Source organism: Manis pentadactyla, unplaced genomic scaffold, assembly GCF_030020395.1.
Source record: "Manis pentadactyla isolate mManPen7 unplaced genomic scaffold, mManPen7.hap1 scaffold_302, whole genome shotgun sequence".
Taxonomy (NCBI): domain Eukaryota; kingdom Metazoa; phylum Chordata; class Mammalia; order Pholidota; family Manidae; genus Manis; species Manis pentadactyla.
In genome coordinates, this window is record NW_026644691.1 from 1 (window position 1) to 144,179 (window position 144,179).

Below are 144,179 nucleotides of genomic sequence, written 5' to 3' on the forward strand. Positions count from 1 at the left end.
ATGTCTGGCACATAATACATGTTCAATAAATGTTAGTTAGAAATAATAGTAGTAGTAGCAATAGTTAGTAGTGGTAATTACAGTTTATACATAGGAAAAGGAAATATAGTGGTGAAAATTGTAGTAACAGTAGTAGTAGTCTACAGAGAAATAAACAAAGGGTTTTTTTGTTATTGTTTTCATAGAAAAAATAGCATGATTATATTTGAATTCTACAACACAACTCTGGAGGACGTATATTTCAAAGATGCATTTAGGGAGAAAGTTTCTAGAGCTTCAAAGGCCATTTATTTAGGAGGTTATTTCATTTATTTAGGAGGTTATCTCCCTCTCTCTCTCTATTCCATTTCTATCTCTATCTCTCTATCTCTTCTTGCACATACACCAAGGAAAGGACCCCGTGAAAACATACCATCTGCAAGCAAGTCAGGAAGAGATCTCACCAAAAACAGAATCAACTGAACCCTGGTCTTGAACTCCCAACTAGGAGAAAACAGATGCTGTTATTTAAGCCACCCAGCTTTGGCAGCCCAAGCAGACAAAGATACATACGAAGGAGTTTGGACCTTGTCGTGTAGGTCAAAACCTTCCAAAGTTCAGTTCCTGGACCATCTGCATTGGGATCTCCCAGAGGCTCTTCCAAATACAGATAACCCACATTCGCTGAATCAGACCCTCTCAGAGTGGGGCCTAGGAATCTGCATTTTTACAAATACAAGGAAGGCAGTGAGGACAGAGAAGAGAAAAAAAACACAAAGGAAATAAGAAATGCCCAGGAAATGGTCTTCACTGGCCACTGTCAATGGCTTCCCCAGAAAGTGGGGCTAACCAGCATGAGACTACATTCAAACTGGAAACCAGACCTCTCTTGCCAGATCTGGGGCCAGGGCTTGGATGCAAGGCATGAATGATAAGGGCAAGCCAGGCCAGCAATAGCTCAATAAACCCTCCCCGCAATGGTGGGGGTTCTGCTGATGGTGACTGTTCCCAAGACAGGCATGAAGGGTGGGGCACAAAGGCTGGCCTGGGCCAGGGCCCAGCTGTGGCTGCCTCTCTGTGCTAAGGGTTGGGGTTCTGAGTCAGCCCCTCAGTAAGGGGCAACAGACTTGGGGAAGAGTGAGCAGTCTTGGCTGGTAAAAGGAAGAGAGCCAAGTCCAGATCTTTCTCCTTTAAATGGCCACATCTTCCCTTTGAGAAATGAATAGAGACATGAGGGGGTCTCCTTAAGTCCCAGCCGATCCTCTGTCAGATGGGAATTCCATGAGATGACCCCCCAGTTCTGCGTTGAACTGTGATTTGGCACGATTTGAGTTGAGCAGGAGTCAGTCAGTTCGAGTCTTTGCAGCACTGGTATTCCACAGGGATGTATGTATTCAAGCCCTGTCTCTGGTATTTCCAAACGAGGAGCCCTGGGTCAATTATGCAACTGTTCTGAATGTCAGTTTCTCTTACCTGTAAAATGGGGATTATATATGACCTACCTCATAAGGTTATTGTGAGGACTAAATGAGATTATGCACGGACAGTGTTTACACAGTACCTGGCACATAGTTGACACTTACTGTCAACAGCTATTATTTTTATTGTTTTGTTGTTGATGATATCATTTTCATAGAATAAGGACTTTCAATAAGGCAGATCTCTGCTTATCCAGTGGGTGTGATACTTTCATCAACTTGCTCAAAAATTCTGAATTTCAGTTTCCTTGTTTTACAAATGGAGGTAATGATTCCAACATGGTAGGCTGTTTCTGAAACCAGTGAGATGATGTATAGAAAGGTGCCTTGCACCCAATCCTAGATCCCACCTTTCAGAAAAGCAAAAGTCCCCATGAATCAGGAATGCCTCCAAATACCTCCACAAGCTTCCATTTCTTCCCCTTGAAATGTGCTTTGGAATTCCTAATACGATGGAATGCTCCCTAGGTAAAAATTGCCTTTCTTGGGGACTTTGTTTCTCAATGTCCCTAAAAAGGTGCCGAAAAAGTACCAAGACAACATGCCCCCAGGCTTAACAAGACACCACTTCATGCTTTTCCACAAATCCCATTCCTTTAACACATGGTGTAATGCTTTTGTAATACTTTCAATAAAAAGACAGCCATAGATCCAGAAAATAAATAAATAACACGATGAAACATGCTGAGTTTGGATTCAGTTATTAGCCTTGCACAATATACATTTAAGTGGCAAAAATCTCCACCAATAACCCGGAAACTAGCTCAACTCGGTCTTCTTTCCAGAGAAACAAAAATTCTCAGCCCTTACCACCACCACCACCTAACCACTTGGACTTATGAGTTGAGCTTCTGAGTTGAGCTTGACTACCCTTCCCTACATGGATAAGTCGCCAAAGATGCAGACAGCTCTAGGAATCTGTGGTGCAGAGAAAGAGGGGGAACACTTTCCAGTTGGAACCACTAGGAGTGTTGAAGCTGTCGGCAGCTAAGAAGCTAAAGAAATTAATTTGCCTCTGTGAAATTGGCACCAGATTTCAAAGGTGTTGATGAATCAGCTGTTCCAGACACCTTTGATCTCCAGGAGGGAATCTGTTTATCTATGGATAAGAGTTGCCTCCAGGTAAAAACTACCCAGGCATCCTGCCCATCTTCTTGGGAGATTTTAGGCTGGCAGTGCCCTCACAGCCCCCAACAGAATCAACCCCAGATGTTCAGCAGTCAAGGTAAAAAAATCAGACTGCTCTTAATGTTCTGCAGTCCTGAGGAATGGGGAACACAGAGCAAAGTAAAGACCATGGCTTCAGAGTCACAGACCTGAGTCCAAACTCTGGATCTGCCACTTCTCAGGTGTGCAAATTATTGAACCTTCTTGAATCGCGATCTTCATATCTGTGAAATGGGAGCATTGCCTTTCATTAAACTGTCCTGAATGTCAGTTTCTCTTACCTGTAAAATGGGGATTATATATGACCTACCTCATAAGGTTATTGTGAGGACTAAATGAGATTATGCATGGACAGTGTTTACACAGTACCTGGCACATAGTTGACACTTACTGTCAACAGCTATTATTTTTATTGTTTTGTTGTTGATATCATTTTCATAGAATAAGGACTTTCAATAAGGCAGATCTCTGCTTATCCAGTGGGTGTGATACTTTCATCAACTTGCTCAAAAATTTACAAATGGAGGTAATGATTCCAACATGGTAGTTTCTCTTACCTGTAAAATGGGGATTATATATGACCTATCTCATAAGGTTATTGTGAGGACTAAATGAGATTATGCATGGACAGTGTTTACACAGTACCTGGCACATAGTTGACACTTACTGTCAACAGCTATTATTTTTATTGTTTTGTTGTTGATGATATCATTTTCATAGAATAAGGACTTTCATAGAATAAGGATTCATCAGACGTGTGTGTGTGTGTGTGTAATGGCCTTAACTCTGGTTCAAAAATCATGCCAGCCCTTTGCTGTGACAGGCAGCATCACATCACAGAGTGGTGCAAAGCAGTAACCCAAAATGAGATTCTCTTCGAAAAATGCCCCTTTTGGTGTTCATGCTCTTTCCAGAGTCAGAGGGAATAACCAGCGATTTGACTGTTGAAGACCTGTTGGAGCTATTGCCAATATAAGGAAATAAGTACAAATGAAAGGGAGTGAATTGGATTAATTAAGGATATTATCACTTGCTCTGTTTAATTACCTCCTAGCAGCCGTTCCCAAACTGCTGTCAGATGCTAGCATGTATGCCCAGAAATAAAAAAAGGAAGGGTCAAATGATCTCAGGAAATGATCCATCTTTGAGATTCACAATTCATATTAACCTGTGAAAGACTCCTTTGAGTCCAGAAGCCAAGAATCCCATTTAAGTTTGTTACCTTGGGAGGCTGGCTCAGGACTCAGGAAAATATAGGCTTTAATCCGAAAGCTGACCCCAGTGTGGTTATCTTGAGCACCTTCCTTTAACCTCTCTGTGCCTCAGTTTCTTCCTCTGTGAAGTGGGGATAATAAGGGTCATGAGGGTCAAATGGATGACACACACAGCATGGGTCCTATGGATAATTAGGGCTTTAAAGATAATGATGATTTTCCAACCTGCATTGACCATATGTTGGGCAAAGTTTGGACAAAGCAGAGCAAATGGGGAGATGTGAAAAGGAGTGCCTTGCGGGTTAAAGAAGAAGCCCCTTAAGAGTCAGGCTTCTTACCTGTTTGTAGCAGAATATTTGGTGAATAAAGTTCAATACCGACGCCTGTCAGATGCTGGGGCATAGGGGAGTAGACTGAATGTGATCATTGCCACTCAGAACTTAGGGTCACGCAAGTTTCTGTTGAGTTCACAGCTCGTGAGTCGCTGCCAGAAGCCACTGGCCACATGTTCTAGGCAGATGAAAGCCCAGCTTCCTTCCCAGGCTCTGAATACCACAGGCGAAAGCCTTGAAGGCCAACACAGACCCCGAGCTAAGAAACAAAAGGGCCGCCAGCAACCTTGTCTCTGAGCTCATCACTCCAGAGGAACTGATGGTAGCCAGCCCCGCAGAGGACAAACAGCTTGCAGGGCACGTGTGTCTGGTCAAAGCTGGAGGCTTCAGCGCTCATTAGCGCTGGGCTCCTGGGAGCCCGCCAGCCCTGGGGTCTCTCATGGAGTTCGCAAGGCCCAGCGCATTGCCAGAAAGCTGCCTCGGATCCCAGCACAGAACGTGGAAATGTGCTACCTCCTTGGCCCCTGACCACTTAATCAGTAAGAACTTAAGAGAGGGAGAGCGGGAGAGAAAGGCAGGACGGCCTGGCAGTCCCCTAACACAGATCTGTTTCTATAAATACCCACTACCCAATGTGGTGGACGGGCGAGGGATGTTTATCCGGACAGGGAAAGGAGCTCTGGGAAGCAAGGACGAAAAAGGAGGGAAAAGAGAAGGAAACCAGCAGGGAGGAAGTTCAGAGGAAAAGGAGGGCAGGGGTGGGCGGGCTCCGCAGCGGGAGTGGGGGACCCACGCCACGGATCTTCCTTTGTGGCTGCAGCTTCGGCCTCCTCGCCCAAAAGACGGAGGACGGCATCCAGGAGTGGCCACCGGCCAGGGGCGTGGAGACACTCGCTCTTGGACCTCTCCTCTCCCGGCGTCAGAACCGCTCAAGTCCAGTGTTTATGCCCGGGCCCTCCCGCACCCCGTCCCCCGGGCCTCCCTCGGGCTTGGTCTCACCGTGTGGGCTGCGGCGGCAGCGTTGCTGGCCCGGAGAGGCGGCAGGGCGATGGGGGAGGGCGGGCCGGTCCCCACTCCGGTCCGAGGGGCCCCGCGCCGAGCCCCGGGGGAAGACTGAAGCTGATGAATGGCGCTGTCCCCTCCTTGGCCTGGGAACCACGCGCGGGAGGAGACAAAAGAGGGTCAGGGGGGCGTCACCCAGGCCCCGTCGCCCCGCCCCGCCCCTCTGGGCAGCAAACCCCGCTCTCCCTACGACAGATCCCCGACTCTAGAAACCGCCGTCCGGGGGGCCGACGCGGCGCCTGGGACGGGGATCCCCAGCGCGCACCCACGGGCGGGGCTCGGGCAGCTGCAAAGTTCAGTAGGGCCCAAGCGAGAGTTCGCGACCCCGCGGGGGAGCCGCGCTGGGCCGGAGCTCGGAGCCCCACGTTGCAGGCCGGGAAAAGGACTGGACTGCAGAGCGCGACGGCCCAGCCAAGCCCGGGCGGGAGGAGGCCCGGCAGGCTCGGAGGGCTCCACTCGGAGAAGCCTCCCGGCCCGCGTGCAACGATGAGCAGAACCGAGGCGAGGGCGCGCCGTCCGCGCCTCGAGGGTGGCCCGGGGGCGAAAGCGCGGCGCGGGGGCCCCGGCCCTCCTTACCCGTCGGGTAGGCGGCGGGAGCGGCGGCCGAAGGTTTCCTGGTTAACATGGCCGCTGGAGGAGAAAATGCATTTCAGGGCTGCAGTCTCCGCCGCCGCCGCCTCGTCGTCCCTTTCGCGGGTCTCCCGCGCCTCCTCGCCGCCTCGCGTCCGCTACAGCCAGACACACACAGTCCGCTGTATCCCCTCGGCCCGGGCTCGCCGCCGCGAGCCCCGCGCTCTCCTCCTCGCCGCCGCCGCCGTCCTCCTCTTCCTCGGGCGGCTGCAGCAACCCCCGGCCCGAGCACATGCATCGCCCTTCCCTGCGCGCCGCTGGCCTCCCTGATTCCCTCACATAGGGCGCGGAGGAGCGGGCTGCGCCGCCAGGACCCACACGCTCGGAGCCTCCTCCCGTGATCGCGGGCGCCCGGGCGCCCGCGCACACTGGCTTTCTCTCCCGCGCGCGCGCGCGCGCGCAGGGCGAGTCCCGGGAGGACAACCCCGCCTCCACTCCGGGCCACCGCGGGTGCAGGCCCCGCCCCCAGATCCCGCCTCCCCCGCCCAGCCACACACTCGAGTGTACACCCCGCCCGCACCAGGTCTCCCACAGAAGTCCCTCCCCGCGGCCCAATCATCTGCATGGCCACCCCTCCACTCCCCGGAAAACTGCAGCCTCTGCTCGCCCTCTGCCTCCCCCACTCACCCCCCACCCGGCATCTGCATCGCCCACCTTGGCTCCCCTACTAACGACCTTTTCCTCCCCAGCCTCCAGCCCCTGCAGGACCCCTCTTTTTCCCTACCGTGTAAACCTACCGCTCCTCTCCTAGCGAAATCACTGCAAGACCCCTCGTCTTCCATGGGCGCCCCCAAACACAAATTATTGCAGCTTTTCGAACCTAATGGCTGCTCACAAACAATACCACCCTCCTCCCTGGTCCCAGTGGCTCATCCACCCCCAATTTATCATCTCAATAACTTAGTTGTGCAAGAATCACCTCGGTAAGTCAAGTCCAGTAGAGGGCCGCAATGTAGCCCGGTGACCCCGAGTGTAGGCGAAGGAGGGAACTGCCTTCCCACTTCCACCTCCACCTCCACCACGCACACCCACCCCGATTTACTGACACCAAGTGACCGCTCTCCAGTCGCTAGGACAAGGGGAGGCAGAGGTGCGTGTGGACTGCTGCTGGGGAAGCTGCTGGCTGCGGGTTTGTCGTGTATGGCCTTTATTATGTTGAGGTACTTGCCCTGTATAGCCATTTTGTTGAGAGTTTTTATCATGAATGGATGTTGAATTTTGTCGAATGCTTTTTCAGCGTCTATGGAGATGTTCATGTGGTTTTTGTCCTTTTTGTTGATGTGGTGGATGATGTTGATGGATTTTCAAATGTTGTACCATCCTTTCATCCCTAAGTTGAGTCCCACTTGGTCATGGTGTATGATCCTCTTCATGTATTTTTGAATTCAGTTTGCTAATATTTTGTTGAGTATTTTTGCATCTATGTTCATGAGGGATATTGGTCTGTAATTTTCTTTTTTGGTGGGGTCTTTGCCTGGTGTTGGTATTAGTGTGATGCTGGCTTCACAGAATGAGTTTGGAGGTATTCCCTCCTTTTCTGTTTTTTGGAAAACTTTAAGGAGAATGGGTATTATGTCTTCTCTATATGTCTGATAAAATTCCACGGTAAATCCATATGGCCCAGGGGTTTTGCTCTTGGGTAGTTTTTTGATAACTGGTGATGAGTTTTTAATCAATATGAGGAAATCTGACTTATCTGTCACACTGAACTAAAATTATTCCAGCTCAGAAGTAAAATGCATTTTACTTTCCCTGCGTAAACTTATCACAGTAGTCATATAAGAAATTTGATAACTTACCATCAAGCTCTCCCCTTTTTTTGGAATTCTAGTTTAAGTGTATAATCTTTCTTCTTCACATTTTTGATAACTTGTAAATTAAAATAAGAAATAAAAACATACATCTACATAGAGAATCTAGGAATTTTAAATTTCTTTATTAACTTCTTAAGTTATAAACCCACTTAATATCTTATTCTAGCTATGCCAAACTATGATAATAAGTGTCTTATGAAAAAAAGTGTGGGGGTGTTCTTTGACCATATACATTAGAAGATGCGGTACATGTCCAGTTTGAGATAATGTTTTACTTTAGACCTTCTCAACATTTAATATGATACTATGAATCATGATTTTCAAGGGGGAAGGATGTTGGAAATGGAGTTTTTTTTTCAGACCACTTGTTAACCTCTCATAGAATTATGTTTCATGAAAACAGTTTAGAAAACTTGACTTTGGTATTTCATATAGAGAACAGATATTGGAAACTAATGGCTTTTCCAAAGGTCTAGAAATTTGAAATTCTGGTATTTACTTAGAGAATGTAACTTAATCATTCAGGAAATATCTTATCACTTTGTAGACTGAGATTTCTGATATTGCCAAAAGGCAAGTCAACATTTTGATGCACAACAACAATCCAGGGAAAAGGAAGTAGAGTCCATCAGAATGCAACTGTCAGACTACCAGGTGTGTACAGGGTTGGCTCTTCTACTCAGATTTGTTCCTTTTTCCTAAATTTACATTAGATATTGGAGTGATTTCATACCTTCAGTCAGAGGATATATCAAATAGAAGCTCCTGTTATTACTGATTGTATAACCTGATTTGAAAAACTTTTTAATTTGAAATACCATTAAGTACTCTTTAATTTGAAATGCCATGAAATTTCATAACACAGAAAAAGCATTTAAATGCCCACAAAATGCATTGTGCTGGCTGCTCATCAAAGTTGAAGTCGGGGAGGGGAAATACCAAATCTCTCATAACAGTATTTTCTCTTGTATTTATATGTAGCTTTTCACACATTCTCACATTATACATTTATTTAGGATTAAAAAAATGTCCACACCAGTCTAATACCAGAATTCTTTTTTACATATGGGAGTTAAAAAAAAAAACAGTGATATTGCAACTGTTAATTAATTAGATGCCAGATTTGGATTTAGAATGTTTGATTCTGATTCTTTTATAAATTTTTGATCATTCATATTAAAGCAAGGCTAGATTTTTGTAGTCTTTCAAGTACCACACTTTTAAATTTTATTTAGTAAGTTGTGATTTTCTAAATCCATGATAAGTTGCACTGGAAAAACTTGAAACTTACCACAAATATTTGTTTATATTAGGCACAGTGATGAAAAGTTGCTGATTGCCAAGTTGCACCAACACATTGTCTCTCTTCAAGTGAGCGAAGCTACTGCGCTTGGTAAGTTGGAGTCAATCACATCCAAACTGCAGAAGGTGGAGGCCTATAATTTGCGCTTAGAGCAGAAACGATGAGAAAGAACAGGCTCTCTGTTATGCCCGTTCCGAGGGGAGAAACAACAAAACATCTGTCCCAAACAATTCAGTCTCTACGACGACAGTTCAGTGGAGCCTTACCCTTGGCACAAGAGGAGAAGTTCTCTAAAACAATGATTCAGTTACAAAATGACAAACTTAAGATAATGCAAGAAATGAAAAATTCTCAGCAAGAACATAGAAATATGGAGAACAAAGCCATGGAAATGGAATTAAAATTAAAGGGGCTGGAAGAGTTAATAAGCACATTAAAGGATGCCAGGGGAGCCCAGAAGGTACATTGTTTTAGTTCAATATTTCCAAAAGTTATGTAATAATTTTAAGTTCTTAACGTGCCTATATGAAAAATACTTAACATACAATAAAAATTCCAATTATAATTTATTAATTTAGATTCCTGAAATTAGGAGTATTGATGATTTGTATGTCTATTTATAAAAATAAAATGAGATTCTTCTAAGTGATAGTTTTAGTAGAAGTGCTTAGATTTTGTAATATCAAAAAATTTTAAATACCGTGTATATTTATTAAATACTAATTATAATTATTCATAAACATAATATTTATCAGTTGAATTCCACCCTTCATAATAAGATTACCCTTCATAATCTGTTCAAAATTACTTATAAGTAATAGGCCCACAGTTATTTTTCAGTATAATTTAATTTTGCCCTCATTTGGTCAGAGTTAAGCGGAAAAGTTACATATTTACATAAGTACCCAATAAATAGATGAAAGTAAATAAATAAATGAAAGTGAATTTTAGTCATCTCCATTCCAACATAAGGATGTTTTAGGCTAAGCCACCACATATCTTAGAAAAGTCTATGAAATTTCTAAATAAACTGCCATGTGGCTCAATTAAGGAGTTTTATTTCTTTATTATAGGATATCCATTAATTTCAATTTAAATCATTTTAATCAATACAGATATATATTATATATGTAGTATTTACATTTGTATATGTAATTTATACATTTTTAGGTAATCAATTGGCATATGAAAATAGAAGAACTTCATCTTCAAGAGCTTAAACTAAATCGAGAATTAATCAAGGATAAAGAAGAAATAAAATATTTGAATAATATAATTTCTGAATATGACCATACAATCAGCAGTCTAGAGGAAGAAATAAAAATTCCAATTATAATTTATTAATTTAGACTCCTGAAATTAGGAGTATTGATGGTTTGTATGCCTATTTATAAAAATAAAATGAGATTCTTCTAAGCGATAGTTTTAGTAGAAGTGCTTAGATTTTGTAATATCAAAAAATTTTGTACAGCAGAACAAGGTTTCATTTAATATTTATTTTGGTGTTTTGTTGCTAAGATTTTAAAGATAAGAACATCATAGTTAAAGATAACTATGTTATTCCTCTTAGTGAATATATTTCCCATTATTATTGTGTTTGAAATATTGTTTCCTATTTTCCAAAGCTTTCTAAAATTGCATAGCTATGTTGTAATAGTAGTATTAAACTTAAAAGGAATAATGCCCAATTTATTTGGTAAGTTAATTTTTATTTCATTATTGGTTATTTGCCTTCTTCCTGTTACAAGTTACTACTGGCTCTCGCTGATGGAGCAGGAGATGGCAGCTCGGTGCAGCATGAAGTCCATGGGCTTTGGAGGCAGATGAAATTCACTCAGCACGATTGCTTGTCTTAGAAATTTTGTTATTCCTTCTCCGAGAGTTAAGGAGGCAAATAGCTAATACTGAAATACCTGTATTTATGCTCGCACTGCCTTCGGGTCTTAGCTCAAATGCCTTACTTACCACAGAGACAGACCTTCATTAGCCACCAAGTGTATTGCTTACTTGTATACTACATACAGGTAAATCCTACCACCAGGATTCTCCAGGTGGGGATTATCTAGCTTCATTTTTCTCTATAGCACTCATCACCCTCTGACAAACTACATACTTAGTCATTTATTTACTGTTTACCCCACACTAGTATATACGTTCCATGGTCAAAGGGATTTGGTTTTGTTCATTGCTTTGTTTTTATTGCCTAGAATAATGCTTGGCACATGGTACATGTCATTAAATATGTTCTGGATGGGCACATGGATGGACTGACAGTCTGACCCCACATGTGCCTACTTCTGCGATCGTAGGCAAATTACTTCCCCTCTCTGAGTTTTCTTCCCTTTTCTTCCTAAAAGGAGAAGAATGATAGTGACCTCAAAGGGTTTGTTCTGTGATTAAAAATAAGAAATGTATGTAAAAGTTCCTGTTATATGCTAGGTGAGTGTCTGTGTATATGAACAAAAAAAGAACCTTCTCTTTTCAGTTTCATGAAGAAAGGCAAATGGCCTGGGATCAAAGAGAAGTTGTGCTGGAACATCAACTAGACATTTTTGACCGTCAGCAAAATGAAATATTAAGTGCAGCACAAAAGGTATTAATTCAGTAGCATGTACTTTTTTAGAAGTCAGATAGAATTTTAATTAATGTTTTTTATATTTCCAATATAAGTGGTGTTTAACCATGTTTTGTCATACTAGTTGTACAAATTAATATTGTTCTTCTAAATGCTGCAACTGCGTTTTTTTAATGTTGTATCTTAATAGTTTGAAGAGGCTACAGGATCAATGCCAGACCCTAGTTTACCCCTTCCAAATCAACTTGAGATTGCTCTAAGAAAAATTAAGGAGAATGTTCGAGTAATCCTAGAAACACGGGCCACTTGTAAATCACTAGAAGAGGTAATTAGAACAATTTGCACTTTGATCAGTGTATTATTGGGTATGTTTGTGGAATTTTCCAAATATTTTTTAACAAGGGTGAAGTGTAGAATGATGAATCTGTTGGTAATTCCATTCTCCTTTTCCACTCTCCGATAATGTTTCTCATAGCCAATGAAGAAAAGCATGTATAGCTAATTTGAATTTACAACCCATTTAATTACTACTTGTCACTTTTGGGCATTCTGATCAGTAGAAGTGACCTTGAAAGGAAACAAAAAGCATTTATTTGTAGTTTTATGATGTATGTTTTATCCTTATATATTTCTATTTTATTTTGAAGTGTATGTTGTATACTCTGAATCAGTTTTCAGTTCATTCATTTTATGGGTGGCTCAAGCATTAGAAGGAGAGCTAGAAATTACTTCTTAGTTTAATAGAGGTCTTAAATTTGGTTAATAGGTGATCAAATCTGTATTAAAGAGAAAATAATATAAACGAAATATTTTCATTTTAGTTTACATCTAAACATATTAATTGTAAATACATTTAAAAGTAACTTTGCAAGTAAAATTGTACATTTGTAATTAATTGAGGAAACTTAGATTTTCTTCAGTAATTGGAGTATTAGTCATTTATATGAGTTGCCCGAGTTACTTAAAATATTTGTCTTAATCCTTTGAACAGTGAGCATTTTTTCTGTTTTGTTTTAATAAACTTCAGATTTTATAGTAATGATTCATTGTCTTGGACCTAACATTTGAATTTTTATACTCAGCTTACCTTTATGGATGGATTGTTCTTCTAGTGTTGTGGACCAAAATAAAAGTCAATGGACCAAAATAAAATGAATGATTTATTATATTTCTTTTCTAAATCCAGCACTATCAGACATTTCTAGTTTTAAAACTACAAGATCTAAATAAATTACCTTAATTCAATTTCATTTTCATCATAACAATGAAGTTTCTAATGTGTGATAATATTATAAATAAATGAAGTACACATGCAGTAACTGAACTGTCACCCGAGTTTAATCAATTTAACCTTATTTTTTACATCATACTTACAATAGCCAAATAATATTTAATGAAGTGAAACTCCTTTTTTTTTGGTTTATAACTACTCTAAAATTCAGATGAAACTTTTTTGAAAGAAGAAAATATACTTAAATCATTTCTTATGATTTATCTTTGCAGAAACTGAAAGAAAAAGAATCTGCTTTATGGTTAGCAGAGCAAAATATTCTATCAAGAGACAAAGTCATCAGTGAACTGAGGCTTCGATTACCAGCCACTGCAGAACGAGAAAAGCTTATAGCCAAACTAGGCATAAAGGAAGTAGAACCAAAATCACAGTATACATTGAAAATTGCTCATCAGACCATTGCAAACATGCAAGCAAGGTTAAATCAAAAGAAAGAAGTGTTAAAGAAGTATCAACATCTTCTGGAAAAAGCCAGAGAGGTATTATGTTATGCTATTTCATTTATTATGTATTTTAGTCAAATGTCAAATATTATTCTGCCTTGAAGTGGTAGTTCATTTCTTACTTTCAAATCATTCTATCTAGGAATTGTTACTTTCATGTGATTGGATTAGAAATCTGTCAGTAAAACTGGCAGTTTGTGTATGTGTATCTTTCTCTTATGGACTGACTAAACCAGGAAAGCCGTCTTGGTGAGACCATATAATTTTGAAAAATATCAAATTGAGTTTATAGGTAAAGACAGGCAAAGATAAGAAGGAAATCTATCACACTAGTCATCAGTGTAAATCAGATTTGCTAGAACTTTGTGGGGGGAAGGGGAAAAAACATTTAAAACATTTTTTAGAAATAAGTTAAAAGACGATTGGTATTATTCTAGTATTAAAAGTAAATCATGATCAAGGTTGTCAACTTGAACATGTGCTAGAGGAAATGCATACTGGTGTAAATGTATACAGGCAGATAATTGTTCCTTTCCAATCATAGGAATCTTGGAAGATTAAAGATAATAAAATATTTAAGATCTTCAGAATGTGACTATATTTAAATCTTAATTTAAGGTAACAGTTTTCATTTGCTGTAAAACAGGAGCAAAGAGAAATTGTTAAGAAGCACGAGGAAGACCTTCATATTCTTCATCATAAACTAGAACTACAGGCTGATAGTTCACTCAGTAAATTCAAACAAACAGCTCAGGTAAGATCTAATAACTTTATTCAATTCTTTATTGATTTTTGAGACCATATAATAGAAAATTTAACACTCTTGGGTATTTTGTTTTTTGTTTTTGTAGTAGAAGCCACCTACCTTTTGTTGCTGGAATAATCTACAAAACACAACTCTTGTCATTCTTTTCCCTATATCTACAACCTTTATTAGCTCACTGCTGCCTACAAAATCATGTACCTTAGCCATGTACTCAGAGGCTTCCAAGATCTGACCCCATTCTACCTTTTCAAATTCTGCTCATTATATGTTTACCTACATCTAACTGCTTTTTCTGTTCTAAATTCAGGTTACATTTGCCTCTTTAAATCCTTGCCTTCTTTATGTGTGAAATGGCCTATCTTTCATCTCCAGACATGCAAACATTAGCATCGTGGAGTTTTAACTCATTAATTCAGTCAACACTTGTTGATCCTCCACTACATTGAGGTACTTTGGGAATACAAAGAATGAGATCTCTGTGTCCTGTCTTCTTTAAGCCTTCATTGCCCATTAAATCAGTAAATTTTAGATTAGATACTATATTTTGATCATTTGAGGGAACCAAATCAAAATGATGGAGTATGTATGGCATTGAATTTTATATGCTCGTGGCTAACTTACTCATATTTTACAGGATTTAATAAAACAGTCTCCTACTCCAGTTCCTACTAACAAGCATTTTATTCGCCTGGCTGAGATGGAACAGATGGTAGCAGAACAAGATGACTCTCTCTCCTCAATTTGATCAAACTAAAAAAAGTATTTCAAGATTTAGAGAGACAAAAAGAAATCACTGAATTAAAAGTCAGAGATTTGAAAATATCAAATTATGGTAAGTATTAGAAATATAAAAATAGACAAATGGTAATAATGATATAATGAGGATAAATGCATACATTTGCTGTGTTGTGCACTGATCTAAAAAGTTGATGTATATTATTTCATTTTATCCTCAGGACTGCTTAAATAGATTTTATTCTCCCCATTTTTCACATAGGTAACTAGGCCACAGAAAGGCTCAGTAAAATGCCTAAGGGCAGGGTTGTAAGCCATGATTTAAACCTAGTCAATCTAACTAAAAAATCAACCTACATTCTTGTCTAGAATTTTGTTTTTAACATATTTAAACTTTTGCTTCATCATCTGTAAAATGGAAATGATGGTACATACCCTGGGTCTTTCAGAGGGGTTATATGAAGGTCAAATGATACTGTATATGAAAAAATACTTTGCAAATTATAAGGCAACATATAAATGTAAAACTATAGTCTACAACTTTTAACAGTTCTGACACACAACAGAGGTTCAACAAATACTTGTTGAATGAAAAATCAACTATTTTTTTATTAACCATGTGCCAGTAAAAATCACAGCAGCCATTCTTTGTATTAGAGATTCTCAACATTGAATTTATCAGAATGCAGATTGTAAACCTAAAGTAGGCTTATAGTTATGTATTATGTAGTCTTTGTAGAACTCTCTCTCTGAGCTTTTATTTCTTATCTGAAAAAATGAGAAAGTGGTACTACTTGACTGTATAATTCCATTCCAGCTCTGAAGCTCTTATTAGAACCTTTAATTATTTACCCAAGATGCCTCAGACAAAATTAACACTATTTTTGCTTTATTAAGAAGCTGCCCCTTCTAAGAAATTACTTTCTAAAAGAAAAGGGGATTAGCAGTAACATACTATCTTTTTAATCTAGTTTTCCCCATTCTGTTTAACTGTATACCTGAGATGTTACTTTTGGTACCGTAAGTTTCTGTCATGTTTTGGAGTATAGAAGTTGCTTGTGCTTTTGAATTTAATTCCTGGAGGTAAAAAAAATCATCTTTTGAAATTGCCTGCTATGTATAATTATTGCCACATGAAATACTTGAGTAGTTGTTTTATACTTCACCAGATCATTTTAGCCTAAAATCATACTTTTATTCTCTGTGTGCACATTGGTATGCATATTGTAATGTGTCTTTGGAAATTATAGATCTGTGTTTTATTTAGTAAAACCTTATATTTTCCAATTGGATGATTAAAGTGACACGTTTTCACTGTAAGCAACAAGTCTCAGAATCTCCATATTGATAACCTTATTAATGTAGTGTCTATATACACAGTGAACTGGATATAATTCAATGTATCAGACTTACTAACTAAAGCTGATAATATATCCATTTCCATATGTATAGAGACATCTATTACTTATAGATAAAATTCTAATGACTTTGGGACCATAAGCAAACTAGTAATTCATGTGACTTCTGCGGGAGTTTACGTTTTGTCTGCATCACGGCCCTATGGGGTGGTAGTTCTCAAGAGGGAGTTTTGCACTCCTCCCCTGGGGACCTCTGGCAATGTCTGGAAACATTTTTGATGGTCACCACTAGGGGGTGCTGCTGGCACATGGGTAGAAGCAAGGGAGGCTGCTAAACCTGTCAGTGCACAGGACAGCCCTCCCCACAAAGAATTATCCAGTCAAAAATGACAATAGTTTTGGGGTTGAGAAACCATGATGTAGAGGAAGTCACGTCTTGCTGGAGGCAGTAGTTAAAGTGCTATGTTTTGTTCATTCTCTGTGTTGTTTGTCTAGAGTCACAAAATTACTTGATGCAATTATTGCCAAAAAATAGGAGACAGAAACTAGAGGGAAAAAAAGTTATTTTATGTAAGTTTAAGAAAGCTAAGTGAATAATGAATTGTTCTTTTGGATTTGGATCAAGACTTAGTTTGGAAGAATATTTAGGACCAAGCATTTGCTCTTCATAAAATTTATATCAGTCAAAGTGTTAATTGGAGGAACCAGTCTATCAGATCCAAATGTTTTCTTCTATTAGGCTCCAAGAAAACCGTGCAGAGGAAGTGAAAAAAGTGAAAGGAGCAGTAGAGGACTTAAGGTGTCTTCTGTCCCAGTCACAAAAGGAGTCACAGAGTTTAAAATCTGAACTTCAGGCTCAAAAAGAAGCAAATCCCAGAGCTCCAACAACCACAATGCGAAATCTGGTAGATCGACTCAAGAGTTAGCCTTGAAAGAGAAACAGCAAAAAGTAAGTAACATTAGAAAACTAACAACATTTTGGAAATAACGTGTGGGAGATGGCTCTTAAGAGAAGACATGAAACAGATGATAGTGTATCTGTCTGCTTTAATGAAAAGTATGAGTCTTACTTCATGCTGTCAAGCGAGGTCTCAAGATAATTAGTTTAAATAGCCCTATTGGTGGTGATTTTAAATGTGTAGTCCAATTTACCTTTTTGTGTTGTCATCAGTCTGATTTGTGGGTTGTCTGTAGGAAATAAGGGAAAATCTTAACTCTATCTTTCCCCTCTTTTCTACTGAGGTCTTACGATACTACGGCTATTTTGAACAATCTGAATAATTGAACAATTTTGAGCAATTTGGGGTATTAAGAGGGAGATAGGACAGTGGGAAGGAAAGATTTAAGAAGCAAGTCACAGAGATAGTTTGATGAGGAGTTTGTCAGTGGCATTTCTGATTTATTAGTTTTTTAAATTTCTCTCAGTGTTAATATACACAATTGTTTTAAGAAGTGCTTCTATTTTCTCTGTGCTGGCTCATGTTTATTGGCAAATTTTAAGCCTTTTCCAATCCTATAACTTTCATTGTCTACTTAAATTCAATTATACTGAGAAATTCTGATAAATAGTTAAACTTGGATATTTGTAAATAAAACATACCTGTTTTCTGAATTGCAAATTGTTTGATTTGATGCTGAGTTACTATTATCAAGATCTTGAACTGTCACATTCAATTTGGAAAGAATTGAGTGCAATTAGTAAAGGAGATTCATTTGAAAGGGTTGGGTGGTTTGTAAGTTACACCTGATTAAGCACATGGTATTTTAGGAAAATAGTTAAAAGTAATAAAGCATGAGTTGTTTTTTTGTATTACATATTGCTCATATAAAATACCAACTTTTTTTTTTTAATGTATGTATGTTGTAATTTTTAGGCACTTAGTCGAGCACTTTTGGAACTCCGGGCAGAAATGACAGTGGCAGCTGAGGAACGTATTATTTTTGCAACTTCTCAGAAAGAGGCAAATCTTAATGTTCAACAAATTGTTGATTGACATACTAAAGAGCTAAAGGTGAGCACAGGCATTACTATAACAAAATTTCTGACAATTACCATGCAGAGAATCCCCTTTGATATGTAATAATTCTGATAATGAATATTCTGATGAATTATTGGTAGAGAGATACACACATATTCACACACTTTTGAACAATAGCTATCTTTATTGAATTTAGGCACTGATTATCACCTTGAAGATTAGCAAAGGATAGGCCATGATAAGCTACTCTTCCTAATAGAATTAAATTTAAGAAACATATATAGGATTTTTACTTATATGTTAAAAAGTGAGATAGATGTGTAGTTTTTTATTTCTTTAGTCTTATCAGAATTTTCTAATTTTTGCTTGCCCATAATGTTAATTAGCTTTCCTTTCCCCCCACCCCAAAATAGTTTATGGAAATCATGTAGCTCTTGACATATTGGTGACTCTAAAGCCTTTTTTTTTGGAAGTTCTTTACTTTTTGGCAATGCATTTTATAATTTTCTAACCTGATCATTAGATTTGGCGATTAAAATGTTTTTTTATAAAACGTGTATTTCATAATGATTTTCAAATTTGTTTACACAAAGTTTCATATATTATGCAGGAAATAAAAAATTTGCTTTCTATATGTTTTATTTTATTTATAATTTTCATTTGCTCTTATTTTCTTTGTACATGCCTTTCAGCACCATTAAACTGTCTAGAGACTGGGTTTTACTTAGATTTTTTTAAGTCTTGCATTGTACCCATCAAGCTTATGAGCATAGTTGACAGGAAAACTCTATTTACTTAATAATATGTTAATACAAATAGCCCTTTGTTGATGTCTCTAACACCTTTCTCTTTGCCTGAAATGTCTTCTGTTGAATTCTTCATATTTCTCAGGTCCTTTTTCTTGAAGTTTTTTTCTGACTTCTCCAGGACAATTTATGTTTTTCTTCTAACTACATTATAATACTACTAATTTCCCTTGAGTGTTATTAGTAATGCTTTAGGCCGGTAATAATTTATGCAACAACATATATTTTAAGTGCTATCATTCCCTTCACTTTACTGTATAGGACAACTAGCAACTCCTTTCTAGTGGCTTATGTATACTGTTCAGCATTGCAAGTTCTTGTCTTTGAAAAGTAGGTTAGAAACTACTTCAAGTCAGACATTTTGTTTAATGCCACTCTTATGCTTTGTAGTGTGTAAAACATTGCCTTGTACACCGAAATGTACTTGTTTCTTTACTAAAAATTAAATCAGGCATAATGAAACATTTGCTAATTTGGTAAAATTTTGTTTCTGATTATTTGTTGAAGATGAATTGCTTTAGCCTGTTTCTTGTTTTGTTTACTTCAAGTAGACTTGGTTCATTTGAAATGAAGATGGAAAAATATATATAACATGTGCAGTTTTTTCCTTGTGTTCTTAAAAAAATTAGATTGAAACATTCTTGGATTGAAAGTATTAATGGTATATGTTCTGTATTATATTGCTTTTATCCTTGATATTTGAAGATTCATAAATTAAATATTTATCTTTCATTAGTCACAAATTGAAGACTTAAGTGAAAATCTTTTAAAATTGAAAGAAGCCCTTAAAGCAAGTAAAAACAGAGAAAATTCACTGATAATTTGAATGACTTAACCAATGAACTGACAAAAAAACAAAAAGTCTATAATAAAATGCTTACAGAGAAAGATGGAATTGATCAAGAGAATGATGAACTGAAAAGGCAAATTAAGAGACTGACCAGTGGATTACAGGTACTTTTGTGTTTAATTGTGATCATGTCTGATTGAAAATACATAGGTGGTAGTTTATTCCATTTCTTAATTTTATTTATAGTATTTGCTGAAATTAGCTTTTAAGTCACTTTGATTAAGGTAGCTCATTCTTTTTTGACCTCTATTATATTTGTAGCTTCAGAGTAGCATCTTTAAAACGCAGAAGCAGCTATCATGCTATATTTATATATCAATAGTGTCATTTAGGAAGTATGGTTTAGCTGTAGCCTCAGCAAGCTTCTATAACTGGCATATTTATTGTGTATTTTGTTTAATTTTTTTTTTTTACTTAAGGTATAAAAATACATATTATATTTCAGGGCAAACCTGTGATAGATAATAAACAAAGTCTAATTGAAGAACTCCAAAAGAAAATTAAAAATCTAGAAAGTCTACTGGAAAGAAAGGTGGATAAAGTAGAACTAAAACCTATAAAAGAAAAGGTATGTGAGGAAACATATTGATTAATATGTTTAAGGTAGTGAAAGACTAAGTTAAACGTGTAATTGATAAGCAGATAATTTTTGAGGACCTACTACATACTATACCTGGTACTGGATAATGTAGAGAAGTCTAAGATAAATTTCTGTCCTTTAGGAATTCAGTCTACTTGAGGAGGTACCTATAACACAACTGTCATTCAGAGATACTACAGTATGTCCGTGTCCTCTCCCTGACATCACAGCACCTCCAAACCTTCATACCTTACATATCGAACTTCTCCCCAACGTAATTGTTCACATAGATTGGTGCTTTCAATCTTTGAGAAAGAAAGCTGGGCATTTTTAGTCTTCTACCTTGACCCAAATGTGTCCTTTTTTTAAAAAATGTGTCCTTTTTATCCTTCAATAAACTGGTCTGTTATTTCAGGGTAACAAAATGATTTGGAATATATACAGATTTTGCAATAATAATAATCAACCCACTCATTGATTGATTCTATAATGTGAGAAAAAAATTTTCATATAAACAAACTGTTTCTAAAAGATATTGCTGATAAAAATAATCAGCTCCCCAAAACCCTAAAATTAGCTAAACTTCATACAATTAAATTTGTTGTAAATAATAAACAAAATATTTATCTTGTAGTGAATACCAAAAGTGACCTGGAAAATATTGGTGTTAATAGTAATGTTTGCCCCTGAAGAAAATTGCAGTGGAGGATCTATGGTTAAGAAAAGAATTGATCCTAAAATTTACCCATAAAATATTTAATATCTAAAATAAACATGAAATAGAAAAGAAAATTAACTATCTTTAATGGCAATGAAGAATAAACAGATAAAGGGATTAAAATGTCATAATAGACTATATTCAAAATATCCTTTCCCTATGAAAATTGATCAAGGTCAGTATAATTTTGATTAAAATGCTCACATTTATTTAAGTAGAACCCCAACACATTGCTGTCACAGACTTTGCTGGTGAAAATTGCAAGATCACAATGTCCTTACTCTTTTTTTTTTTTTATAGTCAACAACATTTATTATGATTCACTATTTCATACAAACTGTAATGTAGAAAACAGGTTGGTGTGCACTAAAATATTCTTACAATACAGGCTGATTCACGCTGCTCTGTTCTCATGGGGAGCAGGCTCTCCCCCGCGTCAGGCACAGCAGCTGCACTTGTCTGACACCCCGTTGCAGATGCCGCCCTGGGCACAGTTGGCACAACCCGCAGGACAGCAGGAACAGCAGCTCTTCTTGCAGGAGGTGCATTTGCACTCTTTGCATTTGCAGGAGCCAGCACAGGTGCAGGAGCCACCAGTGGGGTGGGAGTAGTTGGGGTCCATTTCGAGCCGAGGTGTCCTTACTCATCCCGATTGCTTTCTTCACTGCCTCCCTAGTCGGACATAGGCCTCATTGTCGGACAGCAATTCCTAACCCGATGGCTATCAGAATACCTCAATAGCGTTGTGGCCTTGCCTGGACTCCTGACTTCTGTACTTCAGTGTATTTCTCCTTAAAATAAAAATAATACCATTTGCATTGCCAACTTCTCAAAATCATTTTGACAGTCGAATGAAATAATGTGAAAGTCTTTTGTAGGCCATCAAATCCATATCACTGTACAGTATTATTACTAATTAGAAAAAAGAACACAAAGAACAATACTAAAATTAAATTCTGTATATAGGAATCTAGTAAGAATATGCAGTTTTTAAGGTGCTGGGCATTTCTAATTTATGAATGTTTCTATACTCAAAGATGCTTTCATATTGAAATTTCACCAACTTTTTTCTCTGTAAACAATATTTGTAGCCTGTCTACATGAGATTTAAAAAAACCCACCCCCAGGCCCTGCATTCCTTTTTCTTATGCTTCTATACTTTTTCCATAGTCTTGATTACTGTCTCACATACTAACATTTACTTATTTACGTATTCATCTTTTGGACAAAATCTTTGACGGCAGGAAACTTACCTGTTTTGTTTATTTTTGTATCCTTAGTGCCTGGCATGTAGTAGATGTTCAGTATTTTTCGAATGAATGAAAAATTTTAAATACAATAACATTTTAATATCTCTATGGAGGAGGCTATTGGTACAGAAAATATGAGAAGAGAACTTCTCTCCATTCCCCTTCTCCCTTTCTCTTCCCCAGTCTATAACAGATCTTTGACATTTGCCTGTTATTTCTTATTGTTCATTTTAAAATTATTTCAGCCTTGCTTCCATCAGTCTTTCTGCAGACGGCAATGTCAGATGAGACAGAATTGCCCACCCCCTGCAAAGCATTCCATGCCACAGAATATTTACTTACATACCTTATGACCCCAATTAATAGTTACATTTCTGGAAGTTCATAAAATTCCTTTTGTATATTTTGGGAAAAAAGAAGTTAATAACTTTCAAACACTTAAGTTTTTATATATTTTTAAAGGCTACTTGTTAGCTGAACTAAATAAATAAGGTCAAAAAGTTGGCCAGAATTGGAGAAGATAGTTTTGATAGGGCAAGTTATTTGAGTTGGGCAAATGACTTTAAGCTCTGGCTTTTAACCCTTTCAGCCCCGACATTGCCTTATTTAGAGTAAATACAGTGTTTCATAATATCCTCTTTCCTATTCCCCATGAAATTCATGGTTAATATAAACATTACATGCATAATTTCAAAAATATTGTTTGAAATAACCTTAATGAAATAAGAGAAAAATAAAAGGAAAATAACTTGTAAAAATAATAAATATACTCATATGTTTTTTCTTATTTCTGCATGAAAATGCTGTGGCATACTACACTAGAAAACACAATGAAGTAGGCATGTGCATGTACCTTTATGCATGATCATGTGAATTCAGAGCTGCAGTGCAGACTGACACGAATGCACGCTGCTGGCAGCTAGTGTGTCACAATGCCATTGCCAGTTGTAATTTCATCTCCAAAATGGTACGCAGTGGTTGGTATGGTTTTTAGCAAAATGATCTCGACAGTCTTTCCTTCTATAAGGCTGTTTCATTCCTTGAAAATGCAGTATATAGTAAGCCATTAAAAAATTGGTTTGTGGAATGAAGATAAGTTATTTGCTCAGATAACTGAACAGACTTTTTAGTTACATGAATGTCCAGGAGAACATTTGAAGGTTCAGCACATGGGACTGTTCTGCGTTATATGGATTTTTCTTGGTGACTTCATCTCAATTACAATGAACTGGGACCACTACACCTACTAATTCCCTTCTCTGCTTTGTTTGTTTAGCACTTACCACCAGCAAACATACCAAAATTAATTTTCTTGTTTTTTGTCTATATTTTACTTCCTTCTGCTCATCCAACCAACAAAAACTAGACTGTAATATCCATGTAGATAGGGGTTTCTGTCTGGTTTATTCATTGCTTCTGTTCCTGGTGCCTAGAGTAGTACCTGACATATGGTTAGTACTAAACAAATATCTGTTGAATAAGAGAAGTAATGCTCATTGAGATTTGAAGGGGCTGTGATGCTATATGGTGACAAAACTGGTTTATCTATACATACCTATTCTTTGTCTGAAGCTTACTTTAGTCATGATCGCCTGTATTAGAACCTTTATTTAGAGATTCCTAAGGGCATTAATGTTAGTGTGATCTGTTCCCCAGAATTTCTTCTATCAAGTTATAAAATACAGAATCCTTAAGCTAAGTTCCATAGCAAAATGAATATATTTACATATTCTCTAGGAAGTGTTGGTTTACCATTGTCTAGTAAATTATAGTTGATAGATTTAAAATGAAAATAATATTGGTAATTTTCTCCCTCCTTTGTTATTGTTTACAGAGTGCTAGAGAAGAATTAATTAGGTGGGAAGAAGGTAAAAAATGGCAAGCCAAAATAGAGGGAATTTGAAACAAGTTAAAAGAGAAAGAGGGGGAAGTCTGTACTCTAACAAAGCAGTTGAATACTTTGAAGGATCTTTTTGCTAAGTGAGTTTATTTAATGTAAGCCTATGTATAAAGTCTTTAATTGACTTGGAAGTTAAATTGTTTTATTATACTTGATAGTATGAGAAATTTCTTAGCTTTAATTATATATTATCTATGATTCATTTTTTTCTTTAAAATGTGTTTTAAATATATCTTAACAACTTATAAATGGAGTTTTGTAAAATTTTGAAATATGTTAGCTCATAGCAAATACAGAAGGACCCAATTTTTTGCATATTGGTCTTGTTGTGAGTAAGCAGCAGTTTAATAAATTGAATATGCCAAACAATGAATGGTGTATTTTCATGATTCTGTCTCACAGAGCTGATAAAGAGAAACTTACTTTACAGAAGAAACTAAAAACAACTGGTATTACTGTTGACCAAGTTATGGGAGTGCGAGCTTTGGAGTCAGAAAAAGAGTTGGAAGAATTAAAAAGAGAAATTTTGACTTAGAAAACGATGTATCGTATATGAGGTAAGCTATTACACGGAAATACGCTATCCATTATAATGAAGGAACTGGTTGACCCATAGAAACTGACATAATCGCATAATCGTGTTAAGTTTGTGGTCTGTTGCTTGTCTTTTGCCGTGGGAGTTGAGATGTTCCTGGGTTTTTGTATACAATTTTGGATTGTATTCTTGAACTTTTGAATATTATGTCACGAGAGGGGTCTTGGTTAAATGCTGTGGGAAATGTAGATATCTTTGTTTTAGCAGAGGGGTGGTCCGGACAGGTTCAGGTCTCAAGTTCTAACTTGCTATCTGAGATCTGTGGTTCCAACATCAGTTCTGTTTTCAAAACCTTGACAGCGCTCTTTGGATCTGGCTGTGCTCCTTCCCGGTGACAGCCGGCGGCACGAGAGCCGCCCTCTGTGTGTTGGCTCAGTTCTCAAGAGTCTTTGGTACTCTGATTAGGATCAGATCCATACATGCTCAGCCCAAGGGTGAGTCCAGAGGTTTGTAACCAACTCCGTAAGGTTCCTTTCTTGAGCTTCTCCCTTTTTGCCGTCTCCCTGATGCTTCGTTTCCCTAGGGCTTCGGCTTTTGGTACTTCGAATCAAATCGGAGCTTTAGTTACCCTATCCCGTGCACTTCAGCAATTGCACACAGCCCTGCAGCCAAGCAAGCAGCAGAGGGCAGAAAGGGGATGTGGGGGCAGTGGGGGGAGCGGCGGCTACTTTTGCTCTGCCTCCTAACGATCACAGCTCTACCAATCAGAGAGGAAAAAAGAAGGGATTTTTGCACTTTGTATTGTAAGTGCCACTTCTCCTTACTCAACTTTATGGATTCCTTGGAGCTCTCTCCCTTGGTGCTAACACTCACTTTCAGATTTCCAGCAGTGCTGTCTGTGTTCAGGCCAAAAAATACCAGAGGACATTCGCCACCTGTTTGCTCATACTTCACATTCTGGTATTCTTTCCTAGTCTAAAATATTTACTCTTCACAGTCCTCAAATAGCTGCTCCATGCATTTGTGAGATACAGGATTGGAAGTGTTCACTCCACTGTACCTAGAACCAGAACCACCTCTCCTCCCCACCATGTTACTTTAGCAGAGCCTCTGAGATTTTGTGTTGTTTTTCTGTCTCTTTACAAGCTATGTCTTTTCTTATAATCACTGTCATGCAATGCAAAATAAAATCAGAACTAGTAACAATAATTAAAACTATTTATAATTTTGTTTCACTCATTTCTTCCAAGATGAATTTAGATTACTTTTTTATAATGTTACTTCCTCTTCTGTGTGCTTATGAAGTTTGGGATCATGTTAATGATTACTGTCAAAGTCTGGTACCTACATATAATGTTGGACATGAAGATATTTACTATTTAAAATTTATCACACTTTTTTCCTTTATATTAATCTTCAAAAATTACCATTAGTGCTTCTCAATTAAAGTCTATATTTGTGTCAGTGTTAATGTAATGTGAGAATATGTAGTTGAATTCCTTTAAAGGAACACTCATGAGCTTCTAAACTACATTCCGTCTCTTTTCCTTCTAAGTCCTTGTTCCTTAAATCCTTCAGAATTTTCCTTGATGAAGAAAGAAGTGATTGAAGAATTTGTCTTTCTTTTGATATCTATTCATAGTTGCTATCTGATCCCAGTAGTGGCTCCTTCCCTTCCTGATTTTTCTTGATCTAAACATATATTGAAAACAAAACTGAACGCTTTGCAATTTTCACAAGGATCAAAATTCTTTAGTTTGCAGTCCTAATGATTTTAGAGGTTTACTTGCTCTTTTTTTCTAATGTGAGTCTATATGGGTTGAAGTATTTGGAGAAGACTTAATAGAAGAGATTGAACTTATCTTCTCTCTCAGTTCAAGTGTAAATTTTTAAACTTTAAGAATCAGATCTAGATGTTAAAGGGAAGAAGGACATTTCCAGAAAGAGAACCCCTAGCAGAGATGTAGAGGCAAGGGTGAATCTTTCATGTGTGGGTAAGAGTGAATTTAATTGCCTCAATAAAGGTAGACTCTGGCATAATTAGGTTGAATAGTGATGTGCAGGGCCTTGTAGGTCACACAGATGACCACAGACTTGAAGTGACAGATTATGTCACCACTAAGAACTTGAACTTTCTGAGAAGCTTGAGAAGCACATGGATTATATGGAATTATTACATGTTTTAAAAACACTGATGTTTAATTCAGATCTTACACAATTCCATACAAATAGATTAGATGCATGTTTTTTCAAAATGTTAATGTAAACCAAAATTTACTTGTTTACTCCTAATTCAAGAGAGTCCTGCAGTGAATCCTCTGTAGAGGGTCATTTTATAATATAAATAGTCATGTCCTATTTTTATAAAGTTTGTAAGTTTTAGAAAATTTAAAATAGAGTGTTAATAAATACATTGTGTTTTCTTTCTTTCCTATATTTTAATATAGTAAAAACAGTGAAATTTGAAGTTTGACTAGTAAAGAGTCTGTGGTTGTTTATTTTCTAGGACTCACCAAGCTCTTCCTCGAGATTCTGTCATAGAAGAAAAACTCCATGCTTTAGAAAAACAGTTTTCAAAGGATGCATATTCTAGGCCTTCAGTAAGTGTACATCTTTTTTTTTTTTTTTTTTTTTCATTTTTAAGCTCAGAAGTAAAATCAACTTCTGCCTTTATCTGGTCACAAACATTTGATCCCTTTCATTAATGTTAATGCAGTAAACTCAACTTTTATTTTTACCAGGTAGTAATATATGTTGACTTCTTTAATTCTTCTTACATAACAACAGTGAATAGTAAACTTGATTGTTTTGCTTTTGCATAAAACTTCATTACAAATGATTTCTGAAGATTTTAAGTGTAGTTATCATAAGTTTTGCTGTGGTAAGAACATAAAATTAGATAAAAAAAGAAAATAGAGCATTGTTCCCATTCAAACGTGACATGTTTCTAGTTTTTCTTTATAAAGAATCATTATGTAGAATTGTTTGGTATGTCTTACTTTAAAACATTGAGCGTGTATAGTTTTGTCTTTTTCCTTTTATCTTTTCATATTTCTTTCCTCTGCTTCAAGCAGAATCTGTTATGTAACACAACTCTTTGTACCCTTGCTACCAGTATTATAAATACAGGCATAATGTTTTTCACAAAAAGAACACTTTACATGGAAACAAACAAAACCCATAAGTGTGTTCAGAATTAAAATATGGGAAGGGAATAGATGCCAATGACAACTTATATCATCAGACATCTAGAAATAGTCTCCGTTGTCACAGTAATGAGGAAAAACACAAAGCAGAAGATAGTGTAGGTCCCACTGAGTTAGATAAATCTGAGGCAAGACCAAACAAAAAATCAAGTCCATTTAGGTCAACAAGTGATACTGGGGCAGATTTTAACTCCAAATTTGAAAATGAACCAAATCCTGAAATTGAGAAAATAATCAAGACTTGTAAAAATAACAGGAACATAAGGACAAGGAGGAGAAAGAGCTAGGCAAGAAAGAGAAAGGGAAGGGGACACAGCTGAAGGTGTGAGTCACAACTGCCACGGGGATCGAGAATGACCTCCTGGGCAGGATCACCGTGATTCTACAACAAGCCACACTTGCTGCTGCGGTGACTGGTGGGCTGAGCGGGAGGCACAGGCAGATTCTGAAGCTCACACGCCAGTCCAGCGAAGCAGTGTGAGTGCACGGCAGTCCTTTGCTTCTTTGTTAGCAGAGTCTTCTTACAGCCAGTAGTATATACGTATGGTGCAAATGGAGATAAACTGTGCAGAATTTGTAAAAAGTATGAACTATTGAAACTTCATCTTTTATTAAGCCCTCATATTTGACTAGTTCCTACAAAATTTATGCTTATACATTTCCTTATTCATTTTAGTAGTGTTTTACCCTTGGTACTCACCTAAAAAGTACTAGATTAGATAACAATAACAAAAATAGGGCACGTTAGAGGTGTTGGTTTTGCTAGAGAAATTCCTACCTCATCTATAAAATCTCACTACAGATAAAATTTCAGTGAAAACATGTTGTGATACTGTGGGACATTCTAAAATAAACTGTTCATCTTTTTGCCTTGTAATGGATATCTTATTTATATTGAGAAAAAGGAGCTTGCATGGGTTGCTATCTATGCTGTGTTAGAATATGTACCTAAGTCTAATTTTCACAGTACCCTGATTTACGTGGGAAGCTTGGAGAGTAAGTAAAATCTCTAGTGATCAAGAAGACGCATAGCCAGAATTTAACTGCAGGTCTGACTTAACAGTTCCTCATGGACATTCCATCAATACACTATTTTTGGTCTGTTTACCTTGCAGGACAGAAGAAGACAAGTTTTCCCCAATTCAAATAAAATAGTAGTTATCTTCTTTTTTATTTATCCTTTCTACTTACACATTCCAGTCACCTAAGTCCTAAAAACATCAACTAAAATCAAACATTTAAAAGTTAAGAGAAGGTGGATGAAAGTGACTTAATTCTTATTTCATTTATTTATCCCAGTTCATAGTGTTTTTCACTTGATAATCAGTAATTGAAAATTTGAGACTTTCACCGTGTGTTATTGTTAACACCCATCCACTAAGAATTTAATTTCTACCTTTTAACAGGATTCCACTTATGTACCAGGATTCCACTTATGTAAAATTCTCATAAAATTCATTATTTAAGAATTTTATTCTTATTACTTCATAGGTAGTTTTATTAGAATTCATTTTCCAGAAATTTGGACAATCTCAACTAATACTTCTAGTTTTGTTTGATGAGACTAAGGGGGGACGGATGATCCATATTTACTTACATAATAACGGCACCCATATTTGTGGGAGGAGAACTGTGTTAAAAAAAATACCCTTATGTGAGCTCATCACAATTACGCTCTTCTGTAAGTGATATTTAATATAATTTATGTCGATCCATCAGTAGTACTCAGGTATTTACCATTTTTTTGTTAAATTAGGTAGCTACCATGTACAGAAGAGATGTGGGAAAGACAGAAGAGCTCAGAGACAGGAAATTACAGATTTCCATGTCTGAAGAGATCTTAAAAACTGTTCCTTCTTGTGGCTTCATTTGTAAGATGCAAAAACTGAGGACCTTACAGGTGGCATAGTTTGCTCAGCATTAACCTAATTGTAGAAGAATCGGAATGTATTTTGAGGTGATTTGACAGAATAAGTAGGGACATATTCCTGCGGTTTACAGATACCAGCACATCCTTTTCTTGCTACTGGGTGTGTGCATATGCACACACATTCCCTCAAACACATAGAAATTGGGTGGATGCGTACAGTGCTTCTAACAGTGTTCTGTTACATTCCCTTGAGTCAGAATCAAATAGCCCAGAATATCTTTATTTCTTAATGTCCTATTTTCTAATTTCTTTAATTTTTTTACCTATATCAGAATGTACAATATTTAACCTACTGCTAATTAAAAAGATGTTGTAGAGCATGTATAAAAAGATGTATTTGTTTGATTTTGTATTTTTAAAACTATAATGTCTGGAGTTACTACCCAAGCCAGTAGAGAGAGAAAGGGACGGGGGAGAAAAAACTTAATCTGTGCTGTGTGCTTTCACTAAATTACTTCATCTGTTGTTCATAACAATCTTATGAGGTAGGTGTCTTCTACCCACTTTACAGAAAAAGTAATCAAGCACAGATTTCCCTTTCAAATAACCTATAGTTTAAAATGAGAAATAAAATTGAACATAAATAATAATCTGAATGTTACTGGATTTCAGAAGCGGGAGTGATTATTTTCATTCAAGGAAGGAGGAAAAGCTTTCTGGAGGAAGGGATTGAGGCAGTGATTGTTGCAGGCTTGTGTATTAGTTTACTAGGTCATCATAACAAAGCGCCATAGATACAGTGGTTTAAACAACAGAAATATATTCTCACAGTTCTGAAAGCCAAAAGTCCAGAATCAAGGTACTGGACGGGATTATTTCTTTAACCTCTGAAGGAAGGTTCTAAAGCCTTCTCCTTGGCGTGTAGATGGGCACCTTCTCCCTTTCTCTTCACATTGTCTCCCCTCCAAGCTGCCTCCATGTCCAAGTTTTTCTCTTGCGTAAGAATACCAGGCATACTGGATTAGGACCCACCGTAATCATCTTATTTTAATTTGGTTTAAAATCTTTAAAAAGGCTCTATTTCCAAATAAAGTCACATTGGAGGTACTGGTGGTTAGGACTTCAACATATGAATTTGTGGGTGGAATGTGGGAATGAGGCATAATAAAATCCTAATAGATAAGTCATACTTTATTTTTGGACTGGAAAAGCCACTATAAATCAGTTTAGTCATTATGAGTACATACGGAAGCATTATTTGTGTGGACATTGTTAAGTCCTACTTGACATTGTTTTTTTTTTTTTTTCTTTTAGAATTGAGGTTTTATTTGAGGGTCAGTACACAGACATCTAAATTTGAACACAATTCTTAATGTACATACCAAATATCTAGAAAATCATGTAATTGTGATTTTTCACTCAACAGTTATTCCAGTGACTTTCCAGCTTAAACTTTGGAGGCAAGTTTTCCTTAATAGGATATCAAGTACCGTATCTTCAAATATTGATATGCTGTTACATCAGTTTCACTAATTCACAACTTCTTATCATATGCACTACGTATGCAGATTTTTAATCTTTCACAGCACATTAACAAGGTTACTAGGAAAACTGGACTGCCAAGACCAAAGATGTTACACAGTGCACACAATTCTCACAGGAGAGCCAAGATCAAGGAGTGGTTTTCTTTAGGAAACCTACCAGAGATAACACAGGAGTAGAAGTAATTTAAAATGTTCAAGATATATTAAATGCACAACTGACTCCAAATTGCCATTTAGTTTATGTTTATATTACAGAATATAAAAACTACCCCCATTATGGAATGTTAAGCTGACACCCAAGACAATCAAAGCCTCCCATATTCAATACCCCACTATTTTCTGGTTGTACCAAAAAATAAACAACCAGCAAATTTCACCTCTTAAAAAAAAGCATTTACACTTAAAAAATGGGATGAGGTGGGATCCCCTCCTTCTTAAAAATGTTTCTAGAGCTACTAAAAAACTTGCCATTTACAAAATAGTTGATAAAAATATTCCTCTGGATTGTACAAGAAGGGAGACAGGGACCACTGATAAGACATGGCATATGATAGTAATCTGACTTGGCTCCTTTCTCTCCTGCTTCATCAGAGGCTGGACTCTCATTTTTAGTTTCTCCGTTTTCTGCGGGTAAATCTTCTTTAGCTTCCTGGTCAGCCACTTCGGCCTGCTTTCCCTTTGCTCCCCTTTTCCCTTTTGTTTGCACTTTCTTGTCTGAAGATTTATCCTTTCCTGCCGCCTTTTTTGGCTTCGTTTCCACTTTTTGCAGGAGCAGGTTTAGCTGACAAGCTGGCCGACCTCGTCTTGGGCTCCTCCTTCGCCGCGCCCTCGGCGGAGCTGACCGTCCTCTTGGGCATCGTGGAGGCGCGGCGGGCGCGTGCCGGGTGCCTGCGGGCCGCGGCGCGCCAAGAGCCTTCGCGAAGCTGGGCCGCCTGGCCGCTGCCGCTCCTCCCGCCGCCCGAGCTGCTGCGGCCCGCCGCGCGGGCGGTGGGAGAACCGGCTTGACATTGTTTTCTTTTTAATTTAAACAAACCCCATTACCGTATCTCCCTGCAAGTTTTATATTCTAACTTATTTATTTTGGTTTGAATTTCTCTAGAGCTCTCCAATTTTCTCATATTTTTCTAAGGAAAAATGTTCCCTTTTTTAGCATAGTGTTTACTTATCCAGTATGCCTTATGCCATTTTTATTTATTAAGCCTTAAAAATATTCCTAACTTCATTTTCCTGAAGACTTCAGAAATGGAGTCAGAAGATCATGGTCAAAGAGAACAGGACCTTCAAAAAGAAAACCTGAAGCTGTCATCGGAAAATATTGAACTAAAACTTCAGCTTGAACAAGCAAATAAAGATGTGCCAAGATTAAAGGTACATTTTTAATGTTTTTTAGTTAGTAAATGAACTATTCCATAAAATATTTTTCACTAACTAAACTCATCATAAATTTAAATAGTTGCAAAGGATGTACTTGACTTTTTTCATTACTGACATTTAACAATAAAAATTTCATTCCAATGACATTTGAATTGCCATAGTGGTTTGATACTCATCATCTATGTAAATAATTATAAGAAAAATAATCTCAATAAAAATTCAAACAGGTCCTAAAATTTGTATGGAAATGCAGAACCAAGAATAGTCAAGACTGCTTCAAAAACAATAAAATGATAGGACTTGTTCAATAAGATATGAAAGCCTAAAAAGTGATAGGCTTTAGGACAATGACTAAACAAACTGACAGGTGGGACACAATGAAAAGCTGAAAAATATCCTTGCAGAGATGAATACTTGATTTGTAACAGGTAGCATGGTTGAGCAACGAGTAAAGGATGGCCATTTCAGTTAAGGAGGGAAAAATGGACTACTCTTATACTGTATCTAAAAACCAATTCTAGGTATATTAAGCCTAATTTTTAAAGGTTTCAGAAGGTAATAAGGACATAAAAAATTATTAAAGAAAGAATGAGTAAATTTGGATATATTAAAATAAATATTTCCATTCACCAAACACCATTAAAAGGATAAAAAGATAAGCCACAGAATGAAAAGATATTTTCTTATGTGGTGATACAACCCTAATAAAAGATCTACACTCAATATTTGAAGAAAAATAAGTGAAATAAAAAAACAGAGAACCTACCAATTAAAAGCAATGAAATCAAATTGGTAATCAAAAACTACCTAAGAACAAAATTCCAGAACCAGATGGCTTCACAGCTGAATTTTATCAAACCCTTCTTAAAGTATTCCACAAAGTAGAAGAGGAGGGACTACTTCCAAACTCATTCTATGAGGCCAACATCACTCTAATACCAAAACCAGGCAAAGATACCACAAAAAAAGAAAATTACAGACCAATATCCCTGAAGAACATAGATGCAAAAATCCTCAACAAAACATTAGCAAACTGAATTCAAAAATACATCAAAAAGATCATCCATCATGACCAAGTGAGATTTATTCCAGGGATGCAAGGATGGTGCAATATTCAAAAATCAATCAATATCATACATCACATTAAAAAAAGGTCAAAAATCACATATCATGTCAATAGATGCTGAAAAGTCATTTAAAAAATTCAATATTGATTCATGATAACTCTTAACAAAATAGATATGGGGGTACATACCTCAACATGATAAAGGCCATATACAACAAACCCACAGCCAGCATATTTAATGGCTAAAAGCTTTAACCTTTTCCTCTAAGATTGGGAACAAAACAAGGATACCCACTCTCATCACTTTTATTCAACATACTACTGGAGGTCCTAGCCACAGCAATCAGAAGACACAAAGAGATAAAAGGCATTGAATTTGGTAAGGAAGAAGTTAAACTGTCACTATTTGCAGACAATATGATGTTGTACATAGAAAACTCTAAAGAATCCACCAAAAACCTACTAGAACTAGTAACTGAATTCGTTGCAGGATACAAAATCACTACACGGAAATCTGTTGCATTCCTATGTACTAATGATGAACTAGCAGAAAGAAAAATCAAGAAAATAACTCCACTTATAATTTCATCAAAAAGCATAAAATACCTAGGAATAAACCTAACCAAGGAGATGAAAGACCTATACCCTGAAAACAAGATGCTCATGAGAAAAATTAAAGAAGACAACATTAAATGGAAATATAGCCCATGCTTATGGGTAGGAAGAATTAATATTGTCAAAATGGCCTTTCCGCCTAAAGCAATGTACAGATTCAATGCAATACCCTATCAAAAAACCAACAGCATTCTTCAATGAACTAGAACAAATAGTTCTAAAGTTCATATGGAACCACAAAAGGCCCTGAAGAGCCAAAGCGATCCTGAGAAGGAAGAATAAAGCTGGGGGGATTATGCTCCCGAACTTCAAGCTCTACTACAAAGCCACAGTAATCAAGACAATTTGGTACTGGCACAAGAACAGACCCATAGATCAATGGAACAGAATAGAGAGCCCAGATATAAACTCACCCATATGGTCCATTAATATATGATAAAAGAGCCATAGATATACAATGGGGAAATGACAGCCTCTTTAACAAATGGCATTGGCAAAACTGGACAGCTACATGTTAAGAGAATGAAACTGGATTATTGACTAACTCCATACACAAAAGTAAACTCGAAATGGATCAAAGACCTGAATTAAGTCATGAAACCATAAAACTCATAGAAGAAAACATAGGCAAAAGTCTCTTGAATATAAACATGGGCAGCTTTTTCCTGAACAATTCTCCTCAGGCAAGGGAAACAAAAGCAAAAATGAACAGATAGCACTACATCAAACTAAAATGCTTCTGTACAGCAAAGGGCACCATCAGCAGAACAAAAAGGCTTCTACAATATGGGAGAATATATTCATAAATGATCTACCCCATAAGGGGTTAGCATCCAAAATATATAAAGAACTCAAGTGCCTCAACAACCAAGAAACAAATAACCCCATTAAAAAATGGGCAGAGAATATGAACAGACACTTCTCCAAAGAAGAAATTCAGATGGCCAACAGGCATATGAAAAGATGTTCCACACTGCTAATTATCAGGGAAATGCAAGTTAAAACCACAATGAGATATTGCCTGACACCAGTTAGGATGGCCAACATCCAACAGACAAGAAACAACAAATTCTGATTAGGATGTGGAGAAAGGGGAACCCTCCTACACTGTTGGTATGAATGTAAATGGGTTCAACTGTTGTGGAAATCAATATGGAGGTTCCTCAAAGAACTAAAAATAGAAATACCATTTAACCCAGTAATTCCACTCCTCAGAATGTACCCAAAGAAAACAAGTTCCCTGATCTGAAAAGACATATGCACCCCTATGTTTATCGGTGCACTATTTGCAATAGCCAAGATATGGAAGCAACCTAAGTGTCCATCAGTAGATGAATGAATAAAGAAGAGGTGGTACATATACACAATGGAATACTATTCAGCCATAAGAAAGAAACAAATCCTACCATTTGCAACAACATGGATGGAGCTGGAGGATATTATGCTCAGTGAAATAAGCCATGTAGAGAAAGACAAATACCAAATAACTGCAAAGCAAAACAAAAGGAACAAAATCACAGTAGACTCACAGACACTGAGAAGGGCCTAGTCATTACCAAAGGGAAAGGGTTGGGGAGGGCGTGTTGGAAGGAAGAAGGGGATTAAAGGGCAAAATAATTCACAGAGAACCTGATGGAACAGGTTTCTTTGTGTTGGCACTATTGACATTTGGGGCTGGATATTTCTTTGTCGTACGTATTGCAGGATGTTTAGAAGGATCTTTGGCCTCCACCTACAAGATGCCATTAGCATCTTCCCAGACAAAACTACATTTAGCCATTGCCAAATATGTCCTACTGTGGCAGTGGCAAAATCATCTCTGAGAACCACTGTGATAGAAGTAATATAAAGACAATTCCATTTAAAAATGGGCAAGAATCTGAATTGACATTTCTCAAATATATATAAATGGTCAGTAAACTCATAAAATGATGCTCATTGTCATTAATATTATATAAATGTAAGTTAAAACCACAATGAGACACCATTTCATATGCCCTGGGATGATTTAATCAAAAGGATAACAAGTGTTGATAAGGGCGTGGAGAAACTGGAATCTTCATACATTGCAGGTAGGATGATACAGCTTCTTTGGAAAACAGCCTGGCAGTTCCTCAAAAGGCTACATAGAGTCACCATATGTCCAAGCTATTCCACTCCTGGGTGTATACCTCAGAGATGCAAAACATACATCCACACAGAAGCTTGAACACAGATGTTTGTATCTACATTATAGCAGCCCATAAAGTGGAAACAACCAAGTATCACCCTGTGATGAACAGATAAATTGTGGTATATTTGACTATAAAATGGGATGAAGTATTATTATAGATGACAGCATGGATATAGCTTGAAAATACTATGGTAAGTGGAAAAAATCATGTACAAAAGACCATATACTGTATATGATTCCACTTACATGAAATATCCAGAATAGGCAAATCCATAGAAACTAAGTATATTAGTGCTTGTGTAGGGCTGGGGACACTGGGAAGATATGAAGACTAACTGCTGATGGGTTTGGGTTTCTATGAATGTACTAAAACTTTTCAACTGAACACTTGAATGAGTGAATTGTACGCAAATTGTATCTCAATAAAGCTTTTAAAAAATGTGACTCACATTTATTGCTTCAAATATTTAGTGCAGCTTTTCTTTGCAACTGATGATAATTATTGGAAAACACTGAGAATGGCTAAAAAGGTTTGTTTAAAACCATGTCTTCCCTTCAGAGTTTCTTATTAGTGCTCTCGTATCATTGATGTATGAGACTTTCCTTCAAGAGTAATACATTCTTTAACAATAGTTCAGAAATAGAAGAAGCAAATTTTTCAACAAAAATTCTTAACTACGACAGTGTATTTGAATTCAGAACATTCCAACATGAATACCACTATTTCTAATACCATGTGAATTCATTTTCTGTCACTGCTGTAATAAATTATCACTTAGCAAGTGGATTCAACACCTCAAGTTTATTGTCTTGTAGTTCTATAGCTTAGAAATTTGGTGCAGATTTGTCTGGATTAAAATTAAGGGCTATATTCCTTCTGGAGACTCTGTGAGGGAGTCTGTTTCCTTGCCTTCTCCAGTTTGTAGAGAACATCTGTATTCTTGGTTCACGCCCCCTTCCTCTACCTTTGGGGTCAGCAATGAGTAGTAAACTCCTTCTGACACTGCATCACTCTGACCTAGCTTCAATTGTTACATCTCTTTTCCTGGTTTTCTTCCTCTGTTTTTCTTATCCACTTTTAAGGACCCTTTTGATTGGGCCTACCTGAATTATCCAGGATAACCTGCCAATTTTAAGATAGCTGCATCCTTAAATACATCTGCATCCTTAATTTCTCTTTCCCACAGAACCTAGTATAGAAACAGGTTCCAGGGATTAGGACATAGACGTGTTTGGGGGCCATTGTTCTGCCTACCACATCATGATTTTCTACTGGTAGAAATGTCATATAAATCAAGATACTGGAGAAAGCCCTACAAGTTCATGGAAGTTTGATTAAGCAGTAAAGGAAGATTTCTTTTTTGGTCAATGTACTATAGTAAATTTTGACATGTGTGAAGGGTAGGACTTTTTCTTTGTATATTGGAGGAAAGGCTTTTGCGAACTCAGGTCTGTTCTCAAGCAAACCAATTTTAAAGGAAAAATGTGTGGAAATTGAGAATCTGGAATAGGGTTGATTTATTTCAAATTACTGAGATGGCATATCCACCAAAGGCTTCCTATAACCCAGGACCCTGCTAAGATGATCATTGATTTGGGGCAGTGGTTTCTAAACCTGGCTGATTTCATAATTACTTAAAGCATTTAAAAAAATAGTATCAGATTTCCAGGCTTTAATGTAGACCTGCTGAATCAGTAGTTCAGAAGCAGAGACCTGAAAGATGTTTTGAATAATTTCTTTAGTTGGTTCTGATAATTAGCCAGATTTGTTAACTACTGGTTTAGAAAACAATGGGAGCTGAGTTAGCAATAACAGAAGACACAACTGTTCTCTAGCTTTTTCTGTTATTTGCAGGTTGGTTTTGAAGGTTGTAGAACATTTAAGTATAATCTAGGACTTTGGCCAATCTGCAGTGGAGCTAATAGAAGAATTTGAAAATATCATTCTTCTTACTTTCAAGAAATCATCCCCCAAGCCACAGAAAATGAGAACTATTGAATTATTTTTCCTTTTTTGGACATACATATTCTACCATTATAAGCTATGCCTTATGTAAATTTGTCTTTTTAAATTTGTTGTAATGCAACTAGTTATTTTTATCTCACAGATCTAATGTAAGAATACAGTAATATCACTTTGCATTTATATAAAAAATTTGGTATACTAAATTATGGTTATAATTACCATCTAAAGCCTACGAACTAGCAAATTGTTGACATTTTTTGTAAGTTTGTTTAATAACCTTTCCAGAAATAAGGAGACACATTTTTTAAAACAAATTATGTAGCTAATCAGGAGAACGATGGTTGATCATTGAACATGTGCATAATATGTATCTTGAAAAGCCTGAAATGTTGCATTTTCTTCGTAGGTATTAGACTACAGTAAGAAACTCAGCAAGGAATTCCACCCCCAACCCAGAGTTAGGAACCCCTGAAACCTCAGAGGAATATTTCACTACCCATTCACCATCCTTTAGTTATAAAAACTGAGGAAGAAGAGGAGGATGATGAACAAAATGGTTAGTAAGCCTTTTCTCAGATTTACAATGCACATTAAAAGACCTCACAATATTTCATACGTTTGTTTAACTGTTAGAGGTTCATGATATATAAGGCAGATTTGGGTGTGAAAATGATTTCAATTTTATTAAGTATATTAAAATCATTATGTTCTAATTTATTCTATGTCTACACATGCTTATGCTCTTTTGGACTGGAAGGTTTTTGTATAATAGCTGGGAGACAGATCTCATGTTTAAATATGTACAGTTGTTTACAGGGATACTAATAACCTCTTTTATTTATATATAACTGAACATTGATAAAAGTGATTTATGTATCTTTTATTTATATGTAACTAAATATTGACATATCCTTCTGTCTGATATATGCTTACATCTGTCTCATATTTAATCCTGGAAGTTCTAGATATGCATGGAGTATTTTATAGTTTATAAAGGCTACCGTCTGTATTATCCCAAGGAAACCTTGCCAAATTATAAACAGCATTAGAACCCAGGTCTTCTGCAGCCTAGTGCATCCTATTCTTCCCATATCATCAGAAAACTGTGGTGCCAGAGAAACATGCAGAGAAACATGCAGAAAAGTAGACTCTTCCTTCCTGCCGTTGAACACATCCTGTGGGCTCCAGACCACCACAGCCTCTGTGCTCAGTAATACACAGAACTACTCATTCCTTTATGTTACTGCTGTAGCTCCGCATCCCCCAAACCCACATCCTCCTCCAAAGAACATGATCTCAGCGTGAGTCTATCCCTCCTGCTTCTCATCTCACACGCATAATGTGTGATTAGGCATTTCATTTCTCTCAACTGATTCTAATACATGAAAAACAGCAATTAGAAACATTTGCCAGTATGCAAATTACTGATCTTAAAGATTAAAAAAAAAACTAGTAATCCATCCATGAAAACAATATTTGGGATTTTTCATTATGGTTTATAAATTTTCAGATTATTTGGCTTTGGAACAATTTAATTAAAAAATATATCCTATAGATGCATCTAGTTTACGGACAATGACCCCTGAAGAAATTGAAGAACAAAGAGCAATAAAGGAGATATGTTATAAATCTGGTAAGAAATCAAACATTTGTGGATTTTTCTAATATTTGATGTGACAGATATGCTAACCATCACTTTTCTTATGGGAGATTAGGTGAATTCTACAGATTTTATACTTCTCCAGATATTTCATCATCAAAAAGCCTAACCTCTACCGCAGAAAAAGAATTAGAAAAGCCTTTGGAAAATGGCAGTGAATTGCAAGAAGGTAAGGGATGACAAGGCAGCGCTTCAAGGTGATTTGTGAAGGATACTCAGTCCAATAGGCTGTGAATTATTTAGTAAGATGTACAGTAGAGTTAAATGACAAGACATCAGAATTGAGAGTGAGAATGAAGTGCTTTTCTCAGATGACCTTAACTTTAACATGAAAAGCTGCTATTAATATAATTACGCTTTCCCAGAGATGCCACAGAATGAGGAGCCTTCATAAACACATGGTGACACTACATTCCATGCAGTAATTCTGTAAATAATTTGCTTTTATGATTACATATTTCTTTGGAAGCAATTCTTCCTGTGTAATAGATGTAGTTTTCTGGTTTAGAACCCAATCCAGAATAACATGTGGTATTAGAATTTCATTTCTCTTTTATTCTCATTTTAATAGTTTATTTTATAAGAAAATTATCTAGAGATATATAAGAAAAATGGTGAGACTTATTTAATTACCACAGTTCAATTAGCATTTTTTAGTCAGTAGTAGACACAAATAGTTTTACTCATTTTCTTTTCATGGTATATAAATAAAAACAAAAGAAGTATCACAATTCATTATATGAAAAGCAAATCAAATAGACTAAATGTATTATGTACAAACTATAGTGTTAGAAGGCTTGAATTTTTAAATTGCCATTTGATAAATTATCCACACATGCAAATCAATTTGCTTGCTGCTTTCCTGATAATTAAAACATTCGCCTAAAATTTATGTATTTATAAATCGACTTTTTTCATCATATCACCATGCAAACAACACTTGCATTAACTTTTAGGATTTTACTATCATCATGAATTCTATCACAAACTTATGTAAGCATGTAGTCGTTTCCGGGATGATTTTTTCTTTCTTAAAAAACTTCTAGGGGATGGTCTTACAGTTCCAAAAAAATTTAGCCTATGTGAAAAGCAAGGGGAGATGAAAGCATCATTGGATGGAAAACCAAGGACTGACCTTGCTGCTTTTGAAAATGGAAGTGAGTTAATTTATTACTGGCTGATTCTGAATATATCATCATATTAAAAAGTGAGTTTGAATTTTCTCTCTCATAACTAACTTAGTTTCTTCAAAATCTTTTTGACATTTTTTGCTGGCTTTGAGTAAGCTCCTTGGGGCCAAGAACTGTATATAATCAATTGCTGTAAGTGAATCCCTGCAGTAGACTATCTGGTACATGATGTACACACCATACATATTTGTAGAAAAAATGATTTTATGTTTAAACAACTGAATGGATGAATAGGGACATGTACTTAAAATTTAGAGATGACTGGAAGTTAATATGCTGGAACAATGAGTCAAATTTAACAAGGTAAACTCACACAAGGATGAACATAAAGTCTTACATTTTATTTAGTTTCAAGATATTCATGGCGGGTTTTCTTAAAATGGGGAAAGAGCTGACATGATAGAGATGGTGAAGAAAAAAGTATTTTTTGTTGGCCACAGAGTTTCAAATGAGTCAGTAACATCTGTCAGCTACCAAATAGCTAAGGTAAATTCACACTGAATTATTAGGAGTAGTATAGGAAGATAATGAAATGTGGTAAGTCATTTAAAGTACTCAACAGAGTCTCTGACAAATAGAAAAATGCTCCATAAACGTGAACTATTATTAGAGCAGTTCCACTGATTTCTGCATAGTGTAGTCCATATTCAGTGTCACTTTTAAAGAAGGCTACTTGAAACATATTTTATGTTAGGAAGGGTAAGTTGTATGGTGAAGGATCTGAAAATTTAGTGTATAAGTAATATTTAAAGCAACTATAGATTTTTATTCTGAAAAACAAGACCTTTAAGGAACATAAAAAATGACTTTCATATTTCTGAAGATATTATATGGAAGATAAATTATATTTACTGTATCTCTAAAGGGTGGAAGAAGTAGAAATAAAGATTGTTATACATTAAAGGAAAATGTGCTGACTATGAATTTTCTTGCATATTATCTGTATGCAAGTGTACATATTGAATATTCATATTCAAATTTGCACATGTACTAATCTAAACATATATGATATGAATAGAGATGGGGATGGTATCACTGAGAAGTGTTTGACAAAAGTGGGCAAAAGGGATATTGTAGGTGTGGATAATCTGTGTTGAAAGATGGTTTTGTACAACTTACTGCCATCACTGCCACTGACAGTAAGGTGTTGTCCTAGGAGGTGACTGCCACGTCCGACAGAGGATCATAGTGCTTGGAGTAGACAAAAATAAAGCTTTACCTGAAAAGAAAGAAATCACCATGTCAAAACGCTCAGATACTAAAGGTAATTAATCATTCTATAATTTTAATCCATTTGTAATTTGAATAGACAAGTTATTCATAAAGTTAGACTGCTTTAGAAACCAATACAAGAGACAAGGTAATAAATAAAAATATATTGCTACTAAATGCACTAAATAGGAGTTAAGAGCCCTAAGGTTCCCTGAATCTGTCCCTAATTGTTTGACAATGGGACTTTTTTTTAGCTCATGTCCTTATCTGAAATACTGGACTGTTGGACTCCATACGAGTCTTGCTAGCTCTGCAGTTCTTAGTTCTCTCAAATGGTAATACCAAGTCCTAACTTTAGTTTCTTTTTCAGCTTCAAATACTCAGTATGATTGAATTTTCTTAGAAAGCTTTTTTTTTAATACTGTGAAGAGTATTAATCTCATGACATCCCCATTTATAATTATTACTAGCTTTGGTTTATTACTAATCAAGAGATATAATAATAAAATACATCTTCTATAGTTCTATACTGCTCTTACTATGCTTACAAAATCCGAGCTGGTACCTCTCTGCTGGGCAGCTAGTCACAGACTAAAAGTATACCAGTCCTGTAATTGAATGGCAGGATGGCTTCACATACTCTCCATTCAAATATTAACCAATTTCACCTACTATTTTCTCCACTGTTAAATAAATGTCCTCAATAATAGATTAAGGCACTTGTGTCCAAATTATTCTTATGGAAAATTACTTGTAAATCTCTCTTCCTCTTTCTCATTCAGAGATGGGAAAGTCTGCCCAAACCATTAAAAGGAAAAATACAAACAAAAACTCTTACTACACCAATAATGATAGCCACAATCCACATGTGGCTGTGTAAATTTAAGCTAATCGAAATGAAGTAAAATTGAAAAGTTCAGCTCTTCAGTTTGCACTAGCCAAATTCCAAGTGTCAGCATCCACATGTGACTAGTGGCAATCACTTCAGAGAGCACAGGTTTAGAATATTTCCATCATTGTAGAAAGCTCTGTTGGATAGCCCAGCTGTAAGCATAGAATATGTGAAAGTCATTACATTTTAAATATTTCTGGAACTTTAATTTAAATCAGACCATTTGACGTTAAATTGATCATCTTTTAACACTTTGGAGGGATTAAAAATATTGCCAGAAATATATAATTTACATATTGAAGATAATGGCTGTATTTCTGAATTTTTAATGTTTTGTTAATGACAAGCTTTAGGGACTAAATGTGGTAATTAGGGAATTTCATGGATACATGGTAAAAATTAATATACATACATATTTTTTAAAGAGGTGCATCCATCATATGTTTGAAAGTGAAATTCCAACTGAAACACTTCTACTAATATTGACATTTTATTTTCTTAATTTGCTTTGAAAGATAACAAGGACAATCCTGATCCAGAGTGTTCCCTAACTACCCAATTAGTACCTACAACGCATCTGTTAAATGCTACTGAGAATGTCAGTGTGAAGTGCAGAGTGGATCCCTCTTCAAGTGAGACATTAGCTCTATAATTTTTGGCCTTAGATATATATGTATATGTATATATTTGTCTTACCACGGATTTGTTTTGCTTATTTTAAATAGAATTTTTAAAAAGAAAGAAAAAAGGAAGGTTTGGAAATTATTCAGGATTAAGAATTAAAAACCCAATATTCTTCTACTAACTCTGACAATGAATTATGACATACATCCTAGTAAATTACATTCTTTCCCACTAGTTTACTTTAGGTGTTAACATTAATAATATGCCAGTTTTTCAGAAGATTCATTAGTATAGCACTTTAAATGTAACCCACAGTGGGTTATATTGGCAGGTTTTTATTATGTTCTGGATTATTTTTCTGGATTTGGCTTCTCCTTGCCATTCAGTACTCTGAGCCACTTCTCTTGACATAATTAAGAATAATGAATCTTCCTTCATTTCCTCTCTCTTTTCCTTCTTTCCCCTCTTTCATTTTATTGAACCCCTGTAATATTCTTGGATCCCAGTTAGGAACCGAAGGGAAGGCCCATGATGGTTTACTCCAAGAAGTCCAGCTTACTTGTTAAAAATATAGTTTCCAAATCCTAGGAGTGGGAGCTTGAGAGTAAGGGTGGAGTATGATATTTGGAGAAGAGGCAGTGAACCCCAGCATCACTGAAGGTTTAACACATACGCTGAAGTAGAGAACTAGGGCAAAGACAGATTGATGAGTCCACTGCAGTGAGCTAATGTCACCACACTGAGAACTTGATGTTCATTTCCTCGGCACAGTAGTTACTTGGGAATGTTCATGATCTCCACACAAAGAGATAACAAAGAATGCCCCTCTCTACCATTGTTTAAGATTCTCTGTAAAACTGTACCTTAGAAATTCATGGAAAATTGAGCATGTACATATACTTTTTGATGTAAATAATGCAAGTAAAATATGAATGATATAGTGATCTTAACACATACAGAATCTGACTCTTCAGTTTTGTTTCACCAAACTACCCATACACCCAAATTCTTAAGATCTCAAAACAATAAGGTAAAATTCACTAGAGGTATTTTGCCTTAAGTCAATTTCTTAAGTAGTGTTCAAAATAACAATTCTAAAACTACTCAAAAACAACATTGGGAATGTAATTGTATGTTCTTTTAAAAGAATCCATTCTTTCCTTTGGAGAAAAGTATTTTTTCCTCTAAGGAATACTACTTATTGGAAGTTTTCTCATCAATCAATTTCCAAGATAGTTTTTTTTTGTACTTAAAATAAATCACCCTTTGTTCTACCAAAAAAAAGTGTTAGGGTGATGCATTATTTTTTTTCTCTTGCTTGACATGTCAATGCACAGACATGTAATTATCACCTCCAGTAGTTTTCAGATGAAAGCATCTCTTAAAAAACTGTAAAAATTTTGTGTCTTCTTTAAGTGTATGATGTCCAGCCAGTGAGGAAGCCTGATTTTAAAGGTGTGAAAAAAAGGAAATGGATTTATGATGAACCAAAGAACTCTCCTGGCCCAGGAATGTAGAGAGGTAAAGTTTCTTTTATATTTGGTATTTTGATAATTTGAAAAGAGATTAAATATGAAATGGTATTTTCTACCTGAAAAACTAATCATGACTGTGCGATGTTATTTTAGATGTCAAACCAACTTCAATAAACTTAGTCTTTTTAGCTTATATTGTCTCCCATTATGCTGTTAAGCACTTAAAAATGCAATGTGTTAATTATGGGTTTGAAATCAGCTTGTTTTTTTTCTTTCACTCCCTTCCCCCTTTCTTTTACAGTGGTACAGGCACCAATTTCCCAAAATAAAATGAGGGACCATCGCAATTATAAAAACAGAAATGCTGAAAATGCATCCTATATCCATGCTCAGAGAGATGCTGTCAAACCTGTCTCGTTGAATGCACCTTCTTACAGCGGGCCCATGAATAGTTCCTACATTAAAGGCAATGTTAACAAGGAACCCAAACCCAACCGCTGTCCTGGTGAGGTTCATTACTTACATAATTTACTCATGTCTATAGTTTGCATCACCATGGAATTTCTGGATGGTCCAACTGACCTTCACTGTTACCCACCTTCTCTTCTTTTTCGAGGCCATCACCACCATAACATCTTAGAAAACTAGTGAAGGGATTTCTTCCATGTGTAGAAATACACGATTTAAAGGATATGGAAGAAAACATGTTGGGTGACATCATTTGTTGTGAACCTCCCTAGAGTTTTGTCTCAGAGCACAGCACTCTGTTCCCCCTGGATAGCTTTACTTCACCCTTAACGATTGTTTTCAAATGGTTGACCTTGTCTTGTTCCACTAACTACATTGTTCAATGATCACTTCATGCTAGTGCTTCAGCTTTTCTTGAGAACCTCATGACTACTTTTGGAAAGGGTTAGTTTGGGGGTTAATGGCAATTATTTTTGACAACGTCTCATCTCTTCCACCATACACAGATTGCTTCTAAATCATTGCATCACGTAACAGGCAAAATCACAGTATGTGTCAGGCAGTACAGGCCTCAAGGGAGGAGAGAACCAAATCTCTTTTTCTTCCTGTCTCACATGAATTTTGCTCTTTTAAAGTTGGGTTGCAAAGTCCACTCAGCTCCCTGTGATATCATGCTTGTATTTTCCTGTGTTCACAGTCTACTCAGGGCAGTTCTGAATGTTGTGTACTTTCTGAAATATAAGTAAAAACTCTGCTTCTTTTAGGTCTTTTCTTTTATAATTTAAATAGAAGTTAGTTTTATGTAAATTGTTTTTCTTCTCCTTGTTTTAGAATAGAATGATGTATGGATTTACATATAAAAATAAGGATACCAATAGGTAAAGCAGACTTTTCATTTTATTTACTAATTTTAAAAAATCAATTTTATTGTTATTTTACTGTGAGCAGACACCTGTGAAGAATACAATGGCCAGCAGAACTGCCTGGTGCCATTATCTAGATTTGTGTGAAGGTGGCTGCACTTACACTCGCTATTGCTTTTGCACCATTTGTGCAAATGTCAACACGGAAAAATCAAAATAAATTCGTAGGATTATTGTGGACCATTATTTGAGAATCACAGCTGTGTGGTAATACTTGAAAACACAAATATATCACTGTTAGTTAACTGTTCAAATACAGAGCCATCAGAGGAAAGTAGACATTTAAAGACCAAGTCAATATATAAATGCTTTGGTTTCCCGGGGCAGAGAGTTCACTGTGGCAGAGCGATTATTGCCATCATGGAGTCACTTCGTGGAAGGAAAGGGACTTTGCCTGTACCTTCCAGGTTGTCCTTCCTTCCTTTCTCCTTTTCTTCCTTCTCTGCTTCCTTCCTCCCAGTTTTTAAAAAAGCTTTTTAAAAATTGTAAAATCATGGCAAAGAAAAGCAATGTAATCTTTCCATTACACCGAGATATCATATTCTCGTCTAGCTTAGCCTCATAGGAGAGAGCCTGATATGAGGAACAAGACAGTTAATTAAGAGATGTGTAACCATGTTCATTGAGAACTTAAATGGTCTTTTAATAAACTCATGTCCCTGATGCCTTAGCTTTGAAAGAGTAACTTTAAAATATTCCTGCACTATGATTTTAAAGTTATAAAATATTCAATTCCAGTCTCCTTTTTTCTCAGATAAATATATGTCAACATCATATAATGGTTCAGCCTGGCAGAAAAGAATTCCTTTTTCAAAAACATATTCAAAAACTGAAAAGATAAATACAGGTAAATATTTACTAGTGATTTTAATGCATCATATAATTCTGAAAATGAATGACAAGTTTTTAAGCTCAAACAACTTATTTTAGAAAATTTAGAAAATTTTCACAATGCATATAAACAAGTACTTGTTTAGATATTCTCTCTACTAGCCATCTTACTTTGTATTGTTGTGTTCGTCTTTGTTCATTTTTATGTGTTATCAGAAATCTTTTAATGTACTTCTCTCCTAGGCTATAAGTATAGCAGTTGCAGCAATTTTATAATACGTTAAGATGCATTCTTTGTTGAACTGCAAAGCAAAGATATAAAACCATATGCTGACCCAAAATATTACAGCCTTACTGTGTCCACCATAGACAAATATGGGCTGGTACACACTGAAAGGGCATCAGAGATGAAGTTTCTAGGCCAGGAGGTTCAGAGCGACTGTGGTCTCCCCCTTGTTGTGCTCTGATCTCCAGGAAGGCGTGGGGACCCTGGGAAGAACCTCAGGGTAGAGGCTTGTAGCAGATCTGACCTCAGGTGGTTCTCTGGCTTAAAAGCTTCTTCTACCTTATCCGGGAGCTGGCTCAATGGCTTTGGGAAGCCACACAGGATAAAATGGTTTCAGTTACTTCTCAGAGAAATGAACCTTTCAGAAAAAGCCCTTGATAGGGAGTCCCTACCTAAATCGATAGCCCAGAACTTTCAGAATCATCTGAAATACATAAGCTCTTGTAAGAGCTTCCCAAAATGAGCCAGAACACATCCAGACTAGAGACTATCCTCTTCCCAAGATAAACTGCTGAAATCTTCTAAAGCATTATTTCTCTAAGCTCTTTGAACTTTAACTGTGATGCAATATGCAAACTTGTATATATATTTATGTACTGGAGTTAATTGTTTTTCATTTTTCCCATCTGTTCCCAAATTCTGTTGTTCTGCAAGAGAACTCTGCTTGTAGCACTATTTGACCGAGTATATTTTCTCTTAATTTTGTGTGGGTTTTCACATGTGGTTGCACTTAGTTTAGGGAGGAAGGAGGTGAAAAGTTGACAAAAATCCTGGATGAAACTGCAAATTGCCAAGCCACATCTTTTTCTTCCATGGTTTCCTTGTGGGTGGGATGGTTTTGGAGAATCAAAGGATGTACACCTCACCCCCAGGTCCCAGTGACAGCTCCTGTCCCATCCCAGATAGTTAAACATGAATTACAGAAGGATTTGGGGGAAGGTGTTGTCACTTCAGAGCATGAAACATGTACCGTCCATGTATGGCACAAGAAAGGGAATGTAACGAGGGATGTCAGCTGACAAAGCTGCTCTTTTCTTTCAACCTGGAAATTACAGAGGAGGGAATGGAAAGGCAGCAGGAGAACAGATCACTGTGGGGCCGCTTATTCAGTACTCATCTCCTCCTCGTCTCTTACCACCTCCAGCTCTGCCAGGTGGCTGGCAGGAAGGTCAATAATAGAATTCCTCTTAAGTTTATAAGAATCTGAGCATAAAGAGGAACTGCGTTGCACTTCCCAGATGCAGTCTAGGGAGAAGTTTTAGAGAGAGTTTCTCAATACCAGATGGTGGTGGGTTGGAGGGGAGAGCAGGCTGTGTTGAACATGAGAAGCTTCTTAAGATTTCCAAGTTCCAAGCTTGCTTGCATTATATATTCTTGTGAATTTCAAGTGCAAGTGAGTTCCTGGGAGAGAGGAACAGTGGGTCTATGCAAAGTCTCCTGACTGGGACAACAGGAATGGCATCAGAATGATGCCTTTGCGGTTGGAGCCTATTACAGGGGAGAACTCAGCTGGGATCTCAATAGATTGCTCTGCCAAGGAGTTGATTGGAAACCAAGCCATCATCCATTGGTCAAACCCTTGTTACTTGAAGTATGGTCTGAGGGCCACCAGCAATGACATCCCCTGGAAGCTTGCTAGAAATGTAGAATCTCCATCTAAGATCTGCTGCATCAAAATCTGCATTTTAGCCAGACTCTCACATGATTAGAAAGCATATTATAGTTTGAGAGACCCTAGACTACGTCATCTGGGCCTTGATTCACTAGCACATGACCCAGACCTTGTTGACACCCAAGATTGTCGAGATGATACTCTCTTGTAAGCTATCCCACAGCAGCAACCATTCTCCTCTGTCCCAACCCTAGAAATGAGGGGAGCAGCAAGGAGGTGAGAAAGGGAGAAAAACCCTGAGAGAAAATTTTAAATCTCAGTGTGACTGAAATATAAACCTGAAGTAACTAAGAAATCACTGACGTGGACTAAGTTTATGTACAAAGGACTAGATAAGTTTTCTACATCAGGCAGAATGGGGGGACTAAGAGTTAAGACAGATTAAATAGAGTTATAACAAAATAAAGTTAGTTTCCTTGTTTACCTGTGCTTTAGACTGGGAAATTTAGAATGTCTGAACTCTTATCCTTTCCAACTGGGGTCATCACCAGACTAGAGAAACATTGGCTTGAGTTTCCTCCCTTGTACTTCCTGCTAGGTCAGAGAGATGTCAACACTTCCCAGTGGACAGCTGGACTGCTGGAGAAAGGAGGCAGAAAGCACAAGCTACCACTGGTCTGTTCCTCTAAGGAAAATCTGGGAGCCAAGGCCACAGGAGTAGAAATGGGGAAGATGTTGTTGGATGCTCTGAGAATAACGCACTAGGAGAGCAAAATGTGTCTGTGGGAATCTAGGAAAGGAGCTGAAGGTGTGTAGAGGTGTCACTGTCATTGGCAGCCTTTCCTTGACGTCACATGTCCTTTCTGATAGGGACACAGCTGGTGTGACTGGAGGCATCTGTCTCCATTGGATGGAACATCCATTCCGTTTATTCTGGGTGCCCCATGGTGCAGTATTATACACAGTATTTTTTGCTTTCCTTTCCATCCCTCCATCCAAATTCAAAACACAGCAAGCTTCAGAAAGACGTGCAAATAGCTGAATGGCATTTTGAAAATTTATGAATAAAAACAACAAGCTTAGTTTTTGGTTTGCCTTTAGATTTATGGTAATGTAATGGCCAAAGACATATAAAATGTTGGTTACACTGAAGAATGCTGAAGAAGAAAATAATTGAAGTATTTCATGTGTTTTGTTACTAGAGGCAAGAAGAAATGGGAGCAAATAAACCTGGAGGTTGAGAGAAGGGAAAAATGAGAAAAGAGAAAAGTGTCAGACATCATCTGATTTACAATCAAAATGAAAATACAAATAAGATGTTCAAGTACTCCATACTATATAGTGGATAGGCAAAGATAATAAAATGCAAATTCTGAAATAAGACGCAGGAAGTACATTGTGCTTTTTCAAAATGCAAATTACAAACAGCTGCCTGTGTATTTATATAGGTCTGGAATTTATTCAATGCCTTGCCACAAACATTTAATAAAATTTAAAATTTTGACAATTAAAATCATTCTTTAATTGTAAACTGATATTGCACAGATTGAGTAGTAAAATTATGTCTTTGATTTCTGTTTTGCAATATTCTTTTTGGAAGAGACTTCACATTTTCTTTATAGTAGATTTTTAATCCAGGCCCTCAGCAACAATAATAGATAAAATGTAAACAAATTCAATGAAGTCCCACAGTTACAGATTAGGATGAGTATGTTAGAGGAATTCCAATAGAAATTCACTTTGATGTATTGTAGAAAGAGACTAAGATTGGTTTATTATGCAGGGAAGTTGCCGAACAATGTCTTTTAATGGGCAACTACAAAATCTGTCTGCTGAGCTATGCCCTATTCAAAACTGAAAAATAAACATTTTTCTACCATGAAAGCAAAAATTATACAGTCATATTGGAGTAAAGGACTTATTATAGAGAAAAAGTGAATTAATAACAGTGTCCCCAAAGTCTTAGTGTGGTTTTAAGACTTTAATAACTCCACAAGTATAAATGCTTACAAATACAAAAGAGACATCATTTGAAAACTTTTCATTTCTTTTGTACTTGCTTAGAATTGTGTAATAGATTTTCATTTAATTTTTGAAATTTTGTCTACAGGGTGACTGAAACAAGAATTTAAAAATGTATTCTTCAAACTTAAAAACAAGTGTGAGAATAATACAAGTAATTAACCTTTCAAATGATGTTTTTCTAAGTTTGTAGCATTTACACTTCTGAATTTATTAAAGCCCGTAATTTCATTAAGACTTTGAGACACCTGTATTTATATTTGCATGCATCTTGAGTTTACCGGTAGCCTCTTTTTCAGTGTATGTGGGGAGCGGTCAATATTTGTAGAAATATTTTATTTTAAAATATTTTATAAGATGTGATTCCAGCTTGTGAAGTAATAGGCCATGATTTCTGGCTTCTGATGGTGCCCTGTCTACCCACTTTCAAATACATGGGGGTATGATCATTTTGTTTACACAGACAGAAATGAAAACTGTGTCAGAAAAATATCTTGGTGAGATAGATTTGAGAAAGATGTAAGAAAAGAGCTGAGCTGAAAAGCTGTCTAGATGGAGGCTGATAGGGAACATCCTGTAATTCCATTTAACTAACAGACCTGTGTCCTTCTAAAACTTCACCTTGTGATGAAGAAGAAAGGGTTCTAAGAAGGCAAATAAAGATATCTTTCTTGAAGTACTGACTCGGGGTGTATCTTTATTACATGCAAAATGCTGAAGAATCAATGAGGAATGAGAAAAATCTGAAGGAAGGCTTTAATGTCATTCTTTTGAATGTGAACACATATTGCTCCTGAATAAATGAAAATTTTATTGTGATATACTTTGTCTAGGACCAAGTAGACAATGGCAATGACCAATCCTATTCCTATTACAGTTAAGGGAAAAGTCTATTGGTTGAAATGGTGTAAACTAGTAGCCAAGAAGGAAGAAGAAAACAAAACACAAAATAAGTAAAGATAAAGGATGACAAAGATAAGTGGAAAATAAAAAAAATGTAGTAAGCCAGCAAGAAGGTAGGCCTGCTGACTCCTGAACATAAAAGTAGTACATTTAAACTTAAGTTTATGATGGCAATGGTGGGCAGTTGCTCTTCTGACACAGATAAAAGATTTCAAAGAATTTAACTGATATTTTACTCTTTCCAAAATGTAGCAGTAATAAAAATAAGAACAGAAATAGAACTTCTTGGACATTTAGTATATTAGTTTGCTAAGGCTGCCAAAACAAAGCACCACAAACTGAGTGGCTCAAACAGAAATCTATTGTCACAGAGTTCTGGAGGCTAGAAGTCTAAAAGCAAGGTGTGAGCCAGGTCAGTTCCTTCCGAGGGCTGGGAGGGGAAATCTGCGCTAGACCGCTCTTTTCAGCTTCTGGATCACGGTCTTCTTGTGTGATTGCCTCATGTGATCATCTCTTCATATCATCTTCCCTCTATGTGAACTTTTGTGTTAAAATTTCCTCTCTTATAAGGACACAAGTCATATTGGATCAGGCCCCACCCTTAGGACCTCATCTTAATTTGATTGCTTTGTACGGATCCAATCTCCATGTAACATCCCATTCTGAGGTACTGGGGGTTAGGACTGCAACATATGAATTTTGTAGGGACACTTTTATGGTTGTGAGTAGATCTTAATTCTAACACTCCAGTCTCCCTAAGCCTTTGAATCCCTTCATCTGCAGTAAACCAAGGCATGTCTGGCATTACTAGCTTGTACACTTTGGTTAGTGAGCAGTATGGTCAACAAACTAGTCCATATTTAGGCCAACCAACCAAACTGTTAAAGCTCTTTATCACTTTGATAGCTGCAACATTAAAATGTAGAATGTCTGCTAAGTGGGCCCCTATCAACAACTTTGGTCTGATCCAACTTTATGTTCCTTTTGCTACTATCCCACATCTTTAATACCTAGTTACACACATTCCAGGACTTTTGTCTGTACAAATTAGAAAATTCAAATAGTTTTTTGGAATGTAGTGTACCTCCTCATGGGTCATACTTTGTACCTCACCTTTAGTGGTCAGCTGGGACTTGAGTCTACTTGTAGGTCTATATCTACAGTAATAGCAAAAAGCAGTGGAGGGGGTCAGTCCTGAGGGGAATCAGCTGTTGTCTTGCATGGAAACTGCTTCAGGATTAATTTGAGACAGGGGTGGAGGGACTGCTTCTACTCGGGGTGGAGATGTTAATTCTTCTGGCAAAACAGATTCATCAGAATTTAGGAGCTCAAACATTCCCACGCTTCATGAGTAGCTTTCCCCGCATCCCCAGTCTAACTTTAAGAGGGTGTTCCTTCCCAATCAATGCCCTCCCTTCAACAGTAAATAACTTGTGAGCCTGGCATTTAGATTTGTAATGTAATTTAGTCACTCACACGATGAGATTCTGGTTTTGTTTTTCAGCAACCTCAGTTCTTACCTACAGGAGATACAGGCCTTACTATAGGACAGGCACAGAAGCTTTCAGGTCATTTATGTGATGTGTGAGCTAGGAATTCAAATCCTTGCCCTCATCCATTTCTTTCCTCACTATGTTCAGTGACCTTAGGAACAACCAACCAATCTCATTATATTTGTTAGCTTGACAAAAATGCTCAAAGGTATTAAATACACGGTCAACTAGATCATTGATTCTTCTAAGTGTTTAATTATGAGACCCTAATGGCGATATTTTGTGTATTTCTATTGCTGTGGACTATCAATGCTTTATTTACTACTAGAAATAGTCATTAAATCTAATCGGATTAGACAGTCAATTCCAGAAACCCCACAACCAATTCAGAAGACTCATCCTTAGAGCCACTCTCAAAGTCTGATGGAGGAGGCCAGCAGGCTGGAGACTTAGAAAAGAGTTATGTGTTGAGTTCAAAGACAGTCAGCTGGAAACAAGAAAGAGCTGGTCAGTTTGCTTATGGACAGTAATATGGTGTTTGAATGAGAAGCCCTAAAAAGAGCCTTGAGCCCTGTGGATATGCTAACACACATTGCTGCCTCTCCTATACAACTGTATGTACAAACCAAAGAGGAGTTATTGAAGCCAGGATATGGTCAGCAGAGCAACATCCTGCTGCCAGTCCCAACTGCACTAAGCCCTGGAAACTTTGTTGAGTGGATGTGGCCTTGGACATTCTGAGACATGGACCAGCGATGGCTGGCCATTCTGGCACCTTGAGAACAAGGCCTGGAAGTTGGTCACTGGTGTGGTCTTGGAGTAACAGCAGAGTGGCCCCTAAAGATCACAGTAGTGTACCTAAAAATGCTGGGAGGTGAGAGCATTTTATGGAGAAGTTTTGTCTTATCTTTATGGCCACTACATTTACCTCCAGGAGCCCTATATATTGACCCATCTGTAACTCTCCCAGGGTGAAAGTCTGGTATACTGGACCAGGACGAAATCCCATCCCTGCCACTGTCCTATCACAGGACCACTCTCCAGCATGCATCCTACCTGATGGACAATACTTGCCTATTCTGGTGTCATTAAGACATTTATCTTATTGCCCTTAAGGTTATTTTCTTCTACAGTCCTTGCAGCTTGGACCCACCCCCTGGCCACAGCTGCTGCTTGCTGTCCTGCTCAGAGCTCCCTACTAGTTCAGCTGCAGGTCTCCTCCTGTGGAATGGGGGAGCCATGGACTTAATCTGCACAGGACTTTGAACCTAGCTGAATCCTCCGGTTTAAAGATTATCATGATTTATTTCTGTTTTTATTGTATGTTATTGGTCTAGTTACAGTGCTCCAGTTGTCTCACTCTTTTTTCTCCAGTTTTTCAGCTTTTTAGGGGCTGTTATGGAAGATGGGAACTTAGTAGACTGTATGGCAAGAATTCTGGAGGGGTGGGATGAGGGTAAAATTGCTGTATTTCCAGAATCTCTCATCTGACCTTAGTCCATCTCCATATCAATAAGTGTTTACAAGGGGTGGAGAGAAACTGTTCTCTCCTTAGCCATTTCCATATCAGTAGGTGTTTATGAGCAGCGAGTGGCGAGTGTGCCCCTGGATGGAGAGAAACGGGTGAGCAGGAGTAGCTGAAGGAGAGGCGTGAACCAGGCTTCTTGTTAGCAATAAATGGGTTTCCCCCACTTTAGGTTTTCCCTCAACTGATTTTGGCTTCACTGGTTTCACTGGTTTATTCACCCCATGCTGGGAACATTCTTTCCTCCTGTAACTACACAACCTTAATTCCTTTTTGCCATATGACTCACAGGTTCCAGGGATCAGGATGTGAGCATCTTTGTAGAGACATTTTCCTGCCTACCCCAACTACCTTTATTATGCACAATAAAAATAATAGTTGCTACAATCTAGCAGGCACTATAGCACATGACATGACTCATTTAAGCATTACTACTCTGTCCCTGATGTATGGCAGTGGTGGTACTGCAGATTGGTGGAGAAAGGAGAGGCTATTAAATGTTTTGAGAAATTAAGTATCCAGACAGAAAAAACAAAGAAGACTATGGATCCCTAGTCTCGCACAAAAATTTCAGATGAATCAAACAGCTAAATGTCACAAAGCTTTAAAATGTACAGAAACTGTGTGTTGAGTGTAATCGTAATTCACAGCATATTTAGAAATGTGCCACTGAATGAAGTTTGATAAGCCTGAAGTAACTGCTCTGCTTGTTAATGTTTGGGTAAATGGAGGAAGGCAGGAAGAGAGAAAGGCAAGCATATTCCACTCCTAAAGTCACATCGGACCTCCTAAATATGCTTCCCAAATTAACAATGGCATGTTTGCAGGAAATTAGACACTAGGCCTCTGGTGCTTATCACTATGGCGCTGTGTGTTTCATGGTATTTCTCACTGAACTCATTATTTCTGGATTGTACATAACTTATTTCACAACTATTGTACATTTTTACCTAAATTCTCTTTTCTTAGCTTTACTTGAGGGACCTAAATTGCTTGTTTTCAACTCTAATCTTAGGATATGTCTATGCTACCTTTAAGTTAAGTTTATTAGTGTAGGGACCAAGGGCATGCCACGCCATGATGTGCCATTGTGACATGAAGATTATTTTGAGCTGAAAAACTGTCAAGGCCCAAAAGACTCAGGAAAATCCTTTGGGCATCCCCCTCCACTCCCAATAACAGAACAAGAAGTTGGAGGGAGGAACTCCTCCAGAAGAACCATCACCAGAGAGCTATATTATAATGTAAACTAGGAGTGATAGGAAGGAACGTGACAGAGTCTGTTAAAATTTCTCTCTGGGCCTCATTGGTTCTGGGTGGCCCAAGAGGTATTTTGTTTACCAAACATTTACTTTTTCATAGTCCTCTGAATTGATTCCCCATTCCTTGATGGGCCCAGTCTCAGACCCCAACTGCCTTCTCCTTGGTTCAGGATGACATAAATACCTCATTCTCTTTCACTATCTTTGCAACCCAAGTGTATGGCTTCCCCATGGATAGATAAATAATTGAACTTTATGAAAGTTGTTTTTTTTTTCTCCTATTCATGTCTCATGTCAGTTTGATTCTTGGACCAGCTAGAAGAAAGAACCTCGAGGGACAGAGGAAATGTCTTCCTCCCCAGCATTAGAGACAGCCTTTCCTTTGAAAATGATTTTTGGCTCCTCTTACCAGAGGCTGCCATTTGAGTTGGAAATGAAAGTTCTAGCTAGACAGTCTCTTTTTACTTAACAATGTCTTTGTCACAAATTGGAGTCTACAGCCTGGCAAAACTAAAAGCCAAACTTCTACTTTGCTCCTGGCGTAAATTCAAAAGGACAATTTGTACCATTTGTAAACTAATCAAAACAGATCATCCACAGTAAGACTGGGATAACCTTTAGTTCCAATTCAATCTGCTTTGAGTTGGTTTTGGATTGTAGTGTTTGTGGAGATAATTGCCCCTATTGCCAACTTGATGTTTATTCTCTTTCACCCATGGAAAAGGTGCCATTGAACAAATTAAGGGGGATTATCATGAAGAGTAGGTAATTGCCAGTAAGTTCAATAAACTCATATGAGCTTTGGAGCCAGAGGGTATTTTTTAGGCTTCTGTTTTTGTCATTCGCCAGTCATGTTACCTAGGAGGAAATGCTTATTCTCTCGGTGCATAAATTTCCTCATTTGTAATAATAGATTCCTGATAGGGTTGTGATAGGCATTCAAGATTATATATGAATTTCCAAAAGTTCTGTCTGGGACAGGAGTGGTTTTTTGATAAATGATACGTATTATTTTTGAAAAATATCATTGATAATTGAAAATAATTTAAAATTGAAATCATTGAAAAATATTATCACCACTTGCTGATCAATGTAACAGAAATAATGTGATCATTCTCTTAAGACTTAACATGCTATTTAATTTGCATGATAGCAACTAAATATAATAAGATCTGGATGTTTCAACCGGGGCATAGGCTAGAAATACAGTTTAAAGTTGTTTTTGAGAACAGACTGATAATGCTCAGACTTACTTGCTCCTTTTCTATGAGATCTCCTGCTGACTAAGGATACACAAATGTTTCCCTTTCTCACACTTTTGGTTCAGAAACAAATCTATTTCCAATATTTTAATAGGAATAAAATATAAGAACAAAGTAAATTTGATGCATTATATCACTGAAAATTAAATAATAAACCACATGATAGAGCAGAATTTAAAAGCTTTTTCATTTTTAAAAAAAATCATGATTTAATAATTTATATTCCCCAGGCATGCAGCCCTAGGAAATTTCTAGCCCAGGACATCATAGCTCTACTTAGAGTCTACCAAATTATTTGCATGAGATTTTTCCACAGGGAAATAACTTCAAATATCCTTCCTCCTGACACCCAGAACTTCTCTTTTCCCTCCATAGCTAGTGGGTTATTATGTTTAAAGCATACAAGATTGGTTAATATCAAATAAATTCATATTCAAAATCCAAATTGTGTCATTGAAAAGGTATATTTAAAATTAAACAGAAAACATTATTTAGTTGGTCGATTTTCTGGCCTATCCAAATTATGCTTATGATGCCGGGGTTCTTGTTTGCAGAGCCGAAGAATGAGCTTCACAAACAGTCAAGGTAGGAGAGCAAGGTACAGGCTTTAATTTAGAGATACAGTGAAAGGACAGAGCTCCCAGCTTACGCCAGGAGGGGACTGGAGAGTCCGTAGTGGTGCATTGTCTAGGGGGTTTTATAGGCAGTTGAGGATTTTTCGAGAACATGAAAAGAACTTAGGGGTGTGGACTTGTTAAGTGGTCCCTGAATATTTAGAATGAACTTAACACGAGCAACTTCCTCTAATGATTTCTCTCTGACATATCAGCATCGTGGTCTGGGAGCATATGAAATAAGGCCACCTGCTCAGCCCCACAAGGTGGGCTAAGGGATTGTTTGCTAAGAAGTAAGTTAGGAATCTCTAACGTCTTAACTTCTTGGGTATTAAAATGCAATCTTATCTTCAAGGTGGAATCCTTCCTGCCTTTTACTGTGTTGTTTATGCCTGGACTTACTTGCTAAATTAGTTGCCCAGTTTACAAAATCACTCCATCAGATCTGAAGGAGGAAAGACAGCACATAGGCCTGGGCCTTTTAGTATGCTAAAGTGAACCTTACCCATGATTATAAATGGTTAGCATAATAAAACATGTGCTACTCTTCTTTATCTGGGGAACATTAACTGATTTCACTGAAGAATGATTCTAGAGCTCAATATTTAACATAGAGTTTTAGCAGAGGGGTTTCTTTGCATGTAGTTACATTGCTCTGACTGCAAATATCCCGCACTGCCCCCTCTGGAGGCCCTCACCCTACTCTGACTACATCCACGGTCTCTGTCTCACTTACTCTATAGGCCTGAATAGTCAAGGGATAGTTACAATTATTGGGAGAAAATAATTCTATTTATGTAAGTATATATATATTTAATAATCTTCAGACTAGCATTGCATTACATAATTTGTGAATTTGAATTTCTGGAATTTATAAACATTAATGTGCTATTATATTAACATATGTTAACATATTAATGTGATATATTAAGGGTAATTTTTTTCAGAAGTGCATAAAATTCAGATTCCACACTTTATAAGCCTTTATCTAGTGTGTGTTGATAAATGTGTAACAAATGGTTTCCAGGAAAAAATAGCTGCAGTTTGTAGCATTGCTTAATTCTGTGTAAAAACTCCCAGCATAGCAGATTTAAAGCTACCAAAGCAAAATCACTGAACACAGAACTGGAAACAAATGCATGGAATTGGCTCTCCTGAGCCTGAAAGAGTTCTCCAGTACATCTGCATATTCATAATAACATAATTTCATGTAATCAAATTGAATTTAACTTAAATTGAGTACCTATTATGAACTAGCTCCTATTCAAGATATTGGGGATATCTCTCTAATTGTATATTATTTATGTTCTATGTTTTTGTTTATTTATTACCAGTTTTTACCCTAAGTAAAAGCCTCAGGAATGTAAGGATTTTTTCTTTTTAGTTTATTTTTTATTTCTTTGACCATAAAATGATGCCTGACACATAGCAGATAAGAAATAAAGATATGGGGGGCGGAGCCAAGATGGCGGCATGAGTAGGACAGTGGGAATCTCCTCCCAGAAACATATATGTTTTTGAAAATACAACAAATACAACTATCCCTAAAAGAGAGACCAGAAGATACAGGACAACAGCCAGACTACATCCACACCTGCGAGAACCCGGCACTTGGCGAAGGGGGTAAGATACAAGCCCCGGCCCGGTGGGACCCGAGCGCCCCTCACCCCAGCTCCCGGCGGGAGGAGTCGGAGCAGGGAGGGAGAGGGAGCCCAGGTCTGCTACATAGCCAGCCCCAGCCATCCGTACCTGAGGGTGGGGTGCTGGATACTAGGGAAACAGGACAGTAAGACCTGTGAGCGGGTCCCCGCAGCCTGCGCCCCTGGGACAAAGAAAAGCAAGTACTTTTTGAAAGTCTTAAAGGGATAGGGACTCCACTGCTGGACAGAAGCATCCCGGGACACTTAGCCCAACACCTGGGAATCCCAGGGAACTCTGGGTGCCCTAAACCCCTGGGCAGCAGTTCTGAGACCCCTCACAATGATAAACAGCACCCCCTGTCCATTCTCCCTCCGGCACCCCACCATAGCAGAGCAGCAGCCTGAGGCTGCCACACCCACAGCAAGGGAGCTTCCTCCATAGCAGCTGGGCAAGAAACAGACCCAGACTACATGCAACTGCCCAACACAAGCCACTAGGGGTCGCCATTGTCCCAGTAAAGAAAGGCCAGGAGCAAGTGGAAAAGGTCTTGGCTCTCCCACATGGCAGGCAAGTCAATAGCATACCACTGCATCTATCAACATGAAAAGGCAAAAAAATTTGATCCAGACCAGGCTAACCCAGACACCTTCCACATCCTCTCCTGAGAAGGAATCTGGGGAGGTAGATTTACCCAATCTTCCTGAAAAAGAATTCAAAACAAAAGTCATAACCATGCTGATGGACTTGCAGAGAACTATGCAAGAACTAAGGAGGGAGAATACAGAAATAAAACAATCTCTGGAAGGACTTCAAAGCAGAATGGATGAGATGCAAGAGACCATTAATGGGCTAGAAATCAGAGAACAGGAACGCAGAGAACCTGATGCAGAGAGAGATAAAAGGATCTCCAGGAATGAAAGAATATTAAGAGAACTGTGTGACCAATCCAAAACGAACAATATTCGCACCATAGGAGTACCAGAAGAAGAAAAGAGAAAAAAAGGGATAGAAGGTGTCTTTGAAGAAATAATTGCTGAAAACTTCCCCAAACTGGGGGAGGAAATAGTCGCTCAGACCACAGAAATGCACAGAACTCCCATGACAAGGGACCCAAGGAGGGCAACACCAAGACACATAATAATTAAAATGGCAAAGATCAAAGATAAGGACAGAGTAGTAAAGGCAGCCAGAGAGAAAAAAAAGGTGACCTACAAAGGAAAACCCATCAGGCTATCATCAGACTTCTCAACAGAAACCGTACAGGCCAGAAGAGAATGGCATGATATATTTAATGCAATGAAACAGAAGGGCCTTGAACCAAGGATACTGTATCCAGCACAATTATCATTTAAATATGAAGGAGGGATTAAACAATTCCCGGACAAGCAAAAGTTGAGGGAATTTGCCTCCCACAAACCACCTCTACAGGGTATCTTAGAGGGACTGCTCTAGATGGGAACACTCCTAAAAAGAGCACAGAACAAAACACCCAACATATGAAGAATGGAGGAGGAGGAATAAGAATGGAGAGAAATAAAGAATCATCAAACAGTGTTTATAATAGCTCAATAAGCGAGTTAAGTTAGACAGTAAGATAGTAAAGAAGCTAACCTTGACCTTTGGTAACCACAAACTTAAAGCCTGCAATGGCAATAAGTACGTAGCATTCAATAATCACCCTAAATGTAAATGGACTGAATGCACCAATCAAAAGACACAGAGAATGGATAAAAAAGACATAGAATGGATAAAAAAGCAAGAACCATCTATATGCTGCTTACAAGAGACTCACCTCAAACCCAAAGACATGCACAGATTAAAAGTCAAGTAATGGAAAAAGGTATTTCATGCAAAATACAGGGAGAAAAAAGCAGGAGTTGCAATACTCGTATCAGACAAAATAGACTTCAAAACAAAGAAAGTAACAAGAGATAAAGAAGGACATTACATAACGATAAAGGGCTCAGTCCAACAAGAGGATATAACCATTATAAATATATATGCCCCCAGCACAGGAGCACCAACATATGTGAAACAAATACTAACAGAATTAAAGGAGGAAATAGAATGCAATGCATTCATTTTGGGAGACTTCAACATGCCACTCACTCCAAAGGACACATCGACCAGACAGAAAATAAGTAAGGACACAGAGGCACTGAACAACACACTAGAACAGATGGACCTAACAGACATCTATAGAACTCTACATCCAAAAGCAACAGGATACACATTCTTCTCAAGTGCACATGGAACATTCTCCAGAATAGACCACATGCTAGGCCACAAAAAGAGCCTCAGTAAATTCAAAAAGACTGAAATCCTACCAACCAACTTTTCAGACCACAAAGCTGTAAAACTAGAAATAAATTGTACAAAGAAAGCAAAAAGGCTCACAAACACATGGAAGCTTAACAACATGCTCCTAAATAATCAATGGATCAAGACCAAATTAAAATGGAGATCCAGCAATATATGGAAACAAATGACAGCAACAACACAAAGCCCCGACTACTGTGGGACGCAGCGAAAGCAGTCTTACGAGGAAAGTATATAGCAATCCAGGCATATTTAAAAAAGGAAGAACAATCCCAAATGAATAGTCTAATGTCACAATTATCGAAAGTGGAAAAAGAAGAACAAATGAGGCCTAAGGTCAGCAGAAGGAGGGACATAATAAAGATCAGAGAAGAAATAAATAAAATTGAGAAGAATAAAACAATAGCAAAAATCAATGAAACCAAGAGCTGTTTCTTCAAGAAAATAAACAAAATAGATAAGCCTCTAGCCAGACTTATTAAGAGGAAAAGAGAATCAACACACATCAACAGAATCAGAAACAAGAAAGGAAAAATCATGACAGACCCCACAGAAATACAAAGAATTATTAGAGAATACTATGAAAGCCTATATGCTAACAAGCTGGGAAAACCTAGGAGAAATGGACAACTTCCTAGAAAAATACAACCTTCCACAACTGACCCAAAAAGAAAATCTAAACAGGTCAATTACCAGCAAGGAAATTGAAGCAGTAATCAAAAAACTACCCAAGAACAAAACCCCCGGACCAGATGGATTTACCTCGGAATTTTATCAGACATACAGGGAAGACATAATACCCATTCTCCTTAAAGTTTTCCAAGAAATAGAAGAGGAGGGGATACTCCCAAACTCATTCTATAAAGTCAACATCACCCTAATACCAAAACCAGGCAAAGACCCCACCAAAAAAGAAAACTACATACCAATATCCCTGATGAACATAGATGCAAAAATACTCAACAAAATATTAGCAAACCGAATTCAAAAATACATCAAGAGGATCATACACCATGACAAAGTGGGATTCATCCCAGGGATGCAAGGATGGTACAACATTCGAAAATCCATCAACATCATCCACCACATCAACAAAAAGAAGGACAAAAACCACATGATCATCTCCATAGATGCTGAAAAAGCATTTGAGAAAATTCAACATCCATTCATGATAAAAACTCTCAACAAAATGGGCATAGAGGGCAAGTACCTGAACATAATAAAGGCCATATATGATAAACCCACAGCTAACATCATACTGAACAGCAAGAGGCTGAAAGCTTTTCCTCTGAGATCGGGAACAAGACAGATGCCCACGGATGGAGCTAGAGGGCATTATGCTCAGTGAAATAAGCCAGGTGGAGAAAGACAAGTACCAAATGATTTCACTCATATGTGGAGTATAAGAAAAAAGGAAAACTGAAGGAACAAAACAGTAGCAGAATCACAGAACCCAAGAATGGACTAACAGTTACCAAAGGGAAAGGGACTGAGGAGGAAGGGTGGGAAGGGAGGGATAAGGGCAGGGGAAAAAGAAAGGGGGCATTATGATTAGCATGTATAGTGTGGGGGGGGGCACGGGGAGGGCTGTGCAACACAGAGAAGACAAGTAGTGATTTTACAGCATCTTACTACGCTGATGGACAGTGACTGTGAAGGGGTATGTGGGAGAGACTCGGTGAAGGGGGGAGCCTAGTACACATAATGTCTTTCATGTAATTGTAGATTAATGATACCAAAGTAAAAAAAAATTGAAAAAAAGAAATAAAGATATGTTGAAGTGAAGGACACAATCTCTGTCTTCAATGAGCTTGAAGTCTATCAGGAAAAGAAACAAATGACTTTTCAAGAAGAAAAACAAATTAGAGCATATTATAATTAATAAGCTTTAGAATTTTCTAAAGGTGAAAATTATAATAAATTCCATAATACTATAATTAATAATCTATCTCTGTACCAACAGCTACATTTTTATTGATGTGTTACTTGTTTGTGATTCTGCAAAGAATAATAGCAATAATGCTGACAGTAATAGAAAGCTTTTATACAGTGCTTATTCTATTGTAGGATATACTGAATAAATTACATATATTATTGAATTTAACTCTCATAACAGTCTTTCAAATATGCACTAATTTTACCTTCCACTTCAGAAATGAGAAGAGTGCGCTACTTCCAAATAGTTTAGTAACTTGCTTAAGTCAAAGGCCGTAAGTGTCAAGCTCTATTTTGAACCTGTCTTTCTGATTCTAGAATCTATATTCTTTTTTTTCATCTTTTACTATCAGTGTTTTTAATGGCCAAATATTTGAATAACCTCAATACTCAAGAATAGGGTCAAACAGATGATGTTCTTTCATATGGTGGAATACAATGGCTGCCACTGACAATCATGATATAGACTCTCTATATTCTTAACCTCTATTCAGGTTAACATTAATTTCCCTCTTTTTTGTTTTAAAATGGTCTTTGAGAGTTCACATTTTCATTTTCATGCTTTGCAATGTGCAAATGCAAGATTGGCAATTGGAATTTATTTTTTAAAATAAAAGATGCTCTACCATTGACAACAGGGTTCCCACAAAGTGCTTCAAACTGGCCACAGAATTTGAATGAGATCACTACAGATTGTGAAAGGAGGGAGTCATAAATGATACTTTCCTGAGAGTGTTGGGAGCCCACGGGCTCACTATGAGTAGATATTAATGATGCAGACAAGTATTTTAGGGTCTTGTGGTGGAAAATAGGGTAATTAAACATTTCTTATACTAACTACCGCTGATTCTCTTATCTAGTACCTACACAGTTTTTATATGGTAATTTATTCAATGTCTTCATCTGATTTTTGTAATTGTCATGATTCTGCCTTTTAGTAGTGCATGACTTTTGGCAGGTAAGTGGGGATATTAACAATAAAACCTCATATAGTTGAGAGGAGTAAATAAGATGATTCATGTATTTTAAATAATACCTGGTACATGGTAAGTAAGCACTTTCTATATATTAGCTTTTATTATTTTTATTCTGAACATTGGAGAGACCTAAGCTAAGGAAGAATAACCTTTCAGCATTTCTTAAGTTAGGTGACAGAATGCTGAAGTATAGTGCTATAGAGCTTGGAATGGGCTGAGGAGTGGGGTGTAGTCCAGGGCACAGTAAAGATCCTAACCCCCAATATTGTATCTTCTCCTAAATATTCCAGTTAGCCAGCAGTTCACAAGTTTCTCTTTTAAAATATACCCTCATTTTGCTTCAGATGTTCAATTACTCTCATTAGTTAGCTTTCTTCCTAAATACCCTTTCAAAATTGTCTTATTTCTTATTACAGCATAATCTTTTATAATAGGAAGTGCATTTTATTCATTGCTATGTCTTACAACATTCCATTTAGTAGATTCCTCACTATAGTCGCTGAATCAGAAATTAAGAGGAAGCAAAGGGAATTGATAAATCTATGAGGTGTGTGTTTCTTCTAATCGAACCTACTTTTTAATTATTGCTTTTCCAATTTTACCTTGTATCTGTCAATGTCTTAGTAAAATCCCATTTGAAATGCATTCACAGACTTATTTCATAGATTATACCAATGAAGTTGCTCAGCCTGTTTAAGTTAGGATCACCAGATTTTAGATAACTGAATTATTAAAGTTAAGACTTAAGGTTTGGCCTCCAATGACACAGAAAGGCATCAGATAGCCACTGATGCTCAATTCATTGTTGTTCTTTCATACAACAAATATTTACTTTAGTACTTCCTCAATACCTGTGCCAAAATGTCAGGGACATAGCAGTCAACAAACCAGGAAAAAAAATCCTGCCTTTGTGGGCTTATATTGTACTGGGGAGAGACAGACAATGAGTATGTAGTAAGTCTTGATGATGAATCCTATGGAGAAGGATGAACAAAGTTAAGGTGGAGAGAAGACTGGGGGATAGAACTTGCTATTCCAGTAAGGGAGGAGAGCTCACTGATAGGGAGGTGTTTTGAACAAAGGTCTGAAGGAAGTGAGGGAGTAGCTCATGAAGATGAACCTTGGGGTCAACACATTCCAGAGGGAGGGAACAGCAAATATCGAGAGCCTAAGGAATTGGGGTGCTTGGTGCTGGTAAAGAAAAATTGCACCTGGCAAAGTTAACCAGGCAACGAAAATTTTATTTGACTATTGTAATGGGGAAGAGAGATTCAACTCAACTCCACAAACAAAGGGCTGGAGACGTTTAAGAGCTGGGTTGGTGGGCATCCTAGGTTCTCAAGCTGAGCAGCACTGGTAATTTGAATAACTATTTGCTCTGGGAGGCTATCTTAGTCCCTAAAGGATGTCTAGCAACATCCCAAGCCTCTAACCACTGAATACCAGTAGCACCTCCCCCTGCTCCCCAAATACCACCCCCAAGTTGTGACAATCGAAGATGTCTCCAGATGTGGCCAATGGTTCTCCTCGGAAAAATCACCCCTGGGTGAGAACCACTTTTCTTTGTTATGAGGACTATAGAATTTAGTAAAAGATACAAATATGGGTCCAGAAAATTAAGGAGGCTGCTCTATAATATTTGGTTGTCACAGATCTTAAAAAAGTCTTTTCTTTTTCGATTGTATGGCACAGGAAAGTCAAATCCCATTTTACCTGTACATGGTTAGGTATGCAATCATTTTTTATGATGTTGCTTCAAGGACACCTACTGTAATCAACTGGGGCCAGATGGCTTGGATTCATGAAATGTACTCAACCGCATTGATAATATAATAGCTCCTAAATTCACAGAAAAAACTTTTGAAACTGACAGAGTAGAACTGGCTTATAATTATATAAGGGTTCCAGGGCCTAAATAACAAAAGGAAAAAGAAAAGAAGACTTAGGTTGGAGTTGCTAAAATATCTAGTAATGTAGTCTTATTTTTGGACTACTCAAAGCAAGAAGAACTAATGGTTACTGGGTTGGTTTCAATTTTGGAAAATCCTTACATAGACTTATGACTGTTTGGGAGACTCTAATAGTCATTTCAGACTGCCGTAACAAAAATAGAAGACTGGGTAGTCTAAAGAAGAAAGTTATTTCTCACACTTCTGGAGGCTGAAAAATGCAAAATCAAGGTGCTGGCCAATTTGGTTCCTGTTGAGTCCTCCATTGCTGGTTTACAGGTGACTGCCTTCTCTTTGTGTGCCCACATGGCCTTTCTTCCCTATGAGAGAAAAATAGCAAGTTCTTTTGTGTCTCTTCTTATAAGGGCATTAATCACACCATGAGGACCCACCTTTATGATCTCATATAACTCTAATAACCTCCTAAAGGCTCCATCTCAAATACCAACACATTGGGGGTTCATGCTTTAACACAATTTGGGAGAATGCAGCATTCTGTCTGTAACAGGGACTCTGGAGGTACTGAGTTAACACTTTGAAGGATGTGGGCAAATGTCCTAGGTGATCTCAAAAAGGCTTTTTCATAAAGAAGTCATTGAACAACAAAGCTCCCTAATTAGACTGAACTGATTTCTTTTCAGGAAGATACTGGGGACATTAAACCAGAGGCTATTACATTCCCTTGGAGCACAGTTCCATCTCCTGAGATTTAATTCCTGCCTAGTAGATGCAGTGATTCTCAGCATTTGATTTTTTTGTGAGATTCAAATCAAAAGGTAAAGATTTATACCTGGAAGTAATAAAATAATTAAAGAAAAACAAAGGGGACAAAAAAAATGTTAAAGTAAGCCTGCTTAAAAGGTTAAGCTACATGCTGTCCATCTGGCTATGTTTGCCCTGTGTTTACTGAAAATAATACCCACAGATGGTATACAATATTATGCATCAGAAAAAAAAATTGAACACAGAAAGTAGAGATTATTCAAAGTCCTATGACACAGAAGCAGGAATTGTGAAAGCTTTTGTAGTCAAGCCAGACCAAGATTTATGTAGATGATGTGGATGAAATCTGTCTGCTTAAAGAAAGAGGTGTTAGTGATTGAAATGGTTTTGGGAAGGTCTGAGTTAATATGATTTGTGGGGAAAATATTTTTTAAAATTTAAGGTCATCATTAAAGATGGTGGCATGAGAGGTAAGACAGAGGCTTCCTCCTAAAACCGCATATAATATGAAAATATAATTAATACAACAAACCCTGAGAGAGCAACAGGAAAGAGGACTGCGCCAGACTGCACACACCTGGAGAAAAGAGCGGACCTCACGGAACAGGGTAACTTACCAAAGCTGTGGCCTGGTGGGGTCCAAGCCATTCCGCCACCCCAGCTCACCGGTGGGAGGAAGAGAAATGGAGTGGGGGAGGGACTGGAGGCCTGGGACTGCTGAACACCTAACTCCAGAGATCTGCTCTGGGAGCACAAACCTACATTTCATGGTGCGTTCATGATACTCTCATGATTACGGGGTTGTAAAGGTAAGACAGGCAGAATTCCTGGAGAGACTTGAGATTCCAGCTGCTTGTGGAAAGCAGGGATCCAGATCTGGCTGCTCTCGGAAAAAGCTTATACCTGTGTGCTCGGCCCACTAGTTCAGGCAGTGGAGACAGGCATAGTAGCCTGGAAGCAGGAAACAGCTCTTTCCTCCCCGCAGGCAGCAATACCACTCCCCTGCGACCCCCAACATTGCTTCAGGGGCTGAGCAGCTCCAGAGAGTAGAGCTTCTGGACACTAGAGGGCGCCATATCCAAATATGAAACACCAAAGGAACCTGGTCCAGAGTAAAATTATTAATACAACTCTCGAGAAAGATTTAAATGACATGGACCTCATGACACTTCCTGAAAGGGAGTTCAAAATAAAAATGATTAACATGCTAATGGAGGTATGGAAAAATATTCAAGAACTCAGGAATGAATTCTGGTCAGAGATCCAATCATTCAAGAGCACAATGGAGGGTATTAAAAGCAGATTGGATTTGGTGGAGGAGATAATAAATGAAATAGAAACTAGAGAACAGGAATACAAAGAAGCTGAGGCACAGAGAGAGAAAAGGATCTCTAAGAATGAAAGAATATCGAGAGATCTGTGTGACCAATCCAAATGGAACAATATTCGCATTACAGGGATACCAGAAGAAGAAGAGAGACAGATATGGATAGAAAGCGTCTTTGAGGAGGTAATTGCTGAAAACTTCCCCAATCTGGGGAAGGACATAGTCTGTCAGGCCATGGAGGTGCACAGATCTCCCAACACAAGAAACCCAAGGAAGACAACACCAAGACATATAGTAATTAACATGGTGAAGGTCAAGGATAAGGACAGACTATTAAAAGCAGCCAGAGGGAGAAATAAGATCACATAGAAAGGAAAGCCCATCAGGCTAACATCAGATTTCTCAACAGAATCATTACAGGCCAGAAGGGAGTGACATGATGTATTTAATGTAATGAAGCAGAAGGACCTGGAACCAAGATTACTTTATCTGGCAAGATTATCATTTAAATTTGAAGAAGGGATTAAACAATTTCCAGATAAGCAAAAGCTGAGAGAACTTACCTCCCACAAACCAACTCTACAGTCTTATTTTGGAGGGAATGCTGCAGATGGAAGTGCTCCTATGGTTTAATAGCTGTCACCAGAGGTAATAAAAACACAGTAAAGAAAGTAGAACAGCTAAATACTAAGCAAATGGAAAATTAAATTAACTATACACAAAATCAAACAAGGGACAGACAAACAGCACAGAATAAGATACTTAATATATTAAGAATGGAGGAGGAAAAAAAAGGAGGAGAAAAAGAAAAGAAGCTTTAGATTGTGTTTGTAATAGCATACTAAGTGAGTTAAGTTAGATTCTTAGATAGTAAGGAAGTTAACCTTGAACCTTTGGTAACCACGAATCTGAAGTCTGCAATGGCAATAAGTACATATCTATCAATAATTACTCTAAATGTAAATGGACTGAATGCACCAATCAAAAGACATAGAGTCACTGAATGGATTAAAAAACAAGACCTATCTATATGCTGCCTACGAGAGACTCACTTTAAACCCAAAGACATATACAGATTAAAAGTGAAGGGATGGAAAAAGATATTTCATGCAACTAATAGAGAGAAAAAAGAAGGACTTGCAGTTCTTGTATCAGACAAAATAGACTTCAAAACAAAGAAAGTCACAAGAGACAAAGGACATTACATAATGATAAAGGGGTCAGTCCAACAAGAAGATATAACCATTGTAAATGTCTATGCTCCCAACACAGGAGCACCTACATATGTGAAACAAATACTAAAAGAATTAAAAGGGCAAATAGAATGCAATGCATTCATTCTAGAGACTTCAACACTCACTAACTCTGAAGGACAGATCAACCAGACAGAAAATAAGTAAGGACACAGAGGCACTGAACAACACATTAGAACAGATGGACCTAACAGACATCTACAGAACTCTACATCCAAAAGTAGCAGAATACACATTCTTCTCAAGTGCACATGGAACATTTTCAAGAATAGATCATATACTAGGACACAAAAAGATCCTCAGTGAATTCAAAAACATTGAAATTGTACCAACCAGTTTCTCAAATCACAAAGGTATGAAACTAGAAAAAAATTACACAAAGAAAATGAAAAATCACACAAACACATGGAGGCTTCACAACATGCTCCTAAAAAAACCAATGGATCACTGACCAAATAAAAACAGAGATCAAGCAACATATGGAGACAAATGACAACAATAATTCAACACCACAAAATCTGTGGGACGCAGCGAAGGACGTGCTAATAGGAAAGTATATTGCAATACAGGCCTACCTCAGGAAAGAAGGACAATACCATACATTTAAGCAATCTAAACTCACAATTAATGAAACTAAAAAAAGAAGAACAAATGAGCCCCAAAGTCAGTAGAAGGAGGGACATAATAAAGATTAGAGTATAAATAAATAAAATCAAGGAGAATAAAACAATAGAAAGAATTAATGAAAGTAAGAGCTGGTTCTTCAAGAAAATAAACAAAATAGATGAGCCCCTAGCCAGACTTATCAAGAAAAAAGAGTCTACATGCATAAACAGAAACAGAAATGAGAAAGGAGAAAAACGGGCATTATGATTAGCACACATGATATAGTGGGGGAGGACATGGGAAAAGGCAGTATATACAGAGAAGACAAGTAGTGATTCCATAGCATCTTACTATGCTGATGGACAATAACTGTAATGGGGTATGTGAGGGGGAGTTGATAATAGGGGGAGTCTAGTAAACTAATGTTCAAGTAATTGTACATTAATGATACCAAAATTAAAAATTAAAAAAAGTAGTAGGATAACAGCCAACATACAAAAATCAGTTGTATGTCTATACATTACCAATGAAAAACCTAAAAAGGAAATTACAAAAGCAGTTCATTACAGCAGCAGCAAAGAGACTAAAATAACCAAAGAAGTGAAAGACTTCTACAATGAAAAGTACAAAACACTGCTGAAAGAAATTGAAGACATAAAGACATGAAGACACATCTCACATTCATGGATTGGAAGATGTGATATTGCTAAGATGTCAGTACTACCCAAAGCAATCTAACAGTCAACCCACTCTCAAAATCCCAATGACTTTTTTTCTGTCATTAGGATTTTGAGAGAGTGTAATTCATATGGAATACAAGGGACCATTGAAGAGCCAAGACAATCTTGAGAGACAAAACTGAAGGACTCACACTAACTGAAATCAGAATAGTGTGGTATTGGCATAATGACAAGCAGATAGGCCAGTGGAATGGAACAGAGACCCCAAAAGTAAGCCCTTGCATATGTGGTCAGATGATTTTTGGGTGCCAAGATCACTCGATGGGGAATGACAGTTTTTCCAACAAGTGGTGCCAGGAAAACTGGATATCCACATGCAAAAGAAGGGATCTTTTCCTAACACAATGTACAAAATTAATTCAAATTTGATCAAAGACCTAAATGTAAGACCTCAAATAATATAACCCATAGAAGGAAAAATCGGAGAAAAGCTTCATGACATTGGATTTGGCAATGATTTCTCGGACATGGCACCAGAGGCACAGGCAACAAAAGAAAAAACAGATAAATTTGACTTCATGAAAATGAAAATTTTGTGCATCAAAAGGCACTATGCACAGTGTAAAAAAGAAACCCAACAGAATGAGAGAAAATATTTGAAGATCATATGTCTGATAAGGAATTAATATCAAGATTATATGGAGGACTTCTAAAACAGCCCAATTCAAAGTAAAGGACTTGAGTAGTCATTTCTCCAAGGAAGATACACAAATGGAAATAAGCACATGAGAAGATACTCAACATGACCAATCATTAGGGAAATGAAAATCAAAACTACAATAAGATACCACTGCATACCCATTAGAATGGCTACTAAAAAAAAAAAAAACCCAAACCCCAGCAAGTGTTTATAGGATGTGGAGAAATTGGAGCCCTTGTGTACTCTTAGTGGAAATGTAAAATGCTACAGCTGCTATGGAAAACTGTATGGTGGTTTCTCAAAAAATTAGAAGTGGAATTTATGTATGGAAAATGGAATCCTATATGTTCAGCAATTTCACTTCTGGGTATATACCCAAAAGAATTGAAAACAGGATCTCCAAGAAACAGTTGTACACCCATGTTCATAGCATGTTTAACAGTAGCTAAAATATGATAGCAAAATATAAATTTTTATACAATAGTGTCCCTGGAATAATACAGATTGATGAATGGATGATCAAAATGTGGTCTGTAGATATAATGGAATGTTATTCAGCTTTAGAAAGGAAGAAAACTCTGCGGTATACTACAAAATGGATAAACCTTGAGGACATTATGCTAAATGAAATGAGTCAGTCACGAAAAGACAAATACTGTATGATTCCACTTACGAGGTCCCTAGAGAAGTTAAAATTATAGACAGAAAGTAGAATAGCTGTTAACAGGGGTTGGAGGAAGTGGAGAATGAGAAGTTATTATTTAATGGGTGTGGCGTTTTAATTTTTCAAGATTAAAGTGTTATGGAGTGCTGGATGCACAGCAATATGAATGTATTTAATCCAACTGAACTGTACATTTAAAAATGCTTAAGATGGGAAACTATGTTATGTGTAATTTACTAAAAAAGAAAAAAAACCCCAAAAAACCGTGCAGGAAACATTTTTCTTAATGGGACACTAAATGCATTCTCTGCAGGGTTAGGAACAGATGACAGTAGTACTGTCAGCATCACTACGCAAAATATATTGGAATCCTGGACTGCATGGGAAGAAACAGAAATAAGAATACCTTAAGAAAATGAACATGGGAAGAAATAGAAAAAAGAATGTCTTGAGAAGAAAAACACCTAGCCAGACTTATCAAGAAAAATAGAGGGTCTACACACATAAACAGAATCAGAAATGACAAAGGAGAAATCACTCTGGACACCATAGAAATACAAAGAATTATTAGAGAATACTATTAAAAATTATATGCTAACAAACTGGATAACCTAGAAGAAATGGACAACTTTCTAGAAAAACACAACCTTCCAAGGCTGACCAGGGAAGAAACAGAAAATCTGAACAGACCAATTACCAGTAACAAAATTGAACTGGTTATCAAAAAACTACCTAAGAACAAAATCCCTGGTCCAGATGGCTTCACTGCTGAATTTTATGAAACATTCACTGAAGACCTAATACCCATTCTCCTTAAAGTTTTCCAAAAAATAGAAGAGGAGGGAATACTTCCAAACTTATTCTATGAGGCCAGCATCACTCTAATACCAAAACCAGGCAAAGACACCACAAAAAAAGAAAATTACAGACCAATATCCCTGATGAACATAGATGCAAAAACACTCAACAAATTATTAGAAAACCAAATTCAAAAATACATCAAAAAGAACATCCATCATGATCAAGTAGGATTTATTCCAGGGATGCAAGGATGGAACAACATTCGAAAATCCATCAACATCATCTACCATATCAACAAAAAGAAGGACAAAAACTACATGATCATCTCCATACATGCGGAAAAGGCATTTGACATAATTCAACATCCATTCATGATAAAAACTCTCAACAAAATGGGTATAGAGGGCAAGTACCTCAACATTATAATAAAGGCCATATATGACAGACCCACAGCCAACATCATACTGAACAGCGAGAGGCTGAAAGCTTTTCCTTTAAGATCAGGAACAAGACAAGGATGCCCACTCTCCCCACTTCTATTCAACATAGTACTGGAGGTCCTAGCCATGGCAATCTGACAACACAAAGAAATAAAAGGCATCCAGATTGGCAAGGAAGAAGTTAAACTGTCACTATTTGCAGATAATATGGTATTGTACATGAAAAACCCTAAATAATCCACTCCAAAACTGCTAGATCTAATATCTGAATTCAGCAAAGTTGCAGGATACAAAATTAACACACAGAAATCTGTGGCTTTCCTATACGCTAACAATGAACTAATAGAAAGAGAAATCAGGAAAATAATTCCATTCACAACTGCATCAAAAAGAATAAAATACTTAGGAATAAACCTAACCAATGAAGTGAAAGACCTTATATAGCCTGAAAACTGTAAGACACTCTTAAGAGAAATTAAAGAGGACACTAACAAATGGAAACTCATCCCATCATCTTGGCTAGGAAGAATTAATATAGTCAAAATGGCCATTGTGCCCAAAGCAATATACAGATTCGATGCAATCTCTATCAAATTACCAACAGCATTCTTCAATGAACTGGAACAAATAGTTCAAAAATTCATATGGGAACACCAAAGACCCCAAATAGCCAAAGCAATCCTGAGAAGGAAGAATAAAGTGGGGGGAACTCGCTCCCCAACTTCAAGCTCTACTATAAAGCCACAGTAATCAAGGCAGTTTGGTACTGGCACAAGAACAGACCCACAGACCAGTGGAACAGAATAGAGACTCCAGACATTAACCCAAACATATATGGCCAATTAATACATGGTAAAGAAGCCATGGATATACAATGGGGAAATGACAGTCTCTTCAACAGATGGTGTGGGCAAAACTGGACAGCTACATGTAAGAGAATGAAACTGGATCACTGTCTAACCCCTTACACAAAAGTAAATTCGAAATGGATCAAAGACCTGAATGTAAGTCATAAAACCTAAAACTCTTAGAAAAAAACATAGGCAAAAATCTCTCGGACATAAACATGAGCGACTTCTTCATGAACATATCTCTCCAGGCAAGGGAAAAAAAAGCAAAAATGAACAAGTGGGAGTATATCAAGCTGAAAAGCTTCTGTACAGCAAAGGACACCATCAATAGAACAAAAAGGTACCCTACGGTATGGGAGAATATATTCATAAATGACAGATCCGATAAAGGGTTGACATCCAAAATATATAAAGACCCCATGCACCTTAACAAAAAGCAAATAAGCCAATTAAAAAATGGTCAGAGGAGCTGAACAGACACTTCTCCAAAGAAGAAATTCAGATGGCCAAAAGACACATGAAAAGATGCTCCACATTGCTTGTCATCAGAGAAATGCAAATTAAAACCACAATGAGATATCACCTCACACCAATAAGGATGGCTACCATCGAAAAGACAGACAATTGTTGTAGAGAAAGGGGAACCCTCCTACACTGCTGGTGGGAATGTAAATTAGTTCAACCATTGTGGAATTCAGTATGGAGGTTCCTCAAAATGCTCAAAATAGACATACCATTTGACCCAGGAATTCCACTTCTAGAAATTTACCCTAAGAGTGCAGCAGCCCAGTTTGAAAGACAGATGCACCCCTATGTTTATCGCAACACTATTTACAATAGCCAAGAAATGGAAGCAACCTAAGTGTCCATCAGTAGATGAATGGATAAAGAAGATGTGGTACATATACAGAATGGAATAGTATTCAGCCATAAGAAGAAAATAAATCCTACCATTTGCAACAACATGGATGGAGCTAGAGGATATTATGCTCAGCGAAATAAGCCAGGTGGAGAAAGACAAGTACCAAATGATTGCACTCATATGTGGAGTATAAAAACAAAGAAAAACTGAAGGAACAAAACAGCAGAAGAATCACAGAACCCAAGAATGGACTAACAGTTACCAAAGGGAAAGGGACTGGGGAGGATGGGTGGGAAGGGAGGGATAAGGGTGGAAAAAGATAGGGGGCCTTACGATTAGCATGTGTAATGTGGGGGGGGGCATAGGAAGGGATGTGCAACACAGAGAAGACATAGTAATTCTATAGCATCTTACTATGCTGATGGACAGTGACTGTAATGGGGCTTCTGGGGGGGACGTGGTGAAGGGGAGAGTCTAGTAAACATAATATTCTTCATGTAATTATAGATTAATGATAACAAAATAAATAAATAAATAAGGTCATTCATCATGACCAAGTGGGATTTATTCCAGGGATGATAGGATGATATAATATTCAAAAATCAATCAACATTATACACCACATCAACAAAAAGGACAAAAATCACACAATCATCTCAACAGATGCTGAAAAAGCATTTGACAAAATTCAACATCAATTCATGATAAAAATTCTTAACAAAATGGGTATAGAGGGCAAGTATGCCAACATAATAAAGGCCATATATGACAAACCACAGCTAATATCATCCTTAACAGTGAAAAGCTGAAAGCTTTTCCTCTAAGATGGGGAAAAAGAGAAGGATGCCCACTCTCGCCACTCTTATTCAACATAGTACTGGAGGTCCTAGCCATTGCAATCAGACAACACAAAGAAATAAAAGGCATCCAAACTGGTAAGGAATAAGTAAAACTGTTACCGTTTGCAGATGGCATGATATTGTACATAGAAAAACCTAAAGAACCCACTGAAAAACTACAAGAAAAACTGAATTTACCAAAGCTTCAGGATGCAAAATTAATACACAGAAATCATTTGTATTCCTATATACTAACAATGTATGAGCAGAAAGAGAAATCAGGAAAACAACTCCATTTACAATTATATCCAAAAGAATAAAATAATGGGAAGAAACCTAACCAAGGAGGTGAAAGACATATACCCTGAAAACTATAAGACATTCTCGAGAAAAATTAAAGAAGACACCAACGAATGGAAATACATCCTGGGCTCAGGGATAGAAGAATTAATCTTGTCAAAATAGCTATCATGCCTAAAGCAATCTGCAGATTCAATGCAATCCCTATCAAAATACCAACAGCATTCTTCAATGAACTAGAACAAATAGTTCTAAAATTCATACGGAACCACAAAAGACCCCGAATAGCCAAAGCAATCCTGAGAAGGAAGAATAAAGCAAGGGGTTATGATCCCTGACTGCAAGGTCTACTACAAAGCCACAACAATCCAAACAATTTGGTACTGGCACAAACAGACCCATAGATCAGTGGAATACAATAGAGAGCCCAGATATAAATCTACACATATATGGTCAATTAATATCCAATAAAGGAGCCATGAATATACAATGGAGAAAAGACAGCCTCTTTAGCAAAGTTAGACAGCAGTATGTAAGAGAATGAAACTGGACAAAATGTTGCTCAAGTAATTGTATATTAATGATACCAAAATAAAAACAACAAAAAAAGAGAATGTCATTGGATTACTGTCTAACTCCATACACAAAGTAAACTTGAAATGGATCAAAGACCTGAATGTAAGTCATGAAACCATAAAACTCTTAGAAGAAAGCATAGGCAAAAATCTCTTGAATATTAACATGGACAACTTTTTTCTGAATACATCTCCTCCAGCAAGGGAAACAAAATAAAAAAATGAACAAATGGGACTACATCATACTAAAAAGCTTCTGTACAGCAAAGGTCACCATCAGCAGAAAAAAAAGGCATCCTACAATATGTGAGACTCTATTCGTAAACTACTTATCTGATAAGGGGTTAACATCCAAAATATATAAAGAACTCAGACGCCTCAACACCTAAAAAAAAAAAAATAACCCTATTAAAAAATGGGCACAGGATCTGAACAGACCCTTCTCCAAGGAATAAATTCTGATGGCCAACAGGCACATGAAAAGAAAAGATGCTCTACACCGCTAATCACCAGGGAAATGCAAATTAAAACCTTAATGAGATATCACCTCATACGAGTTAGGATGGCCAACACCCAACAGACAAGAAACAACAAATGTTGGCGAGGATGCACAGAAAGGGGAACCCTCCTACACTGCTGATGTGAACGTAAATTAGTTCAATTATTGTGGAAAGCAGTATGGGGGTTCCTCAAAAAAATAAAAATAGGAATACCATTTGATCCAGTCATTCCACTCCTAGGAATATACCTGAAGAAAACAAAATCCCTGATTCAAGAAGACATATGCACCTCTATGTTTATTGCTGTATTATTTACAATAGCCAAGGTATGGAAGCAACCTAAGTGTCCATCAGTTGATGAATGGATAAGGAAGAGGTGGTACATATACACAATGGAATATTATTCAGCCATAAAAAGAAAATAATCCTACCATTTGCAACAACATGGATGGAGCTAGAGGGTATTATGCTCAATGAAATAAGCCAGGCAGAGAAAGACAAGTACAAAATGATTTCATTCATTTGTGGCATATAATAACAAAGCAAAACTGAAGGAACAAAATGGCAGCTGACTCACAAACTGCAAGAAGGGACTAGCGGTTACCAAAGGGAAGGGGTTGGGAAGGTTGGGTGAGAAGGGAGGAAGAAAAGGATTAAGGGGCACTATAATTAACACTTACAATATAGGTAGATCACAGGGAAAGCAGTACAGCAGGGAGAATCAATTAGTGACTCTATATCATCTCACTACACTGACAGACAGTGACTGCAATCGGTTGGGGGGCCGGTGAGGACTTGATAATATGGGTCAATGCTGAAACCACAATCTTGTTTATGTGAAACCTTTATAAAATTGTATACAATGATACTTTATAAATGATATATATATATATATATATAGTTCTGCTCAGCTTGGAAAGCTAGTCTCTGCTACTTAAGGTCATACTCTGTAGATTAACCTGAACTTCTTAAATGATGATCTCAGGAGGGCAAGTCTTAATGCACAAACCCCTTTCAAGTCTCTGCTTAATGCGTATTTTTTACTATCCATCAAGCAAGGCAAACCTAGAATCAATGTGTAAGAGGTCTCAAGAGTCAAGGTAACAAATTTTTCAAGAGTTTCCAAGTATTTTATGAGAGAAAGGGAGAGGGAGCTAGTTCTTATGCATGTCAAGAGCTCAGTTTTGGAGTCATCCTAAGTTATGTCCAAAAGAGCCACTTGTAAGGGCAGAGGCCAGCAAAGGGGAGAGGGTTACATAAAGGCATAGAGAGAGGGAAGCACATTCACAGGGGCTATTACTGTACAATGTAGCACATCATTGTTAAATGTTAGTTGCAGGAATGATAGACTGGATGTTTGTATCCTCCCAAAATTCACGTTAAATTCTAATATGCAATGTGATAGTATTTGGAGGTGGTGCCTTTGGTAGATGATTACGTCATGAGAGCACCACCCTCACCAATGGGATGAGTGTCCTTATAAAAGAGGCATGAGAGAGATCCCTTGCTCCTGCCTTGTGAAGATACAACAAAAAGATACCTTTTGTGAACCTGGAACGGGGCTGTCACCAGACACAGATACTATGGATGCTTTCCTTGATCTTGAACTTCCTAGCCTCCAGAACTGTGAGAAATAGATTCCCATTGTTTATAAACTACCTAATCTAGGGTACTTTATAGCCACATGAATAGACTAAAACTGGAAACTTCCAGCTCTTTTTCTAGGCATACAAGCATATTCACAACTATTGTGCCAGACGGGGATTTCAACTCTGGGCAAGTTCACTCTGGATTCACTGAGACAGAGCGACGACAACAGAATGTTGGATGTAAAAGGGTTAATACCAAGCTTTATTCTCACAGTGCCAGGTCGAGTGCTAGAATCACATTTGCAAGTGGCAAGTTTGCAATTCCCCTGAGCTTCTGTCTCTGCCAGCCCAACACAGCACTGGGTGGAGCTCTTATAAAGGCTCATTGCCAACACATGTGCAAGCACATGCCTGTGGGCATTGTATGTGTGCAGTGGGCAAGTAGATTAGGGTCCAGTGAGGATCCTGCCCACAGGAACTTGCATTTTCCCTATAGGAAACACATATTCTGAATAGATGGGATGACTGATTATGTTTGCTTAAAAAAGTGAAACGTCACTAAATATGTGCAAAAAATCCAACTGCAATTGAAAATCACTCATGAGCTATATTACAGAGATCCAGAACTTAATATAATTCCTCAACAGAATTGTACTGAGTGCCCACTTTTTCTAATAATCCAACAGTACAATTGTGGAAAAATTAACCTGTAGAAAAACTACATGGATCTGGGATATTTAGCTTGGAAAGTTAAGTCCTCTCAGTTCAATAATTTCATGATTTTAACTATTTTAATAAAAACCTAATATACTTTATTAAAGTTTGTAAAACTTTGGCCTGCAGCATCTGCAAAGTCTGCATTCACAAGGACAACTCATCTTTCAAGTCTTTCAATGTCCACAGCTTGCTGCACACTGATTTCTCTCCCTGAGAACACAGCAAAATGAAACATTTACTACAAATAGTGGATTTTAAATTTCTCATGGCCATGTTTTGTATTAGATGCTGAAGAAGTAGGTTATCATTCACTTTCTTGATAAGGCAGCAAAAAAGTGAATGGAATATAGGTTGACTGGTACAGAAAACAGATGAAGCAATTATAAAAGTCAAGACTTTCCTGTGAAGTAATTTTAGTCAGATAAAACTGCTCATAAAACCGCAGAGAAGAATGCAAGTTCAGACAAGTGTTCCAGTAGTGAGGCCATTTATAAAATTGTCACATAAATCCTTTCTCTTGGTAAAAACTGACTCATGCAGAAAATTTGATGAAAAAATAATGGCAAGTTTAAGCAATTTTCTGCAAAATTATATAGTGAGTGACTGAACTTGAGGTAAATTTTATTCAGTTAGCTACAAATATACTACAGTGCATTAGGACTTGTACCATAGATAACTTGTATCCTGCTTATCTCCAGTGTGTAGTGTGATATACAAGCTTAAAAATATTAGAATGAGCAAAAGAAGTAAATTTAAGCAAGATTTTGCATTTAGTCATGACTGTAATGACATATGGGTTACAATCTTACCTTCATTAACTATTAGGAAATTACTTGGTTTCTCTGAACCTGTTTTCACTTCAGAAATGAGAATAAAATTTACCATTTGACCAGGTAACCTGAGTTGCTGGGAATATAAGTGTGAGGGGAGCAAGTGTAGAAAAGACCAATAGTGACAAAACAAAACTAGTAAATGAATAAATGGAAAATAATAGCTATAATGAATGGAAAAACAAGGTGCTGCAACAGATTCCAAAACAGTATGGTTTCAAGTTTTATGTTCAGGTCTTTAATCCATTTTGAGTAGATTTTTATGAGTACTGTAAGATAAAGTCCCAGTTTCATTCCTTTGCGTGTGGCCCTCCAACTATGAAAATAAATAAGCAGTTTTAAACATAGTACATGACATTTTATCCCTACCTTCCCCTGCTAAATAAGGAATATGTAATTCAAATTATTGAGTAAACAAAGTTATATAATAAGAATATATTTACTATAGATAGCAAGACTGAAGAAGCACTTTACAAATAGGGTTCCCAGCATGCCTAGGAGACAGCATAACTGTTAAGAACATGTCTTCCAGCCAGAAAGATCTCTGTTCAATTACACCATTTAAGTTTGAGCACAGCATAAACCCACTCCAATCCTCAGTTTCTTAACTTATTTGGAAAATGAGGACAATATAACCACCTTTTACAATGGATTGTTATGAAGATTTAATGGGATAATTTCAGTGTAGTAATCAAAACAGTATGGTATTGGCATAAACACACACACACACACACACACACACACACACACACACACACGGGTGGAACAGAATAGAAAGCCTGGAAATAAAAGACCAGAATATATTATGAAGAAAGGCTAGTCTTTCTGATCAATGGAAAACTGGAGGGCCACACGCAAAGGAATGAAACTGGGACTTTATCTTACAGTACTCATAAAAATCTACTCAAAATGGATTAAAGACCTGAACATAAAACTTGAAACCATAAACTCCTACAAGTAAATACAGGGGTAAGCTCCTTGACATTTGTCTTGACTATGATTTTTTGGGTTTGAAACCAAAAGCAAAGGCTACAAAAGCAAAAATAAACCAGTGGGACTATAGCAAACTGAAAAGCTTTGCACAGCAAAGAAAACCACCAAGAAAATGAAAAAGCAACCTACAGAATGGGAGAATGTATTTGCAAATCATCTTTCTGACAAGGGGTTATTACCCAAAATATATAAAGTACTCACACAACTCAGTAACAAAAAACAATCTAATTTAAAAATGAGCCAAGGATCTGAACATTTTTCAAAAGACATACAGATGGCTAACATGCACCTGAAAAGATGCTCAAAGTCACTAATCACAGGGAAATGCAAATCAAAACCATAATGACATATTTACCTCATACCTGTCAGAACGGCTATTATCAAAAAGATAAGAAATAACAAGTGTTGGTAAGGATGTGGAGAAAGGGTACCCCTCAGACACTGATGGTAGGAATGTAAACTGGTGCAGCCACTCTGGAAAACGGTATGGAGATGTCTCAAAAAATTAAAACCGTAGCTACCACATTACCCAGCAATTCCACTTCTGGTCATAATCTGAAAGAAACGAAATCACTACCTTGAGATATCTGTACCCCATATTCACTGCAGAATTATTTATAACAGACAAGAAATGGAAATAGCCTCAGTATCCGTCAACAGATGAATGTATAAAGAAAATGTGTGTATATACACAATGAAATATTATTCAACCTTAAAAAAGAATGAAATTGTGCCATTTGCAACAACATGGATGGGCCTTGAGGGGATTATGCTAAGTAAAGTAAGTCAGAGAAAGACAAGACTAGTCCTGGGGATGTAATGTACAGCACGGTAAAAAATAATAATGAACGGTACTTGGATATAATCTCTCAGTAAAGGATTAGAAAAAATCACCATAGTTTCAAATCTGATGAATGTCTTTAAAATATACCTCACAAAATCAGTACTGTTTTTATTTTCTACTGAGCTATTTCTTGTTTTACCCAAACACGTGGTCTGGAGATATCTACTATTTCTTTTTATTTTCAAAAGGAATGTCTACTGTCAATTATATTTTTAAATGCTATAAAAAAAAAAAAGGGTAAAGATGAGAGGCGCTTATCCAAACAGTGGAAAATGTTATTTAGATTTCAAATCTACAGCTTAAGGAAGTTACCTAGTGGCATATTATACTCCAGAACGGCTGAGAACAGAGGGATGAACAACACTTGCACAGGAAGAGCTGCAAACACCTGAGCAGGCACTTTCATGTAAGGACACACTTAGTAACCAAGCAAGTTACAGCACAGGACTGGTGACAATTGAGGCCCCTTCGTCTCTCTCCACTCCCAGCAGTTAGCTGGGACAAATTCTAAACTCTTCTCTCTAGAGCCTTCGCTCTATCCTAGCTCCTCAACCTTAAAGTCCTCCAGTTCACGAAGACAATGGTGCTACAAGAAAGGCAGGCGGTATCGGAGAACGAGATGCCCTCTACTCAATGCTTCATTTACCCCAAACCACGATCTTGGCTGCGCGGCCCCCACTCCACTTATGAAGAGGATTCTGACAGCAAAAAAAAGCTAAAACTTCCCCCGCCCCCTTACAGAGGGGACCCCCTGCAGTACCACTTACAAACGTCTAAGGAGAAGACGGGCTTTTCCCACCTCTACACCGGGACCGAGTCCTTCCGCCCACACGGTCCGAGCTTCTCGAAGCCGGGACCGCTCCCCTCAACTCCACCGCCGCCGCTGACCAGCAGTCCCACCTCACCTGGGAGTTGTATCCTAGGAGACGGCTTAGGGAAACCTCAGGAAGAGCGATCCGGCGGGCGGCGCCTTGGGAGTCGCAGTCATCGTCTACCGCACTCAGGTCACCAGCGGAGACGCGCCTGAGCCCTGCGCCTCCCGCCTCCAGCTCCTTCCCCCAGCGCCCCAGTACGGGCGCAGCCCGCCGCACTGCACGCCGGGACGGCCTCCCTCTTCATTCCAGAGACTTCAGCTCCCAGCATGCACAAGCCTCCAGGGAGAAGTGCACTCTGGGATTTGGAGTCCTCATCCGCGCCTTCTACAGTCTTTGCCACAGAGTACAGGGACCCCGCAGGGTTGTCTAAACGTAAAGCATTATCCACTGTCGTGAACTGCAGGCTCAACTTGCATCCGGGGCCTTTTCCCGGCCTTGGCGGGGTGGTAAATGGGGAGGCCTAGCAGCCGCCGCCGGTATCTTTTGCTCTGGACCAGGTGGCGGGATCTAGGGTTCTGTTGTCACCGCGCTAGGGAGCGGTCAGGCTGGGCGGCGGAGCCGGGCTCGGGGGTTGCAGTAGATGAGACACCGCTGCTGGTTGCCAGACTTGGTGTAGGTAGGTGGATGTTGGTGAGCGGGAGCAGCGAGTTCCTTCCCATGCAGGTTCCTTAAGCCTCAGGGCCCGGTGCGACAGTCCAGCTTCCCGACGCCTTAGTCTTTGGTCTGCAGCCCGTCTGCCTTCTAGCTTCACCTGTGATTTCCCCGGCCCAACTGCCCTCATTTCAATCGGTAATTACCGTCGTTTAAAATTTTACCCTTAGTTCCAGTTTCTCCGAATGAGGGCTCATTTTCAGCCTTCCAAGGATCCCCGGGCTTGGCACCCTTAGATGTTCGCACGCGTCGGTATGGGGACGTGGATGAGGGGACTCAACCTTAGTTCTGACCTAGATTAGTTTTAGAAAAGAATCCGTCGTTGTTTATTTAGCCAGTACAGTATCTGATGGTTTGTGCTAATTGCTGTAATTTTAATGAGGATTATTTACCCACTTACTGTTATGCGGTTAAGGAGCCATAGCTCTTCGCTAACACCATAGATGTAATATGTAAAAACTGCAGATTGCTGTAAAAACAGTAATGTTTTTACCTTGAAAATGCTAATACCTGCCTGTTTTGTTACAGAAGGTAAAGCACAGTGAAATAATTCAAGATGGTCCCTAATATAAACTGGAAAGAAATCATGAAAGTTGACCCAGATGACCTTTCTTGTCAAGAAGAATTGGCAGATAATTTATTCATTTCCTTATCTAAGGTACTTAATTAATAAATAATGCATAGATATATACATACAACTATGATTAATCTTGTCGCTGAAATCACTGAATGATACAGCTCGCTGAAATCACTGAATGATACAGCTGTAAGAGTTTTTATATTTTGCCTAGGTGTTATTTATAAAATGTAAAATGGTTGCTTTTCTGTTTACTTAGGTGGAAGTAAATGAGCTAAAAAATGAAAGTCAAGAAAATGTGATACACGTTTTCAGAATTACTCAGTCAGTAATGAAGGTTTGTATGCAGTAGGTTTTAACAATAGCTTTGACTATTAGAGGAAGTTTCATGAATAATAATCTCTTTTAAAGTACTCTGTAATGTCTAAAGCACCACTCAAAAATAAGATATATTCACACATGGATCATGAGTTGTAGTGTGCAGAACATTGCTAGTTTCTGCTCTAAAGTTCTTTAAAGAATGTGTAGGGGAAACAGAATGGCCTTATGTTTAAAAATAACATAAAGAGGTCCTATGTTAGTTATGTTAATGGTAATCTTGAGGTGGAGATGAAAAATACAGATGACTAACTATATAGATTTGTTAGAAAGGGAAGAGGTTAGGTGTGAGAAGACCTAATAAAGGGCAAAGATTGATGAGTAGCTCTAGGTAAGTAGAAGGCAGTGGTAAAATGTTAAGGAGATTGTAGAGCTGGAGGTTATCATAAATGAAAACTGGGAATAGAAAATATGCTTACTCTTTGCTTTTGAGGAGACAGGTGCATAAAGTTTATAGCAGATTGTGGAGAAAACAGAAGTTGGGTATAATTTGGAATAGCCTTTCAAGGGCTTTAAAGGTGTATCTCAGGGTGTCAGCAATAAGGAGCCACTGAAGTTTTCTGAGCAATAGTTGATATATAACAAAAATATACCTTAAGTAGGTAAAACTAGGTGTGTTAACAGGACAAACTGAAGGGACTTGAAGCTATTGCAATACAATGTTATGAAGGAGGTTAGACATAAAATTATAGACTGTAAGTGACAGAACAGAAAAAAGTGGGAAAGTTGCAATACTAAATATAAGATTTGAGGCATAAAGAGGAATCAAAGATGTTTCAAACTGTTAGGAATCTAGAAATTATATCCTTAAGAAAATTGTCTGTTAATTCAACAAATATTTACTAGAAGTCTTCATGTGTGCCATGCTTTGCAGTCGGTAAGTATTGGGATAGCAAATGAAAAAAATACCTATTTTCATTGTTTACCTTCTAGTATAAAGGCATATTGATACAACCCTTTTTTTAGTTGTTTAGATGAAAGCTCAAGAGGTAGAGCTAGCTTTAGAAGAAGTTGAAAAGGCTGGAGAAGAGCAAGCAAAATTTGGTGGGTACCTTGGGAAAAAGAAGTCTATTGTGATGTTTAATAGTGTGTTCCATTTATTCATTAAGAAATAGAAAATTAGGTTTATCTCTGAAATGTATAGCCTCAATTTATTTTGAAAGATATTTCTAGAGCTCCTATTTCCATGTCCCAAGTATAAAATAGTTATTCTCTCTTATGTTGCCATATTACTATAATCATGATGGGATTTACGAAAAGAATAATTTTATTATCTTGTTGATGTTTATTTAAAAGCTTTTTTTAAGATAGATCTGAGCAATTGAAATATTTGTCTTTTCTTTTTAATAGAAAACCAATTAAAAACTAAAGTAATGAAACTGGAAAATGAACTAGAGGTATGTTCTTTTGTATTCCTTAGGATGTATTGTTACTTGTATGATTTTGAATTAATACTTTAAAATTCTATTATTGGCTAGAGAAGTCACAAGCATGATACTGTGCTCATAATTATTTGTGCAGCATGTATTACATGCCTTCATATACCTTAAATTCTAAGGATTGAGCATCCAATTGTGAACAAAATAAAAACATTCAATAATCTCATGGAGTTTACAGTCTAGAGAAGTAGACAGAAGGAATACTAGTAACTGAGGCTAAGTGGAGGCATGCGGAAACTTGAGGACTAGTGACAGAAGGGTGTGGTAACACAAGTAAGAACAAGTAGCTGTTGAGCATGCCAAGAGCCAAAGTGTGAATGCAGTGGTAAGGAACTGAAAACACTGAGATTCTTGAGATTGTGGGAAGCAAACTAATACAAGTGGATTAGCCTTTGGAAGGAGAAAGGACCTTCCTTTGTAATAGGAAGGGAGGAATAATGGATATGTACAGAGCTTTTATGTTTGTAGGTTTAGTGACTGGAAATTGAGAGGCTGTAGAGAAGGTCATCTAAAACATAAAATAAGAGTTGGTAGATGTATGGTCAAATTTTAAGAAGTCGGGTAAAACTTCAAATATCTTGGGAAATGAGCTAGAAATTAGGAGATCTGGAGTCAGACAAGTTTAGTTCAAATCCTGATTATTTCATTAATTCTATGAACTTAGATGATATTTTTGATTCTCTACTGTGTATCCTGCTCTTGTAGGAAAATACCAACTACTATCAATAAGTATTTACTAAATGAATTATGAAGTTGGATCGATTCTGTTAGCCAGGGAGTTGGAGATATTGGTAAGAAAGTAGTGTATCGATGATTATGAAATCTTTACCAAACAGGCAAGAAAATCAAGATTGGAGAGGTAGGGAGAGATTAGAGAGGAGTAAGGGATCATAGGGCCCTGTGAGGTTAGAATGTTGATATTCCAGAAATAATTGAGAGTATGTTTCTGCTGGAACAAGGACCTGCCTGGTGTGGGCATGGCTGTGGGAGGTTTTAGTGAATTCAATTAATTTTGAGAGGTAATGACTGGGAAGTTGGTAGTTTGTGCTACCAGGAGTAGGGAGGGATTGATCTGATGTGAATATCATGTGAGATTCACAGCAGCTGGAATTTTTGCAGGGTAGTGAAGGAATGATAGCCTCGAAGTTTCAGGTTGTGGTAAATCAGTACCTTCTGTTGACCCTGAGGTCTGTGGGATGCAAAAGAACAAACATCTGCCAATTGAAAGGATTCCAAAGCTATCAGTAGACGAAAGGAGCCAAATTGCAGCTAAGGCAAGGAGATGGAGAGGATGATTCAGCAAAAGGGCTGAGGATATAACAATTTTTCCATGGAAGAGGATTTTCGAGAGCACAGTGGAAAGCTTTGAGAAGGAGGGGAAAGTGAAGTTTTAGTTAATGTAGAGGAGTAAAAGAAATGTAGAGGGAAGAAGTGAGTGTGAGAAAGGTTAGATGAGCAACAGATTTGATGTTTCTGACCATGACTACAAATAACAGGTATATGAAGTAAAATGGATTAATCTGCCACAGGATTTTAATGATAATCTTAGTCTGGGCTGTCCAGTATGGTAACACTAACCACTTGTGCCTATTTACTTTTAAATTCATTACAATTACAATTAAAAATTCCATTGTTTAGTTGCACCAGCCGCATTTCAAGTTCTCTTTAGCCACATATAAATCACGGCTACCATACTGAACACTACAAAGAACATTTCCGTTAACCTAGATAGTTCATCACCTGTGTTCTTAGCCTGGTGCCTGTAGTTCAGTGGCTATAACACAGCCTGAGTGATTGATGGTCAGTTCATAGCTCTGGGGGCCTCAGGAAAACCTTAAGAGGTTGTCAACCTGCTAACTAAAGCTTAAATAACCTAAGTTTTAAAAACAGGTCCTTGAGCTAATCATTTTAAACATCTGATGCTGATTATAATATAAATTTTTAAAATTCATTTTATTACCATTAATCTACAATTACATGAAGAACATTATGGTTACTAGACTCCCCCCTTCACCAAGTCCCCCCCAACAAACCCCATTACAGTTACTGTCCATCAGCATAGTAAGATGCTCTAGACTCCTTGTCTTCTCTGTGTTGTACAGCCCTCCCTAAGCACCCCCCACATTATACATGCTAATCGTAAGGCCCCCTTTCTTTTTCCCTGCCCTTATCCCTCCCTTCCCACACATCCTCCCCAGTCCCTTTCCCTTTTGTAACCATTAGTCCATTCTTGGGTTCTGTGATTCTTCTGCTGTTTTGTTCCTTCAGTTTTTCTTTGTTCTTAAACTCCACATATGAGTGAAATCATTTGGTGCTTGTCTTTCTCCGCCTGGCTTATTTCACTGAGCATAATTCCCTCTAGCTCCAACCATGATGTTGCAAATGGTAGGACCTGTTTTTTTCTTATGGCTGAGTAATATTCCATTGTGTATATGTACCACATCTTCTTTATCCATTCATCTACTGATGGACATTTAGGTTGCTTCCATTTCTTGGCTATTGTAAATAGTGCTGCGATAAAAATAGGGGTGCACCTGTCTTTTTCAAACTGGAGTGCTGCATTCTTTTTTTATTTTGATATTTGTTTATTTATTCATTCATTCATTTATTTATTTATTTTGGTATCATTAATCTACAATTACATGAAGGACATTATGTTTACTAGGCTCCCCCCTTCACCAAGTTCCCCCCACATACCCCTTCACAGTCACTGTCCATCAGTGTAGTAAGATGCTGTAAAATCACTACTTGTCTTCCCTGTGTTGCGCAGCCCTCTCCGTGCCCCCACACACACTATACATGCTAATCGTGATGTCCCCTTTCTTTTTCCCCACCCTTATCCCTCCCTTCCCACCCATCCTCCCCAGTCCCTTTCCCTTTTGTAACTATTGGTCCATTCTTGGGTTCTGTGATTCTGCTGCTGTTTTGTTCCTTCAGTTTTTCTTTTTTCTTATACTCCAGAGATGAGTGAAATCATTTGGTATTTCTCTTTCTCCGCTTGGCTTATTTCACTAAACATAATACCCTCTAGCTCCATCCATGTTGTTACAAATTGTAAGATTTCTTTTCTTATGGCTGAATAATATTCCATTGTGAATATGTACCACATCTTCTTTATCCATTCATCTACTGATGGACACTTAGGTTGCTTCCATATCTTGGCTATTGTAAATAGTGCAGCGATAAACATAGGGGTGCATCTGTCTTTTTCAAACTGGAGTGCTGCATTCTTAGGGTAAATTCCTAGAAGTGGAATTCCTGGGTCAAATGGTAAGTCTATTTTGAGCATTTTGAGGAACCTCCATACTGCTTTCCACAATGGCTGAACTAATTTACATTTCCACCAGCAGTGTAGGAGGGTTCCCCTTTCTCTACAACCTCACCAACATTTGTTGTTGTTTGTCTTTTCGATGGTAGCCATCCTTACTGGTGTGAGGTGATATCTCATTGTGGTTTTAATTTGCATTTCTCTGATAACTAGCGATGTGGAGCATCTTTTCCTGTGTCTGTTGGCCATCTGAAATTTCTTCTTTGGAGAACTGTCTGTTCAGCTCCTCTGCCCATTTTTTAATTGGATTGTTTGCTTTTTGTTTGTTGAGGTGCGTGAGCTCTTTATATATTTTGGATGTCAACCCTTTATCGGATCTGTCATTTATGAATAAATTCTCCCATACTGTAGGGTACCTTTTTTGTTCTATTGATGGTGTCCTTTGCTGTACAGAAGGTTTACAGCTTCATATAGTCCCACTTGTTCATTTTTGCTTATGTTTTCCTTGCCCAGGGAGATATGTTCGTGAAAAAGTCGCTAATGTTTATGTCCAAGAGATTTTTGCCTATGTTTTTTTCTAAGAGTTTTATGGTTTCATGACTTACATTCAGGTCTTTGATCCATTTTGAATTCACTTTTGTGTGTGGGGTTAGACAGTGATCCAGTTTCATTCTCTTACATGTAGCTGTCCAGTTTTGCCAGCATCATCTGTTGAAGAGACTGTCATTTCCCCATTGTATGTCCATGGCTCCTTCATTGAATATTAACTGACCATATGTGTTTGAGTTAATGTCTGGAGTCTCTAATCTATTCCACTGGTCTGTAGCTCTGTTCTTGTGCCAGTACCAAATTGTCTTGATTATTATGGCTTTGTAGTAGAGCTTGAAGATGGGGAGTGAGATTCCCCCCCATTTTATTCTTCTTTCTCAGGATTGCTTTGGCTATTTGGGGTCTTTGGTGTTTCCATATGAATTTTTGAACTATTTGTTTCAGTCCGTTGAAGAATATTGCTGGTAATTTGATAGGGATTGCATCAAATCTGTATATTGCTTTGGCCGGGTGGCCACTTTGACGATATTAATTCTTCCTAGCTAAGAGCATGGAATGAGTTTCCATTTGTTAGTGTCCTCTTTAATTTCTCTTAAGAGTGTCTTATAGTTTTCAGGGTATATGTCTTTCACTTCTTTAGTTAGGTTGATTCCTAGGTATTTTATTCTTTTTGATACAGTTGTGACTGGAACTGTTTTCCTGATTTCTCTTTCTATTGGTTCATTGTTAGTGTATAGGAAAGCCACAGATTTCTTTTTATTAATTTTGTATCGTGCAACTTTGCTGTATTCCGATATCAGTTCTAGTAGTTTTGGAGTGGAGTCTTCAGGGTTTTTTATGTACAATATCATGTCATCTGCAAATAGTGACAGTTTAACTTCTTCTTTACCAATCTGGATTCCTTGTATTTCTTTGTTTTGTCTAATTGCCATGGCTAGGACCTCCAGTACTATGTTAAATAACAGTGGGGAGAGTGGGCATCCCTGTCTTGTTCCCGATCTCAGAGGAAAAGTTTTCAGCTTCTCGCTGTTCAGTATGATGTTAGCTGTGGGTTTATCATATATGGCCTTTATTATGTTCAGGTACTTGCCCTCCATACCCGTTTTGCTGAGAGTTTTTATCATGAATGGATGTTGAATTTTGTCGAATGCTTTTTCAGCATCTATGGAGATGATCACGTGGTTTTTGTCCTTTTTGTTGATGTGGTGGGTGATGTTGATGGATTTTCGAATGTTGAACCACACTTGCATCCCTGGGATGAATCCCACTTGGTCATGGTGTATGATCCTCTTGATGTATTTTTAAATTCGGTTTGCTAATATTTTGTTGAGTATTTTTGCATCTACGTTCATCAGGGATATTGGTCTGTAGTTTTCTTTTTTGGTGGTGTCTTTGCCTGGTTTTGGTATTGGGGTGATGTTGGCTTTATAGAATGAGTTTGGGAGTATTCCCTCCTCTTCTATTTTTTGGAAAACTTTAAGGAGAATGGGTATTATGTCTTTTCTGTATGTCTGATAAAATCCCGAGGTGAATCCATCTGGCCCGGGGGTTTTGTTCTTGTGTAGTTTTTTGATTACTGTTTCAATTTCTTTGCTCATAATTGGTTTGTTTAACTTTTGTGTTTCTTCCTTGGTCAGTCTTGGAAGGTTGTATTTTTCTAGGAAGTTGTCCATTTCTTCTAGGTTTTCCAGCTTGTTAGCATATAGGTTTTCATAGTAGTCTTTAATAATTCTTTGTATTTCTGTGGAGTCTGTCATGATTTTTCCATTCTCATTTCTGATTCTGTTGATGTGTGTTGATTCTCTTTTTCTCTTAGTAAGTATGGTTAGAGGCTTATCTATTTTGTTTATTTTCTCAAAGAACCAGCTCTTGGTTTCATTGATTTTTTTCTATTGTTTTATTCTTCTCAATTTTGTTTATTTCTTCTCTGATCTTTATTATGTCCCTCCTTCTGCTGACGTTAGGCCTCATTTGTTCTTCTTTTTCCACTTTCGATAATTGTGATGTTAGACTATTCATTTGGAAGTGTTCTTCCTTCTTTCAGTGTGCCTGGATTGCTATATACTTTCCTCTTAAGACTGCTTTTGCTGCGCCCCACAGAAGTTGGGGCTTTGTGTTGTTGTCATTTGTTTCCATATATTCCTTGATCTCTATTTTAATTTGTTCATTGATCCATTGATTATTTAGGAGCATGTTGTTAAGCCTCCATGTGTTTGTGAGCCTTTTTGTTTTCTTTGTAGAATTTATTTCTAGTTTTATACCTTTGTGGTCTGAAAAGTTGGTTGGTAGAATTTCAGTCTTTTGGAATTTATTGAGGTTCTTTTTGTGGCCTAGTATGTCGTCTATTCTGGAGAATGTTCCATGTGCACTTGAGAAGAATGTGTATCCTGTTGCTTTTGGATGTAGAGTTCTATAGATGTCTATTAGGTCCATCTGTTCTACTGTGTTGTTCAGTGCCTCCATGTCCTTACTTATTTTCTGTCCAGTTGATCTATCCTTTGGGGTGAGTGGCGTGTTGAAGTCTCCTAAAATGAATGCATTGCATTCTATTTCCTCCTTTAGTTCTGTTAGTATTTGTTTCACATATGCTGGTGTTCCTGTGTTGGGTGCATATATATTTATAATGGTTATATCCTCTTGTTGGGCTGAGCCCTTTATCATTATGTAATGTCCTTCTTTATCTCTTGTTACTTTCTTTGTTTTGAAGTCTATTTTGTCTGATACTAGTACTGCAACACCTGCTTTCTTCACCCTGTTGTTTGCATGAAATATCTTTTCCCATCCCTTGAGTTTTAGTCTGTGCATATCTTTGGGTTTGAGGTGAGTTTCTTGTAAGCAGCATATAGATGGTCCTTGCTTTTTTATCCATTCTATTTCTAAGTGTCTTTTGATTGGTGCATTCAGTCCATTTATATTTATGGTGACTATTGAAAGATATGTACTTACTGCCATTGCAGGCTTTAGATTCATGGTTACCAAAGGTCAAGGTTAGCTTCTTTGGTATCTTACTGTCTAACGTAACTCACTTATTGAGCTGTTATAAACACTGTCTGGTGATTCTTTATTTCTCTCCCTTCTTATTCCCCCTCCTCCATTCTTTATATGTTGGTTGTTTTATTCTGTGCTCTTTTGTGTTTCCTTTAACTGCTTTTGTGGGTAGTTGATTTTATTTTTTGCCTTTAGTTGGTATTTGGTTGGTCTGCTTTCTTTGCTGTGATTTTATTTTCTCTGGTGACATCTGTTTAGTCTTAGGAGTGCTCCATGTAGAACTCCCTCTAAAATACCCTGTAGAGGTGGTTTAAGGGAGACATATTCCCTCAACTTTTGCTTGTCTGAGAATTGTGTAATCCCTCCTTCATATTTAAATGATAATCGTGCTGGATACAGTATTCTTGGTTCAAGGCCCTTCTGTTTCATTGCATTAAATATATCATGGCATTCTCTTGTGGCCTGTAATGTTTCTGTTGAGAAGTCTGATGATAGCCCAATGGGTTTTCCTTTGTAGGTGACCTTTTTCCTCTCTCTAGCTGCCTTTAAACCTCTGTCCTTGTCCTTGAGCTTTGCCATTTTAATTATTATGTGTCTTGGTATTGTCCTCCTTGTTTTCCTTCTGTTGGGAGTTCTGTGTACTTCCGTGGTCTGAGCGACTATTTCCTCCCCTAGTTTGGGGAAGTTTTCTGCAATTATTTCTTCAAAGACACTTTCTATCCCGTTTTCTCTCTCTTCTTCTGGTACCCCTGTAATGCAGATATTGTTCCTTTTGGATTGGTCACACAGTTCTCTTAATATTGTTTCATTCCTGGAGATCCTTTTATCTCTCTCTGCGTCAGCTTCTAAGCGTTCCTGTTCTCTGTTTTCTATTCCGTCAATGGCCTCTTGCATCTTATCCATTCTACTTATAAATCCTTCCAGAGATTGTTTCAGTTCTGTAATCTCCCTCTGGACGTCATCCCTTAGCTCTTATACATTTCTCTGAAGCTCTATCAGCATGGTTATGATCTTTATTTTGAATTATTTTTCAGGAAGACTGCTTAGGTCTATCTCCTTCTCAGGGGTTGACTGTGATTTTTGTCTGCCTCAAATTCTGCCTTTTTATGGTGATAGAGATAGTTTGTGGAGCTGTCGCAAGTGTCGGCTGGAGAATTTCCCTTCTTGTTGGTTTGTGGCCTTTCTCTCCTGGGAGAACAGTGACCTCTAGCAGCTTGTGCTGGGCAGCTGCACGCAGATGGGGCTTCTGCTTCTTGCCCGGCCACTATGGCATTTAGCTCTGCAGTTGCTGTGGGCATGGCCTGCCTCAGGCTGCTGCTCCAATATGGCAGAGGCGCGTTGGAGGGGAAATGGCAGGAGGCTGTTTTGTGAGGGGCCTCCGAGGTGTGCTGCTGCCTAGGAGGTTAGGGCACCCGGAGTTCCCCGGGATTCTCAGCTGCTGGGCTAAGTGTCCCGGGACACTTCCGTCCAGCTGTGGGGTCCCTTTCCCTTTAAGACTTTCAAAAAGCACTCACTTTTCTTTGTCCCAGGGTGCCAGCTGCGGGTCCTGCTCACAGGTCTTACTGTCCTGTTTCCCTAGTTTCCAGCACCCCACGCATGCACTGTGTCTGTGCTCTGGTGCAGATGGCTGGGGCTGTCTATTTAGCAGTCCTGGGTTCCCTCTCCCTCCCTTCTCTGACTCCTCTCCTCCCACTGGGAGCTGGGTGAGGGGCGCTCGGGTCCTGCCAGGCCGTGGCTTGTATCTTACTTCCTTCGCGAGGCCCTGGGTTTTCGCAGGTATGGATGTAGTCTGGCTGCTGTCCTGTGTCTTCTGGTCTCTCTTTTAGGAATAGTTGTATTTGTTGTATTTTCAAAAATATATGTGGTTTTGGGAGGAGATTTCCACTGCTGTACTCACACCGCCATCTTGGCTCTGCCCCTGCTTAGGTAATTTTTAATAAATAATGCTAAGCCATAAAATAAGTTAAAAAAGAGTCCATTTTTTCTCCTATGATATCAAATAATTTGAAAGGAAAAAATACAGTGCCTCTGCTGCCTGTGCTCTGAGCACACACACATTTGGTCTGTCTGGAGTAATGGAGCAGTTCAAGGCAGAGAAGTTTCTTCTCATATAGAAACTGGCCTGAAAGTAGAAGACATCTATTCAGACTCATCTATCTCTCACTGAGTCCCAGCTATAGACCAGATACCATGCTTAGCAGTTTTGCACACCTCATTTTTAATCCTAAAAACAGGGCAGTTTTATGGAGATTTGGGGTCAGATGTCATCCATTCCATCTAAATGGGAGTAAATCAGAGAGTTTGGCAATACTCTCCTAGACTGTGGACCATGTCTTACAAACAAGAAAACTGAGAGTATTGGATGGTTCTGCCAGATTCCAAGACAGGTTAGACATGCAAGTGACTTACTGAGGGAATAACAGGCATAGGCAGGGACAGCCTCCCGACTTGTTGCAGGTCTGAGGCCTGTGAGAGAAAAGGAGAAGGGAGGGCAGGGGATCAAGTAAGAAGCATCTAAGGAGGCAGCACTGTTCCAAGGAAAGCAGAGTCAGACTTGGTGGGGAGGGGCCCTCAAACCAAAGATGCCTGCAGAAGGAGTCTTGTGCCCCCAGTGGGTCTGCCTTGACCTCTCTCGGCCCTAGGTTACTGGCTGGGAAGAACCTGCAGGAAGCTTGGCTGGGGTGGACCCTGCACCTGGGGATGGGAGGGGGGGCAGCACATATGTCAATCATGGTCCTGCAACAGGATATCTGAGCAGTGTGTTTCCATGGTTGCCACACTGAGGCATTTGAGAATTAAAATGAATTTTCCTGCTCACCCAGCTTGTTTGGGGGTGACCTCATTCATATTCAGGCTCTTTGGATCCATTTTCCATATGTTTCTCACTGTACCAATCAGATCCCTTATTTGGGGTGGTGTGGAATTATGGAATTTTAGGTGATACAAATTTATCTGTGAAATATTTTATTAAAAAAGAAAATCTCTGTTTAAAGTGTTGCAGTCAGCTCACTTACAAGTTGGGGAGTTTTGCCAAGGACCAGGCTGTCCTGTGTAGAACTTATCCAGGTGTCTGGGTAGGAGCATGAGCCGAAAGAAAACGTGACACATTGGAAAAGGAACCAGCCATCTTCGTACCTCAGGCATCTCTCAGATAGATCACACGTTCCATCTCTCAGATAGATCAGACAGCATCCTGCTCTATGAAACATCTTTTCTGCAGGCTGATGCCATAAGACAATAAAGAGAAATATCAGCTTCTAGCTGTGGTAAAGATAGGCTTTTCTGCCACATTCACCTCCTTTTTCTTCCCTGCTAAGGAGGAAGTTTTGTAGCATGATAAGCCATCGAATTTGTGCTGTCAATGATAGCATAAGAAAGGTTTGTTAAACAGATGCCATCCTCTGGGGAATCCATCCATTCTACAATGGATGAGCACCTACTATGTCCCTGGAAGTGGATATACAGTGTTGAGCACAGGGACAGACAAAGCCCGATTGCCGTGAAGTTTTCCCTCTAAGGAAGAAGAAAGACAATAAGCCACAAACAAATAATACTGATAGCATTAATTACTATGAAGACTATAAAACATTACAAGGGTCTCTAGAGTGTGGAGGAGGGTAGTGGTGCTGAACTAACATGGTCAGGGAAGGCTTGACAGTATGGAAATATAAGAATGGAGGCAGCCATGTGAGGATGCAGAGAGAACATTCCAGGCAGAGGGGAACTTGGTAAAGAAGCGCTCAAAGGCAGGAAAATGTGCTTTGCATTTGAAGCAATGGATTGAAGGTCTGTGAGCCTGGAGCCTGGACAGAGGGTGTCATGGGTCAGAGGCTCAGGTGGGGCCTATGCACATAGGACTTTGGAAACCAAAGTAAAGACTGGATTTTATTCTGGGTGCAACTGGAAATCTCTAGAGAGTTTTAACCAGGGAGTAGGGGTAGGAGTTGATTTACTGCTATTGGGGGGAATGCACTGTGCGAAGCAACAATAGAAACAGAGGGGCTGTTTGGCAGAGATTGCCATGGTCTAGAGGGAGATGATGGCAGCAATGGAGAGGGAGGTGAGATGTGAGCAGATTCTAAAAGTCTTTGGCCTACTCTGAAAGAAACTTGTAGACACCAACCCCATCTCTGCAGGGTGGAGGCTGAAATAATGGTGTCACCACCCTGACTACATGGAATGTCCCTTGGGATATCAGTAGGATACAGTCTGGACCTGGCATGGGACAAAGGATCTTAATCAAAAAGAGAGAAAGAAGCCCAAAATATGGTCCCCCTTTGACTGCACAGTTGAAGGGAGATCTGATTCAAAAAACAGCCACCTATTAAACTCCACTTTTTGGACTTGGGCTATGGCTGTACACCCCTGGGGACACAGCAGGACACACTGGTGAGGTCAGGATGCCATATAATGCCAAGAATAGCTAAAGATTACCCAGTGCTGACTATGTAGCAGGTGCTAAGTACTTTACCTCTCATGTAGCTCTCATAACAACCCTATGATGACAGATTATTTTCCCTATTTTATAGATGAGGAAACGGAGGCACAGAAAGCCTAAAGCACTGAACCTGATTACTTTTATTCTGATGGCTCTCTTCTGCTCAATATGAGTGCTGTTTCAAAGACTCCAAGGACATCAGACCCTTGCCCAGCAACTCACGGCTCTCCTGCGTTTAAGGGCACCAAGGCCATTCTGAGAATGCTCTTCTAAGACATACAGCCATGTGCTGGTGCAGCCAACATGGAAGTGAACTCTCTCACTGTGGACATTGACAATAAATCCTATCAGAAGGACCCAACAGAATACCCTAGAAGAGGGTACCTAGGCCTCAACAATCAGAAATCACTGGTTCATTAGTGCTACAGTCCAGCTTGAACCAAAGAAATGTTTATTCTAATGGGAAACACTTAGCAACAAATTCATCCAGCAATTATTTATTGTCTTATTAGGTGCTAGCACTGTACTAGACACAGAAAAGGATAGGAAACAAAGCCACCTCCCGTTTCAAGATTTGTACAAGTCAGAAGGAATAACAACAGGTAGACTGGCTAAAGTTCACAAAACAAGAGAATTAACTCAAAATATGTATGCAGACATTTAACCAGAAAATTGCAGAACATAGAAGAGAAATGTGTTAGCTGAAGAGAAATTAGGATCTAGAATCCATGTGGGCTAGGGCAGTCAGGGAGAGAAGAATTTAGGAGATGAATGGGAGAAATTATTGAGGCCACTAGGAGGAATTTTGAGTCCTTTTAAAGATTCCAGACATTTCACTGGAAAAGGTAGCATCTGGCTATATTACTGCCAGAGGCCATTGTCCTCCTGTGAGGCTGAAAGGCCTTGCCATCTGCTGGATGATACTAATGCTAATACAGGAGCCATTTGCTTATTATGACTTCTGCCCAGGAGGGATGGATTTACCCACAAATCTAATAGCACCTGGAATGGAGTAAGATATGTTCTTGGAAATCTCCCAGGCTGAAGTCTGACTGCTCTTAAGAGCTCTTCATGAGATAGTAGGCAAGAGTTGCTTAGGGATCATTTATCAATAATTGGTGTGTTGGGAGAAGTACAAAACTTCTTTGGCAGAAGGAGGTAAACTAGGAAGAATCTGAGAACCCCAGGGCCCTAATTACCCTTCCCTTTCATCCACCCTGCTTTCCCAGACCTACAAAAGGCCTCTGGTCTTCAATGGTGAAAGAGTCACTTCTGAAGGGAGGAGAGAAAAAGAGGGAAGCATTCTGGTAAAGGCCCCACTCTTCTTTCTGAGTTAGAATTTCTTCTCTAGATCGTATTATAGAAGTGGGGACAATGTTTCCAACGGGCTGTGTTAAAATATTTTCTGTGACAGAGAATTGGAGGCTCCAGGAGCCCTTTTGCCGTCTCATTGGCAAAGATTATTATTTCCGTGACACTCTGGAAAGACCGGTGCATCTGGGGTGATAGGAAAGGGAGGGCCAGACGTGGTGGAGTGCCCCCTCATGGTTCCAGCCATTTGGAATAACCAGAGCACACCTCTATCTTTCTGATGAATCAAAACTTTTCTCCCAGTAATAATATTGATTCTTTGCTACTGAAATTGCAAATACTTTTATCCCATTTGCTACTAGCTTCTAGTTCTGCTTATGACCGTTTTTACTTACCAACGGATTTTCAAATAGCCAGCTCTACCAGCCTTGGCCTCTATAGTTTCTACCTTTGGGTTGTACATAAAGAAGCCTTCAATATCCAATATTATAAATCTATATTTCTTCTAATTCTTTAGCACTAATCCATTCTTCTTTTGGGGTATGACATAACAATCTAGTTTTATTTTGTTTTTCCACATAATTAACTGATTTTGCCAGGATGACCTGTGGTTTTATCCATTCCTTCAAATACTTGAAATGCATCTTAATCATACACTAAATATTTTATATACTTGGGTGTGGTAGATTGTAGAATCCCAATCCTGACAAATATTTAAGAGCCCCTCTTATGGAACCCCTCTGCAGGAGAACAGAACATATCCTGTGAACTCAGATGTAGCCTTGTAACTTATGTTGGTCAATGAAATGCAAGCAGGTAAGACATGTATCACTTACGAGCAGGTGGGTTAAGAGCCAGTGAGTGGTGGCTCATCATACTTTTCCAGGTTTGTAACAACACCATCAATGTTTCTAGATAGATCCTCCTCCACGTTCCCAGGTCCCAGGATGAAAGCCACATGGACAAGAGCTCAGCTGAACCATATGGATATATAGCTTATGACCCATATGGACACATAAAGGCAAAAAATATACCTTTATCATAGTAAACTCCTGAGATGTGTTACCATAGCAAAACCCAGTCTATCCTGACTAAGATGTGTTTCTGGCCTCTCTCCTATGCCCACTCTTGTGTCAGTTCTTAATTAGCTAGACCTCATCCAACTAAGACTAAAAAGAAGCATCAACTCTCACCTGAAAGTCCTGGGAAACAAATCAAGAAAACAATGCACCCAAACTGCTCCCTCAAAAGTTTTACATTTTGGTTATTTTCTTCCGACATTCAGCATTCCCGAATGCAGAGTGGCAAGCTGTGGGGATTGAAAAGGAAGGATAAATACTTGGTGAAAAGCAGAAGAGTTGCATTAATGCTTGTCCTTTAGGGTGTAGTGTTATCTTCCCCACACTAATATAAGAGCCCTGACAACAGAGTGGGTCCTCATGGGGTTGCCTGTGTCACCATTTCCCCTGTGAGCATCTCTCTCTGTCCATTGCTCCTTTTGGCCTGACTCAAAGCTCCACGTCAAATGGTAATATTGGGTTTGCAGGAGTGGTGTGGGGAAGTAAAGAATGGAATTTACCTTGGGAAGTGCTGAAAGGTCATAAAGCAGGAAGCCATTAAAATTTTGCCAAAATTCTATTTCTTCCAGCCCATGGATGCTGTTTCTTCCTCATGAGTGCCACCATGTCCAGAGGAACTGCTATGTCAGTTATTCTATAAGGCACTGAACTTTTTCAAAGGCGGTGGTGTGTTTAAACACCACTGGGTCTGGAATAATCGGACACCAAAGCCAGGAGGGATTGTCAGGGAAAGGCTTTCTTTACTGTTCTGCTCTGTCTCGAAGTGACTCTGCCTATGCCCAAAAGGGCAGAGTGTGAATCCTTGCACCTGGGAGATGCCACTGAGGCCCTGGCAAAAGTTCAGGTTTGCATTTCTGAGCTTCAAAACCCTCTTCCTAGCCTCAGAGTCAGCCAGTAACTGATGAATTCTAGTCAGAATCATACTCATGTGTGATAAGAATCCTAACCCTGCTCCTCTGCCCAAATCTTGACATTGAATGGCAGCCAGAATTTGACTCTCTTTTGAGCTTGAGGTCAGGGCAAACTGCACTCTTTCCAAAAGCAAACTACTCCAGCCCTGCCCCAACCCCAGTCACCTCCACAGCTCAGCAGGGATTCCCAGACATATAAATCAGAGCTGGCTGAGTTTAGAGGAAGACAGAGAGCTGGAGAGCACCCAGACAGAGAATTCATACCGAGAACAACCAGTTACCAGCAACAAACATTCCAAGCAACACAGAAACAGGAACCTCCTAAGTCTGATGCAATTAAGAACAGAAGCAGCTGGAAGAACAAAAAAATTGGTAAAGATTCTAACATAAGGCTACATTTTTGCTATACTGAATATTTGCATTTCCTCCAAATTCCTATGTTGAAAACTTAATCCCTAATGTGATGGTATTTAGGTGGGGCCTTTAGAATATGCTCGGGTTATGAGGGCAGGTCCCTCGGGAATGGGATTAGAGCCCTTACCAAAGAGACCTGAGACACCCCCTGGCCCCTTTAACCATGTGAGGGCACGGCAAAGAGACAGCTGTCTGGGACAGGAATCAGCCTTCTCCAGACACCAAATCTACCAGTAGCCACATCTAGACTTTCCAGACCCAAATCCGAGAGAGATAAATGTTTATAAGCCACCCAGTATATGGTATTTTTGTTATAACAGCCTGAACAGACTAAAACAACTCTGAACACTCGAATGAAGAAATGGAGAATTCTCTGCAGCTGTTATAGGAAGCCTTACCATGAGAAGAGGGCACTGAAAAACTGCTGTGGGGACAGGAAGAGCACATCAGGGAATTAGATGATGATGAAAACTACACCCACTGGATGAAATCAAAGACATTCTTGTCACTGCCTCAGTGAGAAGGAATCCAAAGGAACACACTGCACAGGTCAGTGGTTACCCCTGTGGGCATCCTGAAGGAGCTCTTCAGTAAGCTGTGGTCCTCACTTCACAGCTTACTTCCAGCTGTTCTGAATTAATAAAAATGTATTTTCTTTATAAACTCCCAAGGTAGATAATCCCTTCAGGCCTTTCCTAGATAGGTTTACCCTGCTGCCAAGTGAAGTCAAAATTCCAGCATGCAGACTGGACAGCCGGGTTCACCAGCATGCCTTGCAGAATGTGCTGTAACAAGGCTTGGCCCCCTCTGGGTGCACTAGAAGTTGCACTTCATATCCATCAGGCCCTTTCATCCTCACAATGCTCTCATAAGGCAAGTAGGGTACATATTTTACAGAGAAGGAAACTGAGGCACAGTAAAGGCCAGGGTCCAGGTTGGGAAAGAGCAATGCTTTATCCCTGAAATGGACTCTTGGGCCCTTTCTTTTATCCCTGCTGCCCAATTTGCAAACTCTTCCAGAAAAATACTGTGAATATTCATTGTTCAAACAACAAAGGAAGACATGTCTTAGATACTTTTTAGTATGGCTTCCCAGCTTCTTTGGGGTCTACCCTAGGGCCAGAGATGGCTGTCAGCAGCCATTTATAAAACATGAATGCTTACAGCACTCTGGCCCTGGCCTGTGGGTCCAGGGCAATGCTCTATCCAGTGTAGGACCTTTACAACATATTGCAACAAACAAACAAAACCATGAGAAATCCAGACCAAGGGAGCACTTGATTCTGTTAGGGGTAACCCTCTCAAGCAATTCTTTTTGGACGTGGATCATATACTTCAGTATCCATTCAACTTGTTAAAAAATAGAATTTTCTTTTCTTTTAATTTTGCCTTGTTGAACACTTTCTGCAACTTGCAGCCAAAGAACCGTAATTAATAGAACATGATTTTACCAGTGTTTCCCTTCTGGGCCTTAAACCTGTCTTTCCACATAACATCTCTTGCTTTATCCAAATGCAGTTTCCTCTTCATTGATCATTTTCTCTGCATGTCTCTAACAATAGCAAAGTTGGGGTACTTCCTGTTTTGGCCACATTTTCCCTGTACTCACCAACTATTGACCCTCTCAGATGACCATGGAGAAAAATTAGAGGCTGGAGAGGAAAACCACACTAAGGTCCTTAAGAGGGATGAGTGGACTGGCAGAAAGCCAGTGGGATTGTGCAATCCCTGTTAAATTAAGAAACTCCCTGTCAAACTGCCTCAGTTCCTCTGCACACTAAGAAGGTATGAACAGTTTGTCTCCAGCGCATCAGAAACAGCTGGTTGACTCACCTGGCAGGTTAGGTGGGGTCAGTATCCTTAAATCGCCTCTCTTTTGAGTAGAGTTTACAGTTCATATAATAGCAGATCAGCAGGCTGTAGGTAAAATAACGCTCAGAGGAAGAGTATTATGAGCTCCAAGCTTGCAAGTGCAGTTATAAAAAAAAAAAAGTCATCTGTTTAAACTTTAATCCCCACCTTTGCTGGAATTAAGGAGACAAGGATGAACTTTTAGCTGCTCTTGCATTTGATATGGCTGAGTGCAGGGCTGTAAATTAGAAAATAACAAATATTGCTGCTAGGTAGCATTTGCAGCCCCCTGGGGCCTTCCTGGGGCTTTATTGACCACTGCACAGGACTATGTGCAAGGCAGCTCGGCCTGGACACCAGTAAAGGGGAGAGATTTGCACAAGTGCCCAGAGGACTTTGCAAGGAGGCCTTCTCATCTCTAGGTAGTGCCAAGCATGGGTAACCAAGAGGGTATTTTATGAGCCTCCAGTGTCTACTTCAGTGTGGCTAAAGGTGCTCTTAATTAGTTTTCTATTCAGAGGCATTAAATTAACTTTACTTAAAAATATTGCTTACTTCATTCAATGAAGGAAAATTGGATTTAGATTTAGAATCTCTGTACAGATGCAAAATTAGCTGTAAAATCTCACATTTTTACCACAGCATATGGGCAAAGCAAAAATGCAAATGACTTTGCAGTTCTTGATTTGAATATAAGTACTATTGTGTCTGACACCAACATACTTTTCCACTTTTTCAGTTCGAAGTTGAGGAGACAGATGGGAGAGGTAAGGAAATTAGAGTCAGAATTGGCCTCCTCTAGGTCGTTAGTCCCCTCAGGTGGGAATGCATCTCATTTAGGATGGGCCAGTGTCAGAGCCAAGCAGATCAAGGTCTTGCTTTTTCAGTCAAATACATGAAGAGAGAGAAAGATCACTGAGCAGGGAGGCCTGAGACTTTGATAAGCCCTTTCTCATGGGTGAGCCTAAAAAATAAAGGATCTTGAGCCTAGATCATGTCTAAATCTCCTTCCAAGTCTAAATCATGCTTATAAATGACCATTTTCTGTATTATTTCTTATTACCCTAAAATTTAGGGAAAAATTTATCTCACAAAACTCTGCACAGAATCCAAACATAATAAACTCTTATTTATCTAAAATCTAAATACCTTGGAAGTTCAAATAATCAGAACAGTTTTTGTGAAACCAGATAATGTTCACAATAATGGTTGCTATGTTGTACAATGTACTAAATTAGCTTCAGAATCATAAAGAAAAGATTAATTGCTGTTCAGTTTGGTTTTATAAAGAGTGTTCTAATTCTCTTCCAGGGAAATTCTCAGGAATGAGAAACAAATCAGAGCAGGTCAGAAAAGATTAAACAGCCTCCATTATTCCACCAGATTCTGTCACCCTCAACAGAGAGGTTGTGGCTGGCATTGATTTTTTTTTCTGATAGTAAGTAAATCTCCTTTTGTTTGCACTTGCCTTGTTCCCATCAGTTATTCTTGGCATCCAGAAAATACATACTTTGCATGTATTTGTTTGTTTGTTTGTTTTACCAGAATCAGAATATTGTCAGGCCAGGAACAAGAAGAAAAGAGTCACTGACAGCTTTATTTCTTGGGATCTTGAAGGACTGACCCAACTTAGGTGAAAAGTTTCCTGAAGTCCAAAATGGTATTAGAAGAAACTTGTTTTGTTATTACAATAGAGAGCTAAGTGCAACATTTAAGATATTTATCTCATTCTAGAGATTACACAGCTATCCAGTAAAGACACTCAGAGCGTACCACAGGCTAAGCGCTCAGCAGACACTGAGTACGTGCTGATGGGTGAGACGCTTTCCCATGTTCAAAGCCGTACAGTCTCTGGGGATACAGACAAGCCCGCCCTGGGAAGCATCAGTCCCATGTAACTAGAAGCCCCATGGGGCAAAGGACCCAAAGAGAGGCCTCCTGAGTGTTATTTCCATTCAGTGAAAACTTCAGAGAGAATTAACTTACTTTTTTTAAAAAAAAGCTCTGATCAAGACCATCAGAGTTAGAGCCAGACAGTCTGGGTTCAAATCCCAGTTTAGCCACTTGCTAACCGAGTGACACTGGGCAACTAACTGAACCTCTCTGTGCCTCATTTTTCCCCTTGTAAAAACCTGCTTCCTAGGGTTGTGAAGATTGAAGTACTTAGACCTAACAGGGGTTCTTAATGATCTCAGATGCTTTAGGTTTTAATGTCTCACCCATTTAACGTCGCCTTAACAACTTCAGTGCTCTCGCACGTGGCAGAGAATATGAAAGCGAACAGCAAACTCTCGGGAGAGTCAGCTTGGTTTCCTAGCCACCCAGCCCGCCCCCCTGCACGGCTCTACCTTCTGCTCTCCCCAGGGTGCTCTGTCTACCCCTGTCCTCCTGACCACCTTCTCCCCAGGCCCCCACTCTTTCAGTGTCCTGGTCACCATAGACTTCCCCGTGGAGACTCCTTGACCTTAGGTGGTATTCCCTCTCTGGGGTGCTCCTGAGGACACAACTTGCGTTTGCATACTGCTTTGTACTGCATACTTCTTTTAATCTCCTCGTCTTACTGGATTGTAGATTTCTTGAAGGCAAAGCCATGTCTGGCTCATTTTGATAACACCCACAGTTCTGAGCACAGTGGCCTTCACATGGCTGGTCCTGAATTTGTTTCATAAATAAGAATAGAAGTAAAAACACAAAACCTACAAAAACAGTGAAGTAGAGGGTGGGTGCTGGAATCAGACAGCCTTTAATTCTGGCTCTGTCACTATTTGCTGTGGAATCTTGGACAGTAATTCTTTCTGTTCCCACATCTCCTCATCAATAAAGAGGAGATAATCACGGTACCTCTCTTATAGGGCTGTTGTAGGATTAAATGAGATAATTGTAAAAGGGCCTAGAAGACAACCTGGCATGTAGTGAGGCTCAGTAACTGTTAACCTTAGCTGTTGCTATCACCTCATCAGCTCCCTCATTATAATTAGCATGGGCTCTTTTGCTTATAGGGAAACATCTCTCCACCTACTAATGATCCCAAAGGAAAAAAGCGTCTTCTAATGCAGCACAGGAACTAAGTTTGGTGTTTTAGAAACATGTCCACTAAACAAACACTTTAAAATGTCAGCACTTCAGAAAAGTTTGCATCTAAGGAACCATTCTGTTACTACAATCTTTGGAGCACCCATCTGAAGGTGTGGTAAGGGACATTTGATGGCAAGTTCTATTTTCCCTCCATACAGCTAGGGCAAAAAGAGGCAGAGAAACATTTGGCTCCAAGCTAATAGAATCAGTGGCATAGCTCATCTGAAAAGTTTATTCATTCTCAAGCTAATAGAAGTAGAGGCATAGCTTATCTCAAAAATCTAGCCATTCGCTAGCCCACATCCAAACACCAACTGCAGAAGCAAATCGCATTTAGCTGTTTCTTTTAAGTGTTACTTTTAGTAAAAGAGTAGATCATGAAACTGAACCTTAAAAAATCCAAATCTACAGACAGTTAAGATGATGTGATTCAAATATTCAGCATTCTGGTGGTCTTGCTTGTTGAGAGAAGGAGCTTCAAGCATTGTATCATTCAGACATTGATTCAGTCAGGAGACGGAAACTGCATGAGACATTTTCACAGAGAAAGTATAAAAACTTGTTAGCTGGATATTGAAAAAGCAAAAAGGCAAAAAGAGAAGACTATCATAGGAGTTGCAGCAGTAGGAAGCACCTACCTCTCCCAGGCCTGGAGGAACAGAGGGAAGGTGCTGGAATTACTACAGTTTAGAATCAGAAGCTCAGAGGTGGGGCCCATGGGGCCCAAATCAGGCATCTTAGTAGGGGCAGCTGTTTGGCTGAGGCTGGTCTCTCTGAGCCTGGAGAAGGGGCTGCCTGACCCTGGGACACAGATCGCTGAGGAAAGGGTATCAGCTGGCTGCTGCTGACCCCCTGCAGGGTGTGACAAGCTGACTCTGAGCCTTAGAACAGCAGCAGCCCGGCTTCAGCTGCTGCTACTGGAATGAAAGGTGACTCTGGGAACAAGACACTTTGCAAGGCTGACCCGACAAGAGCGGGAAACAAATGCAGAGAAGGAAGTCGCTTCTCCCTCCTCCCACCTTCTAGTCTGTGTCTAGCACATGCAATTAGCAGAGGAGGACCAGAAGCAGCTGGCAAAGCAACAAAGGGCTTTGAAGAGCCAAGTTTGGTTGACATCACCAAATATCAGAGGAAAAGGTAGATTGGGGGCTAAAGGACAATAACTGGCACGAGTGCCTGGAGGAGGGGAAATTTAAAATATTTTGCTGTGCTCTTATCGTTATTTATACCCTATCTAGTAATGTATCTCTTACCCTTTTCTTGGTTCCTTTTTGTATGCTTTTTTAAAAATCATAACTGAGGTAAGAAAACTGTCCTACCAATCCAAACGTGTGTTTTTATTAGACTTTTAGATTAAAATCAGAGGTTTCTTAAAAAAGGGTGACACCAGAGTTTTAACCTGAAAGTCCTACAAAATTATGATTTATCCACTCTACTTTTTTCATAAATGCTGTTTATCTTCAAGAAAAAAACATTTATTAATCTGTAGTTTAAAAAGATTGAAATGTAACACTGAGAACCTAATGGACTCCATAATGTATCAGTAAATAATTATAATGAACCACTTTAGTAATGGGAGGTGCTAATGGAATCCACACATCACTAGAAAATTCTTAGTGTTTTTGTCATCAATGTCTTCATTTGAATTGTTACAAAGAATGAATTGTCCAAGACATGAAATCCCTAAGCAAACCTATTAAAACTTGATTTTGTTTTCCTCGGAAGTAACTACGAAGTTACATTCAGATTCAATGGAGACAGAATCTGGGAAATTTAGCCAAAGTATAGTACTCCTAAATGAATCGGAGTGCTGTCAATTTAAAAAGCACGTTAGGAGAGCTATTTTATGTCTACCACTGAACATAACTTTGTGAGTTAAGGCTAAAACAAAGTATCTAATTCAAGGAGCCAATAGTTTAATTGAAAGTATGTTCCTAGCACATCTCAAAGGGTCAGAGTCTGAGACAGATGGCTGATCACCTCGTGGCAGGGGGCATTTGGGCCCAGCTATGGCACATCTCCCAGTCCCCCTTGCAGCAACCTGTGGCCCTGTGGTTAATTTCTCTCCAGTGGACTCTGAGAGGCATGGGGTGCCTGTGTCACACAACATCCCACACATGCTCCTCCATGTTTCTCCCTTGCCATAGAGAAAATGGCAGAGACAAAGACCAGAGTAATGTTGGAAAGACACATGTTGAGGACAAGAGAGTGACATCATCCTGAGTTTCTATGTGACTGTACAGAACAAAGACAACTCTCTGCCGCCTCCCCCAGTCCCCAGCCTGGAACTTATTCCCTGGACGGCAGTAGGAGAAATAAACCTTGACTACATTTAAGCTAAAGTATTTTGGGTCCATTTCTTATAGGGTTTTAGCTTAATCTAATTAATACATAGTTGAAAACCAATATATTGTATAGAAGAATTTGAATTGTATTAGAGTTCCTAGATGCGATAAAACCTAATCTGGGTGTTAATTAGTAACAATTGCAAATAATTTAGAGATTTAATGTGCCAGGAACTGTGCCAAGAAACAACATGTACTATCTAATTGTCACAATAGCCCTTTACATTATGTGTTATTGAACCTTAACTTTGCCCGTGAATTAAGTTTAGAACAGCCATGTATACAGCTACAATGGATGGTAGGCCCATAATCTGAACACATCTACCTCTGCCTATGAAGTCGGTGTATGCTGGTGGGGGCTAGTGTAAAGGAAAGGCATGTAGGTGTGTGTTATGGGGCAGGTTGGGGCTGGGTGTGACAATAGCTGTAGGACTTGTCCTTTCCAGTAATATTCTTATAGAAAAAGAGTTCCCTTTGCTCTCCTGTTCTTCAAGCCAGTCTTGACTTCTGAAATCTGAACTGCTCTTTTTTCCATCAATGCTATGGCAATGGGAGAACCCAGAATAAATTATCTAGGTATTTAGAGCTGAAAAAGGAGCCAAAAACCTAGCCCTCACCAACCAGCATGCCCACTCCCAAACAGGAGCCCAGACAATCTGAGGGACCACTAAATAGAGAGCATAGGGCAATTAAATGGATGACCCTTCCTTTGGAGAAGGAACCCCAGAAGGATCACAGGCTGAGAGGCAGAAATTTGGGCCACAGAACAGAAGAAGAAGCCCAGTCAAAGGCAAATAAATAACCATTGTTCAAGATTACCAACTGCTAGCATTGATAATCAAGAGGTAACTGTAAGTCTTCCTTTTTTTTGCATCCAGATGGTCCAGGAGGAAGTCAAAGCAAATAAATACATATACGCCTGGGTATGTCTAAATACATTTATTTCCAAGAACTACTAGGTGTTGAGAAACCATGCAGAGTTTTGAATAGAGGAGGTGGACATCAACTGCAGGTATGGACAGTATTTCCAGTGTTGTCTTTGAGCTAACATGTTTAAAGTGTTAGAACTGGTCTTTTTATTTTTAATGGAGGACATTTATAAGTCATTTCTATTGCAAATGGTTCAGTGGCTCAGACTGACATTCAATAGCTAAATAGAGCCTTCTGCTTAGCCAGCTGTACTCCAAGACACCCCCACTTGAAGCCCTTCTCAGAAGCCTGCAGTTCTCCTTAACCAGCAGTGACAGTCAGAAACCAAAGAGGTTAAGGCCCCTCAAACTGCAAGCACCAAATGCTTTCACTTCGGAAGCATAACAGCAACAGAAACAGTGGGTGTCCTAAGTGCTGTTTGCCAAAAATGCTTGTTCCTGCCTTCCAGGCGTGTGATGGGTGGCACTTCCTGGCCCCTGGGTGGCTAAGTGTGGCTGTGTAACTCATTCTGGCCAGTGAGGTAGGCGCACAGGTGATAGTGCTGCCTTCAGTCTGGAGCATTTAACTGCTGGGGCAGGACTCTCCAGACTTCTCGTTCCTCTGTCAGAGCAAGTGGCAAGTTTGAGTCAGTGATTACTCCATGAGAGACATGCACCTTGAGCAATAAATAGCTTTTAATTATTTCACACTGCTGGGATTTTGTAGTTATTTCTTACTCTTACAGTTATTTTTGCAGTATGAGCTCACTTTTCCTGATAGGTAACCATAATTAAATCACATTAAGTGCTTACCCACACCTAACTGTAACCAGAACCCTAACTCTAATCCTAACTGTAACACTGAACCCTAAACCTGACTCTAATTGTAACTGACATTCAATAGCTAAATATTGTTACCCTAAACATAATGCTAACCTTAACCATAACTCTAACCTTAAAGGTCACCCATAACCTGGGGCCCAAACCAGAAATCCTGATCCTGAAGCCCCAAAATCCTAAAACCGAACCCAAAGTCATCTGAACCTGAACCACAACCCTAACCATGACCCCTTACCCTGAATTGAGCCCCTGAACCCGATCCTGAACCACTGAACACTAATCCAAGCCCTAACCCTGAACCCTGAACCTAAACTGTTGAATCTCACCTGGACCCCTGACCCAGACGTTTAGGAATCCAAAGGAACAACCATGTCCTGTTCAAGCCCGGTTGACTATGATAAAGCAATGAAGCAGAATCATCATTTCATTCCTTAGATCTGCTCTTTTGGTGCATGGCTTTCTTGTTAGCCTGACCTTTATGCTCATGATTTCCTTGAGGGACACTGGTATCCACAGAAAGGAAATGGTTCTTGTCAACGAATCTCTATTCCTACAGGATTGGGCTAGAAACCTGGTAAATTGAGCTCTTTTTTCACTTGTGTGGATAAAATGAGACTTCCTGTGGCCAGGATTCTCACCTGGCCGTGGCTGACTGGCTCACTGCACACATGTGGGCAATACATGGCTGTTGACTCTATGAAAAGAGCTCTGCCCAGTGCTCTGGGCATGACACAGTGGCAGGGCTGCAAGGCTGCAGGGGAGCAGAGCAGAGGCTGGAGTGGTGGCAGCACTGAGGACAGAGGCCCAGAGGATGGCTGTGCAGGATGACTGTGCAGAGAGGCCTGGAGGATGGCTGTGCGGGACAGCTGTGTAGACAGAGGTGCCCAGAGACCGGCTTGCTGCATGCAGACTCGCTCTGCGTGAACAGGATTTTAGTGACTGACCTGCCACCTGGAAACAAAGTTGGGTATAACCCTTTCAACCCAAAGAGCGTTTTGCTGTCAATTTCTTTGGTCACATTGAATCCATAGCAAACATGCCCGGGGCTGAAACCCATTGGCAAGACAACTTGTGATTGTGGTTCTTCTTTTAACCCCAACCCTAACCCTAACACTCACCATAACCCTAAACCTAAAACCTAGCCCGAACTCTAACGGTAACCATATCCTTGCCTTACACTCAGAACAAAAACTAAACCTACCACTACCCCTACTCCTAATTCCTCAACCTTACCCCCACCTTCACCCACATATAACCATAACCCTAAATCTAAATAAAAAACTTATCCTAACCTTAAACCCAAAACCTAACTCTTATCATAACCATGTTCTCAAACTATACCTCAAAACAAATCCTAAACCTACCCGTACCCTCCACCTTCACCATTACTCTCATCTTCACCTATACTTACCCTAAATATGACTGTAACCATAAACCTACCCTAAACCTAACCATAACCCTAAAAATAGTCATTCACCCTCACCCCTCACCCTCACCTTCACCCACACCTTACCATAACCTGAAACCTAAACCTAACCCCAACCCTAAAACTGAACCTGAAACCTAACTGTAACCATAGCCATATCCTCATGCTACACTTAATCCTAAACCTAATCCTACCCCAACTCTAGCTCTAAGACTAAACCCTCACCCTCACTCACACAGAACCATAACCATTAACCTAACTCTATTGCTAACCCTTACCTTATACCCAAATCCTAACTCTATGCCTAACCATAACTTCATCCTACACCAAACCCTACACCGAACCCTAACCCTAACGACACATACCCTTACCTCCTCATCCTCACCCTCATAATTACCCACACACAACCGTAATCCTAAACCTAACTCTAGCCCTAACCGTAACAATAAACACTAACACTAACCTTCAATGTAAACATATCCTCAAACTACACCTAACCCTCAATGTACACCTAATTCTAACCCTAAATCCTAACCCTTCTCTCATCCACACCTCACTCTTAGGCTGACGACAAACTTAACCCTACACATAACCCTAACCCCTCACCCTAACTCAAACCAAAACTATAACTTCATCCTAAACCTTACCCTAAACCTAATCGTGAATGTAATCCTAATCCAGGCCCCAAACCAGACACCCTGAAACTGAAAACCCAAAGCCCTGAAGCCAAACACAAACCCTAATCCTGACTCTTTACCCTGAACCAAGCCCCTGAAGTGGATCCTGAAACCCTGAACCTGAACCTAAACCCTTACATTTGAACATGAACCCAAAACCTAACTCTGACCCATTACCCTGAACCCAAACCAGAACCCCTGAATGTGAATCTGAACCCAAACCCTGAACCCTGAATATTAACTACTGACTCCCACCCGAATCCCTGACCGGTCCTATAGGAATCCAAAGAAATAACCCTGTTTTGTTCAAGCCCCAGTTGCATATGCTAAAGGACTGCAGCACAATCAACATTTATTTCCAACGATCTGCACTTTAGGCATGTGGCTTTCTTGTTAGTCTGACCGTTATGCACATGATTTCCTTGAGGGACACTGAGGAAATGATTCCTGTAGAATGAAGCTCTGCTCCTGAAGGACTGGGCTAGAAGCATGTTGAATTGCACTGTTTTTGTTTTCTGACTGTAATCATAAACGCACCCTACACTTAACCCTAAACCTAATCATAAACCTAACTTTCACCATAACCCGAATCCTAAACCCGAACCTTAACTCTAATGGTAACCATATCATTCCACTACACCCAAGAGGAAACCTAACATTACCCCTAGCCCTACTGCCAATTCCTTACCCTTCCCTCACCTTCACCTACACGTAACCATAATCCGAAACCTAAACTGAACCCTTAACCTAACATTAAGCCCCAAACCTAACTCTAACCACAACCATGTTCTCACCCTACACTTAACAGACACTAACCATACCTGTAATCCCCCACCCTCACCATCACTCTCATCTTCACCACTCCCCATAACCATAACCCTAATCCTAAATACGGCCTTGACCCTAACATTAAACAATACCTTAAGTCCTACTATAACCTGTAATAACTAATCCTCACCCTACACCTAACCCTATCCCTAACCCTGTACACTCACCTTTGCAGCTCAAGCTCACCCTAACATTCACCCATACCTTACTGTAACCCTAAACCTAAACCTAACTCAAACCCTAACACTTAACCCAAAGCCTAACTATATCCATAATTATATTGTAACCCTACACTTAACCCTACATCTAAACCTAATCCTAACCATGGCCACCAAACATAAACCCACAGCTTATCATAACCCTAAATCTAAATCTAACCCAAACCCAAACACTGAATGCAAAGCATAACTCTATCCATAACCATATCCTCACCCAAAACTTAATCCTAAACCTAACCCTGGCCACTAAATCTAAATCCTCATCCTCACCCTCACCTTCACCCACACTTAACCATAATTCTAAACCAGCACTAATGCTGACCCTCACCCTTAATTCAAATCCTAACTCTAACCCAAATCAAACCTTCATCCTTACCCTAACTCTTCACCTAACATTAACCCTAACACTACACATACCCCTAAACCCTCACGCTCACCCATATCTTCACCCACACCTAACCATAATAGTAAACGTATCTGTAGTCTTAATGCTAACATTAAACCCTAACCCTTTTACCATCAAGATATCCTCACCTTACACTACACCTAAACCTAACCCAAACCCTAACTTTAGCCACTAACACTCACCCTTCACCCTCACCGTCACTTTCACACACACCTAACTGTAAGCCAAATCCTAAAGCTGACCCTAACCTAATTCTGAATCCTAAGCTGCATGCTAACTGCAACCATATCCTCACCCTACACCTAAAGCTAACCTTAACCCTAATGCTGACCCTAAGGCTAACCCCTCACCCCCACCCACACTCAGTTGGATCTAGAAACTGAAACCTATGTCCAATGCTAACCCTTAGTATAAAGCCTAATCCTAACTCTAACGCTAACCATAGCTCATCCTAAACCTATCCCTAACCCTACCCTTACCCCTAACCTCTCAACCTCACCCTAACCTTCATCCACAGCTAACCATCATCCTAAACCTGAACTGAGCTCTAACCCTAACACTAAGCCCTTACTCTAAGTCTAACTGTAGCCATAAACCCATCCTACACTTAATCCTAAACCTAACTATAACATTAAAACCCTGGACACTCACCCTCACCTCACCTGCAACCTTACTGTGACCTGAAACCTAAACCTAACCCTTAGCGTAACACTGAACCTGAAACATAACTAACCATAACCATATCCTCACCCTACAGTTAACCCTAAACCTAATCCTAATCCTAACTCTGGCCACTAATACTAAACACTCATATTCAGCCTCACATTCACCCATGCCTAACTGTAATCCTAAACCTTAACCTAACCCCAAACTTAATACTGACCCTAAACCTAAGTCTAACCATAAGCATATCCACAGCCTACACCTAACTCTAACTCTAAAACTAAACCTAGTCCCAGCACTAAACCCTCACACTCACTCACACGGAACTATAACACTTAACCTAACTCTATTGCTAACCCAAACCCTAAACCCAATCCCTAAGTCTTTCCCTAATCATAACATCATCCTAAAACTAACCCTAACACTAACCACATCATCCCCCACACAAAATGTAACCCTAACCCTCAACAGAGCCCTAACTCTAACAATACAAACTAACCCTAACTTTAAATGTAACAGTATTCTCAAACTATACCTAACCCTCCACCAAAGCCTAACTCTAACCCTAAAAAACTAACCCTTCCCTCACCCACACCTCACTCTTAGGCTATAGATAAATTTAACCCTACAATTAATCCTAACCCCTCACCCTAACTCAAAGCGAAACTATAACTTCACCCTAAGCCTTACCCTAAACCAAATCCTGAATTGAATCCTAATCTGTGCCCCAAACCTGAGACCTAGAAACTGATAAACCAAAGCCCTGAACCCAAACCCAAACCCTAACCCAGAACTGAGCCCCTGAAATGGATCCTGAAGCCCTGAACCCAAACTGAAACACGTACACTTCAACACAATCCCCAACAGTAACACTGACCTCTTACCCTGAACTGACCACCTGAACCCTAACCTTAACCCCTGAATGTGAATCTGAACCCTAACCCTGAACAATAACTGTGGACTCTCACCCGAACCCCTGACCCAGAACTGTAGGAATCCAAAGAAACAACCATGTCTTGTTCAAGCCCCAGTTGCATATGCTAAAGGACTGCAGCAGAATCAACATTTATTTCCAAAGATCTGCTCTTTAGGTGCATAGCTTTCTTGTTAGTCTGACCTTTATGCACATGATTTCCTTGAGAGTCACTGGTATCGAGGAAATGATTCCTGTGGAATGAATCTCTGTTCCTGCAGGACTGGGCTAGAAGCATGGTGAATTGCATTGCTTTTGTTTTCTGACAGTGCTTCTTCTTCTAACCCTAACCCTAACCCTTGCCACCTACCCTAACCCCTTACCCTCACCTTTACCCATACCTAACTTCAACCCTAAGCCTAATCCATACCCTAACCCTAACACTGAACACTAAACCTAGCTCTAAGAGTAACCATAATCTCACCCTCCAGCTAATGTTTATCCTAACAGTAACGCTAACCCTTTTCCTCCTAACCTTCACTCTCTCCCTTAGTCACAGAGAACCGGAACCCTAAACTTTACTCTATCCCTAACCCTCACCATGACCTTAAAGCTGTCTGTCACCCCAACAGTAGCTTTAACCTAAACCTAACTCTACACTGACCATACCTGTAACCTTTCCCCAACCCCCACCACATCACTCTCACCTTCAACCATCCCTAAACCTAAATCTAGCCATAACCCTTACATTAAATGAATCCTAAATCTAAACTTAGCCATATCCTCACCATACACCTAACCCTAACTAATCCTAGCCCCTAACCCTTCTCTTACCCATACCTCACTGTTAGTCAAAAGCAAAAGTGAATCCTACACCTAACGCTAGCCCTAATTCTACCCATACCCCTACATTCTCACCCTCACTCTCATCTTCACCCACAACTAACTGTAACCCTAAACCTAAATCTAGCCCTAACCCTAATATTAAACCCTAACCCTAACTCTAACCATAACCCTGGCCACTAACTCACACTCACCTTCACCCACTCCTAACTGTAACCCTTAACCTAAGCCTTACTCTAACTCTATCATGAAACCCTACATGTAACTCTAATCTTAACCATATGCCACCATTAAATTTAACTCTTGTTTGCATTTCATGGCAATTATTTTATAAGGAGAAAAAAATTGGCATTTGAAATAATTGCATCCCAGATTGTCACTACTTGAGTTGCCAAGTTGCATGACAATTTTAACAAAGTTATGTGAAACAAATAACATTGAATCATGTAGTCTGCATTTTCTGCAAGATTTGGGTCTACATTCTTGATCCTGGGCTCCCTGAGTTAGAGTCATACCTTGAATGAAAAAACAGAAACTGGAAATGTTACCTATTTAGCAGGCTTCACATTAGATTAAATAGATTTTACTCCCTGTTTCCTGGTAGTTATATATAATTAAAAAGCACCGAGGAATGTGCACAAAAGCACAATGAAGTAGTAATCATGTGAACAGTGGTTTATTTTAACTCACTGCTTAGGGGAAGCTGCTTTTATTCAGATCAATTTGTGAAAAGGCCGATGAGAACACGACAGTGAGAGAGAAGGGAGCATGTTCTTTCAAATTGCTCTGCTGAGAAAACACAATTAATGAAACACATCTAATTGCACAAATGCTTCAGAGGGCATTATTACGGAGTAAACTTTAAAGGTTGTGCTCCTATGTAATGGCTTCCTCTTGGGGGGAAACCCATCCTATTCAATAAAACCCTTTATTGAAGTCAGATTCACTCAGATCGCTGTTATAAAAGAAGACTGAGGTGAGGAGCTCTAACCGTTGGGAGCTGGACCCGGGTGTCATGTTAGTGCCCGGCTACTCCTCACTGGAGCTTATGCTCCAGAACAAAGACAAGAATGGAGATGCTAACTCTTCGAATCAAGTCACTGATTTGTTAAAAAGCAATGTACTGGGCATCCACTGTGTTAAGATGCTGCCCTTGGTGCTCTGGGCACAAAGCATAAGCTCATTAACACTTGCTGGGCATTCATTGTGTTGGGCACCACCTCATTGAATCTCACACCCACTCTGTGGGATCAGGGCTGTTACTGCTATGCTTAGACCAGGTAGGAAATAAGCTTATGTAACACATACAGAATGCTGGATCATGATTTAAGTGTTAAGAAGGAAAATAAGGCAACGGAAGGAGGGTAGGAAGAGCTGGGGCTGCATTACTGCAGTAAAGAGGGTGGCTAGGAAATGTCACTAGAAAGGAGGAAGAAAGCCATGGAACCCTCTAGGGAGGGCACTCTAAGCAGAGAGAGGAGCATATGCAGAGGACTTGAGGTGGAAGGATGTGGAAGGGCTGGCAGGAAGGCTGTGTGGCTAGGAGAGAGATGGAAGGAGCAGGGGGTCCATCCGAGAGGCAGGGGGCCAGAGCACGGGGACCCGGGTAGGTCACTGAGGGACTGTGGACTTTAAGTGACAGGGACAGTCCTTGAAGCTGTATGAGCAGAGGAGGGTGATAATGTGACAGCAATAGAACCACTCTAGCTGCTGTGTTGAGAATAGTTGGGATCCTGGTTAGGATGAGGCAGTCCGTGGGGAAGAAGGTGACATGGTCTGGCCCCGGGCCTCAACAGCGGAATGTAAAGATAAGGCCAGATTCTGGATATACTGTATTTTAATGGTAGAACAAGAGGATCTGTGACAGCTCCGATGGGGAGGGGGAGGGGGAGTGGCGTTGGGCTCTGCAGGTCTGTGGCCAGGCTCCAGAGGCACAGAGCGGGTCGTCCTTTACTAAGGAGGGGACAACTGGGGCAACTTCGGAAGCCCAGTTTGAGACATTTAAGTCTGAAATACTCAGGTGACCAAGTGGAGATGTCAAAGAGGCTAACAGTCCTGAGCTAAAGAGATGAACAGATCTGGCAACATACTTTGGAGCAACATTATCATAAGCACAGAATTTACAGTCAGCGAATGAGGGAGGCCACCAGGGAGATGGCTGTGAGGGAAGCAGATGCCCAAAGGCTGAGTTCTGGGCTGCGCCAACCTTCCAAGGTTGAAGATGATGAAGAACCAACAAAGGGGGTCTGAGAGCAGCCACAGAAGCAGGAAGAAAACTGGAGTCCAGACCTTTGATCTGGGGGTCTGCTAGGCTGGAGAAAATAGCATTATTCCAGCTTTGCCTACTTCCATGGTGTTTTGAAATAAAATGAGACGATAAATATGAAATTCTTTATAAAAATGATGCAGCCTTCTATGTTTCTAAAATTCTCAAGGACTTCCCAAGGGTGCATGAAATGAAGCGTATTGACTTTTAAAAATAAGTGTACACACATTTATTATATTGATTTAAGATATATTAATTTAAATAAATCAATCAACCAAAATTATGAGGTAGACCTCTAGGAGTAATAATACATTTAAAAACACAGAAAATTATAAAACCCACCAAGGTTCTTAAACATTGCTGAGGCTCCCTGCATCCTCCAGCCATTTGATCCATCTTTCAGTGGCTGTGGCAGCTTGAAGAGAAAAATATTTGCCTTTTATGGTACCAGTACCACTTCGGGATTTAACTTCCCATCCCTCTACCAGAGGCTACACAGCTGTCTCTGGACGGTTAGATCCCAAGAAATAAGGCTGTGTCCAAATATGTCCTAAAGATAGTGACATCCTAACCCTAATGACTCTTAACCTTGTATGGCATCTATATACATTCCAGACCTGTTTTTAGGATTGTAATATTTGTGTTTATTGAACTTAGAGCTTATAATGAGTCTGAGTCTTCAGGTAATGGTAATGACAGAAGCAAAAATGCTAGAAATGCCCCATAAGGCAGTTGTCTAGTGCACAGAGAACTTGGAATCAGACTGTCAAGTTCAGATCCTAAGTGGGCACCTATAAAATAGAAATAAGCCTGGGACCTCCCTGCTAGGCTTGTGAGGATTCAGTGAGTTAATATTTGTAAAGCTCTTAGGATGGTGTCTGGCACTTGATGAGTGCTACACAAGGGCCCATTCCATAAGAGGAAATACTCCACACGCACCCACAGTGTGCACGATGTTGGCCTAAGCATGGGAGATACAACAGAGAACAGGACAAACCCGTACAGGGTGGTGGGGGTCTGGAGAGCAAACGAGGAAACAAACACATGGAATAATTCTAGTGTGTGTGAAGCAGTCAACAGAGATATGGGACAGAGAGTGGCTAGGAGTGGAGGGCAGTGAGGAAGGCCTCTGTGAAGGGGGAGTCTGAACCAAGGCCTGGGCACTGCAGAGGCACCAGGCATGTGAGGAGCCAGAGGCAGAGGGTTCCCAGCAGAGAAGACCACAGCAGCAAAGGTGAGGCAGCCAGGAAGGCAAAATACCAACCTGAGCTCAGAAAATGAACCATCTCATTAAATGTGGGAAAGGCATATGAGTGAGACATGCAGGGCCCAATTAAGTCATTCAGAAATCGGGTGGGAACATATCCATGGGGGAGCCTTTCACACCTCTGGTCACAACTCTGAGAATGTATTGATGAAGCATGGATCAAGCTTAATGCTACAAGGTAAGGACGTTTAAATTCTAATGTGACTGACAGGCACATTTTCACAGCAGGACTGAGGACTTTGCCTCCTCCTTCACCCACCCGTCCATCCCCTTATTAACATGTAAATACAATCTTTTTCTGTGTTCTTTGAACCAAGGCTGGACAAGGGACAAGGTAACTTTCCCCTAGTATAAAATGGCCTTTCTGGATGTCTTATTTTGCCCACCCAACTCTGCTGCTAGAATAACCTGGCCCAATCTCTTCTGTCTGAGATTATCCTCAAATTTTAAGTTGATAGCCACCTGGGATCAGGCTTTCTGCCTCAGCCCCCGCGGCCTTTTGGCCTGCACAGCCTGATGGCAGAGCTTCGCCTTTCTGCTGTCCGCAGCCCTTTGCTTTGTTGCACTTTTGACAGCTATGGACCTTGCGGAGAAGACAAACAGGTTTAGTGACCAGTTTGGTCCCAGCGGACCTGCACAGCGGGAACTCACCTCTACCCTGCGATCCAGGGCAGTGCCTGCCTGGGCACAAGGAAGTCAGCCAGGTTCCCAGAGAGCCCAAAGGCCTCCAGTCCAAGCAGATCTGTCAGTCTGCTCACTGAGGGAGCAAAGCTGGCTCCCCCACCATAATTACAGGGTGACTGACTTACCATTCTGAACTTGGGTGCATGGCAAGGGTAGTGTTATTTGTGCCAGTTTCTAGTATTGGGCCAAAAGATGAAATACCAAGCTAGTCTGATTGGTTCCAAGAATCCATCTGCACAAACAGAGCTCCTGTATATGCCAATGTGTGTTTGAAGATTATGCCACGTGGCTCAGTGTCTTTGGCAAAGCCCTTTCAAAAGGAAATTACAAATCTTCATATATTCAGAGCCATTTAATAACTGGCAAACTACTGCCAGCCACCAAAGCTGCTGTCAAATCTACAGAAATATCTTAAAGGATCCATCCTTGTCAGGTTAGTTTTATACCTAAATAAACATACTACAAATGACAGATGCTACATTTTCTCTAAAGGAAAGAAACATTCATTTATCTCTAGCCCTGGCCCATGTCACTGTAAACATGCTAAACCCCAGATCGGAAAAGAATACTTTGTAAAGATTGTGGAAGGCAGTGTGAGACTCTGCCCCCGAAATGGACTGTGGATGGCAGAGGCGGAGATTAGAATTATAGCTCCTCCATCTGACAGCTTCATGTCCTCCAGCAAGTTTCATAACCTCTACAAACCTCAGTTACTCATCTGTGCAATGGGAATTGTACGTTTTTACAGTGAGTGAGTCACCTGCTGTACAAGAGAGGCAGTCAATAAACCAATGTTTCTCAGACTGGCAGGAGTCTCATGAGGAATCCTCTAGATTTGGAAATTCTCTATGAAGCAGTTTTACATTTATGTTTACCTTTCAATCATAATCTTAAAATCAATATAGCCATATTCTAGGTAGTTTGAAAGATCCATTTGGATTAAATTTTAGGGCTCAATTTGGAATCTGAGTTTATGTGTACATTGGCCCAAATGATACTGCTTGAATGGTCATGAGCTAGAGAGAACAGGAGAAAAATAGAGCTGATATAAAGGAAGCAAACATGCCAAGTGAAGGTCCATGGTGTCTGCAGGTTGTGTGCATGTGGTCCTAAGAGTTCAGAAGAGAGAGAAGTGGGAGAACTAAGGGCATGCACGGTACCTGCCCTACAGGCACCAGGAAGGCCACATGCTTGCACCATAGCTGTGAGCCACAATTAAACTCACAGAACAGTGTTTGTCACGTTTAATTAATACCATTATTTTGAATATTATTTGTTTTAATTAATACTATTATTTTGAATATTATTGGTTTTATAATTTTGTTTCTAACATGTAAAATTGTTTTAATGTCCTGGTAGTTTGCACTAATAAAGAAGTTCACACCTGGTTTTAGGCTTTACATATTTAAGTAAAAATAGAAACAATTGTTATCAACAGTGGATGTTCATTCAAACTTTTTTCCCCCATAGAATGGTTTCAAAGATTCTTCAATCTTCAGAAACCCAGCAATAATTAGTCACTGTTAAAATAATTATGAAGGAAATAAAGAAACTGATGTAAGAAATAAACAGCCTTATGTTATTTTAAGTGCAAAAACAGACTCTATATATTACATAGATATTATGAATAATATTGTGTGGAAAAAATTATGTCCAGGAAAAACAACAACATAACAGGATATTCTAAATAATAATTGTTAGGTGATAAAATAATGAGCAATGTATTTTCTCTACTTTAAAACATTTTGTCTTTCATAGAAATGATTTTCATAATTCTGAAACACGCCTTCAATGGGAGGAGCGCCTGTACCTGAAACTAACACAGGCTGATTCCAGACCGGCCACTGAAGGGCAGGCAGGGAGACCGGCGCTTCCCAGCATTTCCACCCCAAGCCCCAGCCCCTGGCTCCAACAGATTATTGTACTGCTCACTAAATACCTCCTTGGTAGCTCCAACAGGTGTGATTTACAGGGCAAGTTTCTCTCTTAAAACACGTTTCCCGGAACTCCAATTCTTTGTAGTACTGCTAAGTTCCAGGAACAGTCTGTGCAGGCGTGAAGGTGGTCTCCCCCGAGGCTTCTGCCTTGGCACGTCCTCTCTGCCCACTCCTTTTCCCACTATGGGGAGATAGGTGTCTACTGGTTTCCTTGTCTTTCTAGCCCCGCTTTTTCTCACCTCTGCCTTCTTTCTGGTGTTCTTCCCCAAGCGGTAGTCATTGCACCACGCCCAGCCAGACGGTTGGTGGCTGCACTTCCCAGTTCCGTTCCTCCCTGATACTTTGGAGAGCGTGGTGGGAATTCCTACTTAACGCCAGCTGTACTCTAAGTGCCTAACGCTAGTTACAGTGGGCACACACACGAACACTGTTAAAATACTCAGGCTGCCCCAAAGCACACACATCAGTGTATTTGGAGTTGAGTGCTGGCATTGGTGATTCTAATGTCCAGCTGAGGTTGGGAGCCATCAAATCCGTGGCCCAGACCTGAGGCAATACCGTCAAAGTCTGAGAACACACACTCGGAACCAACTGCCTGAAACTGAAACCTGGCTCCGCCATGGACCTGCTAGCTGCATAACCTCCAGCAATTTAATTGATCCCTTTGACCCTCCGTTCCCTTACTCTCAAGGCGGAGAGGACACTGCTGGTGATATCTACCTCCTAGGGCTGAGGTGGGGATTAAATACTAGCACACCTATGAAGGACTTAGGGCAGGCCAGCATGCATTCAGGCTGGTTCCTCTTACTGATGATTATTATCACTCATCATCCTATAGGCACCTGGCTCAGGGGCACCCAGGTGGCAGCTCCAGGAATGAAGGAACAGGAGTTTTGGTCTTGGGGAAGAGTTGAATCTGCTCTGTTGGATGGAAGGCTGTAGACAGAGGTTGTAAGGTCCTCCTTTTCCTCTGAAACAAGATTTTATGGAAGTTCCTGTCCTGAACAGACCTTTGCTGGTCTCCAGTCCCCACCAGGCACTGCAGCTAAGGACACTTGGGAAGTCGTGTACATCAGCCACACTTGTGTGGACCTCTCCTAAGCAGCCCCATGGAGCTTTAAGCAGTGCCTGACAGGAGGAGCTTTTCATGTAAGCACAAAACCCCATTTCTGCAGCCTTCTCACAGGTGGACCTGATTTCCAAAGAACCTGCAGCCCCCAGAGGCCTTCGACGACCCCCCCCCTCCCCCAGCCCCAGGCTTGTGGGAACCGGGGTGTGTGGCCTGTCAGGATAGGGTTCATCCCCCCTCTGGTTTGCTAACTCTTGCCTTTGAACAAAAGCCCTCCCGCCTGCATGTGCAGCACACCTGCGTGTCTTTGTTTTGATGTGACAGTGTTGATTTAGCATCAGGCCCAGCAGGGGTTGTGGTTACGGCGCTGCGATAAGGGCCTCTGAGCAGCTTTGCGGACAGAAGGAAAATGCCAAGTCGGGTAATGAAAACTGAACCGCCCCGCTCTGTGGCTTAAAAATATCTTTACCAAAATTATGAAAGCACCGCAAAAACAAAACAAAGTAGAAACCATCCCTCTGTCTTGCGGAAGTTTTCCTTCCCCGCCTCGATCCCCAGAAAGCAGTGGGGCCTGTTGGAACAGGTACTCAACTCGCGGTGAGTACGGTTTCCACTGGCGCTTCCCGCACTACCTGCACTCCGCCCCCGCCGCAATGCACTGCTGTCTGTGATCCCTTCCATACGCCCTCGCCTTGCCTATCATGTTGGTGAATCACTGGATTGATGCATACGTAGCCAATTACGAAGCACCAACTATGCATCGGGTACTGTGGGAAACGGGAGAAGAGAGACGGAAGCAGGCCAGGCACTGTCCCTGGGTGCAAATGTGTGAACAAATAGGTACAACCAGAGGTTTAGTAAATACATGCTGGCGATGACACGCGTCTAGGGGAAAACTGATTTTCACAAATGAGGACCAGTGGTATTTTGTAAAGAAGGTGACTCTGAAATTGAATGTTGAGTGATGACTAGGTGCTTGCCAAGGCTGGGTGGGGTGGAAAGGGTGATGTGGCTGGGTGGGGTGGAAAGGGTGATGTACAAAGTTTCGACAAAGGCTAAGCTGCAGAGCCTGGTGGGTGAGGAATGGCAGACACTTCCGGGCACCAGAAACCTAGGTTGTGAGAGGTGTGTGTGTACGAGAGAGAGGCCAGGAGAGAGGAATGCTGTTGGATACCAGAAGAGGTGAAAAGGGAGTAGGGGCCACACCCAAGATGTATGATCTAAAGGAGTTTAGAGCTCCCTACAAACAGAGGAGCCAACGACAATGACCTGTAAGCACAACCCAGTCAGATCTGGGCCACTGGAAAGTTCATGCAAAATAGTTAGTTATACAAATGGCTAGAGATTAGAATAGGTGCTTTGTTTTATTTGCCACCTTCTTTTTTTTTTACCTTGTTAGGTAAGAAATCTGCAAGCAGTTGTATAATCCTGTTCTCTTGCTTACTTCTTAAGCGACAGTACTTAAGTTTCAGGACATAAATTTACAAGTTGTTGCTTTGATTTTCAGCCTCCTCTGTGGACCTTCCATTTAGTGCAGATTGAGAAAATGTCATATCCTAAAAGCTTTCAAGATTAATTCCATTGTACTCTTACCACTCCCTTACTCTCCTTCCTGCATCATGCATTTTTCTTCTTTTTTTGTGTACCTTGATTATCATCTGGCAAGCAGAGATTATATCATGAACATTTTATGACCCCATAGTGCCAGCATAGAAGAGGCTATTAATAGCTGAATGACTTAAAACAATATCCCCTCATGCAGTTGCACATGCCTGGCACAGAACAGGTGCATAATTAGAAGAAAGCACATAAGCTATGGAATCAGAAAGTGCAGGGATTTAACCCTGGCTAGGTCACTTGATCATTAGTGGTCCTGGGCAAGTCGTTTCACTCTGAGCCTCAATTTCTCCATCTGTAAAATGGAGCTAATAACATTGTTAAAATATTTTTTAAAAAAAGATAAAATCATGACTCTCATACAGATATAAAATGAACACATTCTAAAGATTTTATCTAACAGATTAATGTTAAATTGTTTCACAGGAGAAATAAAGGAAGCACAAATTTATATGACATACAGGAATGTGGAAATGAGTTTACAAATAGAAACTGACTTTTTCTAATGGGGCAGTGAGTGAGAGGAGAAGCCACTTTAATTCCATCCAGTCAGAATATATTTGGGTATCCATAGACCAGAATCTATGCACTGCTATCAGTTATCTGTAACCCACAGAGTAGCATTAAAAGCCGTGAAAGGCTCAGAGTCCCCCCTTAGAAGCAGAATCAGGTAACTTGTAAGAGAACAGCAAGGGAACCTGAATGACTGCTGCCATGGTGCTCGTGTGAACGTCAGTGGGCCTCGGCTCCCACCAATGTAAAATGATAGTGGTTGAACACGGCTCTGCCATGACCCCTTCCCACTGGAGGCCAGTGTGAGTTCTGTTAAAAGTGGGCATTTGCTTTACCCTGGTTCTAAGTCCTTATTCGAACACAGCTCTCACTGATGAAAACTGGATTTCTACTGTGCCTACTATGACTTTCCAGAAGCACTTTCTTCAAGGGACCAACACCAAGCGATGATGGCACCACTGTTGCTGACGGTTCAGTTCCTGTGGGAAGCAAACTAGACAGTTTCCTGAACTCACTCCATGTGAAATGATGAGGAAGCACAGATGGAAGCGGAGCTCAGTAGAGTATGTGTGTGCACATGTGTGTGATTAAATAGTGGTAATCAAAACAGTCAACCTAGATGTTCCTTGCATATAGCCAAAATAGTTTTCTGCTGGTAAAAAGGGATGGGATAGGTATAAAAGTTGGGTGTAGTTTGGAACTGTCTCTGCTTTTAGTGTTTTGGATCCCAAAGTGGCTCCACTTGTCTATGTCTTTCCTTTTTCAAAGCCTTTCATTTAAAAATGGTAATAAGGAATCATACAATTTGTACTGAACAGTTGACATATAATAAAGATTGGGTATCTGCACCCAGTTGAGGAATTGAAGTCAAAAGGGTCTGAAATGGTGAAGTCATCCAACAGAAGCTCATTTCTCCCCAAAGTCTGTAGCCATGTACAAAATAAGCAGTTTTAGAGATACTCTGTGTGTGCACTGGTCCTCAGGGTAGGGATCCCAGGCCGCTTCAGGCCTCGGTCCAGACCACATCCCTGTGGTCTCCCATTGCACAACAGAAGCCGACTTTGGCCCATTTAAGGAAAAGAGGGATTTAGTGGCAGGAAATGGAATGGAAGAGGAAACAGAGTTACTCTGGGATCCAGAGAGCAGGAACTAATTCCTAGTGAGCATGATTTCTCGTGGCTCTCAGTGATTTTCCCCCTGCCATAAGCAAGATTTTCTGAGGAATTCTTTGGCCTAGATTAGCCCCTCAATGGCTACAGGAAATGAAGCTTATTGACTGGTAGTGCCACCAAAACAGAGCACTATTCAGGGGTGATCAAGGCCCTCAAGGGAGTCCTGATATTACCGAGAGAGGAGGGAATGATGCCGGCAAGCTAAAACCACAAATGTCCACTAAACACACCCACTCGTGGAAGTCTGTATATCATGTGAGTGGGGAAGTCATGGAACCTTATCATGGATCTCAGCTTTAAAAACTGGGTTCTAAAAACCCCTGAGTCTGTCCACTCTGTGGACAATTGTAGGAAGGCAATATTGAAATGCCTTCCTAAACATACTCTATTTCCTGAAAGTATGCTTGCTGTTCGAGGACCTAGAATTAAGGAAAAATTGGAGAACCTGATAGAAAAAAATAAGAATGAAGATACCAAAAAGTGTCAAGAAGCAAATAAAGGAGCTGGGAACAGTTCAACTTTTCCCAGGCCTTATCCTCGATTATGTCATCTCCATGTAAAGACGTATCTACTCTTCCACCAGGTGATCCACCTGACATGCGTGGGGTCCAGTGACATTACAGCAACTGAAGTCCCAGGGAGGATGATCCAGACAGACCTGTTATATACAGACTGAAGCCGTCGGGTAGTGAGAGTGTAGAACCACGCCTCTTGGCTTGACTTCTGATCTCCCTGAGGCGGGTACAGCACCAGAGAGACCCGTGACAGAGCGCGAGCATCTCCCCCATCTCAGCAGGATGTGGTCTGGACCGAGGCCTGAAATGGCCTGGGATCCCTACCCTGAGTACCAGTGCACACACAGAGTATCTCTAAAACTTCTTATTTTGTACATGGCTACAAGCTTTGGGGAGAAATGAGCTTCTGTTGGATGACTTCACCATTTCAGACCCTTTTAACACAATTTCTCAATTGGGTGCAGATACCCTCTAAGGCCCCCTGTGAGTTTTGCCCCTGCCCACTTCCCCAGATGCATCTCAAGCTCCTCTTGCTCTTAATTCTAATCTTTAGCTACACTGGCCTCCTTTCCAACTCTCATCCTTCCTCAGACCTCAAGGCTTCATCATACATTATACGCCCGGCTGATGTGCCCCTCCCCAGCTCTGGCTAATTTCAACTTATTTCTCAGTTCCAGCCTGAACTGTATTCCCCACAGGAATCATCACTGTTCCAAATTAGATCAGGCCCTTACCTGTCAGCCCATACTTGTTTTTCATGGCACTTACCATACTGGTAAATTATCTGTGTGCTGACCTAGTATATCCCTGTCTCCCAAGCCTGATAAACTCTGGAAGGGTACAGGCCAAATCTGTCTCATTCACTTCTAGAAACCCAGAGCCAGGCACATGGTAGGTCGTCATTAAACAGACTGAGAGGAGCTATCAAGAACAAATGGAAGAAATCAGCTAAGGTATTAAATTTAGAGCATGATGTACATGCTAACAAGTGTAGAGGTAGAAACAGATGTAAAACATAAAGTAGAATTGCAGAATATTTTCCATTCTTTCAACCTCAGGAGTGAAGGGAGCCAAGAAAACATAAGGATTGTCGCCAAAGGAGTTAAGGTTTTAGTTAAAGCTAAAAGTTCACGTACAACATTTGGTTGCCCTGGCAACAGAACGAGCATCTTATGATAATGATATTATAATATGAAAGCAAATACAAATAAATTAACAACTTACCAGAAAAGGAGCAGCAAATGGTCTAGTTAGCTTCACCTTTGGGGATAATATGAAGTGAAGTCCTGGAAGGGGCTCCATGCTGCAAAGGACGCTGTCCAAAGCTTGAGTTATGTATAGAGGAACAAGTCATAGAATTTAACAAACCAATTTTAAAATCTATATGAGGAAGCACATAAGGCTATGATCAAACTAAGATGGTTTTAAATAACAGAACAAGATATAATACTTGCCCTGTATGTCAGTTACCTTTTAGCACAATTATGTTGTGGAAACTATGACTACAAAACCTCAGTGATTTAGTTTATTATAAAACAGTAAACATTTATTTTGGCCCATTAGTTCATGAGATGGCCAGGCAGTTTTGGTGCTCTAAGCCACGTGAGGCTATTTTGGCTGGGTTCTCTCACAAGGGCAGCTGGCGAGCTGCTGGCACTGATTGGTCTAAGATGGTCTCAGCTTAGATTGACTCTACCCTGCATCATGTGTCCTCTCATCCTTCAGCACCTGAGTGAGCTTATTATCATCATAAGGCAGAATTCCAAAAGAGGGAGTGAAAGCATGGAGGGTCTCTGGAAGCCTAGGTTTGGAACTGGCACACTGTTACATTTACCACATTTTATTGGCCAAAACAAGTAGCAGGCCAGTCGGGATCCAAGGGTGGAGAAATAGACTTAACTTCTTGATCCAATGAGCTGTAAAGTTGTATTGCAAATGGCATGGATTCAAGGAGCCCATTAATTATACCCATCAGTGCAACTAGCCTACCATACCAGAAGTCAACTTATTATAAAGCTACAGATAGTAACTAATTCAGTATGCTCTTGGTGTAGATATAAACAGAATAATGATAAAGTATTATGATCCAAAAGGGACTTGTATAATACTAACATATCGTGACAGAGGTAGCAGCAAAGATTATCTATGGGGGAAATGATAGACTATTCAACAAATGGTGCTATGACCATATGCTATCTAATGGGGTAAAATGGATCGTTACCTCACATCATATACAAAAATCGACTCCAAGTTTATTAAAGATATAAATATAAGAAGCAAAACTTTAGAACTTTTAGAAGAAAAGAGGAGAGTATCTCTGCAACTTGAGTGTTGAGAAAGATTTATTAAACAAACACAGAAAGTTCAAATCATAATGAAAATGTAGATAACTTTGCTTATATTATAATTTATAACTAATATGCAAAGAAACCTCCAAAAAGTGAAAAGTAAATCCCTAGTCTTCGGGAAGATATTTACAAAGCAAAAAGTTGAGTAAAGATTAGTATTGAGAACTAATAAAGAACTTACAAAGTCTGAGAAAAAGATAAACAAATCAGTAGAAAAAAATAAATGAAAATTAATATGCAAAGGAAGAGGCAATTCACCGAGGAGGTAACCTGAATGGCCAATCAGCGTGTAATAAAACCAGTGATCGCATTAGTAAATGGCCAAGTGCAAATTAAAACTATAATTAAATATTTCTAACCATTAATTTGGCATGGATGATGTAGTCTGAAAACAAGAGTTAATGTGGAGCCACTGGAACTCTCATACACAGTGAGTAGGAATTGAACTCAGCATAACTACTCTAGATACCAACTTAGCAATACATATTTTGTAAAACCAAACATGCATATACACAACAACCCAACTCTTCTACATATGTGCTAAAGAAAGCTTCTCATACTTTTCTCACTTCAGGCATGAGACTATTTATTGCAGGATTATTTGTAATAGTAAAATGGGAAAAAAATAAGAGGATGCACAAATATATATCGGCATATTCTTACAATGGAACACCATGTTATAGTAAAAGTGAATGAACTAGAGGTAATATATTAACATGGAAAAAGTTCACACACATAATGCTGAAGAAAAACGCAAGTTGCAGGAAGGTATATACAATGATACCAAGTTTAAAGACATGTTAAACCACGTCATACTGTTTAAGAATGCATACATATGTAATAAAAGCATAAAGCTGTGCATGTGAATAATATTTAAGAAATTCAGGATAGTAGTGGTAGCTACCTCTAGAGAGCAGGTGAGGTTATAAAGAAGAGAATTTCATGGGAAAGTTACACAGGAGGTCCCAACTGTATGCATACTGCTACATTTCTTAAGCTGGGTGATGTTAACATGAGTGTTTTTTATATTATTCTCCATATACTATTTGTATGCCCAGTATTTAACTTAAAAAATTAGTAATATTTGAGAGTCTTGCTATGAAAGAGAAAAAGAGGTGATGGGATTGGACAAAGAACTTAACTAACATAAGGATGTTAACTGCTATGTAGACTCATCTATAGGCCTCTTTGCTCCAGCTGCTCTCTCTGGCCCACAGAACTTGTTCTGTAACATTAGAGATAAACAGCAGCAAAAAGATTCCATAATTAAATAAGTTTGAATAGTGCTGGGTTAAACCAAGTGAAATAGAGTTCTTTTCTGCAAAATTTGTCAGAGTATTTAAAATGCTGAGGGATGCCATGAATCTCTGAGTAGGAAATAGAGTAAGCAGCCTTTCTCCCAGTTGGGTAACCCTGGAACCATTTCTTCATGCAGCATGTCAGGCTGACAGGTTTCCATGAAATACATTTTTGGAAATGTACCCCCGAAAGTTTCATTTTCCTGCCCTCTGCTTCTATCCCCATGTCTCAGTCTGCCCAGAAATTCCAGTTCCTTTTCAATAATTGTGTCCTTGTCATTTCATTTCTGCTGCTCTGCAGCTCTCCCATGCCTTTGTCTCCCTTTCATGGCATTGTGGAAACAACACTCAATTTGAAATCCTGGCCCCAGCGCTTTTTAGCTGGGGTACCCTGGTTTCTGTGCCTTAGTTTCTATCTACAAAACAGAGGGAATAATAAAATCCCTACCCTTAAGAGCTGTGAGAATTGAGTTCATGCATATAAGATGCTTGATCTTTTTTCGAACTTGTTAAGTGTTGACTGTTATTTGTATTATGGGGGAGAATAATCATTTAGTCTCTTAAGAGACTACTTGGGTAGAGACGATGTTAGTTACTAGGGCTGCCATAACAGCATCGCAAACTGAGTAGCTTAAACAACAAAAAACTATTGTCTCCCAGTTTTGGAGCCTCCCTCCTAGTTTCTGGGCACTGTCTTGGCACTCTTTGGATCTGCTGCATCACCCTGACCCCGTCTTCATCCTCATATGGTGTTCTCCACCTGGGCATGTCTCTGTATTTCCCCCTTTGAGAAGGACACCAGTCATAGGGGATCAGGGGCCCACCCTGCTCCAGGCTGACTTCATCTTAACTAATGCCATTTGCAAGGATCCTTTTTCCAAATGTGGTTACATTCAGAGACAGTGGAGGTTAGGAATTCGACATATGAATTTTTCGGGGGACACAATTCAACCCCCAACAAAGACCAATTAAAAACTTCTATGAAAGTGTGCTGCATTCTTGTTACAAAATGTACAATTCTGTGTTTATCACAAATTCTACATTGTACAGCACCTAGTAACCTACTTCACTGCACACACAGCCAGAACTTGGCATGGCATAGCTTAGACAGTTTTGGGGGACTATGTTAACAGAGCTCCTCCAGGGACTCTTTAAAGTGAATGCCCTGTTCACTTATAAATCTATGCCCAGTAATTGATTGCTTTACCTCTGCTGACAGAGAAGATTCTGTTAAGAGTTATTAGATACGTAGGGTTTGTGTATAACAGGAGCTATAGCACTATACAGAGAAATTAAATAATTCTTGGAGTCAGGGACTTGAGGAAATTTCCCACATTAGCTGGGCTGTTCCATGGTTAAACTGAACAGAGAATCCAGCTTTTCTTATGTGCAGGATTGCATTATGCCCACTGGCCCTAAATACATGTGCCTTCTTAATGGACTGCTCAAAATATTTTTCCCCAAGAAGATTCAGAATGACATTGGTCTCCTTGAAGCTAGAAAGGCTGTTCAAGTCAAAATGACCTTGTTAAACTGAGGCAGCACAGCATGATGGCAAATAGCATGAATTCTGAAGTCTAACTATCTGGGTTTCTGTCTCAGATCTGACTGTAAGATCTTGGGCAAGAGCCTTCAACGTCCTTCATCAAATAAGCAAATAACCACACTCACCTGACAGGGCTGGTATGAGGATTAAATGAGATGATCCATGAAATAGAACAGGGTCTGGAACATAGACTGTGTTCAATAAATGTTAGTGGCCATTACTCTCAATGTTATCACATAACCTTAGAAAAATCCCCTTGAGATAACCTTTCCCTTTTAAAATGTGAAAAGTAAAAATAATACCAACCAACACAACCACTTTCATTTTGGTATATTAACTTACAGTTCCTAGACACTGGGAGTGTGAATATAATCTTGTATTGTTCTATATTAACGTAAGCAGTTTCTGTGTTCTTACACAGTTGCTCTAAATGGCTTTACGAGACTCAATTGCATTGATACACCAAATATTACCTAATAGTTCTCCTATGGTTTAATATTTAGAGTTTTTGTTTTGTTATTTTAGGTACCACTGACTAATATCACTTTATGCAAACCAATGAATTTTTTCTCATTAGGACAAATTAACCAGGACAGTCTCCCTGAAACCTCAGCCTAAAGGTCTTTGCTTCAGTTTAACCATCCATATCGTTTTGACTTAAATTACCATCCTCACAATCTATGCCTCTGCCTCTCTGTTCCCTAAGCTCTGGTTATGAAAAAGCCAAACCAGCATTCCTGTTTCTTATTCTTCCTCTGCAGTTTCTAGGCTTCCTGTACTGTTCCTTGCTGTGTCATGTCACCCCAGACCTGCTCATCCTTCTCCCACCCTCTTCAAGGAGCTCACATCCTCTTCCAGGGACATAGAACAGGAGGAACACAAACAAGATCAGGGTCATCTGGCAAACTCTGTGCTCGCTTTCTAGGACTGGGCATGTACTCGGAGCCCAAAAGGGAAACAATATGATTCCTTCTAAAGCATTTTTCCTCCTGTTCTTTGCCAAAGTTCTACTCATCTTTCAACAACCAACTCAAATTCATCAAACTCTAGGCATAGCTCATTGCTCCATCTTTACTGCTCCCAGAGCACTTGCTACATATCTTGGTATTCTTGGTAATTCATAGTGATTGTACCTTGTAGATGCTCAAAAATGCTTCAAAACAGGGATTGCACATTGTAGATGAGAAGTCAGTTGTGGATGGATCTGTGTATGAGAAGTTAAAGAAAAGGCTTAAGTTGCCAATTTTGACAGGATTGGATAGGAGGACAGTGGTGGTGAAGAACAAGGACTTTGGAATAGACCTTGATTTGAATATTAATACAGTATGCTAACTGGGAAACTTGGGAAATGTAAGCCAACCTCTGAGTCTCAGTCTCCTCACCTGCAAAATAGGATGATTTCTGTCAGCAACTTTCCTGAAGGATTAAGAGGTGGATTAAATGGGTTAATAGATATAAAGCACATAAGCACATGGTTTAAGTGTAGCAAAAAAATTGGCCCAAAGTATTGCTCCCGCCAGTGGATTTTGTCACTGGACCCCAGACTCCCACCTCTTAAAATATAAATAGAAGCAGCACCATTAGCTTACCAGGAGGACTGAGTAACGAGTGTTTTCAGTGAGTTTCTGGCATTAGTATCAGTGGGTATATTCTGCTCTGGTCTCACACTCACTCTTGTTTCTTGCTCCCTCTTAGGGGATGCTCATTTAACTAAGGCTGCTAACTGCATGCTTATCTGGCCCTGCTCCAACTCTGGTCCATCCCCAGGCCTTTAACACAGCTGCTTTGTTGCCTGAGATCCATCTCATTTTTTTTGTCTTTTCTTTGAGCTGAAGGTTTTTTCTGCACAGTCCCTTTCGGGGTGTGAATTCAATGTGCCATCTGGAAGGATTGACGTATCAAGTCACCAACAACCATAACTCATTGATCATGACCAATAACTTCAACTAATCTAATAAAACATTATTGGCCCCAAAGAAAGAGTCCTCACCAAGTAGAACTGTTATGAACAGAGGAGGAGGAAGCACAGGGGAGAAAATAGATGTGGACGGCCTTCCCTAAATGTAGTCCTGAACAGCAAGAGGGTGTAGACTATGGGCATCTCTCAGGAAAGGAAGGGTATGTACAAATGGGGGAAGGGAAGACAGAGGAAGAATGGTAATCACTTCAGGTTTTGCCAGGCATCAACCTTCCTGTGCCCAGCAACACTCATTTGCTAGGTTGGTGAATGGGCTGCAGGTTCTGAGGAAAGCCAATGTCACAGGGTCAGATCAAGGTCGCAGGCCTTGGTAGCATGGGCCAGTGCCTGCTAGTGACATGCATTGTTATTACAGGCTATCTGACCATCCAAAGGCAAGTGAGGTATGCTCACTGGCCCTAGGGAAGGCTCTTTAAAAACTCAAAGCTTTGCATTTGATTAAGAACCATCAGATAAAGAGGGAGTATTAACGTGTAGAAGGCTGCTAAGGGATAAAACTGAAGCAATGCCAAAGAATTTAATCTAAAAGCAGACACAAAATAAAATCATAACTCTGCTTGGCCCCGATGCCTGAAGCATCTTGAAAGGCGGCATAATTCTGCACCTGAATAATGTTAATCTTGGGTTTGAAAAGAGAGTGAATATAGACAATTCTGAGACTGCTGAAAATCACTTCTTATTACACTTAGGTACTTTAGTAAATCAAACATTTATTAGGAAATTACAAAGTAGACAATATAGTACAAGAAAATAATGATGAAAACAACAGCTAATCTTTACAGCTGACACAAGGCTCTCATATGACAGAGGACACTCATGTTACATGTGTGCAACATGGTACATGGCACAATTTTCTCCTTTAAGGAGCTTACATTCCAGTAACAAAAGAAAGGCATGTACACAATACATTATATAATACACGTTGGATGATGGTAAGAACTATAAGAAAGGTAATAAATTATGATTGTCAGGGAGTAGGCTGCATAAAGGAAGTATAATTTAAAATACACTTTGAACTTTTGATAGGTGGAGGTGTGAGACAGGCACAAAGAAAACATCATGTATAAGGGCAGGAAGTGGAAATTTGCAGCATGTGTTCGAAGAACGGTAGGGAATTCAGGAAGAGTAGGTTGTGGCAGACATCTGTTACTTTTTCTTACTCAATCCCTTCTCTGCATTATGGAAACTCTTCCTTTTGGGGAAACCCATGTACTCTTAAAATCTGCAGACCAACCCGCTCTGCAGAGTCTGTGATCATCACTTGACCCATCATTACCTTCCATTTCCCTGGATGTAGTAATTGCTTCAAAATAGGTACATGACATAAGTTATCCAATGTCCCAAGACTAAATTCTAAGAATTTCTTGGAATTTTAAGAGTCTCTTTCCATGAGAGTGGTAGCTGTAAAGGAGGATGAAAACTTGAACTTTCTAATGGTCCCTCTGAGGAGAGTGCCTGCCCTAGAGAAAGGTCACCTCATTTACACACGGTGGATCCTGTCATGTCTAAAGAAATCTCTCATTTGACTTTTCAGATAGAGAAGACAGCACATTCCCTATTCGTTTACCCAGTTTACATGGTTTTTCACCTGTAACCACAAGAATCATAGTGCATAGCTGAGGACAGATCAGAGAGATCTTTGAGTGTCCTTGACTTCATTCTCTGGTCAACAATATGTCACAGGATGTTTCAGAAAGTGAAGGATTTTTGCAATTCCATACCCAAAACAGTGTTTTGAGGAAGTGTTGTAGACAGGGAAACTAGGTAAGCCACTTTTACAAAGGCAGAAAGCCAGGAGTAAGAATCGTTGGCTTTTCTGAATTCTCTTTGTAAGTCCTACAGAATCATCATTGCCACCTTCTCCGAAACCTAGTTTCCTAAGCATTTTTGTAAGCACCTGCGTATGCATTACCTCACTTGATACTCATGCCAACCCTATGAGAAAGGTCCAGTTATTATGATTTAACATGACACCAACTCTACGAGGATGGTCTGGCTATTATCGCCACTCTGCGGAATATAAAATTGAGGCATGAGGAGGTTAACAAATCCCCACTGATCCAAAACTAACCACACGGCAAAACTAGGATTTGGACTTTGGAAGTCAGGTTCTAGAGCCTGTCCTCAAAGAAGAAAACTGCCCACACCATGAAGTCTCGCCTGCCACAAATTCTCCTCTCTAGTGGCCTGTCCTCTCCTCCTGCTAGCCTCAAGGTCCATATTTAGAATTACTTCTTTGACCTAGAAAAGGAAGCTGCAGGTGTTGTTTCTAGAATGCCATCAAACTGTTACTTGAGTAGGAGAACAGGATGCTGGCCTTTTCCCATTAAAACATCAACAGAGTCTTAAAGGGCACGGGTAAGTTTTGAAGAACAAAATGTGTGGATGAGTTCAGATATTGGGGCACTACCTGAGGAAATGTCAAGTTTCTCTGGTGTTAGCAGAAGGTCTTCTGGTGTGCAGGTGAAGAAAGAGGGGCCATGCAGAAAGTCTTTGCCTCCTCACAAAAATCCTCTCGCTAAAAATGCTGATTTCTGTGAAAATTCCCCAAAGCACATTCCTGCAAAGCCAGGCTCACATCCGTAACTGGCCCTGGCCTGCATTATTTCAATCCGTCCCTGGCTACAAGGAGATGAAGCTATGCCTCCCAAGTACTGCCACTGTCAAGTATTTCTCTCTGCCAGACCTTCCCACGGCCCCAGACGGTCTAGTTCTTCCTCCCTTGTCATTTCCTAAGGGGGTGGAAGAGAGGAAAGAGTTAGAAAAGAGGCAAGAAGCACAGAATTTGCCAATCCCAGCCCTGGTCCTCACACAACACGTCAAGCAGGGCTGGTCTCAAAGAGACCACAGGTTGGTGATTGGTTGAGACTCAGCCCCATGCCGGTGCCCCCATGCCTGCCCACCTTCCCTCCCACCTCAGGTTACCAGGTGCTCTCACTGCCTTGATCTATGTGATGGGGCACCCATGGAAGGCATGCCCTTCTGGGTCACCGGGGTGATGGCATTGAAGGGAGCACTGGGGGTAGAATTCAAAGGAGGAGGCAGCAAGCTTCTGGCATCATCCATTTATTCACTTGTTAAACAAACATTTATTCAGAACCTATAATACACTAGGGGCTTTTCTTGATGCTGGGGATAGATGGTGAACCACTGTCTTCGTGCAATTTTATTCTGGCGGGGAAGACAAGCGACAAACTAAGCCACGAATATACAAGCTAGTGTTAGATGGCAAAAGGTGCTATGAAGAAAAAAAGTCTGGATACAGGTAGTTAGAGAGTTTAGACTTATAATTTAGGAAGAGTTGTCAGGGAAGCCCACACTGATAAGGGGTCAAAAAACGTGACTGGGGGCCAAGTGAAAGTCAGAGGGAAGATCATAGCAGGCTGAAGCAAAGGGAGAGGCAGAACCGTTTTCCCGGTGAAGCAGACGCCTGCAGCCGGAGCCCGGTGACCAAGCAGTCACTGGGGATAAAGCTACAGAGGGAGCCAGGGGTACGTGAGAACTTGGTCGTGTATTCTCAGGGTGATAGGAAGCCCTTGAGGATTTTGCCTACAAGGGTGGTATGATGTGCTTCCAGGGGTGCTTGAGGTGCAAAGAATGTAGGAAGGCAAGTGAGGAGGCAGGAAGACCAGTTGGGAGGCTCTGCGGAGGTCCAGGTGAGAGATGAAGGTGGCCTCGGCCAGGGTGATGATGGTAGAGGTGGGGAGAAGTCAAGTTGGAGATACATTTTGAGTTAGAGCCTCAAATCTCATTCTGTGGTTGTGCAGTGGAAACCTCTGGTGGCTGTGTTATTTGCCTTGGCTCACCTCTGCCTTCAGCCATGGCTGCGATAGTTCCCAGGAGCTCCCTCTCACCTGCGGCTACTTCTCCAGGACCAGAGGAGCCCTTTTGGCCTGGAAGCGGCCCACACGGAGTGCAGCCTGGGGGCATTATTACACCAGAGCAACCTCAACTAACAGGGGACTGGAGTCATATAAATGCCCCAGCCACTTGTCTTTCAAGTGGAAGATTGTAGAACACATTCCATATACTTCTCAGAAGTCAAGCCTGCATTAGTGACATTGAACATGTCCCTCCACATTAAATTGTTCTCTATTCCTCGCTTTTCCTGCTCTCTCACTCCTGCATCCTAGGATCACCTCCCAAATAAGTTACTTTGACTCAGTTTCTTGCTTCAGTCTCTGCTTTGGGGAAACTCACACTAATATAGGGAACTTGCCCACTCCAACCATCACTCACCTGCTACTAAGCCCTGGTGCTCAGCAGTCCTAGTTTTCTCTCCAGGCCCTAGGCTCTTGAGGGAAACATCCAGGATATTCAATCTTGTAGGCTGGTTTCTAATCTTCTTCCTTAGGGTCTCTGATGTTTACAACCAGAAACAGCTTTTTCTCAACTTCTCCAAAACATCTGTCATCCATCCCCATTCAAAGGTCAACATCTACAGTCCAGCTCATAGAAATTCAACTGAAAAAAACTGCACATTATAGGGAAAAACAATCAGGGACTTTTCCAGTTAAGAGAATACGGGATACTATAAAGAAGACACAGTCTCATATACATAAGTGACTTTGTAATGTTCCTGAATGGACACATTGCCAAGTTTATAAATGATAAAAGGACAAGGATATGGCTGAGTAATAATTTGACAGAGAGATAATATGCTTAAATGAGACTTGGCAAGAATCACTTAAAGTGCTTTGGCTGGTAGGTTCTGAATGTTCTTTATTAGAAATGACTATAGATTAAAGAGATATGAGACAAGTGAGTAATGCAAAGCAGAAGAAATCCTTAAATCAAAATAGCCATTTTAATAACTATGCTTTAAATAAATTCCCCCTCTGAAATCTTCTAATGTTTAACAGTTGCAAATAAATATGACACCAGGAGAAGCTAATGAAAAAGTTTAATAATGTAGGAAACAAAAGAGCAAAAAGGAAACTGAAACAACCCATTTTCAGTCCCCACAGGATTTCAAGTTCTCTCCTTTTGCCCTCCTGCTCATGTTGTAGCCTAACACCCTGTGGGCTGGGCAACCTCCTGGCTAAGAATTAGGGTGCCAGCCAGACTGGGTTAGAATCTCACCTCTGTCATGTTTCATCTTTGTGTGTCTAGGCAAGTAACTTAACCTTCTAAGCCTCAGTGTTCATGTCTGTACCATGGTACTAAACCAACTGATAGTGTTGTTGCAAGAATTAATTGGGCTAATACGTTTCCAGGCAATGTGCCCAGGCAGGTTTACCAGCTGACGTCAGTTTAGATCAGTCACTACCAATGCTCCAATTAGTTGATAAACTTTGAAAATCATTCCTGACTTGGCTTGTGCATTATTCAGCCACAAAGAATCCACAGGATGTAAACGTTTACATAAGAAATCAGTATGGCAACACATATCAAAGGCCCTTAAACTGGTAATACTTTATCCCACTCCTGGGAATTTATTAAAAACACAACAAGCTGAAGACCCACCACTACTTGCAGAGGTGTGATCTATGAAGGCAAAACACTATGAGCAGTGTCAAAATCCAACAACAGGAAAAAGTTAAAGTTGTTGTCATTCTTTTCTTCAGTGAAAATTATATACTAGTAAAATTATAATTATGAAAAACAGAAACCCATAGAAATGTGGAGTGCTTATAATATAATGTTCAGTCAAAAATGGTAGCAGAGAAAATTATGAATACATTCTGATATAATCTGTACGTTACATGTGGACAGGAATGACAGAATTTGCAAGAATAACTGTGGCATTACTAATTTACTTTCTTTTTTCAAAACCATTTAGTATGTTTGTTACAATATTTTAACAATTAAGGCTGGGGGTGAGTGAAAAAAGTGGCCCTCCCTTCCTCAAACCACAAGCTCAGAGACAAGGAATAATACATATAAAGCATGGGCCAGAGTTCTCTTTCTTCCAGATACATCATTAATCATGGGGAGCTTTTATGCAAATTAGGAAAAGGATACCCTCTCCAAAAATTGCAGTCATTTTTGTATCAAGCTCTGTTCAGAGCTTTACCATCCTCCATTGAAGGCTGAGGAAACAAGATTCTTCTAGGAATATGTTGGCAGGATTGCCAAAGGGGAAACTACTGTAGACCCTGAGAGTTATTATTTTAGGTAGTTCACAGATGAGAATTAGAACAATGGCAGCCGAATAAAGAAATCTGAGTGGTATAGAAGCCGAATTGTATGTATAATAGGAACTAGAACTCTTTCCCCTTGACACCAGCAAGGTGTGTACTTTCTAAGCATTCCTCTTCTGCCTTCTGAAGATTATATTTAGACCAAGCCAAGAAAAATATTACATCCAAGTTCCCACAAAAAACTTGAGATGTGAGTCCCAGATGTAGAAGAAAGTGAGTTTGCCAAACCAAACATCTACACCTTTTTCAGAGGCAGCCCCATTCTGGGCCTCTGGTGAGGGACGAAGATGTGTTCCCACGGTGCTGTGGGAGGCAGAGATTGGGAGTTTGGGTCCATCACAGCTGAGGCCCTGGCTCATGCCTTTCATTTCCATATGCATCACAGGGGCAGAGGAGGGACCCCAGGCACCCCACAAGATGGGTTGTGTCCTTCAAAGGAGACTGAAAATGCATGAGAAGTTCAGGAGCACATAAAACAGTTCTATAAAAAGAGAGCTTTTACAATCAGCTCCTGCAGTCAGGACCGAGATTTTAGAGCCATGCTCCCCAAATGCTCCAACAGTAGGGCCATTCCTGTGTACTGACTCTTCAGTTGTTCCTGCCCCTGGTGAAGAATAAGGGAGAAAGTTCTTCCTCCCTGTCTTGCCAATGGGTTTCAGCCCCAGGCAAGTTCGCTATGGATTCAGTGTGACCAAAGAAAATGACAGCAAAACATTCTTGGGGTGAAAGGGTTATACCCAACTTTATTTCCAGGTGGCAGGTCAGTCCCTAGAATCCCATTCACTCAGAGTGAGTCTGCATGCAGCAAGTCGGTCTCTGCCTCTGGGCCCCTCTGTCCTCACAGCCGTCCTCTGGGCCACTCTGCCTGCACAGTGGTCCTGCGCAGCCATCCTCCAGGCCTCTCTGCACAGTCCTCCAGCACAGCCATCCTCTGGGCCTCTGTCCTAGGCACTGCCACCCCTCCAGCCTCTCCTCTGCTCTCCTGCAGCCTTGCAGCCTTGCCGCCATGTCTCACCCAGAGCACTGGGTGGAGCTCTTTTTATAGAGTCAACAGCCATGTAGTACAGGTGTGCAGTGAGCTAGTCAACCAGGGCCAGGTGAGAATCCTGGCCACAGGAACTCTCATTTTATCCACACTCCCTACCTTGGCTCCTTTACATCCTGGCCGTGTCACACTTTGCTGGCAGGTTTGCCTGAACACATGCACCTGCATGAGAGGTTTGCATGAAGTTGCTGTGGGCCTGAGGCAAACATGCAATGTCCACGGGTTCAGCACAGATCCCTATGTCTCAAATGTCCTTCTTACATCTCCTGCTGGAGTGTATGACCCCTACTGAACCTGAAGGTGTGATTTCTCTTGGGTGACCCAGAGTTCATGCCTGGCAAAGCCCCTTGAGCCTCAAAGCAGGGCGCTGCAGCCCTGGGGAGTGGCTGCCTTCACCAGGGAGCAGCTTTCAGAAACCAGCAATTCCAGATCCTGCAGACTTCCCTCTGGCCTGCACACCTGCAGTGTGGTCCCTGGTGGCACAGTATGCACTAACAGGGAGGGCCTCTCCTGCCTGGACAGTCCTGCCAAACCTACCCAGTGCCCCAAACAGAGGGGATGGCATCAAGGGCTGGGCTGTGTGATAGGACAGCAGCTATAGGACACATCTCCCAAACCTGGTGAGTCCGTTGTCTTGGTAACACATACTTTACATTTTCTGGATTAATTCCACCTTCATGTTACGGTGTGGTAAACAGAAGGAAGTCATCAGGAAGATGTTAATATCAATGTCACTGTGCGCGTCACTCTGCCCCAGAGCAACAGCAGCCTGTTCAGATGCCTAAGGATATCGAGAAATTGGTGGGGAGGTGCCAGAGACAGAAGCCTAGCGGTTCCTTTTCCTGGTTGTGCAGCAGGCAGCTTACTGTCTTGGCAGCTCTCCAGCTCTGCTGCCTTTGTTGAGGGCTGTAGGTACACAGACTCTACGCTGCCTGCTCATTCAGAGCACGTTTGCACTCTGCTTTGAAGGGGACAGCCATAAACAAAGCACTCGTGGGGAGTCCAGGGCAGGTGCCATCATGATCACAGCGCTGTCTCTCAAGGAGGGAACCATATTCTGAGACGTGCTTGTGGCTGGCGGTTTGACTTTGAATCTGTCAGCTACCTGGCCAAAAGGTTTTATTCTGCATAACCCCCAACTATGGCAGAGCCAAATGAGCCT

At 39.5% G+C, this 144,179-nt stretch overlaps 2 protein-coding genes, 2 long non-coding RNA genes and 3 pseudogenes across 10 annotated transcripts; 4 read left to right on the forward strand and 3 right to left on the reverse strand.

The window, feature by feature from the left end:
• Positions 1-8: 8 nt before the first annotated feature.
• Positions 9-5,946, reverse strand: LOC130682353 (dual specificity tyrosine-phosphorylation-regulated kinase 2-like). Its single transcript, XM_057496731.1, has 3 exons — positions 5,809-5,946; positions 5,170-5,318; positions 9-483 (listed from the first exon to the last, which is right to left on the reverse strand). The coding sequence occupies exons 1-3, from the start codon at positions 5,855-5,857 to the stop codon at positions 427-429; spliced, it is 255 nt and encodes an 84-aa protein (XP_057352714.1). The 5' UTR covers positions 5,858-5,946; the 3' UTR covers positions 9-426.
• Positions 5,947-6,642: 696 nt separating this feature from the next.
• On the forward strand, positions 6,643-42,538 carry LOC130682351 (centrosomal protein of 290 kDa-like; annotated as a pseudogene).
• On the reverse strand, positions 19,881-84,826 carry LOC130682349 (metallothionein-1A-like). Of its 4 annotated transcripts, XM_057496728.1 has the most exons (4): positions 84,654-84,826; positions 67,855-67,974; positions 42,549-42,648; positions 19,881-21,871 (listed from the first exon to the last, which is right to left on the reverse strand). In XM_057496728.1, the coding sequence occupies exon 4, from the start codon at positions 21,700-21,702 to the stop codon at positions 21,517-21,519; it is 186 nt and encodes a 61-aa protein (XP_057352711.1). In that variant the 5' UTR covers positions 21,703-21,871; positions 42,549-42,648; positions 67,855-67,974; positions 84,654-84,826; the 3' UTR covers positions 19,881-21,516. The 4 variants fall into 4 exon arrangements, with proteins under 4 accessions (XP_057352711.1, XP_057352713.1, XP_057352710.1 ...); XM_057496730.1 differs by lacking the exon at positions 67,855-67,974; XM_057496727.1 differs by lacking the exons at positions 42,549-42,648; positions 67,855-67,974.
• LOC130682348 (non-histone chromosomal protein HMG-14-like) lies at positions 31,606-32,491 on the reverse strand (annotated as a pseudogene).
• LOC130682352 (uncharacterized protein C12orf50 homolog) lies at positions 40,155-50,976 on the forward strand (annotated as a pseudogene).
• Positions 84,827-85,018: 192 nt separating the features above from the next.
• Positions 85,019-101,860, forward strand: LOC130682350 (uncharacterized). 4 transcript variants are annotated; one of them, XR_008995578.1, is made up of 6 exons: positions 85,019-85,239; positions 85,803-85,932; positions 86,111-86,188; positions 87,196-87,273; positions 87,580-87,626; positions 99,003-101,860. It is a non-coding gene; the product is annotated as an uncharacterized LOC130682350 (long non-coding RNA). The 4 variants fall into 4 exon arrangements; XR_008995579.1 differs by lacking the exon at positions 86,111-86,188 and having other exon boundaries at positions 85,020-85,239; XR_008995580.1 differs by lacking the exon at positions 87,196-87,273 and having other exon boundaries at positions 85,021-85,239.
• Positions 101,861-104,466: 2,606 nt separating this feature from the next.
• Positions 104,467-110,819, forward strand: LOC130682354 (uncharacterized). The gene is made up of 4 exons (XR_008995581.1): positions 104,467-105,915; positions 106,023-106,110; positions 106,212-106,292; positions 109,700-110,819. It is a non-coding gene; the product is annotated as an uncharacterized LOC130682354 (long non-coding RNA).
• Positions 110,820-144,179: the final 33,360 nt, after the last annotated feature.

What these genes read in the sequence shown, in the direction of transcription:
- LOC130682353 (XM_057496731.1), bottom strand. Translation starts at nt 5,857, where the DNA reads ATGTTAACCAGGAAACCTTCGGCCGCCGCTCCCGCCGCCTACCCGACG. An exon ending in TCCCGCCGCCTACCCGACGG is followed by an intron (nt 5,319 to 5,808) that starts GTAAGGAGGGCC and finishes CGTGGTTCCCAG; the next exon opens with GCCAAGGAGGGGACAGCGCC. An exon ending in CTGCCGCCGCAGCCCACACG is followed by an intron (nt 484 to 5,169) that starts GTGAGACCAAGC and finishes GTTTTCTCCTAG; the next exon opens with TTGGGAGTTCAAGACCAGGG.
- LOC130682349 (XM_057496727.1), bottom strand. Translation starts at nt 21,702, where the DNA reads ATGGACCCCAACTACTCCCACCCCACTGGTGGCTCCTGCACCTGTGCT.